Raw genomic sequence first — 114586 nt, 5'->3', positions numbered from 1 at the left:
AGTTCTAAAATTACACAACTTTTTCATCTAGTTGAAGCTATCTGGGTCCCTGTTTAAACAATTCACCATGCATGATACTTTTTTTAAATGAGACCTGTTTAAACTACCGTAAATACTTCAAACAAAATATTTTTTTACTTCAATTTTAATTTCGAAAAAAGTGGATCATACTATATCAAAGTTTCTTCATGATCACTTTCTAAAGTTTTTCCTCCCTCAGCTCACTGCTGATGACCTCCATTTTCAGCCCGCGTGACCTAAACAGGAAGTTGTATAAATGACTGTTTTTCCAGGAATGGACTAAATAGCGATAAGGTGTATTGTTTTTGGAGGAAAAAATAATTTGTTTTTGACCCTCAGACTGGTGGTTTCAACCTCAGCTGCCACTATTTGTAATGCTAAAATTGAAAGAAAAAAATTGTTTTCGACTTGACGCCAAAAAAAAAATAGATTGTTTTTCGCCGAAACACATTTATGAATCAAGTAAATCTTGTGTTAAGATTTAATCAAGAGTAACTAACAGATGTTTTCCTGATAAAACCTGGAGTTAAACAAGGAGACATTTAAGTCCCAATCTATTCAAGTTATTTATAAATGACTTATCAGACTGAGAATTTACAAGAAAGTGAAGACACTGTTATGCATAACGAGAAACAATTAAATTGTCTATTATTTGCAGATGATTTGGTTCTTTAATCAACATCTGCTAAAGGATTACAAACAAGACTAAACATTCTGGAAAAAAATATCGTAAAGATCGGTGTTTATGTGTAACTCCCACAAAACAAAGGTACTGATATTCTTCAAAGCAGGCAGACACATTTATGACAATTTTACTAACGAAAATATGTTGATTTCATAGTTTTAATAATTATAAATATCTTGGCTCAGAATGAACTGTATAACAAGTACTTAAAGGCTTATTATAAATTGTACACTAATTTGTTATCACTTGATCCAAGCATACCATAAAACCAATACTCCTATACGGGTCTGAAATATTGGGAACTTATAATCCATCCTCAGCAAGATTCGGGAATGGATCATTACCATTTAATACAATCTAGTCCAGATTAAAATGTGAGCGTCACATATCAAAATTGTATTTGATCTCGGGCAATTCCCATTAAATTATGATAAGATTAAATCCATGTTATATAATAATGGTATCACTTGGAAAATATTGATTCCAGATTTTCTCTTTTAAAAGACGCTTATTTAACATCACAAAATCTTTTCCAAAAAAAAAACCCATATGATTGTATAAGTCTATGAAGTCAATTCTTGAAATGATTCAAGACATCAATGATTTATCTTTACCATTACCAAATATATATAGCTTCAAAGCTAATATATATATTTTTTTTATATCTGATAGACTTGTAGAACACTGAATTGGTAAAGCATTCAGATGGAAAACTGAAAACTAATATGTTACATTTAAATTATTTTTTGAGGGAACAATATCTTTCCATTATGGGGAATTTTGAAAAGAGACGAAGCACAAGGTGGACTCATGTTTTATAATTATCCCCATCTAGGATTGTACAATCGCAGTACAAAATCGGTCTAGTTAATTGCCAAAATCTGCAGATTTTGAGACAGATTTACATTTTAATGGTTAAACTGATTACTTTTTTAATATATTTGAAGAAAACGTAATAATTTATTGTATTAATCATTCAAAATTTTGAAACAAACATATTTTTTTGTCTTTGTATTTTTATTCTTAAATGAGCCATTTAAGGGGAGAAAGCTCTTTTAGTAAAAAAAAACATTATACTGGACTGACAGGGAAATTTTTAATTTGTATTTGTAGCAAGAACACAAGTTCAGTGATACCTTTTTTTATATTTTTCTTAAAAGATCTATTAAAACCTACATGTATCTTCTCAAAAGTTATGTCAAAATTCTATACCATAGTTTTTTTTTGTGCACACAAATGTGTTTTTTCCTGAACAATTTATCAAAATTTATGCGATTTTCAACGACTTCTAGATTAAAAATAGCACGGTGACTCATACTTTTATAAGAATTTTGAAAAAAAACATAGTAAAGTCTTCATTTTGGCGAAGTTTAAGATAATTCTATCTCAAAAAGAATATATTTATAATCTACCTTTAAGTTAACAAAAATCAGAATTTCATCACACCACTTAAGAATTGAGTCCGGAAGGTATCAGGGTTCTGATCAGGCGCATGAACACAGAAGATTAGTCAATTATCACTGCTGCATGTAAATTTATTTCGAAAATTATTTAATTATGTAGCTGTCTTGTCTGCTTCAGACACAAGGAGGACTGTGTTAATAAGCTTTATGAGTACCGCTCCTTGGTGTCTGTTGCAGAAGGAAACCTACACTATTCTTAATACCTATTACTGCAGTATATTTTATTTGCTGTGAATACCCGTGAACTTTTTTTACATTTATATTAGTTTTTCTGCATCAGATACGAGGAGGATTGTTAGAGCTTTTAAGCTCACAATCCTAGCGCATCGTCCCTTGGTGCCTATTGCAGCTGAATAATCATTTATATATTTACATTACCAGCAAAATTTTATATCGTCAAAGTAGAAAAACGAAGTTTGCCACATCTCTGGAGTAGCAACTCTTAATTTTTTTTTTATTAAACATATGCAAGCCTGTATGACTATAGGCGGATTTAGGGGGGGCAGGCCCCCCCCCCTTTGGGAAAAAAATTGGTTGCTTATATAGGGAATTACTGAAGCGTGACTGGAGCGGGTCAGTCAGTGGGCCCCCACTTTCAAAATTTTTGGATCCGCCACTGATGACTTTATTACAATGGTAAAAGTTTACAGTATTATATGAATGTCATGTAAAATACTGTATATTGTATGAATTATATATGTTATGTGTATATGATAATGACTCTTCCTTTGGGGATCTAATTTGGAAAATAAAACTTATCTTTAAGTTATCTAAAGTCATGATTTATCTTTTTTATTTATTTATTGGGCACTGTTAACAAACTTTTGGTTTAGCATCGGTGAAGAATCTTGTGTAGGCTAGTTTTACACTTCGGGATACGGTGTGTTGGATTAGAAACCCCTATAGCTTCTTATTCGGACACACCTATCCCTCAATGCATGTCACGTAAAATGATTTTTCTATCAGCAATCCTCTCACTGAAAATCAAATGCCACAATAAGGATATTTAATTCAATCATGTTTTAAAGGACAATTTTTGATTTTTTGTCAAATAAATAGGAATGTGAATTAATAAATAGAATAAAATTATTTATACTATGTATTCAATATATGTAACTTTCTTAAATATTTACAGTACAATCCTAGTTTTATGGACATTTAACCCTCACAAGGCCTAAATTGACTATCGACTGCATGTACATCAAAACCTGTTTTGAACTGCAAGTCAATATAGAACGTAATTGAGTTTAGTTTTAGTGTAGAATACACTTACACCACACAGAGTATTAACACGGCCTCAGTTATCGGCCGTATGAGTATAAGACTGACCAAATACTGAATGATGATGATTATTCCGAGAATAGTATTAGTGCTAGTATCTTTATCATTCTACATAGTGGGTATGTATTTAAAAATACGTATTTTCAATACCATTTAATTCTTCTTCTTTTCTGGTGTTGATTCTATTTTTATTTATTTTTTAAATGCATATCAATGTTATCAATGGAGGGGCGGACAGCGTAACGATAGACAGGTAGATAAGAGTGGGAGAAAGAAGAAAGAGGCGGAAGAATTAGAAAGAGACGGGAGAAAGTAGAATAGGGGACGGGAGAAAGGAGGGAAGGGTCAGGATAAAGGAGAAAGGGATACAAAAATGTATATTCAAATTAACAGATTAATACAAGTGAGCTAGAAAAAACAATTATTTTATTAAATTGATATTAAATAAAAAGCTTATTTTCTTACTTCTTACAAAATTTGTCCGATCTAACTATTTTTGGACATAGTCAAAGTCAATACAATCGTTTTAAGGTTCATGTGGACCCTATGGCTAATATGGCCGTATTTTCACCTCAAAATTTACTCTTAGTACAGACAAACCTGCGCATCTGTAAAAAAAATTCAGGCATAGCATGCCCTAGATAATTGAATTTTAAGTATGTATTATGTTTTAGAAAAATAAAAACTTACCAGGATTTTGCCGTGCACTTTTTTTCATTCCTCCAGAAGGTGCCAAAATAAACTAAGTTGGGAAACAGGTTTGAGAACTTCCCCACAGTTAAAAATTAAAGTGAGCATTTTTAATTGACATGGACATTAGATGGACAATAGATACCTGACAATAATTGGTTATTTAAACTGTGTACCTGAGTGGACCATATCAAGGTAATCTCAACTGTTTGTTAATTTTATCATCTTCTGCAGAGCCGAAAAAAAGTGTACGTCAAAATCCAATTAAGTTATGAATTTTCTAAATCATACAATGCATTTGAATTTAATTTATCTAGGGCATGCTATGCCTTACAACATTTCCAGAGGTACAGGTTTGCCTGTACTCAGAGAAAATTTTGAGGTGAAAATACGGCCATTTTAGCCATAGGGTCCACATGAACCTTAAGGTCAATTTCGTCAAAAATTTCCAGTATTTTATACTGAGTCAGTGCATGGATCTGACTCTGAAGATACCTGTATCTTGGCATTGCGCAAGGTCCTATTTTCTCTCCTGTTTACGACGTCTTTACCCTAATATTCATTTGATTGGCATGACACGTGGACTGGTTTTGTCTTAGATGCATACATGTAATTCTTTTTATTAGTTGTATGTGGTTTGAATCAGTTGTCAGTAACTGCGAGTACTCTCATTTCCGTACTTAGTTTTTTTGCATGTGTTGTTGTTGGGATGTATAAGTACTCGGCCACGTCTATGTCCACTCTTGCATTTTTGTCATGATTATTCTGCATTTCTATTTGTTTCAATCTGATGAGTTAAGCTTTTTCTCTTGAACTGATTTGTATAGTTCGTTTTTTGTTGTTGTATTGTTACACCACTGTCCTATGTAAGGGGAGTGTTGGGACCCCACTTACATGTTTAACCTCGCAACATTATGTATGTCTGTATTTAAAACAGAAGATGTGGTTGATTGTCAATGAGACAACAGACCACAAGAGACCAAACTGACACAGACATTAACAACTATAGGTCACCGGTCGGCCCGTGTCTGTCCCAAGTCAAGATTTATATCCTGTAATTCAGTGGTTTTCGTTTGTTGCTTTATTACATAAATGTTTTTCGTTTTTCTTTTTGTACATAAATGAGGTCTTTAGTCTTCTCGTTTGAATTGTTTTGTATTTGCCATTTTGGTGGCTTTTATAGCTGACTATGCGGTATGGGCTTTGCTCATTGGTAAAGCCTAACTATGATCTACATGTACATTGTATATGTGTCAATTATTTCTGTGTCATTTGGTCTTTTGTTACATGTATATGCAAAACAGGGATGATGTAACTGAATGTTGAGAAAAGCCACTTTTACTCAGTAGTATTAAAGAAATATGCAACGGGATCTGGGAACGGCGTTTATAAATTTGTTTTCATTTCCACTGTCCGGTTTCGTAAATTTCCTATCAATTCTACTGATTTAATTTTATTTCGACCTAACTGGGCGTACATTCAGCTTCTTAGAAAAAAAAGATATCTACAGCTTAACCCCTCTCAAAATAGACGAAGGTAATGGTACCGTTACTTCCATGCATGGATAAAGTTCTTCAAACATATTACCGGTATTACATATTTAACACTGATTTTCAGGTATAATTTCCATTTATTGATTTAAGGTTGCAAAATGTCCTGTGGCAAATATTACAGGCAAATTCAGGACGATACAATACAATTTGAAATAGCTGTGTATAAAAGACTCATTTAAGCAGCCATCAAACAAGGTTATTTATAAAAAAAAACATTGGAAAAGTGACAGATAAAATAATACGTATTTTTAAATTATGTAGGATGCAATAATGTGAGTTGTACGTGTACGATGTAGTTGCGGATTATAGGTAACCAAAAATATCTCTTTAAAACTTCTTTGTATTTTTCGTTCAGAGCGCCTTTTTATGGTTTACCTTCATCAAAGCATCGATTAATCATTAATTGCTGCCAAAAGTTTTTTTAATGAATCCTGTGATTGTAAATTTTGAGAAATAATTATACCTACGCTTTGAAAAAAGGAGGGTATACTGTTTTACCTCTGTCTGTCCGTCAGTCTGTACGTCAATCAGTCCGTCAGTCCATCAGTCTGTCAGTCCATCCGTCCCGTGAATATTTTTCGTCGCATTTTTCTCAAGAACTACAAAACAAGGATTTCTGAAACTTGGTTTCAGGGTTTATATAAGTCTTCTATACAGCGTAATGCGTTTTCATATTCATCACTTGATAACTTCCTGTTTACTGAAAACTTGTATTATTTTACACATGATAGCCAAGTTGAAAATGTTCGTCACATTTTTCTCAGGAACTACAATACAAAGATTTCTGAAATTTGGTTTCAAGGTTTATAAGTCTGCTTTATCGTGTGATGCGTTTTCAGATTCCTCACTTGATAACTTCCTGTTTACCGAACACTTGTATTATTTTACACATGAGAACCAAGTTGAAAATTTTCGTCACATTTTTCTCAGGAACTACAAGACACAGATTTCTGAACTTTGGTTTCAAGATTTATATAAATCTGCTTTACCGTGTGTGGGAAACCCAGTCGTTTTAAAATGGTTGTGTGAGCAACCATTTTAAAACGACTCGGTTTCTTACCGAAATTACGCTAGTGTCATAAAAATTACCCGTTCACACATTATCCCGCGGTCCTACAATTTGGCTTTCGACTTTAATAAACAAAAATCAATGCGAAACGGTGTGCATTCGACTTACAAATAAAATGCAAACATTCATATTAACAGTCAGTAAACAAGTTATCGAGGTTTTTAAAGCATAAGAAACCACACTTCTATATGCTCTATTATATAAAAGGAAACGGCAGGGCCGAGCCATAAAAAGAACAAGACATTTGAGTGATCATGATGTCTTTAAAAATAAGCTTCCGTTAAACATTTAGTTTTTTTCATATTTTTTAGCGGGAGAAAGGAAAAGTGGGGTGGGAGTAAGGAGAAAGGTACCCCTGTCCGCCCCTCACATATCTATGTGTATTTCGTAAGGGGCATGGGTGCTAGACCACACTGCTAGGTTTTTGGACGATTGGCGAGAGGCCTTGGAAAAAAAATCATTATATGACTGCTGATATAATGGACCACTCAAAGGCTTTTGATTGCCTTTCACTTGCAATTTTAATTGATAAACTGCTCTCATAGGGAATTAGCCACATTCAGTCTTTTACTAAAATCATATTCAACTGATAGAAAACAGCAAATCGCAATTTGAAGCATTCCTAGCAGTTAGGCTGACATTCATAAAGGGATACCGCAAGACCTTTTCTTTAGTTTTCAATGTATTTTTAATTTTTTTTTAATTTTATTTCATAAAATATGGCTCGCTCTATTATTATGCAGATGATAAAACTTTGTCTTTTTTAAAGTCTTGATAATGACAAACTTTATTCAACCCTAAAACTTGAGTCAAATCAGCTGATAGAATGGTTCAGAATACATAAAATACCAGCCAATTCTGGCAAGTTTCAAGTGATTGCAGTTGGAATGAAAACGTTTGACATGAACCCAACAATTGAAGTTCAAAAATCAAAACTTACTTGTGAAAAAATAGTTAAATTGTTGGATATGGAAATTGACTATGGACTAAAATTTGACATCCGTATCGGAAATATCTGTAGAAAGCCAGCTAATCATCTCAGTGTTGTAATACGCTAAGGACCATATCTTTCTGGTATAAATAAAGTAACTATATTTCATACATTTATTTTAAGCAACTTTAATTTCTGCCCTTTGGCATGGCACTTTTGCTCGAAAACTAACACTAAAAACTAGTCAGAGAGAGTGCAGGCACGAGCAATACACCTTATCGCTATTTAGTCCATTCCTAGAAAAACAGTCATTTATACAACTTCCTGTTTAGGTCACGCGGGCCGAAAATGGAGGTCATCAGCAGTGAGCTGAGGAAGGGATTCAAGATTCAAGATTCAAGATTCAAAGTTTTATTTAGAGTCGATATTCAATAAACTACATAACACAAGCTCTAGTGAGCTTTTCAAATCGACTTAAAAACAAAATACAATACACACACACAATACAATACACACATACAAAAAAGTCATGAAAACAACACAATTCTAAACATATAATGCATAGTAAGATACCATAATGACATATATAAGTTAAAAGCATATAGTACACTTAAAATATAGCACAAGTTAATAATAAGATTGCACAAATTAGATAGTTACACAGAAAATAAAAATAAAACAGGTTTAAACACTAAATGCATGCACTGCACTGGCATGAGCTGTTACTTGGATCCCATGTCTGTACCAATTTTTTGAATTGGTCAAAAGATGTTTCCACTCGACAATGGTTTGGTAGCTCATTCCAGATTTGTGCAGCATTATAGCGAAACGATCTTAAGCCATACTTAGTAGTTCGAACTCTTGGGAGTACTGCTGTTTCCTGTGATCTTAAATCATACTTATTAATTTTTATATCAATTAAATCATGAAGGTAGCTCGGACTTTTTTGGTGAATTATTTTAAATGTTTCTATTGCAATTGTTTTTATTCTTCTTATTTTTAAAGATGGTAATTGAGATTTTTCTAGTAATTTTTCGTAAGGAATATCATAATCTTCATAAATGAATCTTAGAGCTCTTTCTTGATTTTTTTTCCATTTTAAAAGAATTTTCTTCACTACAGTAGTGCCAAATTACTGGACAATAGTTCGAAAGTATGAATAAGTAGTATGCTGTTAACCTACCTAGCCTGTAAAAACTTTAGAAAGAGATCATCAAGAAACTTTGATATAGTATGATCCATTTTTTTCGAAATTAAAATTTGAAGTAAAAAAAATATTTTGTTTGAAGTATTTACGGTAGTTTAAACAGGTCTCATTAAAAAGTATCATGCATGGTGAATTGTTTAAACAGGGTCCCAGATAGCTTCAACTGGATGAAAAAGTTGTGTAATTTTAGAACTTATCCGGAATGGAATAAATAGCGATTAGGTGTATTCGTCATACTTTGTTCATGTATCATTACAGAGAACTGATCTGTCTTCTCTACAGATCCGTCGTATCAGGACTATGGCAGTTCCACGTCAGTATCAATAATTCTTGATGAAAGTACAAGAAATCTGTTTTTGACCTTTTGGTGAAATTTTGAACATGTTTGAAAATTTGAATATTTGTTGGCCGAAAATTGTTAGAACGGTTACTATTCTTGCGGCCTTTTTATACATTTTTAACCGGATGTTTGTGACAAAAATGTAGGTTATTGATTTGGGGATGTACGGCGGTCGGGCGGCCGGGCGGGCGGCAACCAAATGTTTTCCGTGCATTTACTCATGAACCGTTTAACCAAAGCTTTTCAAATTTTAATTTGTTGTTACAGACAACAAAATGAAGGTCAAGTTCAATAATGACGATTTTGACTTTTACTGTTCAGGAGTTATGGTTCTTGAAAGATTGAAAAATTGCTTTTCCAGTCGTGTCCGCGCATTTACACATGAACTGTTCAACTAAAGCTTCCCAAATTTTAATATGTTGTTACTGATGACAAAATGGAGGTCAAGTTCATTAATGACGATTTTACTTTTACCGTTCAGGAGTTATGGTTCTTGAAAGATTGAAAAATGGCTTTTCCAGTCCTGTACGTGCATTACTCATGAATCATTCAATCAAAGTTTTTCAAATTTTAATATGTTGATACTGATGACAAAATGGAGGTCAAATTTGATATTGACGATTTTCACTCTCACCGTATATCAGTTATGGTTCTTGTGATATTGGCAGGATACAAATAAATGTTACTAAATCCGGTTTGCTGTCGTTGTGGCAGCCTCTTGTTTTTTATTTGAGTGAAAAGCAAATTCCATAGTCATCCCATACTTCGTGGCATATTCAAAAATGAGTCAAATAAAAACTATGTATTTGTCATGTCGTGCTGTTACATCACTGTCCAGGATTAGGTGAGGGATGTTTTTTTGTCTAGCGTGCGACTTTTGTTGCATAGAAGTTCGACATAGGGATAGTGATCCGGCGGTTGCGGAGGCGCTAGTTAACTTCTTAAAAGCTTTATAATTTAGAAGGTTGAAGACCTGGATGTTTCATACTTTGTATATAGATGCCTCATGTTAGGCAGTTTTTGTCAGTCACATGTCCAATGTCATTGATCTCATTTTCATCCTTATCGATTACTTGAAAGAAAAACTTATTCTTTTTTTAATTGTTTAATTCTGTAACTGTTTTTGGTATGTGCATACCTTGCAAGGTTCTCATGCCCGTCAGACAGTTTTTAATTGATCTCGACCTCATTTCATAGATCAGTGCTCAAGGTTAAGTTTTGGTGGTAAAGTCCATATCTCAGATACTATAAGCAATAGTATATTCTGTGAATGGAAGAACTGTAAGGTGTTCATGTTCGACTGACAGGTATCATCTGACCTTGACCTCATGATTCATAGTTTAGTGTTTATAGCTAAGTTTTTGTGTTTTGGTCTGTTTTTCTCATCCTGTATGCAATAGGTCTACTTTATTTTGTGTATAGATGAACCATGCCAGGCAGACATGTACAGCCTGCAATCCTTCAATACAACAAATATAGTTGACCTATTGCTAAAAGTATTAGCAAAACAGACCAAAACACAAACACGGAATGATTGTAAGGTGGACATTTCTAGCTGGCAGGTATCATCTGACCTTGACCTCATTTGCATGTCTCAGTGGTGATTTTTTTTTAGTTTTGGTCTTTTTTCTAATACTATATGCACTAGTTCTACTAGATTTGGTGTCTGCAAATATTTTATGAAGTACATTTCACTATCTCGCATGTTTCAATTGACCTCCACATTAATTTCATGGTTCATTGCTCAGTGTTTAGTGTTTGTGTTTTGGTCTGTTTTGATAATACTTTAAGCAATAGGTCAACTATATTTGTTGTATTGAAGGATTGCAAGCTGTACATGTCTGCCTGGCATGGTTCATCTATATTTGACATTTTCCCCCGCGTATTACGTGTAAAATCCAACAACATATCTATGCTTTTTTGACAGATCAAACAGCTTAAGAGTGCAGTACACACGGATTAAACGATGCCTTTTTTTCTACTTTTGTGACGAGAGTATACAAATTCCAGGGGAAAAAAATATTTCTTTTTTCGTTTCAAATTTGATTTATTTCCTTAAGTTTATTAGTTGTTACTTTGCCATATGGTCCGAGAACACAATTAATTCGTAGTGCATTTCTTTTAGAACATAAATGAAAATAAAAAAAATCCCACCTGCGCTTTCCCAATGAAACTTTTACAGTGTGTTGTACTACTTTTGGGACAAATTATATCAAAATTATAGAAAACTTCATCGCCTCTAACTCAAAATATGGACAATTTTGTGTTTAGGGTGTCTTGAAATCTTTTGACAGCTTCCGAAGTGCTAATTTTTAACCTTTTTCAGCTGGACCAAATCACTACTTTCCTGTAAAATTCTGGACCCAAATTTTTTTACAGTGTAATTTCACCCCCCTACTTACAATTTGAGGCATTAAACTCGGAGAAATAAATTTGGAAGGGGTATAAAAATTATTGGCAAGTAACCCACTGTTAACACTAGGGACTATATTCGTGAACAACGAAAATCAAGGGACGACAATTGTGGTCTCGGACCATATGCTACAAAAATCATTCAAAAAATCAATTCGTGTTGGCCCAAAAAATGTATATATCATTGAAAAAGCTCCAAATTATTTCTTTTTGGTGCAAACATCCCATTTTTTGGCATTAAGTGTTAGTCTTCCTAAGAATCAGGCAGTGGTGAAAACGTGACAAACAGAAACCCACTCAGGTTGACATTCACAAATGTATAATGATGCAAAAATATACCATTCGTTTCATTGTCCTGTCCTGGTAATTGGAGATAAAATTTGGTTACAATGCACTATAAATTAACAATTAAGGGGAGCTAACTCTGTAATTTGCTATCATTCTAACCAAAGTTTATCTAAAGATTTCTCAAGTTACCAGACAAGCAGACACTAAAGACCTACCATTTCTAACTTAGGATGAGTGTCACTTCAAAATAGGATGGCTAGGTAGGTGTTTTTTCACAGCCATGTTTTGATTTTTTTCAAAATTGCCTGATTCTTACAAAGACTGGCACTTAAGATTGAAGTATCATCGGTTACCTATATTTTTTTATTATTATTTTCAAATAAGCTGTACTTAAACTAGACTATTTTAAATTAAAACGATTTCTGAATTGAGTCCTTTTTTTATTTCGATACAGAATTACATGTACCCTTTTCTCCCCTATTAGGTGAACAGAAAACAAATATTTTAAGCTTCTTCCGAAGGCAAATTGTGAGCTTAAATTAACGGTAACCCAAATTTTAAAGATTTTCTATTAAGGTGATACCTAACACTACAGGGGGGTAAATCTTTAAAATTTGCTAAACGTTTTAATGACGTTGTGTTGTTAAGGGAATATTAAGCTTCTCAATGATCAAAATTGGTGTTTGTCAAAATGCTATATAACCAGTGTATTTTTTCTGATAAAATGGTTGGTTCAAATTTTCTGAAATTTTTATACTTTTCTCAAATGATCAATCTTAATACTATTTCAAAATTTTAGGAAAATTAAACGAGCCAAATTAATTTTAGTGCAGGTGTTGGGTACCACCTTAAGCATATTTAGTCCAAATAATTATGACGTCTTGAAAGGCTATTATATTTTTTTTCTTTGACGCCTTACTTCGACGTCATAATGCTGAAGCCGCCATTTTCGGTTGGACTTGGAGAGCATATTTTGCTCTCAACTTTGAGACCCAATTTAGCCATCAAATTTTCAAAGAAGGCTAAAACAAAATGCATATATAAAAATTCTTACCTTTTAATATGTGTTTGTTTTACGAAAATATTTCCAATTAATCCCTACAGAAATAATAATATAAGTAACAATTCCATCCGAGGCGGGAACATGTCGACTGCATTTTTTAAAACGTTTGTCGGATTTCTTTTTAGGAGATTATAAAATAATTTTTACACCAAACTCGGTAAAACCCGAATTTCCGGAACCATTGTTTTACATTATCCGGAAATTCAGGTTGGTCAAAATGTACCGAGTTTGGTTCAAAAATATATTTTATACACCTTAAATGAAGCATCTTGAGGAGAAATCAGCTAAACGTTTTTATAAAGCAGTAAATTCCCTATCAAAGTCCAACTGAATATATGAGTTTGGCGTTATGACGTTGATGTAAGGCGTCAAAGAAAAAAAATATAATAGCCTTTCAAGACGTCATAATTATTTGGACTAAAGCATATTAAGACAAATTTCATTTGTTGATCAAAATCCTATATTAAAAAAGAAATTGATTTATACCCGCGAGCTCCCTTAACATTCTATAACCAACGTTCACGAAACTTTGGTTAGAAAGACATGGTAAGAAAGAAATGCAGTGCTGAAATTTATATTGCGATTGGTTCAATTCGCTCAACACAATCCGATTTGCAGAAACTGTGTAACTTGCAGTAGTAAATTAAACTCGAAGAACATACGATGTACACTTCCAAGTAAAACATATAATCGTCCAGTCTTAAAAGGTAAATGAATATTCACTTAAATATTTTTTCTATTTTCAACTGAAAAAAGTGTTTTTAATTAACGTTCACAAAAATGTACACAGAAATACATAGTTTCAGTAAAGTTGTTTCAAAGCCATAAGAAACCTCAAATTAAAACAAAAATGCATGTTTTCTTTATAACTCAATGGATATGTTTTATTCTAACATGACGTCCTTCAAACGCTTTGAGTACACACCCGTGGTAAAATTTGAATATATTGCATGGGCTGTTCCGATCGTACTCCCACGTCATATGCTTTTTTATGAATGAGTTTCGCGACGTCATAATACGATGACGTTAGAATATGAGCATTTTACGGGAAAATACACGCTTGAAAAACCGAAAATCATCACAACATGGCAACGTAAACAAACGATGCTCAAATGTGTTATAAGCCATATTTGTTTAAACATTTAAGACATATGAGTGAATTATCATTTAAAATAATTCAAAACTATCTATATGCGTTATTTTAAATAGTTTAAGCATGTCACTAATTCAGTTTACTCCGTTCTTTTACGCCAATTTAATAGTGCGTTTATTTATGGGAATGGCAAATATTTGCCTCCACCTAGAGCGCTTCGATCCAAAAGAATTGCCGTATTTGACCTATTAGAATCGAAATAATTCATGGGGGCTTGAATATATCTAGATTTTACCACGGGTTGTCCCTTTATGACGATATTTTACCCCTCGCTATCGCTCAGGGTAAAATATTTGTCATAAAGGGCCAACCCGTGGTAAAATCACGATATATTCAAGCCCCCATGAATTATTTCTTAATTATAAAACTTATGTACATATACTTTTTTCTGAAGAAAATTCTTTAATTTATTCATATTTAGAAGAAGTTTACTTAAGAAATAATTCATGGAAGCCATAAATTTACAACAAATCTATGGCTTCCATGAATTATTTCGATTCTAATAGGACAAATAAGTTAATTTAAATACTGAAGCGAGGGTTGGTATGCCGTGTTAGATAAAGCTCAAATATTCTCATACATCTTTAACTTGCATTAATAATTTCGTTAATAACCGCTAAAAAAAATAAGTTTAATTCTCAAACCCAATATTTCCTATTTTTAATTTACATGTTTTCTCGTAAGCTACCGTCAAATCCAAAATTGACATCTCGTAAAGAAGGAGCTGCCATGTTGACTCGCTGAATCAAAGCGTAGAATAGAAAACCTCAGAATTCCATTTTAATACAATATTATACGAAATTCGTTGGTTACAAAAAAGTTATTATTTTTGTGATATTGACTAAATATTGTTTTTATACTCCAACTTAAATTAGTATATTGATATTTTTTTTAAATCGTAACATAAATATCAAGCCTATTTGCATCCCCTAATGAACCCCTCATTGAAGAGAAAGTGTTCCATGATGAAATTGACATTGCACAAAATATACAGTGTTACTATATTTAGGAAATAAACAAAACTAGTTGCAATACATTAATTCTTTTTATTATGCATCTGAATAAGAATAAAAGTTCTGTAATGTTTTTTGTTTAATTAAAATTAGTGATACTGTAACAATAAATTTGGCAAAGCGTTTGCAATGTAGGTTCAAATACATGTGGATTTACGTGGGAGGTATATTGTAACATCCATTATTATGTATATCTCTGAGTCTGCGCTAAGTATAGATATATCGAGAATTTTCACACAGTGTTGTTTACAAAGCGAAAGAAGCACGTCATATTAGAATTTATTGTAATTGCTTCCTTCTAGGGAAGCAATTCCCCGGACATATTTTCCGTATGCAAAGTGACCTCAGTGTGACCCATCTCGTAAAAATCCGGTGATCGCAATTACGTATGGGTGTACCTAAAATGAACTTTTATATGAATTTACATGTTTAACGTGCTCAATTCCCATGTTTTTTTGTTATTTTTTTGTCGACAAGCAGGTGACAATCGTAAAACTTCGGCTTCAAAACACGAACTTTAATTACCTGCCATATTTTCATAACAAGACTGACAGATTGGGAAAAAATGACGATTATACGAAATTTACACGAAAAAAATGATAAGTTCGTGCACCGTGAGAAGACTAAGTTTACGATGTTTTTGAGCATTCATTTTGGTTCAAGAATTGGAATGAACAATTTTTTTCACCTGTCACTCGTTTCTTATGATTTTAACATTGTATTTCCGTGTTATAGTAATCAAATCAAATCAAAAGCAAGGACTAATTAGCATTCTCGGTTCACGTGTTGCCTTTTTTTTTTTTTTTTTAGGATAACCAACTTGTTTAATATTTAAGATATTTACAATATATTTATTTCATATTTTAGAATCCAGAGAATACAAAAGAGTATGTTACTACACTAATTCGCCAAAGTACGTCTACTATAATGTGCAGAAGTTTCTCATCAGCGATGTAGATCCGTTTTTGTGTACACACATTATCTTTGACTATTGTTTACTATGGGGCAACAAGGTACAGGCCGGACAGGACAAGGATTATGAACTGTAAGATTTAGTCAACATTTTATAATTACTCAAGATAAGTTCTCTTGATTTAAGGGAAACAGAAGTTCTTGCTTTGTTGGCTAATGTAGAAAAAGAGGGCTATAATCCCTTGTTGATAAATATTCTGATTCAGATTCATTCATATTAGAAGATGGCCTTGGAATAAAGATTACGCGTTAAAGCGTTTTTTTTTGCAACTGTCCTGTACACCATATTTAACCTTTGTTGTTTGTTCCCGTGTTGGTAATGAACTTTTTGCGTGGTTCGGTACTTATACACTCCGCCATTGTTCTATTGTGCTATGATCAATTTTGTGTTCTTAAACTTTCATTATTGCTTGCATGTATGTACCTTGTCAAATGAGAGTCAATATGCCTTTTTGATTTCTTTTGTTGATATAGTTATTAATAGTGATTAATATTATATTACAATTTCACTTGTACCTCAATTTTTGACATTTATATAATTAAATTATTAATTCAGTGTTTTTTGCTCACACATTTTTTTTCTTCATTAGAACGGAAATTTATGAGTCTGACATACACGTGAGACTTTTAGCTATTAAACCAGGTTTAATCCACTATGTTCTACATTAAGAAATGCCTGTTTCGAGGTCAAAAATATTAGAGCTATTTTTCTATTCGTTTGATGTCTTGAGCTTAAATTTGATTTTGACATATTTTAAAGTTTTCCGTTTTTAGCTTGTCTTTGAATTCGTTTTTGTTGTCGTTTTTTTACCATTTTTTAAGCTTCATTTTGTTCAATATAAAACTCAAATGTGAGTCTCAAAGAAATGAACAAAGAGTGCCAAAGTAGACGCGAAATAGTAACATGGTAAAATAAAAGAGGAAAATAGAATAGTAAGATGACCCATACTTGTTAATTTCTGTGTCATGTGGTTTCTTGTAAAGTGTTTACCCATTGGCAATTATACCACATCTTTTTTTATATATGAGTTTGATGCATATTTCGAGGCCCTGCACCCTTGAATTTACTAGCAATTTTTGAAAGATTGGACTTGTTTCAATTCTTTCCTAAGGCACCAGTTTCCAAACAGAAAGTAGACAGCTTATCCGTTTAATCTAAATACACTATCATAGTTTCTTAGTGTTCTCATGTCTGTGTACATATGCACAAAAGAAATTTGATTGCATTTTAATTAAGAGTAGTATTTCGAAAATAATAGGCCCTACTTTTTTCAATTACTGGCTGCCTTTTGTCGCAGAAAGCTTGACAAAGGAGTTGTGATCCGTTGCCGGCGGCGTTAACTTACTTTTCAAAAGCTTTATATTTTAGAAAGTTGAAGACCTAAATGCTTCATACTTTGTATATACATGTGTTACGAAGTTACCGTCTGTCACATGTCCATCGTTCTTGACATCATTGTCATGGTTCAGTTAACATTTTTTAAATGTTTATTTCTCTCTTATTACGAATAATAGGATAACTATATTTGGTGAATTCGTACCTTGCAAGATCTTTATGCCTGTCAGACAGTTTTCACTTGACCTTGGACTAATTTTATGGATCAATAAACACGGTTATGTTTTGGTAGTTAAGTCCATATCTCAGATACATTGTACTAGAAGCAATAGGTCTAGCATATTTGGTGTATAGAAGGATTGGAAAGTGTTCATGTCCAACTGGCAGGTGTGAGCTGACCTTGACCACATATTCATGGTTCAGTGGTTATAGTTATTTCTTTTATTTTTTTTTGGTCTTGATTTCTTATACTGTTTGTAATAGGTCTTCACAGTTTGTTTGAGGAATGATTGTTTTAGGTACACAAGTTCAACTGGCAGGTGTCATATGATTCTGACCTCATTTGTTTAGTTCAGTGGTCCATCTGATTCTGACCTCATTTGTTTAGTTCAGTGGTAAACGTTTAATAACGGTAACAGTAGTATACCACTTTTCAAAACTCATAAATCAGTGGTAAACAGGTAAACGTTAAATTTCTGAGATTTGTTTTTTTTTCGAAAACTTTATACATTGGGTCAACTATATTTGGTGTATGGAAATATTTCATGATATTCATGTCATTGCTCAGTGTGGTCACCGGGTGCTCATTTTATGGTTCATTGCTCAAGGTTTAGTTTTCTTGGTTAAGTCTGTTTCTTAGAAACTATAAGCAATAGGTCAACTGTGTTTATGGTCAACTATACTTAGTGTAATAATTGACCAATTGCAAGATGTACACGTATTTCTCGTTTTGTTGATATGAACTTGACCTTGCATCGGAAATAAACATATTCATTCAACAGTTGTTGGCATGATACTTCTCATATATTTTATGATGGTATGATACTAAACTCTAAACGGGGGAGACTTGATTTTCATATGTTAAAGATACAATATTTCAATAATTGAAATTGAGGTGTTGAGCTGGCATGTCAGTAACTACGAGCAGTCCTTTGTTAAATTATGATAAATTGTCATTTTGCTTGGTTTGTTTTGTTACATGTACCTGTTAAGACATCGTACTCATACTTGTTTTAAATTGTGTTTTGTGTGCGTATTGCTTTGTGTTTTTTCTTCATTAGCCAGATATGTATACGGGGAGTGTTGAGATCTTACAAAACATTTACAGTAGTGGTATATGCGTTGTATGAACCCTAAACCTAGGACGCAGACGCTGATGCTATTTTTTGGCATTGGGCGCGGACACCGACGCCATATTTGGGCATTAACGCGGACGCCAAAGTCGACTCTGAAGAAATTAGGACGCGAACCTCAGGGTATGACTCGCACGCTGCACTCTATTTGAGCATAGACGCGGACGCCAACATCATATTTAGACGTGAACGCGGACGCCATAGCTTGTCTTAAACCCTGGACGCCATACCTTTATGTTGAACCAGTGTATCCTTCAAGGTGGATACTATAAGTGACTCTAGAAAGTGGTTTTCGGATAAATCTTTCTCACACTTCCAGATGCATGATCTGGTTCAAGGACTTGAGACCTGCTACACATCCATGTAGGTGGTTTAAGATTTTCTTTTTCCTTTTTTTTTTTTCATTATTATGTTATTTAATTAAATAGGGCTACGAGTTTACTGTCATTCTGAATCAAGTCAGTGGATGAACATTTTTTGATTATGTCCTTCATCTCGAGCCCTGACATCTCAATTTGACGTAATAAATGCAATACAAGCCTCAGGGTTTGGAATCATCAGGTTGAATTTGATTGCCAACCACATAGTATTTCGGTCGATCCACAATGAGAACATGTTTAGAATAGCGTTTTACGTTTCCGGTAATCGTTCAAAGGAGTCGAAAAATTCTGGAGGACCCGATGCAGGAAAATAAAAAACAACCCAATGACTCCCCTTTTGATCACAGTTGTCCGTATTGACCACAAACGTTCTAGGTCTGTCGCTCACATACATGTAGCTAGGCAGGTATTCTGCACAGCAAACGGTCACGGGGAATCCGCTTAAAGCATCCGCTATATCTTTACCGTTCATCGGGAGAGCAATGCCGTTTTTCTTCCCACACCCTTGTTGACTTATGTGCTTCCCATCCACGAGGTTGAGAAAACACAGTCTACTCCGCAATCCCTACAGTCTCTCAACATCCTCTGACGAACAATGTGTTGTCTCGTCGACCATATCTTCGTCTGATGAGGCCGAAGTGTTGTCTTCAAAAGTATCGAAGAGACTGTTGTCCTCCCTTTGTCCGTCTGGTGTCTCCTTGGCCGACCTGCAACATTTATGTGTGCAATCTGGAGGCTTCTGGGGTTCTAGCTTTTAGGTTAACAAGAAGGTACCCGAAAGGTTTTTTCGTTGCCTCGTCAAATTTCCAGAGAAAGAAGTCCCCTCGAGAAGGATACATCTATCGGCTAAGAGTCATGGTGGACGGGCTATCAATGGGGTTATTACAGAGAACGAATTAATGACAGTTTCGTCTCTGGGTAGGGTCTCTGCCAAAGTATAAATTATGATTTTAAACGACTACTTATAAATTTCTGTGGTGACTCCCTTCCGTAAACAAATAATTTATTCTGAAGTCTTTGACCGATGTCGAAATGTGTCATCTAAAAGGGTCAGGTTTCGAATGTTGGGATCGAAAAAAATCGCCCCGTTCGAGATCAACGCGTCGAAGCACTGTTCGTAGGATTTTCTTGTAAAGAGGTTGCCATCTTTATCAGACGATTCTTTCTGGACTAGGACTACACATCCTTTCTATGTTTTTGAAGCACATCTTTCAGAAAATGAGTTTTTTCTGTAGGAGGTTGGACCGGATACGATAATGGTGAATAGGTGTCTAAACACGAAGGCCTCCTGCTGCTGATTTTACTGATTCTACTGCTGTTGCTGTGGCAGCTTTTGCTGCTGCTTCTTTTGTTGCTGCTCCTGCCGCTGATAACATCTGAGTGGTATAGTGGTTCCTGCTGCTGCTTTTACTGATTCTGATGATGTTGCTACGACAACTGTTGCTGCTGCTTTTGTTGCTGCTACTGCCGCTTATTACATCTGAGTGGTATTGTGGCTCATCGGACGAATGCTTTCTCACATGTCTTTGAAGATCGTCCGGCCACACATACACTTTACGACGTATATTGCAATTAAACATATTCGTAATTTCCTAAATGAGAGTGAGTAGTTTCTTCTGATAGATTTACTTCAATTCCTTTAGAAATGTAGCAAGATAAATACGTGGACATCTTCTAGACGACATTTTTGCAAATGATCGTCTCTCAAAACAAATCGATGTGAAACAATTCATTCCTGGTTACCGTGAAATAGATTGATTTCTCAAACGTCACGTCCATGATATCTCCATTGAATAATTGTATCGACTGGAGAATAGGGAGAAATATTTTTCCAACGTACGACTAGTGCACGAAATCGGAACAGGAGTACATACGTCTCGTTGTGGCTTCAAACTCCGGTAAGAATGACACCTCCAAGTAAGGCACATCCCCACGATCCATCCAAAGTATAGCGTTTTAGAAGACGCGCTTTGAAATTTACCACCCACGTTAGTTGCAAACGTTGACAGCGAGGCTTTGCTATTAATGAATAAGTAAAACGCGCCCATAGTGTTCATTCCAGTGAAACTTTCGTATCTCTCTTATAGTTTTGTTATACTCAAAACCGTATTTAAAAAATAAGTTGAACGTAGATAGTTATGGATTGCTGAATGTCCAGTGACCAATAGTGCATGCATGCTTCGGATGAGAACACGTTAACAATAGTTATAGGTCTTGTAATAGAGGGCATGTGGGATGAAGGGTATATTACTAGATAAGGACACACATTTTGCCTTGCAAAAGGCTAAAATGTATTGTGTATAGTAAGCGAATTGATTTTCTATAAGGCTCGGTTGAACTTTTCTTGTTGTTTCTGTATAATGAGTGATTCTTTCTGAACTATCTCTCTTCCTTATGCATTTAGTTACCCAGTAAACACACGACGTACTCCCAACGTCGGTTAATGGTTGTCTTAACGTCATGTCTGGATTGTACGTCGTACCAACGTTGTGGGAACGTAAAACCCCAACGTTGGATGCAGACGTAGAGACTACGTTATAAAATTACGTCGGATTTACGTAAATTTAGTACCCTGTCAGGACGTAACATTTTATTACGTTGTGACGACGTGCTTATAACTGTCATAATCCGACGTAACATTTTGTTACGTTCTGTCAACATTATAATAACGTAGTGAACAGACCCTGTAAATACCAGCTAACACATTAAAATCTGGTTTTATGGGAGAATTTTATGGTTATGAGTCTTACTAGATACATTATTCACCTTCATTGAAATGTGCTAACGATTTTCAAAATATCCCCCCTTTTTTCCCCCCGCACAGACATAATTAAAATTATTTGCACCAAAATATCAAAGAAAATATTACAAATTCAAATTAAATGTTCTCATATAAATATTTTATAAGTATTTTTTATTGTTTAATATATACCATTATCAAGTTTTTGTCATTTATTATTTTTAATAATTTTATAATCGTTTTATATAAGTGCACGTTCAGCAGTCCTCGGATACTACGAAAACTCTGAGCATGCGCACTTTTACCGCCTGAATTTTGAAAACAGTGATAAAAGTTGCAGTGAAATGTTGTATCTCGATTCAGAATCCAGAACAAAGAAAAAGGTAAAATATAAATTGCACATTACTTCAAAAAGGTTTTCCATGATAACAACAAGTATAATTCAAGAAAATATAACATCTGTTGCCGTGTAGGGCTCTGTTGACTCATTGACTGGTTACCGAGTTGAAATACATGTATGATACTTCTTCCTTTAATGTCAATATATTATTGCACTGGTACATTGTACAGGATATTTAAGCCGACATATGTGTTTTATGAAACCATTTTTCAAACTTTTCCATTAACTTGTGTTGTTTTTTAAGATATATTAAGCAATTGACGATAGAAAGTAAAAAAGGGGGAGGGCAATTGTTTTCTCTCCATGACACCTCCTATAATCCTTATATTTAAAAGCTGTAAGGTTTTTTTGCACTTATTTTTAAATATTGTTGGAATCATAAAAGTCTGATCAATATCACAAATGCGAAGCTACATTTTTTTTTAGATATCTCTGTACATAACAAACTCGCCCCATTACCTGATTATAATCTCAGCACATTACAAACTTGCCACATTTAATTCAATCACGGCACATTACAAACTTGGCATATTACAAACTCGTCCTATTAATGATAATACTACATGTATCACCAGTCGCAAGCGTGAAAACTGTATCACTGGTGGTCGTCCTAGACCTGCATGAAATATTTGCCACTGAACATAACGAAACCAACAATCAATCAATGTTTAACTGGGTCTTACATAGGAATAGACAATTTTACCATTTGTGATAAAAACTGTCAGATAGGCGTCACAGAAACTTTTAAAAAAAAGCCTTCCAAGATGTCATAATTATTTAGACTAAGATCCACGTGCACGTACCAGTTGGGAAAAGTTGGGCAAAATTATCCTTTTGTTAGGGTAAAACCCAGTTTACTGGGGTTAAGAAAAACAGTATATAGCGAAGTCTTATTTGCTTTTCAATTTATGGTATGGAATGCATGTACATTTTTCACTTTCCTGGTTCTCCCAAAGATTTGTTGGACTGACACACATGTAGTACAATGTATGTACATAGACTGATCAATATAGAAGATAATTGATTGTATTTATGATTTTTTTCCAGAATCTTGTATAAAAATCCACAGATCCAATGTGTGATCATGTGTCTGATGTTGTGGAATGCACTGCAGTTACAATACTTACAATGTAAGCATGTACATGTACCAGATCAAAAAGATGGACCAAGATATAAAAAGGTAAACATCATGATCAGTTGATCAGCTCTTGTTATACCCTCCTTCACTGGGCCATATGGTTTTACTCTTGTACTGTATGTACATACATGTACATGAACATTGAACTCAAAATTGGTTTCTGAACACCTAACTTTAGTTTGCCTGAACCACATGTTATGAAATTTATACACAATGCTTGTTATCATAAAACGCAGAGTTTGATTTTTGAGACCATCTGTTTAACTGTTCTTTATAAGTTACTAGTATGTCCTTCAATCAGAGCTCCAGATAAGCTGCGTATTTGCGTGATCACGCAATACAAATAATAGAAAACCCAATGCAATTGCCCATTACAGGGTTCAATAACCCAATTAATTCAAAGGAAAACCCAATTATATGCCCAAACCATGAGTTCTCAACCCTTTTGTTGGCTACCGTTTGCGTTATTTACCCTTATCTGTTTTCACTTGTTGCGTAAATCTATTTTTATTATATTTATAATTGGAAATGTCCTTTCGTTCTAAAAATAGTTCCCTGCATCAAGTAGCTGAAATGGGTCCCTGTTGGCATTTTCCCTTGCTCAAAAGGTACACGTGTGTTTGAAATCATTCGATCTTCTCGGCGTTTATCCAATTAGCGTGTGCCATGTTGTCATATTTTTTTCGAAAATTGCTCGAGATTTAACATAACATACATTGAATTAAAACGAGAGTGAATGTCCGATAAAAATATTGAATAGAAGCATGTTTTCAGCTTCTTTTGAATAATTGAGGGAAAGATATGATGATAACAACACTCAGCCAGTGTTTAAGGAAGCATCTGTCGAACGCATGGGCGCGTTTGCGTACCTTAACGAGAACAATTGCTAATAAACACGGGACTTCGTCAAAAACTGAATCAGTTGCCGTTAGAATGTGTGAAAGGCCAAATGATATCAATTATGAAATGATATGTAATTGGAAATCAAAAGTTCTAATAAGGGATAACTTACCCAGATTTATGTTAATTGGAAAAAACAAAAACATTCAAGTATAATTAGACTTTATCTACTATTTTTTTCTCTCGTTTTACGGTTAATGAGTTAACACACACACACACAGGCATTCCTCTCAGAATTTTTATATAAAGGTATATAAGAGAAAAAAAGATCTGAGACGAGTGCCTTAGAATAAACATATCCGTTATTTACAGTTTACATAAGTTGTGAGAAAATACACTGGCAGAAGGTTTGAAACGGGACACAATTTAAACCTACAAATTAATTGCTCGTCAGTGAATTAAGAAAATAAAACAGCTATAGCACATATTATTCAAAGGAAGAAACCTATTTAAAATGGAAAAACATCCAGGTTGATATTGCCTAAATATTCAATAGTGTGTTGATGAAAAAACCCAATACATTAAGGAGCTTGGTGGTGAAAAACCCAATTTGATATTAACTTTAGGGGTGAATTGGAATTGATAATGCAATTAAAAATCTGTATCACCCAATTACATAGGAAAATGGTGGGTAAAAACCCCAATTTGTGAATTCTTATCTGGAGCTCTGACTTCAATGATACATTGTAACATCATTTGTGGCTCATGGACACTTTATTCTTTAATTAATTTTATATATTAAATTATAATTGGTTCATTTATAGATAATAATAAGATTGCGTTCATTGGCATATATGATATACACAACAGCCTGGGTGGATTTTGTTTTTTCCACCAGCCCACCGTGAAAAGCCCACCTGTGCCCACTCCAGCTATAATTCTTTTTTTTTGTAAGAAATATTGATTATAATTGCTTATCTGATTTTTTCAATTGATTGTAAGTTTGCAAGTCTTTTGATTTAACAAGCTAGTAATTTTACCCACCCGGTGCTCACTCCCACTGTGAACGGGTAGACAAAGCAAAATCCACCTGAGTTGTAGTGTAAGGTCTTGCTGTTATGATGTGAATAATAAATTTATTAACATGTCAGATTAAGGTAAAATCCTAAGAATATCTTAAATGAATTGATGAATGACAATTTTGAGAAACCATACTTCCTTTTAATACGCCTGTTTTAATACGGAGGTGGTTGTTTTTGAAATACCAAGATGCAAATTAAAGGGAGTGTTGTTCTTATATATTTTTTATTCTGTCTGTGCTGGGGGTTAAAAAAAAGGTTGTCCCTGGGGGTGAAAACAGTTTTATATGGAACAACCATAATTTCATAACATATTTTCTTTTAAACAAGGACAAAGGTTAACTAAAAGTTATAAATTATCATATTCTGCTGAAATTATGTTCAAATTTCTAACATACATTATCAAAAATTAAATGTGTATATAAAATTGGCAGATACAAACATCTCAGTAACAACACAACATGATTATGAATCTGCAAGATTTATTATACCACCGACTGCACATAAAAAATATTGATTATGTTTAAACAAGGATATTTTTTAAGAACTGCTGTTATTCCTGAGTTGGGATAAAAAAAAATATTTTATAATATATGAATTTTTTTTCAGAGACTGGAAACCAACACAAGACCAGCTGACGAGAGGGCAGAAAACCAAAACTTTGAATGCCATGTATACAACCAACACAAGACTAGAATTTGGAATAAAATTTTTAAAAAACAGAAACATACTATTATTTTATTATTGGTTCATGTACATAAGAAAAAAGAAGTCCTAACTTTTGGATAGGTCTTTCTCTGGTATGTCAATGGAAAAAAGCAATAGTTAGTTTGATTGAATTTCAGTTATTTTCTTCATTTTGGGATATTTTTAGAAGTGTGTATAAGTTGGTCGTGTGGTCTAGTGGGATGGCTGCTGTGCAGGCGTTTTGGTGTCACGATATCATAGTAGCATGAGTTTGAATCTCCGCGAGGGAAGAGCAAAAAATTTGTGAAAGCAAATTGACAGACCTAACATTGTTAGGTTGATGTTTAGACGAGTTGTATAAGTTGTGTAGAAATATATATTTGAAAACTACAGACTTTGGGAACTCTTCCAAAACATTTTTCGTAGCCTGTTCTTGTGTAGGGAATCCAGCTGAATGATTCTACAGTACATATTAAGGTATATGTGGTAGTTTTTTGTACTTCTGAATAACCATTAAAAAATGTTTCCATTGTCAAAATGAAATCTACATTCTAGAATTTCCACCGTCATATAGTGAAACTATTAGTCTAGGACACTGAAACCCTAAACATTTTGAAGTTGCAGCATGTACCAAAAAACTTGGCAAAGTGTCATGTTGAAGGCTGTACATTTACCATAATTGCTAACATATTTAATATTTGATTTTAGGAAAGAGGGTTGTCTCATTGGCCATCATACAAAATCTCGCCTTTTGAATAATATTATGTGTTAAATTTTTGAAGGAAAGGTTCTTTTGTTAAATGGAAATGTGTAAATCTTGTACTTCAGTATTGCAAAAAATAAAAATAAAACTTTATAAACCTTAAAACTGTGTGAATCATGAATTGGACAAAATACATTTGCTATTTAAACCCGACTAAAAGGTTAAAAAAAAACTCTTTTGTGACTATATTGGAAACTGCTGGCTGTTTGGAAGTAAAGCATTTATCAACATTGTTGTCGTTTTTTTTATGTAATTTATAGGTGTTTCTTGTTTTTATATATATATATATAGATTAGACTGTTGGTTTTTCTGTTTGAATGGTTTTACACAAGTTATTTTGAGCCCTTTATAGCTTGTTGTTGGGTGTGAGTCAAGACTCCGTGTTGAAGGCTGTACCTTGACCGTTAATGGTTTACTTTTATAAATTGTGATTTGGATGGAGAGTTGTCTTATTGGCACTCATACTTCATCTTCCTATATCTATTGTGTCCATCTTACCTACATTGAAATTATTTGAAAGTTTTAAAAAACAGGTGAAAAGAAGAAAATGTAGACCCTGTTTACTTCTTCAATGAAATTTTATTGCTCTTATCAATCAAATGAGGACAAGGGTCATTTACAGTGGAGTTGCAACGTTGTCACAACGTCCTATGAAGGTAATAAATTACGTCACAAATTACGTTGTGACAACGTCGTGTGGATGGTTGTCAGCACGTGCCTTGGAGTTCACAAAATTACGTTGTACCGACGTAATTTCACTACGTTGTCACAACGATAGTATTACGTTGTCACGACGTAATGCCAACGTTGGATTGTTTACTGGGTATATTCGTTCTTTTTACGGAATCATTGTTTGACTATAAGCATATGCTATTAAGGCTATTAATGAGCCGCCCACCTACAGAGCCAGAATCATCTCATTGGAACCGGTTCTTATTTCTGCACAGACATAATTCCTTCACTATTCTTTATATTTTTTTTTTATCATATTTCTTCATTCTTTATTTTTCTCGCCCATATTTTTCTAATCTTTTTTATTTTTGTCCCTTTTTCTCTTTTCTGTAAACCATCCAAGCTCCTTGTACATAAAAATAGATTGATAAAATATATTATCCGGGTATTTTTGAAGATATAAGTAAATGACGACTGTGGATATTCAAATATGTATTTTATGTCACAGACGATATTTCTATAGGTGTTGCTCATGTCCGTTAATTGAAACCACAGAAAACAGTATACACTTTTAAACATGTTATTGAAAAGGAGTATATACATGATATAACGATAAATAATTTTTTAATCACCAGATATTAGTGTTGTCAAATCTGGCATTAAATGGCTTGTCTGTGAGGAATCCTGGCGAAGTTTTAATTAAATTAATAATCGAATACACCGTATCAACTATAGCGTTTGTACCAACTTCAGATTGAAAAATTGAAAAATAAACTTCTTGATCTCGTAGAATTGAATATGTCTAAAACCGATTATTTTTTCCTTTTCTCTTGTTGTATCCAAACATACTGTGTAGTGTTTCAATTTGAAAAAAATAATTATTAAAAAGAAGATGTAGTATGATTGCCAATGAGACCAAAATGACACAAAAAGGAACTATATATCACCGTACGACATGTTTCCTTATTTTGTTTGCTTGATTCTTAAAGCATGTTACTCTTACTATCACGTTTACATTGACTATATTTATATTGGTTTGCATTTCACAATTTTTGAGTTAGCATTTCGTTTAAAGTAAGACAAAGCCTTGCACTACGGAGGTTGCACATTTAGATGTAGGTTTACACAATATTAGATAAAAAACGAAATAATAAAGTAATTAGTAAATAATCGCATTACTAATTTAAAGCTTCTGTTAAAAAAAATGTAAACTAATTATGTTTCTTTAAAGGGGCACTAGCTGTCAAATTCATGGTCACCGATTTGACACAAATTCTCATATTTGATTAATAACAATGTAAAACATTTATCCAAACTACCAAAAGTCCAAAAGAAACAGTTTATAGAGTATGGGGTAGATAATATGTATGTTCGTTTCTTGTGAATTTCAGTCCAGACGCCATTTAATTAACTCTTGATTTGACCCATTTAAGCGATGTAAACATAAATAAAGATATGAATAGATTAAACCAACACGTCCAATTGGATTTTTATAGGTCTGTTTGATTTGAATTTACAGATTCAACATATATGTTCCTCATTATTTTTAACAGTAAAAGAATAATTTTATATGGATTGAATAATAATCAAATGGTTTACCGTAGTTTCACTTTCATTGTTGACATTCTTTCTCTTTAAAAATAACCAGTACACGTACAATGCATGCGTTGTCAATATCTAGCTAGGTGTTAAACCGAAGTTCACATGAATACAGATTTAATGAGGTCGACTTATTCACTTGCAAGTGAATTAGACAATATCAAAGTTTCTTCGCTTAATATCCACAAAATTGAACTATTCTGGATGCTAAAAACAAATTATTATTTTTCTATTTCACTTTCATTATTGATTTAACAAAAAAAATCTTACTTTAGATTTTTTATATATCTATTTGCTAGTACCCCTTTAAGATCCTGCCCCGAGCTCTTATTAATTTTATGTTTTTAGGATTTGCAATAGTAATCAATATACCGGACAATTGATCTGTCAAAATAATTACCACGACGACATTTTTTTCGATAAAACATTAATATAATAAATACAAATTTTTATCAAATCTATCAAAATTGAAAAAAGTCTGGTTAACCAGTTAGCGTTTTTGGTATTCGGTATTCGGTCGTTTGACCCGTTAACCGGTTAACCGTTGACAACACTAACAGATATGCTTTATCTCTTAATCTCATTATTTGAGGTACCATATGAAATTAGTTTAATGGTTCAAAGAAAGCGAAAAGCAATACTACTGAATGTTTAACAATTGTCATGTTTATAAAATAAGCGGTCAAAAAAAAAAAAATGATTTATTGATATCAAATATTTTAATCCAATTATCTTCACACGTGCATCTATTTGTAGCGCCGCCTTCTAGATTGAGTAACAGTTTATCCGATTAACTTATTGAATATAAATAGTGTATCTTGGAGAATTTTTACGGTTGTTCTAAGCATGTATAAGCAGTTATTTATTTAAGAGGTAGAATATTCTTTTTAGAATGATCATAGACTTATTATTTAGAGGTTGGGTAAGTGTTCGGCTGGTTTCTGATAATTCATCATCAATGTTTCTTAGCTTATTTATACCAAATTCAACCATACTGGCTGCTTAATACGAACGATTAATACATAATTGCACTTTCATAAATGATTGAAAGAAAAAAAATCATAATTTAGATTTTTTAGTTATCCCGTAGATAATGCCCATTCAACACTATATGATTGACAACCTTCATAATCAAGGTAAATTTAAGGATTATGTACCCTTGTATTGATCTAATGCTGAAAATTTGAAAATGTTCCCCCCTTGTACTCTCTTTATTTTGGCGAATCAAACCTTGATAGATAGAGGATTATTATTGCATGCAGTGCTAGCAATGATTTCTTTCAGGTAGATGGGGTGTCTAAATTATAATCAATATATTTTTTTAATAATTTGCCAAAATGTAGTTTATATCATGCTTTTTAAAAATAATAATAAAAAGAATGGGTCACCGGGCTTATTTTCATGCTAATCAGTGTTCAAAATTGACAAATTTTCTGCAATAAAGCGCAATCTACACCATAGAATTTAGATATATCACATGATAAGATGGCTTTAATAATATGCTTTCAGTTAAGAAAAAGACATAATGGGGTCAACGGACCCTTTTTCTTGCTACATTATAAATTAGGTAAATTCGTAACACATTCTATTGTAAAAGTACCTTAATTTAATCTGAATTATCTGCCCTTGTATTTGAGTTGCCTCCCCTTTTTTGGCAAAGTTGAAACAAAAACAATCGAAAAATATTTTTTTGGGGTATGTTTCGCGGCCTGAGAGGGTGTGTTTCTGGACTTTGTCGATTTTTCAGAAAAATCTCTCAGGCCGGAGACTTTTTTTTTTTGTTTTTGTAAAATGGAACAATAAATTTGATAAAACATGGCATTTTCTATATATCGAAGTGGAAGTTTTTACACATGAATAACCTAATAATCTAAAAAATTTGCACATTTTATTTAAGATCTAGACCTTATTTTCTGGTATTTTCATATTCAAGATGGAGGAAGACACCCTATCTACGTATACCTTAAAAGTAAAAGCTAATATAAATATGGACCAATTCAAGTACAACTTTTAGGGTGTGCTCGACTTTAATGACTCAGCACAAGAAGTTTTGGAATTTAAAGGTTGTTAAGGACTTGTAAACAATAAACGTTAGGTGATCATAGAAAAACAAGTGAGAGCTCTATGTTTAAAAATTTATAACAAAAATCTTCGTACTAAAGTCTCAAGGTTTTTGTCGAGCTTGCGACTTTTGTCGAGGCTGCGATAAAAGTTGCAGATAGCTCAACATACATGTAAGGATGGTGATCCGGCGTCGTAAGCTAACTTCTTTAAAGCTTTATATTTTAGAAGGTTGAATACGTGGATGCCTCATACTTTGTATATAGATGCCTCATGTTACAACCACATGTTCAATGTCCTCGACTTCATTTTGATGCTTCAGCGACTACTTAAAAAAACCCAGTTTAGACTTTTTGCAATGATAAGTTCTCTCTTATCATAATTAATAGGTTAACTATATTTGGCATGTGCGTACCTTACAAGGTACTCATACCCGTCAGACAGTTTTCAATTGACCTCGACCTCGTTCAAGTCCATATCTCAGATACTATTAGCAAAAGGACTAGTATATTCGGTGTATAGAAGGACTGTTAGGTGAACAAAAAAGTCATGTCCAACTTACAGAAGTCATCTGACCTTGACCTCATTTTCATGGTTCAATGATTATAGTTTAGATATTTGGTTTTGATCTGTTTTTTTTATACTGTATGCAGTATGTCTTCTAAATGGAATGATTATAAGGTCCACATTTCTGGCTTACAGGTGTCATCTGAGCTTGACGTCGTTTTCATGGTTAATGGTCAAAGTTAAGTTTTTTTAGTTTTGGTCTGCTTTTCTAATACTTTATGCTTTTGGTCAACTATATTTGATGTACGGAAATATCTTATGATCTATATGTCAGTGGCACCGTTTTTATTATTTGACCTTGACCTCATTAGCCTAGTTCGTTGCTTAGTTTTAGTTTTTTGTGTTTTTGTCTGTTTTTCGTAAACTATAAGCAATAGGTCAACTACATTTGTTGTATGGATGAATCGTTAGCTGTACATGCCTGCCTGATATGGTTCATCTAACCTTAACTTCATTTTCATGGTTCATTAATGAATGTTTGTTTTTTTACTTGGTTACTGTTAAGTTTATGTGACAGTTGTAATAAAGCTTTTTATTGAGGACTATCAACATAATATCAATGATTAGAAATGAAGGCGAGACATTTCAGCGTGTGCACTCTTAACTACAAAAATCTTGGTTTTATTTTCACCAAGTTCTCTTTTTCTTTTAAACATGCTAAATGCAATTAAACTTTAACTAACAAATTGCTTTGAACGAAGTTTCCCCTGGATATATGTACACAATGGTCCATCTCTATTATTCATTGTCTTTGGTGTTTTGGTCCTATTGCAGTTTGAAAAAAATTGACAGGCCACAGAAGGGGTGATAAACCTTAAACACAAATAGTGTGACAATAATTAAAATTCTATAAAGACTCCTCCTCCTTAAGGTGGTATGGGTGTCTTCCTCCATCTTGGATTGTAAAAAACAGAGAACCAAAGGTCAAGATTTTCTATCAAGTTTGCAAAATTTGATGCAGGAATGCAGATATTTAATCAATGTGTATTTTCATTTTAAAGAATCAATTTATAAGAATATAACTGAAAAATGTTTTATTTTTTTTGCAATAGATGATTATTTTTGGTTGTTTTAAAAAAATGATTTGGCATTTTAAGGGGAGGTAGCTCTAAAACTGAATTTTCTAAAGGATTCTACATGGAATTTTCCTATTTTGAATTTTAGCTGGAAAAAACGTACGGTGACCCTATCTTTTCTTTTCATATTCTCAAAGCATTGTCTGAAAGCTATCTTTTCCTTACGTATTTAACAATTATATCATTTTGTGTAGTTTCTAATCACACAATGGTGTTTTTTCCTGTATAGTCCAAACAAAATGTGTCATTTTGTCACGCCCTGTAGCTTGAGAAAATGCGCGGTAACCTATCATTTTTATTATATTTTTCAACATATATCAACAGATATTACGTTTTGGCAAAGTATCAACACATTCTATCATTTTTATTTTAGACTCCCATACCACCTTAAGGCTGCTCCTAGTTGACCAAATGACATAACAGTAGTTTGTTCATAAAATGACATACTACTCAATACACAACCTTTGAACCCATTTGTATCAGATATAATTTGAACTATGTAGGTCAGTGTCTGTCTTCATGTTAAATTGATATTAAAATAAATATTAAATGCAGATTTCTTAAATAAAATTATATGTGGATAATAGATTTATCCTTTTCCTATATATATCTGGTTTTTACGCTTCATTTAGCAAAAGTTATGTAAATAGATTAAAAAAGACGTGTATGAGTGTCAATGAGACAACTCTCCATCCAAGTCACAATTTGTAAAAGATAAACCGTTATAGGTCAATAACATTAACGGTACCAATTTTTCTGCACCAAAGTACGCTCTGCAATAATTTGTACGAAGTTGCATTATTATCAGTAAATATCTGTTCGATGACCATTTTGAGGCCTTGCCTAATAGGTCAGGTTCTAGTGACTTTGCATTAACTTTTTGTGACAGACACATTTTTGTTTGCAGCAAGTTGCATAACTACAGTACAACTCAGTTTATCCACCATTTCTAAGCGGCTGATGCTGTCTACCAGATTGTCTTTTTTCTGAATTTTATTCGGACAGGCGAGACATATCTCTGTATCAATAGTTCTTTTTTTTTTATTTATCTTTTACAGATATGTTCGGCTAAATAATTTGAAACGACACAACTCATCATTAAAAACATTACTAGCGCTATATGGTAGGTCCAAATTTTATTCTCAAATGTCCAGCACCAAAGATTCAAGGGCAGAGTTTATAAGTTCAGCTATACAGTACCTGAGGAAATATAATTTCGACGGATTAGATATCAACTGGCAATATCCGGGAGATTTGGGTGGTAAACCTGAAGACAAAGTGAATATAGGATTACTGGTTAAGGTATAACTATTTTTATATATGTATGCATCATTATAAAAACAAAAAGTAAATACAGAATGTTGCTCTTGAAATATAGAATTATACAAATCATTTTGTTTTTCTTCTAGTGGTCCAAAACTGTCAAGTGAAATAAAAAAAATGTATCTGCATTCAAACACTCTTCAATATATATTTGAACAGTATGAAAAGTTAAAAGGCAATGTATACTGTAGGTGTACTAATTTTGTTATATTGTAGTTCATTTATGTGTGCGTAAAAGCAGATTGTTGTGTCAAAACATTTACTAAATTAAGGACATCATTCGTAAATATAGCTCAACATGCAGACTTCTTATACGTTTAGGTATTTCACATCCATTTTTTTATTCTTTATAAAGCACAAAAATGTCAGTATTCACCGCAGGAACTAACAAAACCTTTAAATAGACTTATTAAGAAGGAATATAGTTACGATACTGTTGTCAGGTCATTAATGATTGCATATTTTGGCGTTAATTTTGATTCACTTATAGGGTCTTTGCATCGGAACTAAACACATTTATTCAAAAACCAGTTATTGGCATGACACGGGTTATGTTCTTCTCATATATATGGTATGATGGTATGTGCCTGATATTTATACATGTATGATGAAATCATAATCCTTCAATCAGTTTAATTGAAGTCTGGAGCTGGCATGTCAGTTAACTGCTAGTAGTCTGTTGTTATTTATGTATAATTGTCATTTTGTTTATTTTCTTTGGTTACATCTTCTGACATCAGACTCGGACTTCTCTTGAATTGAATTTTAAATGTACGTATTGTTATGCTTTTACTTTTCTACATTGGCTAGAGGTATAGGGGGAGAGTTGAGATCTCATAAACCTGTTTAACCCCGCCGCATTTTTGCGCCTGTCTCAAGTCAGCAGCCTCTGGCCTTTGTTAGTCTTGAAATATTTTAATTTTAGTAAATTGTGTACAATTTGGAAATTAGTAAGGCGTTAATTTTCACTGAACTAGTATATATTTGTTTAGGGGCAAGCTGAAGGACGCCGGGTATTCCTCATTACATTGAAGACCTGTTGGTGACCTTCTGCTGTTGTTTTTTCTATGGTCGGATTGTTGTCTCTTTGATACATTCCCCATTTCCATTCTCAATTTTATGTTAATGTTTTATCCATGTAGTTGATATTGGAAATAGAGAGCTTTATTGAAAATTGTTTTAATCTTAATGAGTTACTCTCTTAAAATAAAGATAAAATTAGGTCCTTGCACTTTTCTATGGAAAGACCTATTGTATTTGCTCTGATTATTATTAGGTCTTTCCACTTTCCTTTGAAATACCTATTGTTTTTTTTCTGATTATCATGATTATTTTTCTTATTAAGTCTTTTCATTTTTCGATGGAAATACCTATTGTATTTGTTCTTATTGAAATGTCTTTCCAATTTTTTTTATTGTATTTGTTCTGATTAATAGGTCTCTCTACTTTTCTGTGGAATGAACTATTGTATTTATTCTGATTATTAATAAAAAAAATCTAAAGCCATATTTTGATCTCGCGTAACATTTTTGTTTCACAATATGTCGCTAAGATTTTTTTAATATCATACAGTTTATGCGCTATTTATTTTCACCCATTCTTAGCCAAATAATGTTCTTTTTGAGAGTTATCTCTCCGAACACTTTTTTCCTTGTGAGTTCTTCTCCGTAACCGCAAAAAGAATTCGACAAATTTATTATATTGAATTGCTCGTTATATGATTTGTCCTATTTTGACCGAAGCTCCATCTGAATGTTATTTCCCCTTATGCATGTGATATAAGTGATGTGCATTTATATCTTGTAAATCATAAGTGATAGACACCAAAACTCTTCTGATTTGAAGTTTTTGATACAAAAATATGAAAAGTAGGCCAAGGTCAGAGGTCAAGGTCATATTTAATATTTTGATTTTGGCTTATTTTCAAATCTTATCAAAAAACCGTATAAGATATCGACCTGTTGTCAATCATGAAGTTTGGTTGAGAGGCTAACATTAAATTGGAGTTTTCACCACTCTTACATGTATATTAAAAATTAGGCATCAAGTGATATAACTCATTAATCATATATAACTATGATTTTTGGTCTTTCGATATGAAGCTCTTGATTTATGACCCTGAAATTGAACCCAAGGTCACAGGTAAAATTGACGTTCTAGAATTTGTATACTGCTTTTACCTCATATGTATGCATGATAAAGCCATAGGACTTTTTGCATTATTTTGCAAGCAACTTGACCATTGAAAAGTCAACCGGAAGTGATCTGTTGTGAACCATGGGTAACTATTTTTTGAACTTAGTTAATGGTAAATTTAACAATATATTTTTTCAATGAATATCAGGTAAACTATAAAAAAACCCGGAAGTAATATATTTCAAACCGGAAGTAACAATTTATCTCTTTACTTAAAAAAAAGAACCATACATTTTTGGAATCAGCGTATAAGAAGCTACCATTTGATGCATTATGTGATATTTTAAACTGGATTTTCATTTTTTTTTTATATCAAAGTTGATCTTTATGGGCGGAAATTCCTTCGAACAATTGATTGTTTTTATATTGAGCCTTCGACTTCAGTCGAAAAAAGCGAGACATAGCAATCCTACATTCTCGTCTTCGGCGGTGTCAACAAATACTCACTCTGTGGCTCAAGTTCTTGAAATTTTATCAACTTTCTTAAACTATCCTAAAGGAGTAGGTCCGGTAAGGACCGATTTTGGCCTCAAATTTCTGGTTCATCTGACGAAAGATTTTAACCACTTTTTGAACACTTAATTGTCTATTTCATTTGAATCAATTAGTTTCTGTGAATGATTTTAACTGATTTTGTCATTAAAAAGCGACCCGATTCAAGCTCAAATATGAAAAATCTACCAAATATGCCAAAAATTGTCACTTTTCAGATGGTTCTCGTCAAAAATGAAAGTGGCCGCATCCATGTTCATCCTCAATCTTTATATATGTTATGTATTATCATAAAATACAACTTACATTTTATAATTAAGGATGAACACGAATGCGACCACTTTCGTTTCACACGAAAACTGTCTAAAATTTAACTAAAATGCTAGAATTATGAAGACTTAAATGGTACTAGTACCTGATATATGTGCATTGTATTGTCAAAAACAGCCCATATTTATGTAGCAGAAGCATTCTACTGTACAATAAATAACTAAAAGTTTACATTTTGACAAATATTTAAAACTGCTATATTTTTTAGCCAAAATGGGGTCTTAATGAACCTACTCCTTTCACCCAAATTTCAGCCTGCTAAGCCGAACCATTTTCTTTGTAAAAAGGTAAATCTCTATTCACTTTTTATCATATGTTTGCATCTCCTTCGTAACAAATTTCGTTTACAAATTGTTCGTTACATCCTCAGAAATATTTGGCTAATTTGAATCGAAGCGATTTGATTAAAATTTAAATGAGGTATCTTCCTTTAAGAAATAAATGTCTTGGTATGTGTTATTAGCTTAAATACCTTTAATTTGTTTTTTGAGGCATTTAGGTCCTATCTTAAGAAACGAGGTCATGGTCAAGTTGCAGTTGTGACTTTTTCTTGTTTTTGCATTTTATATAACACTTTAAAAAATATGTATAAAAGAACAAGTGCAAAATGATTGCTTTATGGAAATGAAGATATGTTACTTCTGGTCTAATACATTCTAATAGCATCTTATATGAGTTAGCACCCCTGAAATTGATTATCACTTCAAATTGGGTCATTATAAAAACATATGACCTTTAAAAAAAGGTTAGGTGACATGACCTTGAAAAATGACAACAGGAAGGGACTTTGAGAAAACCGGGAGTAGACTTATTTGCACTTTTTTCTTGAAAAAGTTCTTGCAATATATATATATTGTAAGTTTATAATATATATATATTGTAAGTTAGATACACCAACTTATCACTAAAGACTAGAAGTGAATAATTAGTTTGTAATTGTTACCACTATTATTAATATAAATACCTTCAGTCACTTTCTGTGTATATTTGTGCATTAACCTTTTAAAGTTATAATATTGAGTCTCATTAACATGATTGACGCTACCTTACTTCTCTCATTCATAGTATTGCAACAAAGATTAAATATTTAAAAACACCTTACATGGCAGGAACTTAAAGAAGCTTTCGACGCAGAGTCCCATACCTCTGGATTTGTCTGTCTTATTTTGACTGCTGCAGTTGCTCCTAAAAAAGACACCATCGAAACCGCCTATGATATTCCAACTTTTTCAAAGTAAGCTATTTTTGATATATAATTTGTTAGTATAAAAAATACCAAAAAAGATAGAAGAATAAGCATAATACAATAAAATCGGAGATCCAAATTTCCTGTTTCCATGTTAATTTTCCATTCATGAGTGCAACAATGATACGAATGTATGTTGCTAATTTTTTTCCTAGTATTTATTACTTTTTTTTTTGTCATCAAGTTATGTCAAAACATGAGTTCGTTTACTTTATGTTTCTTTCTAGCTACATGTATGTTTACTAATTCTTAAAGGTACGTGGATTTTATCAACATAATGTCTTATGACCTTCATGAATACCACTTCAGGCCATCTACAACGGAACACTACAGTCCATTATTTCCCAAGTCCACTGAGAACGGTGATAGAAGATACTTAAATATTGTAAGTAAAAATATCTCCGGAAAGATTGGTAAATGTGTCAATATGTACAATCAAAATCTATATTTGAATACATATAGATTTTCACAACTCTCTTAATATTTTACCAGAAGCTTAACTTCACAAAACCCATGTATATCCTAACTTGTTCATTTACCACTTTTCAAAAGTTAAATCACAAAAATACCGAATACAAGGAAAAATCAAAACGAAAAGTCCGTGATCAAATGGGAAAACCCAAATTCAAACTCATCGAACGAATGACTATTAACTGTCAAATTCCGAACTTGGTGCAGACATATTTTTATGTAGGCAGTGGTGTATTTAAGCTTGTTTTATAGCTAGATAAACCCCTCACTTGTCGCAAAATATTTACTAATTACTAAAATTACTAAAATTACTATTAAAACCAACAAATATTCAACTTACATGTAAGAAAAACCAGAAAAACCATACAGACATTGCACTTTAGCAACAATGAAAGACAGGATTACACAAATATCATAGCACAATAGCATGTACAAAATGAAGGGATGTATCAGTACGAAGCCACGTCATATTTAACAAAGAAACACAAAAAGACAAAGTACATTAGCAAAACACATTTCCATTTTTGTTTAATGTCTTTAAGTGATACATGAATTCTGGAAGTCACAAAATATCGCCAAAAATCTGGTTTTGAGAAAATCTTTTCAAAGAATATTATGTCGCACATTAACCTTAAACATGTAATGCAAACTCATGCATATGTAAATTTGGGCTCAATATTCTCAAATTGAATTGCTTGATCAAAAGTTGCATCTTACATGCAAGTTAATTTACTAGCAAACATTATCATCAAGAGCACTATGTTCTCTAAGAGAACGGCTACTGTTACATGATGTTAAAAATGTGATCTGTTTTATTGATATTATATTTAATTTATAAAATAAGAGTTTCAAATTACTTTTCACTTTTTTGGCAAGTTATTATTTTTGTTTTGGGTTATACAGGTTATGGGTTGTATTGCATTTTTTTTTATATGATACTATACTTGTTGTAATTGTTAATTAAGAATCTGTTTACGTATCATGGACAACGTTTTAATTTTTCAACGTATATATCACTTTGTTTTGGTTTGGTTTCAGGATTACGCGGCAAAGTACTGGAACTCATCAGGAGCACCGAAAGAAAAAATAATCATTGGTTTAGCTGTGTACGGGGTATTATTCCGACTAACCGGGAATCAGACAGGTATCGGAACGGCTGGTAGAAGAAATCGCTACATGTCTTATAATGAGGTATTATATTTCATACTTTTTCATTATCTTTATTTCTTGCAAAAGACCGATATGGTGGTCTTGTTATATCGTGTTGCCTCGAGTGTGAACATCATGGGATCAAACTTCACTTGGGTCAAACCAAAGACTCTGAAATTGGTGCTAGCTGTTTCTCCACCAAGGACAAAACATTAAGGAGTACGATAAAAAAAACCATGCTGACATGTCACCTTTCGGACTGTGACCCTGTGAGCTAGTAAGTTAACATATGTCTCGGCATATCTCTCTGTACAAAGCATGGTACATTTCCTATTATATTACTATGTTTTCTGTCTGAATATGCTAATTAATTTGCCGCTTAACATCCATCCATCCATCATGACACTAGTAGCCCGATTTCAGTCTGAAACGGTCATTTTGGTCTGATCACATCTTGATTGACTGGATTTACCGCTAGAAGAAATCGTTGAGACTTTTTAGACCGTTAAGACTCCGTTACGATCGATAGCCGCATCAGGTAAATCAGTTCGTTAAGGCATGTCCAGACGGAAAAGACTGAATCGTCTAGCGGGCTGTTTAGACCCGTTAAGACAGTGTCAGACCAAAACAGACCATGTATACAAAATTACGTTCAAAATTTTCAGACCCTGTTTAGATCCGTTCAGTATACCGGTTTTGATACCACGAGTTGCGCCCCTTCTACTCGATAATGCATTTTAGATTAATATGTATATATTTATTTTAATATTACAATTTGAAGTATATTTTGGTTAATTAAAAAGATAAATAAAGATTAAATCTTCTGTTGGTTCTTTATTTCTTTTCTTGTTTTGTTGAGGAACTAATAAATTATTCGTCTATATAATTATTCATTTTTCAATAAATGTTAGTTTATATAAATATATATTGATAATTAAACATTTGTTAAATGCAAGGACGTATGTTATTGTATACACACCAAAATGTAAATTTAACCTTAAAATGTTGTGAACACCGTTGAAAATGTTTTTCGTATTTGAAGATTAAAAAGTAACGGAAAATCCTAAACGTTACCTAAAAAAGTTAAGGAAGTGTGGTATGATTGCCAATGAGACAAGCCACAGAAATGCAGCGGAGGCAAATTAACACATGCATATTTTTGTTTTAAGTATTACAGTTGCTTTAATTCGTTATCTGTTTATATATGTCATGGTTTACCGTGAAAGCTGTTGCTTTTTTATGTTTATTTTTTTCGTGCGAGTTACTCTATTAAACTTGGAAAAAAATATTCTCGACATCCGGAAATTAAAAAAAAAAAGACTTCCCGGATCCCGAAAGCTGATCATGATAGTGCATTCAGTCTCTGTCGGGACCGTGTTAAAGTATCACCGTATAAACATTTTCATTCAACAATGTTGTATCCTTATAATATTTATTCTCTAATTCATATAATATGTATATAGTACTTTGTATATATGTATGGCGTTAATTTAAAACAAAATCTGTGTTAGTTAAAATGGTCGAGTTCAATGGCACGTGCTAGTAATCAACCGGGTCAACAGGTAACAAATCAATGATCCATAACGTAAAAAAGTATATGCCTATTATATTTTACAATTACTCTCATCATCATTCTTAATAAAAAGGTGCCGTAGGGCTAAACGTTCATAAAGAATTAATGAATTTGTGTATATACGTACTAGATTTCTGACCGTCAGTTTTTAATATACATGTGTTTGTTTTTCTTATATTGAGCAAACTAACGAATTTTAAACTATTATACGTTAAAGGTTCTTACAATGTTATATATGTCTAAACACTAAAAGACCATTCAAAATATTTGAGCGCCGCATAGAAAATCATTAAAAACATGTACTGTTCGGAAGTTTGTTTACTATTCAAAAGAAACTGTTCGCTTCTCTATACTTGTATAGTTTAGAGAGTATTCCTTTAAATTGTGTCAGTTATATAAAGTAGTGTGTATCATTGTATTCTATTTATTTGGCTAATTGTAAAATTATAATATACGTTTTGTATTTCCCAACTATATATACTATAAGTTGTAGTGTGATTGATTGTTGGTTGTTTAAAGTCCAGTGGCAAATACTTCATGTATATTCAGGACCAGCTGTAAGTTTATGACATATATGGAACTCACTGGTGTAGTTTTCACGTGTTAAAATGGATAAAAGAATAATTAATTTTCAAAATATCGAAACATCAGGGAAGCAAGGCGCATGGATTACCCGCACTTATCAGTTCTTTTCTTTGTTTTGTGTTAAAAAAATAATGGTTTTTTTTCGATTTTTTTTATATGTTTCTATAATTTACGATAACTGTGGTGTATACCTGCTGTCAGACGAAAGAAACATATGTGCCCTCTAAATTTTTTTATGGATTTTTTGCTTTCGCATTGACGTTTAACACACAACTTTAATTACTTACTGTGATATGTATGAAGATATTCTGGAGTACTGGAAAATGAAGGATGCAAATCAAAGCTTTGAATTAAAATGGTCATTAAATAGCCACACAAATAAAAGAACAAGTGTAAGTGTTGGAATGACATATACAATATATCACCATGTGCATTGTCAGAGAATTAAAGTTTGATTTTACTTTGGTAACTAGACACAATTGAAGAGAGGCAGCCCCATCTTTTCTCCTTTTTGTTACGAGTACAAATAAACTGATCTTAGTTATCGTGAATCATTTCCTTTAAATGATAAAATCGCGCGTGATTATCTAACAAATACTCACAGTGCAGTGTACTGCAATCAGGCGCGGATCCAGCCATTTAAAAAAGGGGGGTCCCAACCCAGAGTAAGAGGTGGTCCAAGTACTAGTATATGCTCCCATTCAAATGCATTGATCGGCCATAAAAAGGGGGGTCCAACCCCCGGACCCCCCCCCCCCCCCTGGATCCACCGAGACAAATTATATCAAATTATAGAGCAGTCTAACGGCTCCAACTCAAAATTCATTCTATGTTGGGGGTTGGGGTTACCATTTAGTTTGAAAGCTCAAAGTATACAAGCTGTTTCACCCTTTTTATTGTGATGATTGGGAATTTGCATAAATCCGTTGGTCACGTGCCGAGTGGCGCATGCTGATTAAAAAATCACGCTTATAAGAAGTTGTGCATTCTGGTATGAGTGCCAATAAGTCAAAAATATTATTTAGTTGTACAATAATTGGCTGATTGGCAATAAAATGGTCCGTGTTTTTAAAATCAAAGGTTTTGGATGTCTTTAGTTTTCACCGTTCCTGGTGTAAAACATGGGTCCCTGGCTTATACCGAACGTTGACTTATTATATACGAACTAACCTACTACAGCCCTTAGATGGTGTAAACTTCCCAAAAAAAACGTGTATGGTGTTATGGTGTAAGGTGTATGGTGCTATGGTGTATGATGTAAGGGGAATGGTGTAAGGGGAATGGTGTAATGGTGTATGAGGAATGGTGTGATCGTGTAACGTGCAATCGGGAATGGTGTGAATGAATGGTGTACGACATTTCATTGGTTGAAATCGAAGTTCTTTTTATTTTAATTTTTCGGATTATTAACATTATTAATAATAATAATCTTAATTAATATTTTTCCAGACCATAATATATTATAAATAAGAATACGAAAAATAATTTAATGTGTATATTAAAGTAACTATTTTTATTATTTTTTCATATTCTTATCTATAATGAACAATTGCTATAAGATTGGACAATTGTTATCACTTGCAGCTATCAGAAATTAAAAGAAATGATTTTGTTTTATTACTGCATGCATGAATGAATTTAAATTAGATATATATATATTCAATCATTTTGGTTTTGACAGAGTTTAAAACATTACATATTTATCACAGTCCCTGATGGTCACATGAGCATGATGGTATACAATATACAAGTTTGTCGAGGATATGTGGATTGCGGATTAAGAAGTTGGATATCAAACTTCAAAAAACACCTGAGGCGAATTCCACACGGAAATGTAATTTCTCTTCAACAATATCCTTATTCTCTTTATTTTCATTTAATCTGGGCTAATACATTTTCTGGCATATACAATAAAAATAAAAAAAAAGATGAAATTGAGAATGGAAACGGGGAATGTGTGAAAGAGACAACAAAACAACCAAAGAGCAGACAACAGCCAAATGATTGGTCTCAATCCAAGTGGGGAGGCGACGAACTGCAAACAATGGAACCATTATTTGATAATATCAACTATATCACAAGACCACAATATACTGTTTTCATATATTTACATACTTAATCTATTCTATGGAATTTATTTCTGCACAAAAACCAATTAAGAAAATTAACTAAATTGTTGAATTCATATTTTAGTTCAAATTTTTTTCGATTGATTGTTGATTGCATAACGTTCAGTGGCAAATTTTATGCATATTTAGGACGAAATATCATTTTAAAAAAATATGGGAGGGTTGAGATACCGCTAACATGTTTAACCCCGCCACATTATTTATGGATGTGCCTGTTCCAAGTCAAGAGCCTGAAATTTAGTGGTTGTCGTTTGTTTATGTGTTACATATTTGTTTTTCGTTAAAAATTTATACAAATAAGGCCGTGAGTTTTCTCGTTTGAATTGCTTTACATTGTCATATCGGGGCATTTTATAGCTGCCTATTCGGTATGTGCTTTGCTCGTTGTTGAAGGCCGTCCGGCGACCTACAGTTGTTAATGCTTGTGTCATTTTTGTCTCTTATGGACAGTTGTCTCATTGGCAATCATACCACATGTTCTTTTTTAAATATGGAGTAATACTTTGACATATTCAAATGTTTCGTATCATTTGGTAAAATATCAAAAGTCAACTTTGCTTGTGTATAGATAGAATGAAACCATAAAAAAAGATAGTTCAGCTGAAAAGATTTAGTGCAAGAAACCGTTTGTGAACTGTTTAAGACAGAGTGGACTCCTTAGCAGCCGAGTGTTTAGACGCTCCCGGCTGGAAGGTCGATGTGCTTTAAATCTTGTTCCTTTGCAAGACTTGTCGTTCATATTCGTCAGTATAGGGCATATTATTTCTACGCTAACAGTCAACAAGTCTACTTTATACCAGACACGCAATAGTATTTTCAAATTTCTTTAATCTAATACGAAGATAAATAAAAAACACCTATATTAATTTGATACCCAATGTTTCCTTGAATATAAACATATTCTCATTCGGTCAACAAAATATGAAATCGGTAATAGAATCATATTCAATACAGTGTGGTCCTGGCCATTGATTGACGACCTAAATTATCCCATTGACTGGGACAGATTAGGTGAACGTTTGTTGGTAACAATCACTGCTCACTATGTACTTGATAAAGACACTGAATCTGTGGGGTCACCAAAGGTTCTCAACACCTAAATAAAGCAATTTGAAAAACGAATCCGGAATAATACGATGTGTTGATTTATATTAATAATATAAATCAAAACATAAAGGTTATTCCTGAATAATTTTTCGAATTATTTTATTATTAAAGGCGTTAAGAACCTTTGGTGTACCCACATTTTAAATTCTATAATAAGTAAGAAGTGAGCAATGGTCGTTACAGACAAACGTTCACCTAATCTGTCCCAGTCAATGGGATAATTTATGTCGTCAATCAATGGCCAGGACCACACTGTTTTGAATATGATTCTAAACATGCTGATTTGTAATACCCGGGAAAGTCAAGGTATAACACTCAGTACTTAAATAGCCCGATGATACAGACTGCATCATATATGTAAAAGAAATTCGTAAAGCATGACTATTCGAATGTAGGAAAAAAAGTCACAAGAAAAAAAATCACGGAAAAAAAGTCACAGGAAAAAAAGTTACAATATATATTTTTTGTATGAAATAGTCATATGGCTGCACATATATATATGAATATATTGAGAAACATTCCCAATAGATATTTAGTACATAGTGACTTTTTCACGAGCATTCCAACATACTTCTGCAAAATAATTTCACTTAAATAAATTGTGAATTTTATCAAAAATCAAAAAATGATATTAATATGTCCATTCTGTATAAAAATGCTCAAATTCATAGATATTAAAGTTGTATTCTGCTAGACAAGAGATCACCATCGATTTTAAAATTTAGAGTATCAATTCTCTGCGTGCCGCCATTTTTAAAAGTTGGATAAATGAGAAGACACCGTCTGATCACCTGCATGGTTAAAGGTATTACTCCCAAAGGTATTCTGAGGTGACACGTCCAGGTATTCAAGCGATTTCCTGTCGGGTGTATAATATACATCTCTGTCTTGCGTGTCCAATAGTGATATACTAGTCAATATTACTAAAACTCAAACGCTCGTTTATAAATAACATTTCTGGTGTAAAGAATATCATTTATAAAAATCTAAATAATTAAAAAAAAAAAAAGGTTTGATAAAATAAAAATCTGGTTACACTTTTTTTCCAAGGGTAAATTTGGGGAAATGTAAGTATTCGCAGTGGCGGATACAGAAATTTTCATAATTGGGGACCCACTGACTGACCTAAGAGAGGGCCCGCTCCAGTCACGTTTCAATGATTCCCTATATAAGCAACCAATATTTTTCCCAATAAGGGGGCCCGGGTCCCCCCTAAATCCGCCTCTGATTCCTCTAGTAGTCAAAAGTGAAGGACAGTTTGAAACATACAAGAAATATTGATTTAACAAAAATATACGCTCTTGTCGACCATTCGTTTGTACGCCTGGATTGAAAGTTACGGAACTATAGATAGTTGCAATTTAAAATTATATACTGGCGTTTTTTTATTGAACATAAGAAAGAAACATACATTTTGTTTAATTTTGGTTAAAAGTCCTTGCATGAAAACTGTATGTTATCATGGGATGTCGATGGACTATTGTATACCAAAAAGAAGAAAAAGAAAACCCATTTTGAATTAAATACAGGTCGATGTTTAACTTGCTTTATGGTTCATCGAAGTTATGGACATAGTAAAATTACAGATTTCTATTTCAATTTAATTGTTCTCGAACAAATTAAAGGAAGGAATTCGTCATCACAATTGTTGGGTATAATCAACGGTTTTATAATGTGAACATGGTTCTGAATGTACTTTATGCCAAATTTCCTGTTCCAAATTTCCTGTTCCGACATAAATGCCACATATATGCCACTGGACGTATACTAATTATCCCCAAGGGATGTGAATATTTTGCTGGAACACTATTGAGTATCAAATTTTTAAATTAAGTTCGGGATTTATTTTCTTTCTTGGTATTCAATAACAGAAAAAAGAATAAACTGCTTGTCCGCTTAATACATGTAGGAGTATTCTTGCCATATATAAGACTTCTAGTAATATCAAAAATATAGAAAAAATGACATTAAATTGGTTCCGCCTTTTTTAAAATATCGTTAAAAAGATGTGTGTCTAAGGTGAACGACACAAGAACCCCTTCATACTTTAGTACGAGAGTATAGCATGTAAACATTCCTTCTCAATATGGTTGTATTGTAAATCTTTTATAGATTTTTGAATTAACATAACCATAGTGTCGTGAGAGAAAATTCTTCGATTTAAACACACTCGGGATTAGCAAGAAAGTTCACAAAAAGAGTAGTGGGAACTTTACTGATTTTTTTTATAATATATATTTTTGATAGTTTTCCCGACCTATTTACATATTTTCAAACTTGAAAGGAGACCTCTTTCAGCTGCACGAGCCTGGAACATGTACACATGATTGTTGTAAGTAATAGCTATATAAATATAAAAGAGAAGGTGTGGTATGATTGCGAATGAGACAACTGTCCACAAGAGACCAAAATGACACAGACATTTACAACTATATGTCACCGTACGGCCGTCAACAATGAGCAACGCTCATATCGCATAGTCAGCTATAAAATGCATTTCAAAGATACTTCTATTAGAATAAAAGGTTAAAGTACTTACAAAATATGTCATATTGTAGAATGTGATTTCACAAATATATTATTTTCAAATTCGGAGTCCAAGTCAACGTAAAATCGGTTACACACTGTGTCACATTTTTCATGTTATATATCCGTTCTAACAATATCATTTTAAACACACTAACTTGCCTTTTCTTTATTTTGAATAATACAAATTCAGCTAAATTTTGTTTATTCCCATCAACAGAGATTTCTCACACTCATCCCAGACGTTAATAATGCACTTCAATTTTGATATTAAACAATTATTGATACGGATGACTACGCTTTAAAAGTTCGGTTACATCAGGGTGTAACAAATGTGAATTTGTTTTTAATTAAATTCAAAGATAGATTAAACGGTAGCTTTAATAGTGAAATGAACTAATTTTTTGAAGACTCGCCTAAATGTTTGTTGCATAGATGTATTTGACCCCAACAATTTTATTTGGATCATGCTGTATTAAAATTATATTTATAGAATCATTTATTTGTGAAGAAAAAATAATATTTGTGAAGACCGCATACATCTGCTCACCGTTTGAATATAGAAACTTGTCGATTTTATAATATTGAGAGATATCCTAGATTTTGTAATATGTGTGATAAACAAGTATTTGGAGATGAATATCATTTTATTTTAGTATGTGAAAAGTATAATGAGTTTCGAAAGAAATTTATCAAACCATATTGTTGAAGAAAACCGTCGAATCTTAGACTTTTTAGACGATCAATGCATTTGCATAGGGACATATAGTTCGTCCCTTTTTTTGGTGCTCGGTTGGGACCCCCTTTTAAAGTGGCTGGGTTAACGTTCTCACCAGTATCTGTTCATAATGTAAAGCAACTTAACTTGAAATGATAACAAGTAAACAGTTATTATAAAAGCAGGCAGCTTTAAATTCTAATAGTTATGTCAAAAAAAAATCAAAGTTTTACCGATGCAACGATATTTTATATATTTTGAGTTGAAATGGCCTAGCGGTAGTCTGTTTTCTTCGAATCATGCGGCAACACGCTTAATCTTTGCTGAGCATTCGCAAAGTTTTTAAACTAACATAAGATATATATTAGCTATCAAAACATATGTTATATGTAAGCTATCTGTTATAAATCTATGAGGAGTTTCATGCAAAAAATGGGGGGGGGGGGGATTGAAGTCTAACTTTAAATATATATTTTTTTTTTTTAAATATCGAGATGTGGTACGATTGCCAAAGAGACAACTCTCTAAAAGCATGAAAAGAGATTAACTTTACCGAAACAGAAATTAACAACTATAGTCACGTACGTACGGCCTTCAACAATTTGAAAAATCCATACGCTAAATTCCCTTTTATATTCAGTATAATTCCATAAAGTTATAATAACTAACCCCTTTCAAGACAGACTTTGTCATTTCGGCGGCTCGAGAAACAACTAATAAGTCAATACGAGATTCACAATCGAATATGGAATAAATACACATTTTTGATATGCACGCAATTCAGCACAAATCTTACATGGTAAAAAATGCTGTAAAACAATGATTGAGAGTTGACGAATATCATTATGTCATGACATGTAAAGCGTTGGATGTAGCTATAGATAGACAGACATTTTATACTGGATAATGTTTTTTAAAGTTCAAACTCTGAATTGAGACAGCATTTTCGGTCATCTTATATAAAAAAGAAAATCTATTAAACTCTTAAATAAGCAGCGTGTAATGAATATATTCACCCATCCCGTGTGTAAATAGGATGAATATGAAGGATCCTGAGTGCACATTGTATGTCCTGAGTGCACTAAGGAGGTCATTAGCGGTGTTCAGACGTACCCCAAATAAAAGATTGTATTTTTGTTCAAAATTAGCGCACATGCAATGCACCACCTCTTCGGAGTCCTCCAAAAAGGTAAAATTCCCCTGTATTGGTATGTCTGCTGTATTAAATTCATTGTGTATATTATCCGTTTCATCTACAATATACGGAAATGACACGGCCGGGTATTGTAAAGCTGTTGAGGGACTTTAAATGTCAAATTCATATCCCTGGGCGAAGAAATTACCGGTTTGTGAAAACACTGTGTGTACATTGACTTATAATAGTGTGTTACCTTGGTTTTAGTCTTTCACGCTGTCAGAATGAAAGGTTGAGCAACTTTTGTGGGTTATAAAGGACAAAAAGAGAAGACCGTAAAAAAAATTAAGAGAACAGAAAATGAGCTTTACAAACGTGTCTCTAACGATAAAAACAATGTAGATTATTTAGATCATTCGAAGTTGTGTAAATAATGAATATTAAGTTGTTAAGACTCTTTCATATAATTGTTTTTATTTATTATATTTACAAATTTTATACAAACTTAGGACGATTCAGACCGTGACCTTTTGTATAGACACCTGTTTCTTGTTGAAGACTAGACATGCGCTCTTGATTCATTTATGTTTTTTGTCGTTTGGTTGCTGTCAAATTGAAATATATCCCACATCTCCTGTAGTATGTGTTCCGTTTGATTACTTTAAAATCAGTTTATAAGAATTTATAACTGAAAGGGTTATTATTATAAAGAGATAGATATTTTAAACAGTCTTAATAAATTCCAACGATCACAAATTTAATCTAAATTCGATTTCAATTATTTCGTGATTCTAAAATACGTTTTTGTTTTGGCGAATTCCGTACACTTCTCTTATAATATATAGCATTATTAAAATCGTAATTTTTGTATCCTTGCTATCCTTGCTAAATCCTTTACTGTATGTCACAGCTAGTGAATAAGTCTTAATGTCCGTACAGTGTAAAGTAAGATCTCTTTTCCACACATGGACATTTCATAAGTATAGAAAGTTTGCTATAATGTTCCATCATGGTCTTAGTGCAGTTTCGAGAGCTTAGTGCACCACGGCGGCCTAGGTTGTTTTTAGACGCACCGTAAAGTCCCTGTTACCCCATTGCAACAACGTCCTTTTATAGTATTTTTTAAATTGCTGGGACCATGATACTAATACTAAACTATTTCACTTTTAAATAGTAATTGTTATGAATGATAATATTTTATATGTATGCTGTCTTAGTTTTTAAATAGTTATTTGGTATAATATGGTGTCACGTAAGTCATTTTGGACAGGATATTGTTTGTTTCATAGTATATGTTTATTCTGCACGAATAATTTTTATCGTTACCATTGCATGTATAAAAAACTAAACTATGTGGACCTCATGAGATCGCAAACAAAACAGCTGATTGGATAAATGTGATGAATTGTTACGCCTACGTAAAACTGATATCCAATCGAATGCCAGCAGACACCTGTCAGTAAAAACAAATTGCAAGCGTTGATGGTTAGAGATTTATTTGTGTATTCGATATTTGAAAAATAAGTTAGAAACTCACTATTCGTTTTTCTTTTTTTTCAGCTGGATTCCAATAACTGTTTTTACACTTTTTTTATTTAACAGAAATGTATTTAAAAAAGAGCGCACCACATGTAACGGAGATTTACAAGCATTAAATATAGCGACTTGTGTTTTCGGAACGTCATATTTTCAATAATTCACAGACTTTTGCAATAATATTAAACCTTTATTTTTTAACGAACGCTTCTTTATCTGGTATTTAAGAAATTTATAAATGGCTTTTGGATTATAGACACAATAAAAAAAAATGGAAATCAAATGCACAAGTCTGGCAAAAATGAACGGACAATGCTATGACAATAAACAGAAAACGACAAAAGACATCCATAGTACTGTTATAGTTTTTTCCTGTCTTAAGTTTACAATAACTTAAATGAAATTTATATAGAAAACATGAAAAGTTAAATGATAATGCATACTATTTACAACTTTTTGCGTTGCATAATGTAAAGGATAATTAAATTATTTTGATTTTCTAACTGCATGAATTTAAAAAAACTTTTATTAAATATCAACAAACAATATTTCAAGAGAAGCAACTTTCCAACTACATTTTATATTGTAGATTTTTCCTGATCACAACTTTTGAAATCATAAAAATGGTCACTTTTATTAAAAAAAATAATTAAAGAGAAACAACTTCCTAATTACATGTTGTTCAAATTGCTATAAAATCACAAAAGTTTAATTTGTTTATTTAATATTTTTATCTAAATTCACATTTCGCCTTAGTTCAATTCCCATCAGGCTGGCCTTAGAATATTTTATACCTTTTTTTACCTGGAATTCTCAGCTAAGGCGAAATGAGAACACACCCTTGTAAACTATTAAATATAAAGTTTTGGATGTTTATATTCAATGAATAATTATTAAATATAATTTCGGCAATCTGTTGATTTAAAACTCAATACACCACGGTTTGCGCAGCAGTATGACTTTGAACCACTTATGTTTTTTTTTTCATATAGAAAATGTTAAATAATTTAATAGGAAGAGGTATGAATTAGAATTGATTATTTTCTTTATTTAATTAAAGCATGGCAGACTTTCAGTTAACATAAACCGCCTTCTTTTTAATTTTAATTTTATTCTTAAAAGGGGAGCAACCCCTGATAAACACTGGGAAAGTTTTACCCGTTTTCTGTCCAAATTAATAAAATCGGAACACGACTGAACACGGTCTGACAACATCTTAACGTAATTTTGAATCCATGGTCTGGTTTGGTCTGACACTGTCTTAACGGGTCTAAACAGCCCGCTAGACGTTTCAGTCTTTTCCGTCTGGACATGCCTTAACGAACTGTTTTACCTGATGCGGCTATCGATCGTAACGGAGTCTTAACGGTCTAAAAAGTCTCGACGATTTCCTCTAGCGGTAAATCCAGTCAATCAAGATGTGATCAGACCAAAATGACCGTTTCAGATTGAAATCGTGCTACTAGTGTGATCATATTCTTGCAAAAGACATTCGTATAATTCGCTTGAAAAGGTTTTATTGTTCCAATTTAATCATGAAGATTTTTACGTGCATTTCATGTTTTCTTTTGTTTTTCCTGAAAGCAGTACCATTTTTAGCACTCACAAAGAAACATTTTCTCAATTATTACGTCAGGAAACAAATAATATCTCTTTTTAAGCAGTCATGTGTATTACAATAATTACAATGACACATTGTCATCTAAATTCTCCTCCAACTATTTTCAATCTTTTTATTATTTTTTTATAATTTGGAGTATACCTTCGTTTACAGTTAAGTCATAGAAAAATGATGACGAGCAACATAATTCAAACAAAATTATTATTATTCATGGAAATTATCATTGTAACAGATATGTGCTCTTCAAGATATTGGAAAAGGCCACATAGTGTACGACAGTGAACAGATGGTTCCTTATTATACCGACGGTTCCTTATGGGTTAGTTTCGACGACGAAGTTAGTCTTGCAATGAAAGTAAGCATTCGGTAAAAATTTAAAAAAAAAAGTAAAAATATAATCCTGAGTTTTTACAGACATTTTGTAGTCCTGGTTAATATTGAATTTCATTCCTGAACAGTTTCAATTTTTCATAATCTTCAAAAATTCAAATGCATGCATGGTGCGCAACGTTATGACACAGAGATGAAAAGATATAATTGTGGCTTACATATCTCAAAATTCAATTTGTTGTTTCAAGTGCGAAATATTTTATAATACACAACAAAACATAAAACTAAACTGAAACCTTTCCATGCACATCTTACCAAACAAAACATAAATTACGTGACCACTAAACTGACACCTTTCCATGGATAACGTAGCAAACAAAACGATTGCTGATATTTAAGTAAACTAACACTACAAACAAGTAAGTCTGAAATGACCTGTACTGACTTTTACTCAACCAGACGGAATTGGTCAGAATTATAGTTGACATTACTCAACCCCAGTTTTAACCGTACTCGATTGTACTGATTTATAGATGACTCTTTATATTATTACTCGACCAGTCTTAAACAGTCTAATGTGTGTGTCTGACCCAAGTCAGGAGCCTGTAATTCAGTGGTTATCGTTTGTTAATGTGTTACATATATGTTTTTCGTTCATTTTGTTAATATAAATAAGGCCGTTAGTTTTCTCGTTTTAGTTGTTTTACACTGCCTTTTCGTGGCCTTATATAGCTGACTATTCGGTTTGTGCTTTGCTCATTTTTGAAAGTCGTATGGTGACCTATTGTTGTTAATTTTTGTGTCATTGTTGTCTCTTTTAAAGAGTTGTATCTTTGGCAATCACACCACATCTTCTTTTTGTATATTAACACGTGCTAGACCTGTACTAGTGGACGATATTATGGACATAATTGTGCAAATCGTGATACAAGCATGAAATTTGGTATAAAGGTTAACTAAATGATACTCATAAAAATCCGCTGCTGGCCAGAAAAAATAATCATTTTTTCAAGATGGCCACCACACATTTTGAAAATGGCGTCATAACAAATTAGCCAATATTTGTTAATCCTTTGAAAGGTGTGTTATACGTAAAATCCATTGTTAGATTTAATAAAAAGAAAATGACAGTTCCTAAATAACGACTAGACAATACATTAATGAAACTTAAGGTGACTTCCGGTTTCAAAATGTCGGCTAACGAGTCAAAAATGTCGATTTTTTTTTACTTTCAAGCAATTTTACAAGGGATTTTAATCCTTGAAAGATGTCTTATGTATAATTCAATGTAAGATATGATAAAACGTTAAAAACAACTCCTTAGTACGACAAAACAACACATAACTGACGAAAAATAGTGGTTTCCGGTTCCAAATTAGAAGCAAATACGTAAAAAGTATTTTTATAATTTTCATCAACTTAACAAGTAATAACACAAGCATGAACTAAAAACATGAAATTTGGTATACAGGTGGACTAAACGATAATTAAAAGAAATCAGGTGCTGGCAATCAAAAATTTCCATTTTTTCAAGATGGCCACCGATCATTTTGCAAATGGCGTCATATCCAGTTGTAAATCTTTGAAAGTTGTGTTATAGGTATAATCCAATGTAAGGTTTTATTAAGCGTAAATTACACTTCCTAAAGTACGGAAAAACAACACATAAATGACAAAAAAGAGGGATTTCCGGTTTCAAAATGGCGGCAAAATTTTTGAAAATGTATTTTTTTATAATTTTCATCAACTTAACAAGTGATATCACATTTCTTGTTAAGATTAAATGCCTAGTTTTGTTAGAAAGACAGGGTCGTTATTTTAAAATTATCGGACAGTAGCCAATAACAAAACTCGTACAAGGAATGACAGAACGGTAGCATTTACAGTCACCAACACAATTGGGTTTTTCGCCTCCTCATTTCAAAAGTTCCCTACAGGAGGATGCAACTTTAACGGTAGCCGAAGAAGTCCTCGATTTTTTTCTTTCATCCAACGCCAGTGTTCATGAATTGGTACATAAATCAGGCTGAGCCCAAACTTATCCTCCTTGATACGTTGCTCTTTGGATGTGATCCGGAAAAAAACTCTTGTAGGCGGAACTACATCACCATGCTGCTGCTTCCTGGGTTAAAATTTACATCGTGCCTCGTTAACAGCAAATAGTGATGTTGTTCTGTCATACATGATGCAAACAAATGCTTCTGTTATGTCCTTGTATGTGTCGTTATACTTCAGCAAAGAAATAAGTATGTCCCTTTCATGTTGAAATAGTTCCTATGTCCTCCAAACTGACCTATTTCTTTAGTGTCACATGCACTGAATGTATGAATGAAAGGAAGAGTAGCTACACGAGGACCCAACGCATTTGATATATCACGTACAGGAAGCCATCAAATGTTTTCATTCCTGCCAAAATCTATTCACAGTTTGTTCCACCATATTTTTGAAGTGCTGCAATTCTTAATACTACTACATCTGTGTCGGTGCTACCTTAAACTACCGTCCTACAATTTTCATAATCAGGCCGAACATGGACAAACATTCGTATATCTGCTTCTCTATGCTTACAAGGCGTAGCTGGAAAGTATCCTCTACAGAAGCATTTCTGTCGGAAAGACACTTGAACAATTTCGTTTCGTTGTCATCTTTATAGAGAAAATTACTCCAAAACCCATCTTTTGTCTTTTACATCTAGCCTTTCAATGATTCATTTAGTAAATCTTACACAGTATCTACTCTTGAATACTTATCGATGCACGATTTTATTTAAGGCCGTATAACACAATTGCAAAATCATCCAATATTGATTCTCTACAAGGTGGAACTGGAATTAACCATTGCTGCTCAACGATAAATGCGTCAGAATTTGTATCTGCAAATTACAAAATGTTTCAAGTTTATTCATTTGCACCGATTTAATACCACTGTTTAAAATGACATCCGAAGACAAAAACGGAGGAGCACTTTGTCTTTATGGATTAAGAAATATTCCAAATTAATTTGTCCACTGCGACATAAAATATAAGTCTAGAAAAGATATCTAAGAGCTATAGCTTTGTTTTTTACAAAAAAGTTTACAGTTCTATTTTACCGACATAATAGGAGTTGTTCTTTTTAATCTGGTTTTAAGAAACCGGTTCTCCTTCGTTTTGTATTTGCTTCAAACGATCTTCAAATTATTTGCCTTTGATCTTTTTAAAGAAACCCTTGTGTGTTCATCTATTATAGAATGCCTCAAACCACTAGATCTTGCAAATTTATCTGATAGTGTACTGACTTCTGGTCTAGCTACCATCAATACGTCTTAATGAGGTCTTCGGTTAAACCTATGACAACACATCGCCCTTAACAATTGCATTATTCTGTTTTTGTCTGATCAAATGTGTTATATGTAAAATATTTTCTGGTCTTACGTACAGTAAAATTATCATTTTCAAAATCAAAATCAATTGCCACCTGTGGGTGACTTAAGAGAAAGGAAGCCATATCTCGGAGAAGGTCGGTCGCGATCGAGAATATGTTACACGATCAAGACCTAAAGGAATACAGTAAGTATCATGCTTTATATGGACTGTTTGTACAAAATCTGACTCATGACATAAGCATACTACCAAATTCACAAGAAGTTCTTATTTTATAATTGAACGCCAGGAATTGAACTGTGGTAGAAATGACTATATTTTCATACGCCAGTCTATCAAATCATTGAACGTCACAGAGTCAGGACAAGATTATAATGTCGGTGTTTAGCTTTCTAAAGCCGATATATACCTCTCAAGCTAAAACACATAGAGTTATCTGATGCACGTGTCTAGTCCTAGGAACATTTGAACATACATACAAGAATATGCCGTTCTAGGTGTTGCAATAATGGTTATAGTGAGGACACATACAAATCACTCATTATGTCTATAAATAGTTTGCGCATGCGCAAAATTGTTGAATCATATGTGTTATAACCTTGAAAAATGTTATCAAACCAAATCATAATATCATTGAAAATCCCAAATCACTTATTTTATTGTAAATATTTTTTAATGAATTTTGTTACATTTTCGCGCATGTGCAAACCCTGTATGTGTCAAATACTCATGTCTAGTGAATTTTTCACATGTAAAGAAGGTAGCTACCAACCCTGACAGCTGTTTTTCACTAAAAGAAGGTAAACGAAAAGTTTAGAAAAAAAAACAGTATTTTAAACTGAAAAAACAGCCATTTTAGAAAACGGCGGTGGCCAGCAGTTGTTTCTTTAAAAGTATATAATAATGATGCTTTGTGGTAATTTTCATGCTTGTATCATCATTTGCACAATTCCCTCGATTTTGCCTGCTAATATCCTCCACGTATATGTTTCAGTCTAAACCATACCCAACCAAATATTTGACCAATACTCTACCTGTCTAAACCATATTTAACCAACTAACCTCTTCTTTTTCTAAATTTAACTGGTGAAAGGTACGATACGGCCTGTTTTTTACCCCCTTAATTTTTCATTTACAAGGAACAAAACTTAAACTTGATCTTTAACTCATCATGCGTTTAGAAAAAAACCTCCGGATAACTGTGATTTGTAACAGTTTATCAAAGTCCAAAGCCCGTACTTCCAGCAAACATTAGCAGAGCAGAACGAAACTTAAACTTGATCTGTAACCCATCATGGTTAAGTCAAAAACCAAAAATCAGCCCAATATGTTAAGGTGTTTAGAAAAAACTCCGTATAATAGTTTGTTGCGGAATGACGGAATTTCGGAATGACGGAATTTCGGACAAAAGTAAAACTATATGGCACCGACAACGTAATGAAATTAATAAAATTGTCTTTTTGATTAGTGTGAATACCTCATGCTTTGGGCAAACTCATTAAAAAGATCACACCTTGTCAGCGAGTATCAAATTCTAAATAACATTCCTCCGAAATTGCAACGTCATGAACAACACAAGCTGCAAGGTCTTTTGATTCAGTAGATAATTAATACACGAGTTAAAGAAAAATAGGATTTTCATTTTACACGTAAAACACACAAGAACTAATGTAAACAAACCTTATTAAGTGTTTCTTGTTTGCCATGCCTTTAATTTTGACCAAAAAATATTCAAATTTAAATGAAATAAATGCTGTTTTTTTTTAATTACTGCAACTTTGGAGCACATTTCCTATTTTTAAAGGTTATTCAAGTCATATGAAACGAGTGAGTGGTGAAAAATAATGTTTGTCCAATTCTTGAACCAATGCATGTATACATTATAAACTTAGTCCTCTGTGCACGATTTTATCATTATTTTCGCAAATATATCATATAATCGTCATTTTTTTTCTCTCGGTTTGTTATGATTTAACAAACATGGCTGCTCATTAAATGCCGTGTTTTGAAGCCGAGTTTTACCGATTGACACATTATAGTTAATAAATCACAAAAAATCATGGGTATTGAGCACGTGTTTAACATGTATAATCAGATATTTGTTTATTTCAATGACAGATCCATGCGTATTGTGGTCACCGGATTTTTACGAGGAGGGTTACGCTCGGGTCACTATGCATACGGAAAATATGTCGGCGAATTGCTTCCTGGAAGCAAGTAATTAAAAATAAGTAACTTCTTCTAAATGTGGATTTTCCTCAGAAAAAAGTATATGTACATAAGTTATATAATGAAAACTATTCATTTAGTTATAAAAAACATATGCATATATTTTTTTTTAATTTGAGGTTTCTTATGACTTTAATTATAATTATAATATGAAGTCATGGTTTTACAAAACAAAGGTGTCAATTTCTAAATTGAATAAGTAGCTTTATATACTATTTTACATGTATATGTATTTTATTTAAGAAACAAGAAAATCACTGCATTATTTACTCTACTCTACTGACACCATAAATTTATACTAGGCTTCAGTTCAAATGATTAAAATTGTCAAGTAACCATAAACTATAGCTGAAAGATTCATAATATTTTAATAACATTGAAATTTTAGTCACAATCAATTTTCACATAATAGATCAGCTTGTTTCATTTTATTTAAAATATATGTGTGACTGTTGATGACTATGGTGTTGAACAATATTATGTTTATTGTGAAATTTTGGTTTAAATGCTATAATGAATACATTTATAATTTGAAATCTTTGTTCAAATTACTAGTTCCTAAATTGATCGAATACAATGTATAGATAACAACAAAAATGTCTAGGTTGGTTAAGACTTAGACGGGTATGGTCAAGACTAGGTCGAGCTTGGTCCAGACTAGGTCAAGCATGGTTCAGACGCGTTTAAAATGGTTAAGTACTAGTTCAGACTATAAGGTATGGTTCAGACTACGTCGAGTCGAGTGTTATCAAGTAAATTTAAGACAAATTCAGGAGCCTGTTATTCAGTGGTTGTCGTTTGTTTATGTGTTATATATTTGTTTTCGTTCATTTTTTTTTTACATAAATAAGGCCGTTAGTTTTCCCGTTTGAATTGTTTTACATTGTCTTATCCGGGCCTTTTGTGGCTGACTATGCGGTATGGGCTTTGCTCATTGTTGAAGGCCATACGATTACCTTTAGTTGTTAATGTTTGTGTCATTTTAGTCTTTTGTGGATAGTTGTCTCATTGGCAATCATACAACATCTTCTTTTTTTTTTATATTAGACGAGTCGAGTAAGAGTCAGTACATTCGAGTACAGATATAGGCCATTTCAGACTTTTACTGGTTTGTAGTGTGACAAACCATTGTAACGTATTTCTCTGTAATATCTCTATTATTTTTTACAGATTGAATGGTTGGTATCCGAAGGATATGGTGGTGCCATGGTATGGGCTCTACATCTTGATGATGTCAATCAGACATGTTCTAGAAGTAATCGTAAATACCCTCTTTTAAATACAATTAAGGATGGACTGGTTATCGCTGAGAATGGTGGCACACTTACAACTCCTTCACTTCCAACTGGAATGTCTTCTGCAGTGCCGACACCATCAGACCCAACGACACAAGATGTGTCAAGTGAATCCACACAGGGAATATATAATTTGACAACACAAGAAAGGACTAGTTCAGGTACATCGTACAATTAAATAAACAAAGGGGATAACAATTAAGAGATACACATAGCGTGAAATTATAAAATAATGAAAATGATTTTTCTACACCATTATTCTAAAAAAGCAAATTAGTATCAATATCCAATGCATATATGCAAAAGAGTCTAAAGAAACATATACGATTATTGGATTTGAGAATTCAGGAAAGTAAACTTACTTTATAACTTAAACATAATATATTGTGATTATCTCATCAATGTATTTTGTGTTATTCGAAATATAGAAAAATAAAAAACTTATATTCTTAACTTTTAATTATTGTAATCTTAAAAACGAAAACCCAAAAGAGCTTTCTACAAGCACAGGCAATATTTTACCCAATATATATTTGGATTTTCGCAAAGTGCTTTTTCGATTGTCTTTTAGAAGGTTCTAAATAAATTCTGCTTCATACGATTACAGATAAAAATCGACCGGTAGGCGTAAACAATTTGTTTCCATTGGAATACAAACTGTGTGTTGAAATATCAATCCTTCAAACTCAACTCATATATTCCTGATAAAAAAGACAAGCATTTGATAATATCAACTCCAGTTTATTTTCTGATAGATTCAAACTGGTTCTTGAATAAACTTACTTTATAACTCAAATACATATGTAGAACAAATTGTGATTAACACATCAACGTATTTGTGTAATACGAAATATAGACAAATAAAGAACTAATATTCGTAGCTTTTTATTAAGTTCATCTTTAAACTGAAAACCGATAAGAGCTTGTTTATCATCACAGATACTCGTTTCCCAAATATATATTTTTAATTTCAAAATTATAATTGTCCTACGACGATGTTTAAAGTATACGAATATATATAGTCAACTGCACATTACTAATACACATCAACATATTATTAAGGCAACCTTGATGGCAACGTACCAAAGAAACATTTTCCGGTAAGATGAATTTGATTAGGTATAACATTTAAAGGTACCATATGTAACTTGTCTGATAACAACTTTGTATAGAAACCGGATTGAAACAGTTTGCATTTTTAATCTAGTTCGAATTCTTTTCCTATATATAGGTACATATTTGCCCCATCTACTTTTCTTTTCATAGAAGACTTCAATAAATTATAAAAAGTCATAAGAATAAAGCAAGTGGATTCTAGATATTTTGATTTCGTTTCTTGTAATTTGAAACCAAAATAATGCAAATGCTATTAAATAGGAGATAAAAGTCCCAGTTAGGTCTTCCCCGCCAATTATTAAAATCAAATATCTCGTATGTCGATTCTTCTAAGCCAACTATGTGGTCATTAACTAATGCTCTTCTGTTTTGAAGTATCAATTTGTATTTGTTTTCACCCTACTTCTTCCTTTACTTTTTCAAATGATTTCATCAACAACTTTTTAAGTTAAAAAGGACTAACCGTAACTTTAAATCATATTACAGGTTTACCATGCACAGACAAAATCAGTGGAATATATGCTGATTCAGCTAACTGTTCGAAGTTTTACAATTGTGAAGGAGTAGCTTTCCACATCAACTGTCCGATAAACCTAATTTATAACTCAAACAGAAAATACTGTGATTATCACAGCAACTTAGTCTGTGTTACACAAGCGGATGTATCAACCAAAGCAATATCTACGTTCCCTCCAAGTTCATCGTCAGTCTTACCAATAAGTACCTCCAGCTATTTCACATCGCCGGAAATTTCGTCTGATTTAACATCTACGTCATCAACGTCTAGTATTCAAAAATCGCCTTCGACTAGTTCATTCGTTCCATCTTCATCCTTTTTACCAACACAAAGTTCAACCGTCACTTCAACATCAAAACCTCCCTCTTCAAGTCAAAATCCAAGGTTTACTTCCGTGATGACTGGTACTTTACCAACTATAACGAGAACAACAACAAGTCATGTATCAAGTATCATCACGTCTTTAAGGACAACAGCAGCGTTACCTTCTACTACACAATCAATTCCGCTTACAAGTGTGCGTACGCCAGTCACAACATCTATCACCAGTACTTTAACAACACCGACATCAACTAGTTCTACTGAATCTCCATCAATAGTTCCACCACAGACGACAATACATACGTCTGCACAACCATTAGTTACACCTGAACCAGTACCTTTAGGTATGTAAAATTAAGTTCTAGGATGTCGAACATTTGAATAATATGTACACTTTTATTACATCTTCATTCAGAAACAAGAATTGTAAATAGGATATAAGCATGTGTGTGCTTGGATCATATATCTTTTCTTTAATATAATAAATTAAGAGGATATGATATGTTAGCGAATGAGACAGATGCTCGATAGAAACCACATGACATACATTTAAATATTTTAAATTAGAAACTATATGTTATCGTATTACCTTTAAGATTGAGAACAAGCCAGAACTTAATGAATATACTACTAATAATGTACTAGTATATCACACTTGTTTTTAGTTTCCATTAACTTTTTATATCTATTTACGAAATATGCTTTTCTGGTTAATTAACATGATTGAGGAGACACGAACCTAAAAGAAAGAAATAACGGCAACAGGATATCAATACACACTTTATCTCAGTCAGTCATGTTAGTGTCAACTAAACAAAGATCATATACTTATCAATAAAAATGATAATAACATATTTGTAGTTGATTATTACCATTTTAGATTTCTGTGTTGGAAAGGCTGTTGGTCATTATCCACATCCAGAGGATTGTTCGAAATATATAACATGTATAGGTATTAAGAAATATATACGTAACTGTCCGGCGGAATACTAAAACAGGATATTGTGATTGGAACAAATATTTGGTTTTGAGAAAAAGTACTTGCTGTGTTGATATACAATCAGTATTGACAGGTGATAAAAAAAAAACACTTGTTAACATTAACCGTATCAGAATGAAATTTTTTTTATGATATGTATTTATTTTATTGTACAACATTATAAGATAAGAATAATTTAGTAGCTAATGTTTGTACGATTTGACTTTATTAAAGTATGTAGCTTTGTTACAAGTATTTATTAATTTTTTTTAATTCAAATGTATCGTGTTATTTGATTTTGCCTGTTTAAATCTAGTTATAACTTATTTCATTTTATAATTGTTAAACTTATACAGAGTTGATTAGTTTGAGGGTCTGACAGTTTCAAAAGTTTTATGTTTTTGATTTTCTAAATGGACTGATATTGATCGTCCATGATGAATATATTATAGACAAGTGTCGTTTTCTTCTAAATTGGTGCATCTATGACCTATCATGCAATTAATATTCTGTAAGTAGTACATGTAAAGTTTAAATCGTTAATGGTATAAAAGATCACTTCTGTATTAATTATTTGCATAGCTTTTGTTGTAAGAGGTACACATGAATTAAACTTTTCAAATATTGAAAAGGATCCACTTTAAACAAGGTTTAAATAAAACTGGAAATCAACATCAAGTTTAGAAAACCTGCATTACTTCTTGCCTGCTTAATTTATGATTTTAGTTTAATTATTATTTAATTTGATGTTACTCTCATTTTTTTTCTTTTTGTGCATTTTAACTTACCTTAAGAGATAAATGGCAATTATTTGAAAGTATGACTTATCCTTTTCATGTTATGTTAGCGTGATAACTTAGGAACTAAGCTTACCCTATGCATGCATGGATGAAGGCAACTGACGTTAACTTAGTCCATTGATGCAAGGACTAACACAACAGACTAAGTGAATAATTGAATAATGTATAATGTCTATCAAAAGTAAATTTACCTCAAGCATGCAAGAACTAAGTCTGTTATGTTAGTCCATGCAAGCAAGGACTACGTTGTCGTTAGTTGCCTTTGTCCATGCATGCATGGACTAAGTCTGTTGTGTTAGTCCATGCCAGCATTGACTATGTTAACGTTAGTTGACTTCGTCCATGCATGCATGGACTAAGTCTTTTGTTTTATTCAATGTAAGCAATGACTAAGTTTACGTAAGTTGCTTTTGTCCGTGCATGCATGGAGAAAGCTTAGTTCCTTATTTTATTGTTAATATCTGTTTTGTTCGATTTAATTAATTAAATAAACAAGAATACATGTATATATTTAATTTACTTACCACCATACCGCAATATATCTTAAATTCCACTTCAACAGAATTTGTGTCACCGATCAATTTTTAACAGAGACCATTATGATCGAATCCTACCAAGATTTTAAATTCTATTTATATTTTTTGAACTTTGTAAAAACCATTAGTGAACAAGTTTATAATTATACTATTAAGTATTCCATATCGTAGTGCAACAATCAGTTTAAATACAGGCGACAGTAGTATACCGCTGTTTGAAATTCATAAATCAATTGAGGGGAAAGAAATCCTGGTTAGAAACTAAAACCGAGGGATATGCATCAACTATAAGAGGAAACCAAAATTACAGAAACACTGAAGTGAACAAAAAAAGTAAAAATGCAACACACACAGCACTGAACATTAACTTAACAACTGTCTTTTTATTCAAGACTAAGTATGAAAAATTTAAGAAAAATGGTGAGTTTAAGGTGGTATGGGAGTCTAAAATAAAAATGATAGAATTTGTTCATACTTTGCCAAAATGTAGTATCTATTGATACATGTTAAAAAATATTATAAAAATGATAGGTCACCGTGCATTTTTTCAAGCTACGGGTCGTGACAAAATGACACATTTTGTATGGATTATACAGGAAAAAACACCATTTTGTGAATAGAAACTAAACGAAATGATAGAATTGTAAAATAAATTAGGAAAATATAGCTTTCAAACCATGCTTTGATAATATCAAAAGAAAAGATAGGGTCACCGTACGTTTTTTCCGGCTAAAATACAAAGTAGGAAAATTCCATGAACAATCCAACAGAAAATGCACTGTTTTAGAGTTACCTCCCCTTAAAATGACAATTTCAAAATATTAAAAACAACCAAAAATAATCTACACTTGTACATATATTTATATTTATAAGTTATATTCTTATAAATTGGATCTTTTAAATATAAAAACACATGAAATATCTGCATTCTTGCATCAAATTTTGCTAATTTGATAGAAAATATGGACCTTAGATTCTCTGTTTTTACAATCCAAGATGGCGAAAGACACCCATACCACCTTAACCAGGTTTTGTGCTAGATAAACATCGCGCTTTTATCACAATGTTAAACATAACACGAAATGTGCAACATTACAGACCGGGATACTGTACAAATAAATGCAAGAATGTTCAGGATAGAGTGACACACAAATAACCATTACAACAGTATATTTATACATGCTAACAACAGAATAAAAAACGAACACGTAAAACAGCAAAGAACAGCACACAAAACAGCACAACAGAACCACGAACTGTCTTGCTCACGACTGCATGAATTCACCCAACAAATGTGACGTCACAGGACATTTTCTTAAAATGTGTTAATGCTCAAGATCAGATCAGAAAATGCATATATATATATATATCTAGCCGGGAATATGACAGTTGTCATCCATTCATTTGAAACATTTGAGCTTTTGATTTTGCCATTTGATTAGGGACTTTCTGGAGTTCAGTACTTTTGTTTTGTAACTATGTCATTTGATGTGATTTGTAACAATTACAAGTATATTAGAAGTTTTGGGAACTAGGTTTAGCAAATTATTAGATCGCTTAGTGACAAGTACAATATTACTAGTAATAATCCAATCTTCTGTTTCACTCACAGGAGCAGTTATACCTTGATTTAACAAATTGTCAAAATGTTCCCTAACAATTTCCATCCTAAAAGAGGGAAGGCGATATGGAATCGGTGTTTGCCAACGGCGTTTGGTTTTAGTAAAATCTCATGTTCCATGACACGTATTAAAAACCTTAATTCGGATTATCTTCCTTGAAAAAAAGATTCAGATTTTAATGCAACAAATACGCTAGTTTATCTGATTCAGTTTCTTGTAAATTTTCAGGAATTCTAAACCGTTATTTCAACTTAGTTTTGAATAATAAGGTTTCGAGCTATTAAATTGTGAATGAGGCGAATCGATAGTTTCTAAAACTTCAACATGCTGTACTTCCGGTTAGTATCTGAAAATGATGCACATTCATATTCCTTATTTAGTACACTGAATTCTGCTTGGAGCAAACACCTTGTTATCCCAATATTATGTAATTCGGAATTCTAGCTTAAATCATAGTTTCTGTATTTAGTTTGAGATTGGGTCGCTTATGAATATAAACGGATGTTTAGTCACTGGGAGAATATATACATCAGTACTAGTATTAGTTTCCCCTTGTGTCTCCATGTACAATTTAGTTTTTGTCGTTTCCGTTACTTTAATTGTGTCATTATTGGCTAACTTTTTTCGGAACAATCCAACATGCCCCTCCTGCTGTCACAACTGAAAAGTTGCAGTCGACAATGTTTTGCCAATACCGTTACATTTAAAAACGGCCCGGATTGGTTACTTGTCTGCTATTCGCTGGGTAATTGTTATTGCCGTCAGAGCTATATTGCCCGTCATTTGCAGCTTGTCGATTATTCTGCACATTCATGTCTGATAAAATAGGCGTTAATGTCTGTATCTGATCCTTCATTTGGAATATTTCAGATAAAACGGGTGAAGAAGGATGCGGGGAATTTTGTAAGACTTCATTTCCATTTGAGTTGTTACTTGCTTGCTGAACTATTTAATTTGTTGTCACAAATCGCCCACTTCAGTATTGTGATGATCGGCGGATCTAGATCTTCTGTTAACTCGAAATTTGTTTTTGAAGAACCCTGCGGCATTATCAGACATATCTGTTTTTGTCGAGCCTGCAACTTTTGTTGAAGAAAGCTCGACATAGGGATAGTCATCCGGCGGCGGCGACTTTAGCTAACTTATTAAAAGTTTTATATTTTAGAAGGTAGAATCGATGGATGCTTCACACTTTGTATATAGATGCCTCACATTACGAACTTTCCATCAGTCCCATGTCCAATGTTCTTGACATCATTTTCATGGTTCAGTGACTACTTGAAAAAAAAGTTAAGATTTTTTGTAATGTTAAATTTTCTTTTATTATAAGTAATTGGATAACTGTATTTGGTATGTGCGTACCTTGTAAGGTCCTCATCCCCGTCAAACAGGTTTCACTTGACCTCGACCTCATTCCATGGATCAGTGATCAAGGTTAAGTTTTGGCGGGCAAGTCCATATCTCAGATCATAAGTAATAAGTCTAGTATATTCGGTGAATGGAAGGACTGTGAGATGTACATGTCCAACTGGCAGGTGTCATCTGACCTTGACCTCATTTTCATGGTGCAGGGGTTATAGCTAAGTTTTTGTGTTTTGGTCTGTTTGTCTTATACAATATGCAATAGGTCTACTATAGTTGGTGTATGGAATGATTTTAATGTGTAAATGTCTAGCTAACATTTTTCATCTGACCTTGACCTGATCAGGTTCATGGTTCAGTGGTCAAAGTTAAGTTTTTGAGTTTTGTTCTATTTTTCATATACTTTATGCATAAGGTGAACTATATTTTGTGTATAGAAATATTTATGATCTATATGTCAGTTATGCAGGTTTTATTTGATCTTGATTTCATGTTCACGGTCCATTGCTTAGTGTTAAGAGTTCGTGTTCTGGTCTGTTTTTTCTAAACTATAAGCAATTATTCAACTATATTTGTTGTATTGAAGAATTGTTAGCTGTATCTGTCTGCTTGGCATGGTTCATCTGACCTTGATCTCATTTTCATTGTTCATTGATCAAGGTTTCGTTTTCTTGGTTAAAGTTCAGTTTATGTGACAGTTGTAACAAAGCGTTATATTTAGGTCTATCAACATAGTATCAATGATTAGTAAAGAAAGCAAGACATTTCAGCGTGTAATTTTGTTAATATGATATATGAGAGTTTCAAATCACCTGATGTTTTGGGGATATTATCATGACATGTATAACACCTGTTCTGTGTGGTATGAATTTTTTAAAGTATGTTTATACCAAAATTATGATTTAGGATAAGGATTTTGCAGGTAAGTTAAAATAGGAATGTAGAATCAAGATCAGAATATGGTGTCCATTTTTGCTATCAATTCTTTGTGAATATATCATCTTTCATAGCTAGGAGAAAAACTTTCCTTCATAAGATAAAGTTCAATATGTTTATACCTCCGTTCTTCTTTGTTTGTAAATACTTAAATATAGTATTTGAAACATGTCTTCCCACCATATTTTCTCTTACCAGGGATCCAGACATTGCTCGACTGACTGACGCAAGTTGAAAGTTTAACAAGGATTTTAAAAATGCATTAGTCTGGCAGTGGTTGATTATAGGTAATTAATTTAATCTTTTAAGACTTTTAATGCAAGTGTTATGTAGCTGAGGAATACAATAGGAACAGACTGATTCTAAATAAAGAGGAATCTTAGATAATACCTCCTTGTTATGTAGAACGATGCTGATCTTACTTCCTTTATTGGAAAACCGAACTGTAAGCAATTTATTCTTTTCCTCATGTACAGGTTCGATTCCTAATGTTGTTTAACGCGGAACAAAGCTACACCGCAAATTATCCTGACCAGTCTTTATATTGGAAAAAATGTATTATGCCCCCTTGTCAAGTGCATTATCTCTCAAACATTTTATAAAATTGACTGGGAGTGACATAAAAATAGTTCTTATGTAATGGAACTTTGTAATTTACATAGTAAGCACTCAATTTTGAAAAAAAATCAGAATCACATGTTAATTCGAGGTTAATTTATTCCATACATAATTATAAAAGAGTATGATCAATTAACGATAGAAATGATTGAAATATGTTTCCATCGCGATTTTAAAATTTATATTTGTTGATTAAATTTATTCTATGTGCAACATGTATTATTACTCCACTCAAACAAAACATTTAGAAATCTCCAGAATTTTCATTTTGATTGTTATGTGTACTACGTTGTAGACGTCATTGAGTTTCCACTTATAGGTTGAAAGTAAGTCTGGTCCGGTTCCAAGTAAACATTGTCCGGTGTCAGCAGAATATAATGTTCCGGTTCTAAGTAAGTAGTGTCCTGTTGCAGGTTAGTACTGTTTTGTTTCAAAATGGAGGGGTGTGTGTGGTTTGGGTCCACAAACACATGGTCTGCTGGTATTGTTGAATAATGACTATATTCTACATTGTCATGTGATGCGTTATATATCTCTCGTCTGTTTGAACTCAACCCTTCAAAATCTCTATAGATAATAGAAAAATTTACAAATTATTCGATTTTAGTTCTTTATTATTACTGGTAAAGTTTAAAACACGTCGCAAATGACAAGAAGTTGAAGATTACTTGTAACTTTGATTATCAAACACCCTAACGACAGTGAGATAGGTAAATATTGATTGCAATATAATGCCAAATTTATTATCATGATTGTCCTAGACCATAAAAGAATTAATGCACTAAACCAAAAGAAACATTAGTGTGTAATCATGGTTGTCATAAAGCATATTTGTAATTACTCGCACTAGATCACGACATACTGCTTGATTGATCATACGTGTACTTGTTACATAATTAAGTGTTTATTCATGGGTGTGTTAATGTTTACGCGAAATTTAATATTTAATTAAATTATAGATAGAATGACTTGTTAACAAACATTATTTCGAATAACTACTAGTTATTTACTGCTGTTTTCTGCATATCCTGTGACAAATATTCAATGCTAAGAGACTTACACACAAATGATTGAATTATCTTTTTAAATTACATGGTGCTTTGCAATGACCATCAACTGTCTGATCATCAATTTAGCATCTGCTTATCCGGTTTCGATAAGGTTTATTTATTTCAAGTTTAGCAGTAAGTTGAACAAAAACTATTTTGCCTCTATATTTTTTTGTTTACCCTATTTAACTTGTTTATTGGACGTGTGTTTTTATGTGAATGCTCTCTTGCCTTTTTTTTTTTTTTAGGTGCATTCATCCGTATCTTACATACTTGTATTTGTAAAAGAAACGTACCTGCCACGATCTCGATGTGTACTAATATCTGAAAAAAATAATAACTTGTAAAATTGTTTGAGTACTAAATTTGGGCCAAAGAATCTCTATATTTTGCTGTCTTGTTATATAATGTTATCTACTGGCAATTTAATCTAGATTCATATTCAGCAGACATCAACTTTTCGATTATAAATGCTCTTTATTTGGTTTACACCTTGACCTTCTTACTGTTTTGATTCAAACAATTTAATGAGTCTTATGTAGTTACAACAGTGTCTGCCACATCAAATTATAAGCTCGATATCTATAATGAGTTTGATGTCAATATTACTAATACGTCTCTGGAAATTATAGCAGTTTGCTATCAATAAGCTATATACAAAAAAAAAGAATGTTGTAGCATTATTGCCAATAAGACAACACTTCACAAGGGACCAAAATTACACAAAATTAAAAACTGTACGTCACCGTACGGCCTCCAAAAATGAGCAAAGCCCATACCTCATAGTCAGCTATATAAGGCCCCGAAATGACCATGTAAAACATTTCAGATAGAAATCTTAAGGCCTTATTTGTGTTAAAGAAATGAAGGAAAAACAAGGATGCAACACATCAACAAACGATAACCACTGAGTTACAGGCTCCTGACTTAGGGCAGGCATATACATGTACATACAGAATTTGTCGTCATTTTACATCAATCCTAGATTGTGAAGAGTTGTAAAAAGAAATATTTGACAGTAACACAACTCAACTATCTTCTTTAACAATTAACACCGAATGGAGCTGACACAACTACACATCTGGAACACCTGGTTGTACTCCTGCTTTTGGTAAGGCTCATGTTGCTCAAACTCTGGTGTTCTATGTATTGTTTTGTTTTGAATTGTTCGTCTATTTGTATTTTTTGCTTTTTGTAATGACGTTGTCAGTGCTCCGTCGACTTTATAATGTGAGTTTTGAATGCTTCGTGGTATTTTGCGTCTCTTTATAGCGACAAGCTACGAAAATGTTAGATGTATGGTTTATGACATGATATGCAGTTGATATGTAGAGTTTTCTTAATATTGAATGTTTTTACCTGCATTATCCTGCTGGTTTGAAAAAGCGGCCTGTTGGGATACATATTTGCTGCTAAAATGAGAGTATAAAGAAATACACTTGTATAAATATTGGCGTTTTAATGGTTAATTTTGAAAACCAAAAAAGCCTCAGTAAAATTGAAAAATATAATTAGATTTTTGTTTTACTTAAGCTTGTTCATTACTGAAAGCATTTTGATCTCTTTGACCTGCTTTAAATATGCTGGTTGCATGTACTCACAGCTGACTACTCAAAACACTTTAGTTAGAATGTAATAATTGAAATCAGGGTTTTTTTTCACAAATATACGATAAAAAAATTAAAAAGATGTGCTGCTGTTTTCATCTTGAAAACATTTATTTAATGCGAAATACATTGCAAAATCATCAATCTGAATAGATGTTTTTTGTCATATAGCTCTATCTAATTGTTAATTTTGTTGTACATTATTTTTCTTTCAAAATCTTTGAGCGTGCTGGTGAAGATTCCAAGAAAACGCTACGGAGGCATGAAACTTGTAACGTGTAATACCTTTTTTCTAATATTTGTACTCACTTTGCATTGTCTTTCCCTTTCTCTCGACCTAAAGCCATATATACAGTGTTAATGAAACACAAACATTAGACATATGATTTAATGGTAATCGCAAACATTCTTTCTTGCTTTCCGAATTTGAATTCTATAATGGTTTTATTTTAAATTGAAACCCCGTATACATTTTTTTTAATTGAACTTAATATGAACCCGTTTGATTTGGATTATCACATTATCAATTAAGTGTCCGAGGTCGATCGGGATCTTCCTCCCCTTCCGGAGCACTTGAGATTTTATGTTTTATGTGTATGGTTGTTTTCTTGTTAGATTTTGAGCCATTGTGTCGGGAGTCTATGTACGACTTATGAGTTTGTACGTCCTTTTGTTTTCTTTTGCCCTTTTCTTTGGCAGTTTCAAATTTCAGCATTGACTTTGACCAAAAGAACTTTTAAAGTTTTCACATGTTACGAAGCAAATGTCATATAAATATACAAAATGAAAGCAAAATTCAGCACGTATCACAGTTTTTACCAACAAATAACACCAACATTATGCATTGATACAGTTCTGATCGAATTGATCAATTTTCAACAACTACATGTGTACATGTATAACAAATTTGCGATTGAGTTGATATTACGAAGGTAATGAACGTCAACAGGACATTTGTATCATAAATGTGTTCATTTACCAAAAGAATGCAAGAACTTTGCTTAACACTGTCGATCTTTAATTTGATATGAAAAGTTCGTAGTGTGTAATATATCACGAATAGCTTTTTATTTGTTCTGAAATGTGAATTGTAATTTTTAACAATATGCAGAAATATAAAGTAATCCAAAACAAAAAAGATATAAACAATAAGACTAGTTTGTAAAACAAATTTGGTCTTAACCAAAGGAAATAACAATTCAGAATATTAATATTTTTTTTCTAATTTAAATAATACCTCTTGAATCACAGAAATTATTGTATAAAAATCATCTTTGAAATGTTTTTGTCATATGTCTCATTTTCAAACACAATTTAAAACATCTCCATAAATGATTGTCGGAAAAATTATTTCGGACTTAAATTGGTATCTAATTTTTGTTTAAGAACAGTTAAAATAAATAAAATGATGTAACACAGTAGTATCAATTGACAGCCAGAAAGAGAACAAAACCTACTACTGAACCATTTTAAAGATGAAACATTTAGAAATAATATTGTGTCAATAGCTGAATCATAACACATCTATTGACGTGATGTACAATTCGCCTTTTCGAAATAATCTAAAGGCCTGTAATTAATCTCACCAAAATGAAATAACTATATGTAATCCGTATAATTTCTACTGTTTATTACGTTTTGAAGCAATTGCAACTTTTTGGGTTACGCTTTTGAACATATTATCCAGAATACATTATATTCTGAATCGGCGAATTTAAGTTTTTAAAGCTTCTGTACTTTCAAAAATATTAAGTAAAATAAAGTTTATTTTAAAATATGGCAAACAGCTATCATGATATTGATTTTACATATATAAAGTAATTTTTTGTAGGAATTAGTAAACATACCTATTATGTATCGTATCATTACAACAAGTAAAACAAATAGAACTAGCACTGCCAAAATTCAATCACGACATAAATTATGATATTGTCTTCGTCTTCATCTGCAAATAATTATTTTATTTTCAAAGATTCCCAACGATTGTATTTCCTTTAGCACTATTATATATATAAAAAAGTTAGAGAAAAAAATACCGATAAATGGTATTTCAAGATAATGAAATTCATATATAATGAAACATATATGATATACCAGAGCGTATTGTAATATGACCGTTGTTATTGCGTATATAGTTTCAATTATCATGAAAGCTGATCCAGCAACACGTTTTAAATCTGTATTATCTATCAATTTTTACTACACATGTTCGTTAACAATGATGATTAAATATGAGTTTCCGATGGTATCGAGAGCTCAGTAGTGAGTAGTTCGGTATTGTCATGATTCAAAGCGAACATATACATTTAAAAAAAATTAAGATAAATTTTCAAAATATAAAGAAACTAATATTTCCTCCCCTTAAGACAAAATTAATTCCAATTTCTAATAATTTTGAATCATTTTTTCGGATATACCTCTTTAATGTTTTGGTTTACATTTCTTTGACTTTCAAATAGTCAGTATGACTGTTCGGATGAAGGTGGGCAGGAATTTTTAAATTCAACAAACATTAAACTTTTTATGATAAAGACAGTAAAATAAATACTCGATTGCACAATAACTATATGTTCATCACGGTGATATAAACAAACATTTTCTGCTGCACACAGCATTGTGCTCTTCGAACTCGTCCGATCCGCTCAGTCGACAAAGCGGTCATAACGTCATTTGCATTTTGTATTCTAAAGAGTATTGATATATTACAATTTGAAACCGATACTATTCGAATGAAGAAAAAAAATACATATTTCTAATTTTGACAGATATTTGTTTTATCATGCTACTTCAATCGAATGTTGTAAAATGTCCCTTTAATTCAAAATATTTTCCTACATACCATTTATTGTCAATTGCAAGCAGGTTGATTGCGGTTCGTTGTTATCAAAAAGATAACTAACATCACAGCAAAGATCTTGTCCAGTTTTGTCAGTTGATGGAACTAAATTCAATGTTCCAGCTACTGAATAACTTTTGTCAATGATATCATATGACTGTACTACAGTTATCTCGTTTGTATATTGCCTATCTTGGATTCTCATTGATAAGGATGGAGCAGGGTATCCATTCGCTGAGGAACAAGTCCATTTTCCAGATGATCCAGAAATTAGGAATGAAGGACCGGTCAGTGTTGGAACTCTCGGAGCAACTGAACAGAAACAATTATGAAAAAAACATTACACATAAACGATGATACCATTTGAAATTAATATATATGATACTGTGCGTTAATTTATTTTGATGATTATTAATATCTGTTGATTCATATCAAAATAGAACAGTATTGCATTTTAGAAAATCGGTACCGTTAATGTTATTACTACCACTGGGTCGATGCCTCTGCTGGTTGACTATTAGTCCCCGAGGGAATCACCAGCCCAGTAGCCAGTACTTCGGTACTTGCATGAAAATACGGATTTTTTTGTGTTTTATTAAAATTTGCTGTTACAAAATATTAGAAATTATTATAAATTAAGGAATGTATCTCGCTCATGCAAAGCTCTAATTCCTTTCAAGGATTTGGCTATAGTTTTTGGACCTTTCGGATTATAGCTCTTCATTTTTTATATAAGCTTTGGATTTCAAATATTTTGGCCACGAGCATCACTGAAGAGACATGTATTGTCGAAATGCGCATCTGGTGCAATAAAATTGGTACCGTTAATTTTATTAATTAACACAAATATTTCCCTGTATTTATAGAAATTAATATTACCAATAATTGTAAAACCTATCCAAACAGTTGTGATTTTAGTCTCGTAATAAGATTATTTAAGGCAAGACAAGTTTGCCGATGTCTTTATCTAGTAAGGATGAGACAGAAATTTAGAAAATCGCATTTCCCCAACAGAAACGAGATCAAATGCGTCGACAGGATTATTATCCCTTCTATGAATGCATCATTGTAATAATAAATAATATTATCGCTATTTTGTGCACTTTTCCTTATTTTTTCTTGTGATAATTTTTTATATCATGCTACTCTTGAGATGGAAAATTATCGCTAATGATAATCTATAATTCATATGTTAAAAATCAAAATGTCAACATTGGTACTAAGAAACAATCGGTAAAATTACAGATCAGACGACATTTCTTAAAATAAAATACATTTGAAATTCTCGATAACGAGTTTTTATGTCCTTATATTTTGAAATGAAGCTTTGAATTAACCGCGGAAAAATACACGAACGGTTAATATTTTTTAAAGATTTGAAACAGGTAACCTGTCCCCGATTATAGATTTTCCACTACAATGACGTGGGTGTGTAACGCCTAGTAAATTCCCGTTTTTTTTCTGTTTTCAATGTATTTTTTCTGTTCTCGATTATTCTGTATTTGTTATTAGTAAAATTTATTGAAAATTTCTATTTATGAAAATTGGCAACTGCAAAAGCAATTGATATGTCTTTAAAATATAAAAAAAAACAGGCAGCAGTTTTAACATCACCTTGTGCACATACTAGACGCTTAAGAATGTTAAAGAAGGATAAAAAGTCATCTGATGTACAGTAGTTGTCGTTTGTTTATGTAATATATACGTGTTTCTCGTTTCTCGTTTTTTATATAGATTAGACCGTTGGTTTTCCCGTTTGAATGGTTTCACACTAGTAATTTTTGGGCCCTTTATAGCTTGTTGTTCGGTGTGAGCCAAGGCTCCGTGTTGAAGGCCGTACATTGACCTAAAATAATGATTTACTTTTTTAAAATTGTTATTTGGATGGAGAGTTGTCTCATTGGCACTCCCACCACATCTTCCTTTATCTATATAACAGAACAATTGTTGACTTTGATTTCAGTTGAAACAATGTTTTATCAACACCAGAGATATGACATTCACCCTCAGCCTTTGACCTCGATACATATCGTATCTCTGGAGCGATGTATCATTGTATCAACCTCATCTAAAGTCAATGATTTGTATAATAACACGAAATGGTTGGTATTCTCGGCAGCAATGTATATTCCATAGTATTAACGACAAATATTTCTGCATATTAAAACGTCGTATAAAGGAATAAACAGTGAACATATTGTTATATTTTCCAGTTGTAGAAATTACATCAAAGATTTTGCAACGAATGTATAATGTAACACAAGGTGCTTTTGTTTACATCTTCTGCAATACTCTGCATATAAGTGGTAAGTGCATCGGACTTAGTGCATCGGACTACTAGCACAAGGGTTCCTGGTTCGATTCCCGTTTGGGATGAAAATTTCAGGAATTCAATTTTCGGCTCTCCCTTGACACCATTTGAGAGTATGGTCTTAAGGAAACGATGATAGTCCGTCGGATGGGGACGATAAATGGCTGACCCGTGTTAAGAGAGAGCCATATCTCTTGCACGTTAAAGACATCCTTGTAAATTTCAAAAAGAGTAGGCTAATGTCGCTACAAGGCAGCACTCGCACCCGCAAAATGGAAAGGGATTAATATAAGTTGTAAAACTTGTTTCCCTATCCACTATAAATAAATATGTTTAAACTAATATACGTACAATACAATTCAATATATGTCGTCGATGCAAGAGGGTTCTGTAAATAGTTGTTATGAGCCTGACACTCAAACACTTCAAGGTGCTCTTCTAAACCAGCAACAAACGTCAACGTTATACTTGTCACCCCACTACCAGAAAATCTACTAATACCAGTTGTGATTATATTGTCATCTCTCAGCCAATTCACTGTCGGTAAAGGATTCCCACCTGTTGAACTGCACGATAATGTTACTGTATCTCCTAAATCATAACGTTGTATTCCAGTAATTATTGGTTGACCTGGAGGTTTGTTGGAAGCTAGAATATATAAACACAACACAGATAATAATGTTATATCAATTAAAATAATTATTTACAAATTTTACATTAAAGGGGTACCCTGTGCGTTTCAATATCAAAATATTTAGCTTTTGTTCTTGTGTTTTGATTGGTTTTTTTATAATTGTTTTATTCATAAAAAAAGGTAAAATACTTTCCATGGCGTTGCCAGTTGCATTGCTCCATAACTGATGAATCTAAATATAACTATAATGGTGAAATCTGAAAATAATGCGAATAAAACAAATCGGGGTTTACAATGCTGATTCAACGAAGTAAATATTGGTAACCAGGTTAGTAAAAATTAAAACTATAAGCCCTAATCCAGGAGGTAAAGAAAAGAGAAATTCAACACATCCGGAGACTTTTGAAAACAAGATAAATTTATTTAATGATAATTGAGAAAAGAGTCTCTATTACACATACATTTCATATGAAGATTATTGTCCAATTTATATGTTCGAAATGTTTGTAAAATAGTTAATTTGAAAATCAAGATAGTTGTATGTATGTTTTATATGTATTTTTTTTATGTTTGACAGTCCGTATTTTAATCACTACCACCTATAAATCCAAAAATAATTTCTTGTTCTATTCTACCAAAAACTAGCTGAAATGCATATAATATGTTTTTTTAACGACGCAACGGAAAGAGGATCGAAATTATGAGTGTCAGTTTTAATTTTATTCTTAACCATGTATTGCTACTTAAGAGGTGCGTGTAAAGTTTCACAGTTAAACTTATCTAAGTCAAAAGAACCCACGCAACTTTGTTAGGAAACAATGTTCAACAATTATTGCCACGTTCTAATTTCAAGGTGGAGTTAGATATTGTATGCAACTAATCCAAACTTCGATATTAAAAACCCGAGCTCCAAAACAAGTTTCTGTATTGCCCTCCATCTTTTTTATATATCATAGCCATAATTTGTTACAACTTTTTTCCTTTTATCGATATACCATTTATAAGACGTTTTCATTTTTTATAATATCGTTGTCCATCACTATAGACAGAAAGACAGATAAATATTTGTATTACTCACTACAGGTAAAATAGGATTAGACATACGGCTTCTGATTCTCAGAAAAAAAATCGATTTTTTTTTATATTCGCATGCGAAATTTTACACACAAAAACACAATTGTTTAGATATAATGTAGATAGAGATGTAGCAGAAAAGATTATATACACAAATGACAATACATACAGCTAAAAAGTAGATATGTAGTTTTCACAAGTGGTCTCTGGAGAAAACCATTATCCACTTGACATTCGTATACTTCTCGATTGTCATATGCAGTCGTTACAAAGGTTAATGTTGTTGTTGTTACATTTCCTACTATGGATGAGTTAGTACCAGTACTGATCAGCATACTATCTCTCAACCAAACAACTGATGGTGCAGGATTTCCTCCAGTAGAACTGCATGTTAGCATTACTGTTCTTCCTTCTTCAACTTCTAACACGTTATTTGTTTGAGGTTCGCCTGGAACTTTTCTCAAGGATGCTAAAAAAGTACACAGCCAGTAACAAATGACAAAAAATAATATGTATAGAAGTAGCAATAAATTCACACCCAAAATCCTGTGGATAAATCGACATGAACATTAAAACAATTATGGCCTTGTGTATGTTGTGCAAGCTGAAATATTGACATATTGTAGTATCGTAAATGTGCATTTGTTTCAATAGATTAACACAATATCAAATTCAGTATGGTTATAATTTACAGATAACACAATCACTATTTAAACCAATGAAAATAATATTTAAATATATAATTATTGTGTTCTGTTAACTATTTTGTCTCGTGTTATAAGAGCAGAACACACACGAAAGAATGATTTTTTATTAGTTGTTCGTGTTGTTAGTGGCTTTGAACTAGCTGTCAGTAACTTCATTTACTCTCAGATGAGTATTTTTTTTTTGGTGTTGGGATATACAGGTACACGGCCACGTCACTCTGTGGTTTTGTTATATATGTATATATATATACTTCTACATGTATGTGTCTGTCCCAAGTCAGGAACCTGTAATCCAGTTGTTGTCATTTGTTTATGTGTTACACATTGGTGTTTCATTCATTTTTTTGTACAAAAATTAGGCCGTTAGTTTTCTCGTTCGTATTCAAGTACTGCTTGATACAATTAGAAAAAAAAATGAACAAGGATTTAAAATTCAATTGAGCAGACTCAGACTATAGATTGAACTACGTCAGATACTCCGCGAAAAAATAAAATTAAGAACGTTAATGAGAAATGTATAAAAGAGACAACAAAACGAAAAATGTCAGAAACAGTCGAAGGCAACCAATTGGTCATCGACACAGCAAGAAAATCCCTCATCCGGAGGCGTGCTTCACCTGGCTCCGAAACAAAATGTGGACTAGTTCAATGAAAATGGACGTCACACTAAACACCGGTGCCTGTAATTCTATGGTTATTGTATGTTTATTTGTTACATATTTGTGTTTCGTTCATTTTATTTATATAAAAAAGCCGTTTGTTTTCTGGTTTGAATTGCTTATGTTTGTAGTTTTTTCCAGTCTGAATTGTTCTACGTTTGAAGTTTTCTCGTTTGCATTATTCTATGTTTGGCATTTCAGGCCCCTTTATAGCTGACTATGCAGCATGAGATTTTTCTATTGTTTAAGGACGTACAGTGACCTACAGTTGTTAATTTCTGTGTCATTTGGTCTTTGGTGGAAAAATGTCTTATTAGCAATCATATCACATCTTCTTTTTTATATACAAGAACTCCGCAATTTCAAAACAAAATAAATGGAGGTTATTTAAATACAAATAAGTCTCCACAGTTTGATTTAGACTTTTCAAAGCACTTTTGAGTTTTTGTCATCCGAAAACTGAAAAATCTTATAAAAAAAAATTAAAAAAAAAAGAAAATGAGCCTACTGCTTATAGATATAAATAATTCACCAAATATTTCAAAAACTGTTCGGAAACTTGAAAATCTCTCTTTTTTCGGATAAACTCGAAAATGTTTAATCTAAAATTTATAAAAAATATCAAAGGAGTTTACGCCATTTGCAAAAATAATTCAATATAGTTTCATGCAAATTAGTTTAAATGTTTTGGGATATTGACCAACAGGTTGACAACAGACAGCCGAACAGAAGGACGAACAGACGGCTAGCCAGAAAGAAGGCCACATGGACAGACGAAAAGACAACGGAGTACCATGATAATGCTTGTTATAAACTGAATTTTACTATGATACTTAATCCTTAAGTGATTCATTTCCTTGTAAGGTATACTCATACTTTTACACATTGTGACTTGCATGAAGATTTGTCGCAAAGGCATCCATACCAATTCTACTAATTTCTATATTCAATCGATAGGTTGGTTTTTTAAATACGTTGATCCACTTTAAACGCCGAAGGTACATTTTCAAGCAATGGGTAAATAATTCTTAGTTGAATACACATCAACAAAGCGTCCAAAAAGATAAGTTAAAATCGCTAACCCAGCAAAAAGTATCAGAAACATCAATGGTAAAATATAATACTTAAATTGGAAGAACAGTATTTGGAACCAGTAATTAAAATAAAATGCCATCTTACTTATGAAACATATTTAAATCAGGAGATGTTGAAATATCGAGCCGATGACAAATATCGACAATAGACCGATTGAAAATATCATAAACACCAAGTTGGTTGCATATAACCATATTAATGTTCGGCCATATTTGAATAAGACTAATAAGTCTTAACTGGTTAAAAGGCATTAGCAAATATTCCACGTTTATTAGAAATAAAACCTTTGATATTTCAATTTTACCAGCCTTTTATATGGACTTATTTGATATTTTGTTAATACAAAAGCATGATGAATACATGAAGACATCTATAAGGTGTCTTGTTTACCATTATGCGATTCCAATCTGTACTTGTAGGTTTAGCTGCCTTGTTTACTCTTAAGGATGACTAGATGTGAACGTGTTGATATTAACTACAAATATATTACCTTCTTGCACTTTCAGTATTATAGGTTCACTTATATACTGTTGTTTCCCATTATTGGCCCTGCATCTATATATACCTTCATCGTCTTCTGTAATGCTATATATATTTAAATTTGGTTTGGTTGCAGAATTGATTACTTGTCTTCGTGCATTGTTCGTCCCTTGTGATATTATTTCAGAGTTTCCTCCAGCAATTGGCGTTTTTGTCCAGTCCCATGCAATAGCCGGGGCTGTACCGTTTATTTTACACAGTATGGTTACAATAGAATCGCCAGTTATTGCTGAATATGTCGTCAGTGATACTGTAATATCAAGATCACCTGTGAATTAGAAAAATATTGTCAAATTACAGTTAGTGTTTGCCTCCTTTCAGAATGTTATACAAATTATACTCAAGGACACACATCAACAAAGAAACAATCACAACATGAAACAAATTCCAACAAATCATCACAGTGAAAACTTCATGTCACCAGTAATTATATATATATAAAAAGTGAAGGCAGTGAATTACTTGAATTTATATATCTTATTAGAGCAAAAATGCACTACCTTGTAAATTCTTGTACGTTGTGCAAATAATATGCATAAGGAACATTATCACTTGGTTGCTTTTTTTTTTGTCATGAATCCATTTGTGTCCTTTGTTTTTGTTTTTGTTTTTTAAGACATATAAAGGTTTTATTCCTAAATATTTCCTGTTATAATTACCTTAGTCGTCCAGGATCAGGCTAAAGGTCTCTGTTTACAAAAAGAAACCATCTATCCAGGGGAAATAGAAGGCAATAAAAAAGTAGACCACTTTTAACCTTGGATTTACATTTAGTGTAAAACATAATTATATTATCCATATAAAGTTAGAAGCATTGGTTGCTTTTAAAATTCATATAAAACATCAAATAGGAAACATAATTACTTGTTTTTTAAGTTTTTCAATTGTAATCATGCAATTGTTGAAAATAAAATAGAAATACTTTAACATGCTACTTTAAAAAGTTATGTAATTATTCAAAGTCAATGAACCATGACTGAGGTACATGGCTAAACCATCTCCATGTAAATGAGATATTCAAATGCCAATACAACTACATAACAAATCATATTGATCTTTTTAGAGTTATACCCTTAAAACAAGCCAAAACAGTAAAAATTATCTTGTAAACTAAGTAAAAAAAGTCAACCGTAGTATAGCAATGTTAAAAGTAATAACTCGATTGAGAGATAATAAATACGCATAAGGCCTATCAGGGGCACTCAGATCAAACTAATCAGAAAGCAGTACAAGTTTAATGTAAAAAAGCGTTGATAACAAAAATTCCAAAAAGTTGTGCTATATAGGGCGAAGGCTATCTATGCCTAAGATAAGAAAATCCTTAGTATTTAGAAGGAATCATACTTTTGCAAACAGTATATTTATAGAAAAAATGACCCTTTATTTGATTTCTTTGTCAACAACGCAGTACCGACTCACAACAAAACAAAAACGAACACATTGTCTGATTTATGGCCGGGTTGTTGTTGTTTCGACACATCCCCCTTTTCCTGTCTCAATTTTACGTAAAATAACATAGAGAAGCACATACAAACAGCATAAAAAGCATGCATTGTCTATTACAAGACTAGATCGACGCCGCACAAATGAAGTCAAATGTAAAAATCCAAATAGGTTTCAAAGTCAATGCACCTTTACGAAATGGTGGGGCTATATTATTTCCATGGAAACGATACTTGCAATTGTAAATAAATTTGAATTTCAAATATCTTCGACCTAACATTAGCAGTTCATCACAATTTGATATACTCACAAACTAATACATGGAAACTAAGCAAAAGTTTCAAAGTCTATAACCCATGACTACAAGCTTAAGTGCAGTGGGCGAAATTTTCTCAAAGGACATGATATATACTTATTCAACTCAATATAAATTAACATTGGCCTAACACCAATGGCTCTTCCTTGATCTGACATAATCACAAACATATACAATGTACGTGTTAACTGACAAAATGGTTTAAGTCAAAAGACCATAATTGAAGAGGTAGGGTCAGATAATTTCAATAAAAATAAGATGTGCCAATGTTTATACCACTTCATACCAAATAGGATGGACCTACCACTTTGGGTTCAACATTAACTTAACATAATCCTAAACTATTATATTGTGTACGACGCTTCTCCTGGGAAACAGCAAACATATGTCTCACTTTTTGACTCCGTTAATGCGGGAATACTTAATTCATTAAAAAAAAATGTATCACTGAAATACCATCAACAGTTAAATCGACTGTTTTTTTTTTGTCAATCATGAAATAAGCTGGATCAATTACACAATGACGGATACAAATGCAATATCACATATAGTTTCATTTGTCTGGTTTTATGCTTCAGATGTAAAGGTAGTACAATCGGAGATCTCTAGAACATTGAAGATGATATAATTGTGAATTCTTTCTCAAGTTATTGTTCATTATGCTTGCATTCGAAACAAAATATGCTAAACATATTACTTATAATGAATGCATGCAATAAACAGAACTGAATGAACTGCAAACAAAATGTCGGAAGAGTTTAAAAATAAATCGTCATGGTTAAGTGCAACAGTGTAAAAAGATGATAGACAAATTGTTTGAAGGCAATTCATTCTGGAAGAACTTTCAGTCATTCAAATTAATATAGACAATGATTTGATGAAGTAAGGACATCATACAAAAATCATGTAGCAATGATATGTTTAATCTACCATTATATATCATAATGAACTAAGTTTTCCTTACAAAATTTAGCATCACTTCAAATATTTTTAACAAAAGATTAAAGATGATCTTCCTCCAATTTATATTAATAGCTCTTTTCCTTCATGCGAATGTCCTTATTGTATCAAACTTATCAAGCAGTAATTAGGAACAAACCTCCTATGACTGTCAAAGTGTGTCTAGAACTAGGATTGTTGGCACCATCACTGGTACCAGCAGAATTAGTTGCATAGCAAGTGTAGATACCAGCTTCATTCAAAGCAATACTTTTTACTGTCAAGTACGGGTTTGTGCCAGAATTATCAACAGTATGCTGATTGTCATTGGTTCCCTGGGCTATGGTTTGTTGACTGCCACCTACAGGTTGGAATGTCCAATACCAAGATGTTGCTCCAGGTGTTGCAGTTACCAGACACTGAATCTGGAAACTAGCATCACCTACTGTTGCTGTATACTGTCTTGGTTCAACATATGTAGTAGGTGCCGCTGAAATATAATAAAGATAAAAGATGAATTGATGGCTGTTTAATGTTCAGTGGCAAATTAAATGTATATTCAGGACGAGATCCGGATAATGTAAGATGAGTAAAAAGTCTGCTTTGTACAAGCCCAACACGCTATCCCTGGTTTTTAATTTAATACTCCACAAGGTAACAATCCACATTGACAGGAAGACATATCACCTTCTCTGGAATCAGGAAGCTCTGTTTTGCAGTTCTGAGAAACACATGACAATACTGTTATACATGGCATAAGAGTATATAAGCATTCAGGTAACAGAAAGTCGATGATCAATGAATGTGAAAAACACATCACAATGTAAGGTACATGTATGCACAGATGACGCTTGTTACCGAATTTTCATGTAGATCTTACTTTCATAATCTGTGAAAAATGTAACAAAAAAAACGTATCGGACAGATGGATTGACATCTGTAGGGAGGACAGAGGTCAACAATTATATTCTCCTCTCTTGAAGTTGAGATATGCATCAGATATTACGATTTCTATGAATAACGTTGGCTAGTCATAAACATACTCTTTTAATTAGCGACTAACAAAAGTAAAAACACACTAGATTTGCTATTGCAAGCAATAGCGGAGGATGGCACCCCGTACTGGACATTTTCACAGTAGCATCAACCATTATGAGTGTACAATAGTCAAATGGCACATCTATTATACATGTCAGAATCAGAATTTCTTAACACCCCCCCCCCCCTTTTTTTCTCTTCTGTAGAATACGTATCAGTTCTATACATAGTTTGGGAATCCTTTGAAATTTAAAATTAGACACACGCGCGAGGAGCATGGTGGTGTCACCTGATACTCAAGTATATTATCGTGGATTTTGTTTTACATTTTTGCAGTTACCATGGTAACGGTGGCCATTTTGAACCATTCCAATGTCTCTTGTACAACTTCACATGGCGGTTCATATTACGGTATAGTTCCATCAACATGGATCCCACCAATTCCGAGAAATAGCATGGACAGAATGTGTGGATTTATAAAAATAATGAAAAGAAAAAAAAGAAACGTACAATAACAATATGTCACCCCAACTCCGTTGAGGGTGCCATAAAAAAAGTAATAGTATACTTACTGATATAGAGTAAAGTTGAACCAGGGTTACTAGATGTTGACCCAGCAGCATTTGTGGCCCTACATACATAAGTGCCAGAATCACTTGGTTGGAAGTTAAGAACAGTTAAAAAAGGATCCTGGGTTGTACCAAGTGAATATATTTGACTGTTTCCTGTATTTAATTGAGTTTGCTGAGAGCTACCAGCTGCTGTAAACAGCCAGGCAATGTTTTGTGCAGATGGAGTTCCACTCACAGTGCAGGTTATTCTCTGCTGATTGCCGTGTATAACACTTTGATTTTGTGGAGTGACAAAAACAGACAGGAGTCCTAAAATTAATCATATTATTAATAGGACTATGTTAAGTCTAATTTCGAAATATGAATGATATCAATAAGTAGAATAAACAAATTGTTTGAAGGCAATTCATTCTGAAAGAACTTTCAGTCATTCAAATTAATATAGACAATGATTTGATGAAGTAAGGACATCATACAAAAATCATGTAGCAATGATATGTTTAATCTACCATTATATATCATAATGAACTAAGTTTTCCTTACAAAATTTAGCATCACTTCAAATATTTTTAACAAAAGATTAAAGATGATCTTCCTCCAATTTATATTAATAGCTCTTTTCCTTCATGCGAATGTCCTTATTGTATCAAACTTATCAAGCAGTAATTAGGAACAAACCTCCTATGACTGTCAAAGTGTGTCTAGAACTAGGATTGTTGGCACCATCACTGGTACCAGCAGAATTAGTTGCATAGCAAGTGTAGATACCAGCTTCATTCAAAGCAATACTTTTTACTGTCAAGTACGGGTTTGTGCCAGAATTATCAACAGTATGCTGATTGTCATTGGTTCCCTGGGCTATGGTTTGTTGACTGCCACCTACAGGTTGGAATGTCCAATACCAAGATGTTGCTCCAGGAGTTGCAGTTACCAGACACTGAATCTGGAAACTAGCATCACCTACTGTTGCTGTATACTGTCTTGGTTCAACATATGTAGTAGGTGCCGCTGAAATATAATAAAGATAAAAGATGAATTGATGGCTGTTTAATGTTCAGTGGCAAATTAAATGTATATTCAGGACGAGATCCGGATAATGTAAGATGAGTAAAAAGTCTGCTTTGTACAAGCCCAACACGCTATCCTTGGTTTTTAATTTAATACTCCACAAGGTAACAATACACATTTCCTTACAAAATTTAGCATCACTTCAAATATTTTTTTAATTTAAAACTCCACAAGGTAACAATCCACATTGACAGGAAGACATATCACCTTCTCTGGAATCAGGAAGCTCTGTTTTGCAGTTCTGAGAAACACATGACAATACTGTTATACATGGCATAAGAGTATATAAGCATTCAGGTAACAGAAAGTCGATGATCCATGAATGTGAAAAACACATCACAATGTAAGGTACATGTATGCACAGATGACGCTTGTTACCGAATTTTCATGTAGATCTTACTTTCATAATCTGTGAAAAATGTAACAAAAAAAACCGTATCGGACAGATGGATTGACATCTGTAGGGAGGACAGAGGTCAACAATTATTATCTCCTCTCTTGAAGTTGAGATATGCATCAGATATTACGATTTCTATGAATAACGTTGGCTAGTCATAAACATACTCTTTTAATTAGCGACTAACAAAAGTAAAAACACACTAGATTTGCTATTGCAAGCAATAGCGGAGGATGGCACCCCGTACTGGACATTGTCACAGTAGCATCAACCATTATGAGTGTACAAAAGTCAAATGGCACATCTATTATACATGTCAGAATCAGAATTTCTTAACACCCCCCCTTTTTTTCTCTTCTGTAGAATACGTATCAGTTCTATACATAGTTTGGGAATCCTTTGAAATTTAAAATTAGACACACGCGCGAGGAGGAAGGTGGTGTCACCTGATACTCAAGTATATTATCGTGGATTTTGTTTTACATTTTTGCAGTTACCATGGTAACGGTGGCCATTTTGAACCATTCCAATGTCTCTTGTACAACTTCACATGGCGGTTCATATTACGGTATAGTTCCATCAACATGGATCCCACCAATTCCGAGAAATAGCATGGACAGAATGTGTGGATTTATAAAAATAATGAAAAGAAAAAAAAGAAACGTACAATAACAATATGTCACCCCAACTCCGTTGAGGGTGCCATAAGAAAAGTAATAGTATACTTACTGATATAGAGTAAAGTTGAACCAGGGTTACTAGATGTTGACCCAGCAGCATGTGTGGCCCTACATACATAAGTGCCAGAATCACTTGGTTGGAAGTTAAGAACAGTTAAAAAAGGATCCTGGGTTGTACCAAGTGAATATTTTTGACTGTTTCCTGTATTTAATTGAGTTTGCTGAGAGCTACCAGCTGCTGTAAACAGCCAGGCAATGTTTTGTGCAGATGGAGTTCCACTCACAGTGCAGGTTATTTTCTGCTGATTGCCGTGTATAACACTTTGATTTTGTGGAGTGACAAAAACAGACAGGAGTCCTAAAATTAATCATATTATTAATAGGACTATGTTAAGTCTAATTTCGAAATATGAATGATATCAATAAGTAGAATAAACAAATTGTTTGAAGGCAATTCATTCTGAAAGAACTTTCAGTCATTCAAATTAATATAGACAATGATTTGATGAAGTAAGGACATCATACAAAAATCATGTAGCAATGATATGTTTAATCTACCATTATATATCATAATGAACTAAGTTTTCCTTACAAAATTTAGCATCACTTCAAATATTTTTAACAAAAGATTAAAGATGATCTTCCTACAACATGTCCAATTTATATTAATAGCTCTTTTCCTTCATGCGAATTTCCTTATTGTATCAAACTTATCAAGCAGTAATTAGGAACAAACCTCCTATGACTGTCAAAGTGTGTCTAGAACTAGGATTGTTGGCACCATCACTGGTACCAGCAGAATTAGTTGCATAGCAAGTGTAGATACCAGCTTCATTCAAAGCAATACTTTTTACTGTCAAGTACGGGTTTGTGCCAGAATTATCAACAGTATGCTGATTGTCATTGGTTCCCTGGGCTATGGTTTGTTGACTGCCACCTACAGGTTGGAATGTCCAATACCAAGATGTTGCTCCAGGTGTTGCAGTTACCAGACACTGAATCTGGAAACTAGCATCACCTACTGTTGCTGTATACTGTCTTGGTTCAACATATGTAGTAGGTGCCGCTGAAATATAATAAAGATAATAGATGAATTGATGGCCGTTTAATGTTCAGTTGCAAATTAAATGTATATTCAGGACGAGATTCGGATAATGTAAGATGAGTAAAAAGTCTGCTTTGTACAAGCCCAACACGCTATCCCTGGTTTTTAATTTAATACTCCACAAGGTAACAATCCACATTGACAGGAAGACATATCACCTTCTCTGGAATCAGGAAGCTCTGTTTTGCAGTTCTGAGAAACACATGACAATACTGTTATACATGGCATAAGAGTATATAAGCATTCAGGTAACAGAAAGTCGATGATCAATGAATGTGAAAAACACATCACAATGTAAGGTACATGTATGCACAGATGACGCTTGTTACCGAATTTTCCTGTAGATCTTATTTTCATAATCTGTGAAAAATGTAACAAAAAAACCGTATCGGACAGATGGATTGACATCTGTAGGGAGGACAGAGGTCAACAATTACAATCTCCTCTCTTGAAGTTGAGATATGCATCAGATATTACGATTTCTATGAATAACGTTGGCTAGTCATAAACATACTCTTTTAATTAGCGACTAACAAAAGTAAAAACACACTAGATTTGCTATTGCAAGCAATAGCGGAGGATGGCACCCCGTACTGGACATTGTCACAGTAGCATCAACCATTATGAGTGTACAAAAGTCAAATGGCACATCTATTATACATGTACATGTCAGAATCAGAATTTCTTAACCCCCCCCCCCTTTTTTTCTCTTCTGTAGAATACGTATCAGTTCTATACATAGTTTGGGAATCCTTTGAAATTTAAAATTAGACACACGCGCGAGGAGGAAGGTGGTGTCACCTGATACTCAAGAATATTATCGTGGATTTTGTTTTACATTTTTGCAGTTACCATGGTAACGGTGGCCATTTTGAACCATTCCAATGTCTCTTGTACAACTTCACATGGCGGTTCATATTACGGTATAGTTCCATCAACATGGATCCCACCAATTCCGAGAAAAAGCATGGACAGAATGTGTGGATTTATAAAAATAATGAAAAGAAAAAGAAAGAAACGTACAATAACAATATGTCACCCCAACTCCGTTGAGGGTGCCATAAAAAAGTAATAGTATACTTACTGCTATAGAGTAAAGTTGAACCAGGGTTACTAGATGTTGACCCAGCAGCATTTGTGGCCCTACATACATAAGTGCCAGAATCACTTGGTTGGAAGTTAAGAACAGTTAAAAAAGGATCCTGGGTTGTACCAAATGAATATTTTTGACTGTTTCTTGTATTTAATAGAGTTTGCTGAGAGCTACCAGCTGCTGTAAACAGCCAGGCAATGTTTTGTGCAGATGGAGTTCCACTCACAGTGCAGGTTATTCTCTGCTGATTGCCGTGTATAACACTTTGATTTTGTGGAGTGACAAAAACAGACAGAAGTCCTAAAATTAATCATATTATTAATAGGACTATGTTAAGTCTAATTTCGAAATATGAATGATATCAATAAGTAGAATAAACATAACTTAAGGAGGCTCGCGGGTCTAAGATTTTCAGAAAAAAAATAAACATTTATTTTTCATTACAAATTTTTTCTATTACCTTTCGTAGTGGTTAATCTATCATATGGTACAAAAATCATTCCAAAAATCAATTCGTGTTGGCCCCAGATGAGTTTTAAAGTGTAGATATTATTGAAAAAGCTCCAAATTATCTCCCTTTGGTGCAAACATGCCAATTTTTTGCAGTAAAATTGAAATATCTTTTTAAACTTATCGGTGACCTATATTTTTTATTGTTATTTTCGAATAAGCTGTACATGAACTAAATAATTGTAAAATATTAGCGATTTCTGTAATTTAGTTCTTTTTTTATTTCGATATTATCGCTATTTCTCCTATTAGTTCAACAGAAAAAAATTACATTAACAAAAATGTATGTTTCTTTCGAAGGCAGATTGTGAGCGTAAATGAACGGTGACCCCATCTTTTTATTTCATGTTTCTATTAAGTATAAGATAAAGTTCATTAGTAGAAAAATATAGGGAAATCCTATATAAAATTAAAAAAATTGATTTAGACCCGCGAGCCCCCTTAACACTTTACAAGTCGAATACACTATATTCTCTGTTGTATATCCTCTCATCGATCAATACAAAGAAAATCACGAGTGTACCGATTACAAGTAATTCAAATTTCATGTAGAGCAAGAACATTGTACCGTCACTGATGATTATATTAATTCATTTGAGGTTATAAACTCTTAGTACAAGTCTTTTTTTGTTTAATTTTAATGTAAGATCGTCATTCCGGAAATAAAATTCTTCTTTCTTTAAAATTCTTCTTTCTTTAAATTTCAATTTACGAGGAATTGATGTTTCTTGTGGTTAATAATAAGAAGTATACTATCATGAAAACTATTACATGTGCATTTATTCAACTGTCATTTTTCACTGTTGTGAACATGTATTGAATCCGCAGCTTTCAAGAAATTCTTTAAATGATAGATTCATGAGCAACGATGATTTGTGAAGTGATATTAAAACAAGAAAAACTTCAATCCTTATCATAAATTGTACCTTTATATTTTTTTTGTTTTAGATACATACATTTAAATATACCAGAGGGATAGTCAAACTCAAGTATCGAAAATAAATTGACAACACTATGGCTAAATAAAAAAAGAAAAAAAAACAAATAATAGTACACATGACACAACATAGAACACTAAAGACTAAGCAACACGAACCCCACCAAAAACTGAGGGGATCTCATGTTCTCCAAAAGGGTAGGCAAATCCTGCACCACATGTGGCAACCGTCGTGTTGCTTATGTCATTACCAATCCGGTTATTAGTTTAATACGGATGTACACTAGTGAAAAGGGAAGGGTACTGTAATTACGACATAAGGCACAGATCCGATATAATCTTTAAAACGGTTATTCCATAATGGTCAACAAACTTGTGATGGCGTCCGTAAAATTTACGAAGGGATGATTTCAACTTCACCATTTGGAACTCTTGGTGTAATAGCTTTTTTGCAAGTAATTCTCTGTTGAATTTTTAATCTGCACTTGTCTTCTTGAATAACAATCAATGAGGTATATCAAAAAAATATTTTAACAGATTTCCAGTTTTAGTAAAAAAAAATAAAAATCTTCATCTCAGTGGAATGGAACAGTTGAAGAACCCATTGTGCCCACATCTAATAATTGTAACAGTTCCATGATGACTGATTACATATACAAACAATTTGAAGATGGTAATGTTATCAGTATGCATCAATTAGTTGTTACATTGTATGTCAATCTTCGAGATTTACCTCAAAGAAAAACATCGTGAATTTCTCTATAAAATTATCTTACACGTACATGTATACGGTATATAGAAGAAGCGAATCGATAAAATTAAACGTGTCTTATATAAAATAGAGATGATTTCTAATATCAAATAGTAAAAATGCAGACATACCATGTAGAAAAAGTTGTTTTTCGGCAATGAAAAACATGTTTTGTTGAGAAAATACCAACTTTTAAAACATTTTGTTCTTATACAAACAACAATTATCTTTGACTTTATATTCCATAGTTAGTTAAAAGCAAACGTTTATTTCCGTGTGAAATTTAAAGCGTGGTATTTTTCTTATGTAGAAACATAAACAAATACTACTCATTCTAATAGGAATGCGATACTTTTTAAATATAAAGGCAGTATTTGTTTCATATCACTATAAGTAACAGTGCATGTAAATAAGCAAGTTTAATGTCATTGCTAGACATCAAGGCAGGTTTAAAGCATCTTTTTCAACGGAAAAAGCTTTGAAATTCAATAACAACTGTTTTGATTTTGTCAACATGGTTTTCAATGTAGATAATAGATACATCTTCTGTTTGACAGTATATCGGCATTCACTTCAAAGTGAGGCTTACCAATCCTGTATTCAGAAGGGTTATAGTTACGATACTGTGGTCATTGAAGATGGTATATTACGGTATAAATATTGATTCACTCATAGGGTCTTTGCATCAGAAATCACATATATTCTAAAAACCAGTTGTTGGCATCATACAAATTATGTTCTTCACATGTATTTTATGATTGTATGTTACTAAACCGCATACGGGAGGATTGTGTTTTTTTTAATATGATGACGACATACTCTTTAATCAGTTCAATTGAAGTCTAAAGATGGCATGTCAGTAACTGCTAGTAGTCCTTTGATAATTTAGGAATCATGGTGAGTTTGCTTAGATTTTCTTTTACCTATTTTGACGTTGGATTCGGACTTCTTTTGTTCTGAGTTTTACAGGGCGTATTGCTGAGAGGTTTTTTTTACATTGGCTAGAGGTATATGGGAGGGTTGAAATATCACTAAACCTGTTTAAACACGCCGCATTGATGCGCCTGTTCCAAGTCAGGAGCATCTGGCCTCTGTTAGTCTTTTATACTTTTTCAATTTTAATTAACTTTTATGTTTAAGATATGAAAAAGAAGACGTGGTATGATTGCTAATGAGACAATTCTCCACAAGAGACCAAGTGACACAGAACTTACCAACTATAGGTCACCGTATGGCTTTCAACAATGAGCAAAGTCAGCTTTATAATGACCCGAAATGACAATGTAAAACAATTCATACTAGAAAAATAACGGCCTTATCAATATACAAAAAAAAATAACGAAAAACAAAGATGTAGCACATAAACAAACGACCACCGCTGAATTATAGGCACAGGAGTATAGTGTGACGTAAGTTTTCACTGAACTAGTACACAATTTGTTTACTGGCCTGCTGAAGCACGTCTCCGGATGCGGGATGTGTTGAAGAACCATTGTACATTTGCCTTTATTTGGAATAATGTATTTTTTCTATTTGAATATTCATTTCAAGGTATAATTGGGAATCGTATTGGATTGCACTGTTTGTCTGAATGTTTTTTTTTTAAGAAATACTATTTCTTCGTCTTTGTGGATATTTACAGCATGACTTATGCCTAAGTGTGGTAGGTTGGTAGACTAATCACATAAGCAAATTTCGTCATAGCAAAATTACAGAAAATAGAATTACTCGGTATAACCATGTAATCGAAAATAATGGACATCATATGATGTTCGTCATAATTAGAACTTAATCGTAAATTTTGTTACAGATTCGAAATTTTAGTGATATTTTGCATATGACATCAAACCTGTCATGATGACTTGTTGTCGTATTTATTTTATATGAGAAAACTATCGCAGTTACAAATATAAAAATACTGCGTTCATAAATTTTTCATAATAAAAACACATCGCTGTTATATTAGCAAAATATCGCATTTATATCATACAATATAGCAGTTTCATTGGACTACAGGTAATTTTGGTATGGAAAACTATTGAATATATCGAAATCGCATTCCATCTATTTTGCTACGTGATATTTATTGCATGTGTACATCTACAAACGATAATAGTTATCAAAAGTACCAGGATTATAATTTAGTACGCCAGACGCGCGTTTCGTCTACATATAAATCGTGCACTATTTTCATTTGTTAATCAACATATTGATTTTGTCGTTTTACTACAACTTTCTTTCTATTATACTACACAATTTATGAAAGTAATACAGTAAGACGTTTTGTTGTGTTAAATAATACACTGTTTGAAGAAGATTAGTCTTAAATTACCGAGAAATCTTCCTTTCTTCAGAGATATGTAAAAATTCGTTGGAAATTTCACACAATACAATTCGTTTATATAAGACAACATCGCTTTTTCATGTATGAAACGTTTTATCGATTCGCCTTTACCATATACTGTTAAGCATCTGCTTATGATATATAATATGCTCAGTTTATTAATATGTTTCAAGCATGACCGTTGCAAAACAATCATATAAAAACCACAGGATAATGCTTTTGTTAGTTTTTTGTTATTGTTACACTGGTTCCATCGGAGATACTAATTAGGTCTTCCACTTTTCGTGGAAAGACCTATTGTTTTTCTTCTGATTATTTTTTTATTTTTTTTTTTCTTCTGCCGTCTGAGATGCTTTTTTGTTTTACAACATATCGAATGGATGTTTGGCCGACGATGTTGTTCAGTAATGAATGTTTCAAAACTCACCCTGTGTGACTGAACACTTATTCTTATAGGAGTTATCTCCCCGCGTCCCTTTTTTCTTGTTATCGCTATATATCTAAAACCGTATAAGATTTTTACAAACTGTTTTCACCAAATTGTTTGTCTACTCTAAAGAATGATTTGCTTCACTTGACTGAGGTGATCAGAAGACATCTTATGGGAGTTATTTCCCTTTGAAAATTTTAAATAAACGATATGTTGGGTTAATTCATATATTATAAGTTGTAGAGGCCTACAGTATTTTGATATGAAGTCCTTGATCCATATAAAGGAAATTGAGGTCAAGGTCACGTTATAAATTTTGAATTTTGATTGTTATCGTTATTCAAAAGAAACTGTAACAGTTTATGATATGATATGTTTGCAAAATCACTGTTTACAATAAGGCGCAACTTCAACTTATTCAGTCGAAGTGTTTTGGTTAACCCTTAGAGGAGTTTTATCCCCTTATGTATTTGAAATCATGATTTCTCCCTAACCATACAAGTGATTGATCTCGGACCTTCTAATTTGAGTTCACTGACCCATGACCTTGAAATTGAGGTCAAGGTCAAAGGTCAAGGTCATGTTATAAATTTTGAATTTTGCTTGTTATCGTTATTCAAAAGAAACTATAAAAGTTAATAATACGATTTGTTTGCCAAATTACTGTTTACAACAAGGGGCAACTTCAACCCATTTAAGTCGAAGTGTTTTGATCAACCCTTTTAGGAGTTTTCTCCCCTTTTGTCTATGAAATCGATATTTCTCTTCAACCATACAAGTGATTGACCTGGGGTCTTTTGATTTGAGATCACTAACCTATGACCTTGAAATTGAGGTCAATGTCAAAGGTCAACTTGACGTTCTAGATTTTGACCTTTGCTTTAAATTTGTTTTTGTTCATTATAAAACAATTAAGTCTTCTGCATATACCTATTAATCTTATTTTTCTATATCAGTTGAGGTACCAAATTACATCAACAAGGAGTGATCCTTTCTAACATCTTTTTGTCGGTCAGCGTCATTTTCAATTTATAAATTAATTGCCATGTATATTTGCATTTTGAATAAAAGACATCTGGGATATACATGGTACAGTTCATCGCAAGATCAGCAACATGAGTATAAATTATCTTTACGGTTTGTTTGTAATCGGTAAATTTCAAAAGGGGGGCTTACCAAATGTCATAATAGATATTTGATACTAGTATAAACCTTACACAATTGATAAGTGTTCAGCTATGAACTTTTACCTATTTGGCCGATTATTTTACATTTAAAGGGCAGCAACCCTATATAGAAGACATTAATAAATGTAATGCCTACCTGGATTATCGTATCAACTTGGAGATAAATATTCCTATGCAAGCGTTGCTGGATTGTACGTTCATAGAGATAAATAATTTCACAACTGAGAATCTCTATTTTATTCTCATTAAGACATTATGTGGTCATACAAGTACTTACCTCCAGTTACTGTAACAGTTCCTAGATTACTGGTGCCAGTGCCTACTGCATTTGTAGCAAAACATGTGTATACTCCAGCGTTAGCTGTATTGACAAAATTAATGGTTAATGAAGGTGTAGATGTTGTACTGCCTTGATATCCCTGGTCTCCATTGTCAATTCTTAGAATCTGATTATTTGAACTTCTCTGCCAGTAGACTTGAGTTACTGCAGGACTAGCAGATACGATATTACAATTAATTAGCACTTGACTACCATAGGTTGCTGTGTAGGTAGAAGGATTAATCTGGACTACAGGCACACCTTGAATAAAAATATATGTGAAGAAGAAAAAACGAAACCACTGAAGGCAATTAACACTGATTTGACACATTCGATCATCTTTAAATGACATAATCGTATATTTTTGGTGTAAAATAACAATAATAAAATGTAATATTCCTTTTTAATAAGATGTATAAATGTACAACATGAAAGGAATTTCACTTAAATGCATATACTACAGCCTATTGTATGTCAATCTTTGAGTTTTATTTATGTAAGTACATGTATTGCGTGCTGCAAGGACATTTATATATTTGAAGTATAACCTGGCATCCGTGTATAAAGAGATATAATTAATGTTTATTTCTTGATAATTTTGTTGTGAATTTTGATGGTTCTTTTAAGATTCGATTAATTTTCCTTTTTTTAACCAGAATAAAGAATTTCTTCTACCTTTTCTGCATAGATATTCTAGAAAAAACTGATCTAGGTTTGTAAACATTCATGGATTTATGCTGAGCTTATTATATTTATATGTTTTAATCATTCCTAAATACTTTCTCCGTGGTTAGTCTGTATATGATAGCAACGTTTCTAAACTAGTAATTTGCTTTCAGTAACTCTTATCATAGATTACTTCCAAGACTTATTTTGAGTACATCAAACCTTTTTCACGAATGTAACATTGTGCCAATCACACCAAGAAAACTTTATTACAAATTATTACTAATGTTTAAGGCAAAATATGGCTTAGCTCCAGTCTTAATTTATCAGCTTCTGAAAACCAAAAATAATATAAAACAAAAGTTTCATCCTCAGATATTTTTATAATTCCAAAACCAAATACAGAGTATAAGTCTACAAATCTATGCACTTTTAACATAACCCTCATATTTGTACTATGCCATAATTGTTAATGGTATCTTTACATTGTTTATTATCTTTATTATTGAATAAGCATTGTTTACTTTTAATGTAATTATTATTGTATTAAAAGAGCCGTATTGAACATTTGTGTAATCTAAATGAGTTACTCTCACTATAAATAACGCGAAAAGGTGAAAAGACGAAAACGCGAAAACGCAAAATCGGTAAAGAGCGAAAACGCGACATCGCGAAAATACGAAAACGCAAAAACGCAAAATTGCTAAATCGCGAGAAGGCTAAAACGCGAAATCGCGAAAATGCGAAATGGCTTTAACCTACTATCTGCACTTACGAGTTCGTTGACAGAACGATTATTTTACAATAAGGCACTGCGTCCGCTAGAGGTAAAACGTATGCTGTAATACGATAAGGTTGAACCTCAATCGAAGTCGTAAGTTAAGCTATCAGCTTTCTTTCAATTTTTTCTCCTCGGTAGACGAATGCCAGAACAACTAAATGTCAAACAATGACGGCAAATACACGTATAGGTAAATGAAAAATTGCCTTTCTTGATAATAATGCCTAATGCAGCCATCATCCCATTTTTGGGACAGGTTAGTATCTCTACTAAATAACAGTTTGATTCTTGACCGCAGATATGAAAGTAATCAAAAGAATCAAAGATTTTCTAAAATTCAAATAATTTTTTTCGCCGAGGTGCAATAAGTAAACAGAAGAAATCCAAGTGAAATAAGATCGTCTCAGGTTTCTTAGAATACAGTAAAGTGCTCTCGACCAATGAGATTGTAGGATTTTGGTGTCTCTTTATTGTGAAAAATGAATGTGTAGCATGTTCGTAGAAATGGTTTATCCTACTATAGCTAGTTGGATCTATTTGCAGTTCAAAACAGAGAGTTTATATGAATTAATTACAGATGCCCCGAAGCACATTTACCAGATTGAAGGTATCTTTCACAGTGATTGGGTCTGACTAAAGTAGGCTTTGTACCTCTTTAAATATTATTATGAAAAATAACAACTATCAAAAAAAAAAACAACAATAGAACATAATTGTTTCCACTATTCTGATATAATAAACAAAACTGAAATTTGATTTACGCTTAAACTTTTAAATGTATTTTATCAGAACATTTCCCGTACATAATAAAATAATATTGAACAGCCGGACCAAAATATTTTCTTTGGCATAACATATGTTGTGACTTGAATGTTTTTGCTGATTTCAACTGTAATAGAAGATAGTTTCTCGATACAATATTATATTATTTACATTAATACTCACAGTCAGGACACTACAATTTTTTTTTCCATTTATTTTTAATGCTGTGGTATGTAAGCTTGTCAAACATTTTTTAAGTATTTCCCAAATTAAACAAAGTCCTTACATCCCTTAAACTATCCCATAAAAAATACTGCAAAAGAAGTCATGCATCAATTATAAATATTTAATTTACACTGAAAATGAAACTTATTCTTGAATACATCCAATCAATACATCATTTCAGCCTTAATCACTTTACAAAAGTCTAAGTTTGTAAGAGAATGATAGCCTTATCATGAAGAATGGGGTTATAATTCTTTTACAGAAACTTAGATAATCAATTTGCACTGGACAGCAATGAAAAATGCACGAACAGAAATGTTTTCTTTAGCCAATTAGATTTTAGTAGATGGTCTCATAGTTAATTATAGTATTTCGATTTCTTATTTGTTAACATGCACTTTTACATTATAAATCAAACATACTTCCTGTTACAGTTAGACTTGTTGTTGGATTTTTTGTGGAGGTTCCAACAGCATTTCTGGCCTTGCAACTGTATACTCCTTGGTCGGTTGATGCAACACTGTTTATGGTCAAAGATGGGCTATTGACTGAGGAGCCTGAATACTTTCCATTTGAGTTTGAAATAGAGATAGGGTCTGTCGTTTGTCCTTGAATATTGGTGAAGGTCCACTTAACCTCCTGTAGAGGACTGTTAGGTGAGTTAACTGTACACCCCAGAATAATTTGTTGTCCTGTTATTTGAGTATAGGACGACTGTGGGATGGATGTTATTGGTGGTGTGCCTAAAATGATTTCTAATGCATATTTAAAAATTATTTTAACTGTAAATGTTAACTTTTTGCTTTAATGTTTATATTGCGTTTCTTTCAGGAAATTATTGATCCAACAAGATTTATTAATAAAAAAAACACTTTCTGGAACATTTTTAGAATTCATTTCGTTATCAAATGTATATTTCCGATACCAAACACAATCGAATATGAATTGAAATTGACATCTTTGTTATCTTTGCTTATATTTTACTTTCACTTTTTTGGCGACAATACCTGTTTTTATTATGGCACCAAACTAATTAATGGAATGATATCGATTGACACTATTTTTATAATATAATACACATATATATCATTTATACATTCCAAGCATAAATATTGGTCCCTTTTAAGGTAGATAGGGTGTCTTCCTCCATTTTGGATTTTGAAATACCAGAAAACAAGGTCTAGATTTTTGATAAAATGTGCAAATTTTGAAATTAGTAGGTAATTTATGAGTAAGATTTTTTTATTATAATATAGAATATGCCATGTTTTATCATATTTATGGTTGTATTTTACCAAAAAACAAATACTTCTGTTTGATTATTTTTTTTCCAACTTTGACAAATAAGGAGAGACAACTCAAATGAAAGGGCAGATAATTTAGATAGGGTTACTTTTACAATAGAATGTGTTAGGAATTTACCCATTTTATTATGTAGCAAGAAAACGAGTCTGGTGACCCCATTTTTTCTTCTTCTTATCTGAAAGAATAATATTGTAGCTACCTTCTCATATTTTTTCTCAAAATTCCATGATGTAGTTTTCGTTTTATGACCGAAAATTGGGTTTTCCATGAATAATCTATACAAAATTTGACAACTTTTGCACAACCTGTAGTGGGAAAATAAGTCCGGTGACCCATTTTTTTCATTAATGTTCTTAAACAAGCAGGATATAAACTACATGTTGGCAAACTATTATGAAATTCTATGGATTAAAATTTAGGCACCCCATCTACCTTAAAGAAAAGAATATATCCGAATAGCAGTGTAAACAAACAAATATGTTTTGCAAAGGATGCACATTTATGAAAACATACTATCATGTGCAATGTATGACAATATCGGATAAAAAGTCTCTTCTGCTGGTTTGTAAAATCCCACTTTTAATTACAGACTATGTGTACCAGCAAACCTCTGGTTTGAAAACCAACACATGCGCAAGGTTTGTAAATTATATATAAATTAACTAGTTTTCTGTGCATATATGAATCAAATTAAAAACGACCTAACTCATCACTTATTAATATCCGATAGCAATAGAGAATTCTCAATCAAACAGTAAAACTCATACAGATCATCAAAGCAACATGCATGAATATGCGTCTGCTATGCAGAAAAAGTTCATCTTTGAATATAGCGTAAAACTGATACGTTTAATAACCCTCTGTTCACCATTGTCGCGAATCCGTTCATCCGTCTGTTTGGTAGTCCGTCTGTTCGGCAGATTTTTGGAAGATATTTTATTAAAAGCTTTTATGACTCATATGGAAGAAATTATTTATGTTTTATCTGAAGCTGAATGATTTTAATTTGTACTGAGTAAGCAATTTTTGATTTCACAGTGCATTCACTTCCTGATTGCTGATTGGACAAGAACATTGTTCGTCAAATCCATCTTTATACAATCAAAAATATTCTTAGCTCCGATTGCAGGGAATGGTTAAATATTTGGTTTACAGTTACACATTAATGAGTTGTAAAGTGTAAGCAATGTATACACATATCTGTCATGTCTGTCAAGCACTTCCTGTTTGCGATAATTTATGATATTTTACAATGAACATTTTGTGAAATGTTCCATGGCTCTTTTTGAAGTGAATGATTTTATGTATTTAACTGCAGTTCTATTATACTAATTAGTGAAAAGTAAAATCACTAAAATACTGAACCCGGAGGAAAATTCAAAAAGGAAAGTCTCTAATCAAACGGAAAATCAAAAGCTCAAACACATCAAACGAATGGATGACAACTGTCATATTCCTGACTTGGTACAGGCATTTTCTTATGCAGAAAATGGTGGATTGAACCTGGTTTTATAGCTAGCTAAACCTCTCACTTATATGACAGTCGCATCAAATTCCATTATATTGTCAACGATGCGTAAACAAAACTAACAGACACAATAGGTAAAAATGCCAAAAATAGTGGTACAGCATTCAATATTGTGTTATCATCTTAATCACTACAAAAATAACAAATGTAACGAAGAAGCACAAAAAGGCATACATCAAATTAAACATCCTCATTTTGCTTATATTATACGATTTTATTTCTCTATGTAAAATCCACCCATAAAGGATGAAAGGTTTTAAGTACTGGTGTAAGTTGTAAGGCGTGATCATATGTAACACTTACCATGCAGCCACTTCCTTTTTGTTAATATTTTGAACTTTTACAACTCTCATTATACATGCAACGTTTGTGTCACATCTATTTTGTCTCTACTTAAGGGGAATACTTTAGAATGATTCAGTATACATGTAGTCTAATTCAATGACACGCAGCTGTACACAGGTCCACAATCCGTGTTAATCTTGTTATATCATGTTTAGCATATTTGTGGTATGGAAAGAAGATTCGGTGATTGTAATATAAATACCTTCAATATTATTACAAAGTTATCTTATTTCCCCCTCTATAATTATAAGATGACTTTATTTTCACTAACAAAACTCAATGTATACAGATATTTACCAAAAGGGTTCACATTAATGGTATCTGTATTCACAATGTTACCAGTGACAGCATCAATGCCTCTACAGACGTAGTTTCCACCATCAGATTGTTGTACATTAGTAATTGTCAGAGATTCAGTAGCGACAGTACCACCAGTAAGTCGTGAATTAGTGCCTATATTTAGTTGAACGTTATTTTTAATCCATATAATTTGAGATGCAGTTCCTTGAGTAACATCACACAGGAGAGTAACTGTTGTCTGTAGAGTTGGAGTGTACTGATTCACAGGAGCGTTAATTGCAATAGGTTCTACAAATGACAAGCATAACACCAAATATAAGCACGTTAATTACAAATATAAATTGAACTAGAACCAAACAAACAACAATCATGTGCAATTTAAATATATGTTGTCTAGTAGCTTTTTAATCACCTTTCCGTAGCAATTGAGATCAACCGGTGTTCTGTTGGGATTGTGTTCAGCGAGTTTTTGTATATTGTTTTGTATATACTGCTTAGTTTTTTTAATCGTTTCTATAATTTTAACTATGGCATTCTCCTCGCCTCCCTTATATAAGTAGCAGCACATGTTTGTTTAGGGTCAGTGATTACGTCGAGGCAAGCCATTAGCCGAAAACAGTTTTAATTGGAATTCATTTATAACATATCATTAAAAACTACAACAAGTAGTAGATCACAGTGGTTCAAATACTGGATAAACCACTTAGTGTTGACTACAAATGGTTACCCGGAAAAGATAAAACTTGTACAAATCCTCATGTGTTCTCATTGTATTATACAATCAGAAATCATTATACACATTGTGGATATGTAATGATACAGTTCTGTTGGAAAATTGTGATACATGGATTTCATCTACAGCACTTAATAATCGTACGACTTTTGTATTTGTTATTTTTTATGTTAGACACTGTATTGTACAAAGTAAGATATTGTTTGGGATTAAATAGTATATCTTTTCAAGTCGCTGATTGAAAAAGTTATATCACCACAGAAACTCATACCAAGTTAAATCATCTGTTAGTACTGTATTAAAAAAACCTGTTGTTATATATGAATAAAAACAAGAACAGATTGTGAGAAAATGATATTGCTGGCACTTTCTGTGTTTTTACTGAAGAAAAATTACACAAACATATTTTGCACATGCAACCTAAATATCTGACCTTTTACTTTCCGTCTATCGTGAATCAAGTTTAATGTACATGCAGTTATATATAGAACAAACACGCAAAGATCACATTTCACCCCTACAAATTTAATACTTTTATACATGTTTATCCTCATCAAAATCAAATTAAACTATGAAAACAAAACAAGACACACACTAACTACTTTGCAGCAGATATAAACTGAAATTATTCTTAGAAAAATAGTATCTATAAGAAATGATCAAACTAATTAACTTTATTATAATAATCCGACATTATATAATCTTCTCTGCAAAGGGTAATGTACATTCCGTTGATATTATGCATTAAACAAATATGCGAGAGTAATCAATACGGTTTTACATAATGTTGGCTCAATTAATGCTATTGAAAATGTTTTAGATAACCTCATCATAGAAGGTAAGTTTTAAGTTTGGCAGTTTTGCAGTTTTGCACAAACACTTCCTTTCCCAAGTTTTGCAGAACTAACAATTGCAAACAAAATTGTAAACTGTTATCATGAAGTGTAAACAAATGTGTATCTTAACCGTTAAACTGTTTAAGGTTGATTTTCTTTTTTTTTTTAATTTGAGGTTGTCGGTTTGAATAGCGACCAATATAATCCTAATCGATGATTGAGAATATAAGAATTAACGGTTTTGAATATTACTTTTTCAGTGATGAATAACATTTTTTTTTACAAAGAAACACAAAAGAGAATAAAAGCGTAATTACTAATTTTAAATGATTACATTCCATTATCAATTTTATAACCATAAATTTGATAAACCATAATTTGTTTTTTAAAGGAACCACATTTCATGAAAAAAACACATTAGTTTCAAAATATCTTAAATTGTTTGCACGTGCACTTTGTCATTACTTTAAGAAAGGATATCCTATTTTTCAAACCAATTGAATAATATAGTACGTGTTGACGGTTTACAAAAATGTAATGCACGAATTTACTTGTTTTCTTTGTGTCGTTTGATAATCATTGACCGATAAATTATAGTCTTTTATATTATAACAGTATGAGAATGAAAAACTACAATGATTGTTACGTGTCAAACAAACAAACATGTGTATTTTCTTGACTAGATAAGATATTAAATGTTCAAATTAGAAATACTCACGAGAGACTGTAATTTGTCTGCACACTGTCTGTGGAGTAGTAGATGTGGTTGTATGTGTAACATCACAGCAAATTGTGTCTCCATTGTTAACAATCACTGGGCTCCAGATAAGGGTACCAGTAGCATCATAGGATTGTTGATCTAATACACTGTTAGATGTAAACTCAGTAGTAAACTGAGTATTTTTATTTTGATTTCGCATGCTCATAACACCTGCTGGATAACCATTGACAGAAACACATGTCCATATGCCTTGTTGTCCTGGTGTTAAAGTGGTCGGACCAGTCAAAACTGGTGATTCTGGTGAAACTATTCAACATATGTAAACATACGAAATCAATATAACACGATTGCGCTGCCCAATTTAAAGTTTATTCTAACTTTAAAAACAATGATTGAATAGTCATTCATGTTAGACATATGTACGTCAGCAAAAGTAACTGTTGCAATAAATAATCTGATTAGAATGTTTCAAAATACGAATGACAGTTCAATATTTCCCGCTTAGAACTATTTCAAACATGTCTGTTTATCAGATCATGTTCATAAACAATATCTTATACAAATAATGTACATAATTGCGGTGGTATACTTGTTCTTTCTATTTTGAAGCAGCGTTTAAAGGTGTTATATGACTCTAGTGCTGTAGATTGTCATTCTCAAGATATGTCTGACTCATATATTTCCTTTCCAGTTGGTGTTATTTCATGCTCGTCAATAATTGATCAAATCGCTATCATATTTATTGTTTCCCTTTAATATTTATTATGGATGCTTTTAATATAATACTAGACGCTTGAGATAATATAAAGTCCGTTAAAATTATCGTCAGCAAGTAAAAGAGAGGCGAACGATACACAAATCTAGACGAAGACACCCTTATTCGTTTATTTGTTATCATCTTTGTCGCCTGAACACATTAAAAATCTCCTCTTATATTTGATGTGTTTCCCTCAGTTTTAAATTAGTTCCCGGATTTGTTCTTTCGTTAATCGATTGATGAATTTCGAACAGCGATATACTACTGTTGCCTTTATTTATTAAAAATAAATGCCTATTTACTACTGTTCACGAATTATCTGTATTTTTCCCATAACGATTCACTTATTTTTCTTGCAGATAGGTAACATAAGAGCAACATAATGTCAATGTGTCTTTATCATATATTTAGTACAAAATACAGAAATTTTGTATCTCTAAGGAAGGTTTTTTTCCAGTTTATATCACCTACCCTGTATCGCATACCCCGTATCGCATACCTGGCGTGACGTCATAATTCGAATGACGTCAACGTTTGACCTATGACGTCTAGTTGCTGTATTTCCTTGCATAGGACAAATGTCCAATCATCACAACTAAAATCGATATTTTTTCCAAAACAAATATACCCACTAACTTTACGAGCGATCTGTATATATATATATATAAAAAGACACAGTAAGATGTAGAAATATCTGAAGTTTTATTGTTTTTTTGGTCCGCATAATTTTTGTGAAGTTTGTTTTAATCACCTGATTCATTAAACACAAATGCAAACTTTTACAATTTTAATTTGGTAAGAAGAGTTAGCAAACCTTTCAAGAAATTTTTGTCTAGCTGTTTACCTCGTCAGAACATTAAAATGAGCATGAATAGCATCATCGCCAAATAAGCATTAAAGTTTTAAATATTTCTACACCTTATAATAGTTATTTGAGAAATATTAATTTTAGTTGAAATAATAGCTTCGACAGTATCGTTAGTATACGCATTTTAAAACATGGCCTTTAAACTTAATTTGAGAATGTAATAAGGTTATAGAGGACATTACGATGTGGATATTAAGCAAAAAAAGGAAGTCTATATAAAAAAAACAAGTCAGCTTGAAAAATACAGGAAATCATAATGTTCTTTTCTAGCTTATAATTTCGGACGATTAAAAAAAAAAAAGGGATATCTCATTTTTCTGATTCTATTAAGATATGGTATGATGAACAGAATAAAACATGGCAAAATCAGTATCGCATGCTGTATCACCACTCGACCAATATCAGCCCTCGGGACTGATATTGGTTTCTCGTGGTGATACAACATGCGATATGGATTTTGCCATATATTATTCTATATGTATCAATAAGCATTAATGCAATAATGTTTGCCAAATTAGCAACCGCTATTTGATTTTAGTATTATTCGTACATTAGGATTAATTGTATAAAGTATGCTTAATTTTAAGGAAAAGATACTGAAATTATTTTTGCATGGCTTTGAAATGCAAACATTTCTTTTATTAACTGTAATATTGGAATATCATTTGCAATCTGACATTATAAATCTTTGTCTTCTTCTTCCTAGTATGTGGAAGACTCTTGTGCTGAAATGTGGAATAAATCCGAAACGGAAAGTCCCTAGTCATCTGTCAAAATCAAAAGCTCAAACACATCAAACGAATGAATAAGAACTGTCATATTCCTGCTTTGGTGCAGGCGTTTCTTATTTAGAAATGGTGAATTGAGTCTGGTTTTATGGCTAGCCAAACCTCTCACTTGTCCAATCAAACTCAATTATATTGACAACGATGCATGAACACATATCTTGCCGCCTTACGTTGTATCTGTTCAAATTTGGGTTTGTTGTTATGAATCCAAAACAGGCAAGAAGTACTCGATGGTCTGACACACAAGTTGAGTGTATGTAAGGATAATGTGTGCTGTTTTTTATGATTCTACTTAAAAGTCCTAGAGTTTTATTTGACTTTGAAGTCATATTATCAATATTAGACCCCTAGTCAATATCGTTGCTAATTGTAACACTTACTCGCTGTCCTTAATATGTAATTTATGTTAAGATAAATTATAATGCCTTTAGATAATTTATTTTATGTAAAATGCAATGTAATTTGCAATTCGTCATTATAAATGCCTTAATGTAATTCATGTACTATATAATATTTGAATGATATAAGGATACAGATACTTTGACATTTTAACTTTTGTGTGTGCTGAATGCAATTATGTCACTATCGTTATTAAAATCATGAACCCCCATTTTTTTGTACATTTTGTACATGAGAATTGGTTATGTATGGCACTCGTGTGGTTTTTTAGCTAGGTTCATGAACACAAGGTTTATATCAAGTTGTTCTTTTATTTAACTGTGCATTTTAATTTTGGAAACTTGTGTCACTATGAATTTCACATTTCATTTTGAAATGAAGTTTACTTTCAGAAATATGCAGGAATGCTAGTAGTCAATCAAAATAACGTAATATAATGAAAGATACATATGTAATGCATCATTTCAATATGATCAAAACACGTTGAAAGGATTGTTTAAGGGGAAATTTTTGACTTTCCTACAAGCAAAAACAAAAGTTTTAAATTAGAATGAATTCATTGCAGACTACCGTTAAGTACAACGAAGACTTACGACAATCGCAGGATATTTTAAGTATCATGGCGCTGTTGTGTGTCGTTGGACGAGAATTGGACATGCACCATTTTTTGCTATACGATGTTTTGTCGTGTCGCTGTCGTGAAAGTGTCTTCCACGGTCGTGCGACGGTCGTGCGACGGTCGTGCGATAAACACATTTTCATAAGTACCATCTCATACCATTTTGATAAAAAGACGTGTACTACTGTCGCACGTCTGCCGTCTGTTTTACGACAGTGGTACGTTTGTCGTGCAGCATATTTTTGTTTTATTTAGAAGAATTCAATTTGGCGAAAATAAATGTTTGGAACAACATACTTTCTGCCGTCTAAAGAGGGTGGCACACATAAGGTTATGTTAGCGTTGATTTGACCCCACGAACAGGATTGGTTGGGCCATGGATCGAACGGCGCCTACAGATGATGCAGTATAGTACACTGATGCAAGATGCAAGAGTTGAAGTGGGAATCTGCCGTTGATTTCGTTGGATTCATGCAGTGGAACCTGGCATGTTTCAAGAGCCCTTGCTAAGAGTCGCTTAAGGGTCGACAGTCGTCTACAGTGACATGAAAGTGACACGACAGTGACACGAGAGTGACACGACAGTGACACGACAGTGACACGACAGTGACACAACAGTGACACGACAGTGACACGACAGTGACACGACAGTGACACGACAGTGACACGACAGTGACACGACAGACAGTGACACGACAGTAACACGCGCATCCAGTGACATTAAAACTGAAGAAAAAATAACACAATACAAGTTACGATTGATGTACGACTGTCGCACGACTGTCGCACGACTGTCGCATGACCGACTTGCGACAAATTACAATTCTTTTATTTCTGTCGTGTACCCATCGTCGACCATCGTGATCTAGTCGTTGCTGATATGACCACTCGAAATATATTTTTGACATTTTGCACGACAGTGCCACGACAAAAATGTTATAAATCTTCTACGACAAAAAATCCTACGATCTGTTGTGACCAGGGCATCAATGCTGAAAGATTGTCAAAAGATGAAACCAAACACTAGGTGACATATTTTTAAAAAATAAAAAAAAATCATTGAAATAAAGACTTTTGAAAAACTATATATATTTGTACATCTAGTATCGTATCGATATTGCTCCTCAGTCCGGTATAGAAAATAAAATTCATGTGTAACGTTTGTGTAAAACAAAATCATTCTTTATTTCTCGGGTGATCTTAAATTTTGACCCAAAAATTGTTTCATATGGTGATGATGGAACACTGTCATATAAATAAAGGCAACAGTAGTATACCGCTGTTCCAATATTGTACATGCATTAACTAAAAACAAAATCGGGGTAACAAACTAAAACTGAGAGAAACGCATTAAATATAAAAAGAGAACAACGACACAACAATAAAATGTAACACAAACAGAAACTAACCATTAGACAAAATCCGATGAGAGTAACAAATATAACATCAAAACCAAATTAATGAATTTGGGATAGAAAAGTACCGTCACACGTCTTATAAAAATGTGAATTCACACTCAAATATAAGAGAAAACAATCGACACACCGGAAACACAACGTTCAAATGTAACACACACAGAAACGAACTATAATATAACAATGACCATGTTCCTGACTTGGTACAGGACATTTTTAAAGAAAAAAATGGTGGGTTGAACCTGGCTTTGTAAGGTGTCGTAATAATGAATATGTATATTACTACAAAAAAGACATGGAGGTTAAAAAAATTAACAAGTTTAATTCAATAGACATATTCTTACAAATATACGTCTTTATGTAATATTCACATCTGTACTTCGTGTGTTATATCGATGCATTATTAAAAAAGCAAATGACTTAATTCTGCGATTGTTTAATTTTTCACGTTATGCAGACTACCAAACAACAAACAAACTGTGTCTACCGATAGACCAAACCTTACAATGTACAACATCCTATATAAAAGTGAAACTTACATTGTACCTCAATAGTTTTAGCAGTACTTAATGGATTTTGTAGTTCACCATTTTCAGCTTGACACTCTACAACCTCTAAATGATAATCTTTAGTGGCAGTAAACGTGAAAGATGTTGTCACTGCTGTACCAGCAGTTGTTGTAGAAACACCATTTGTTATTTCCGTGTCGTCTTTGAACCATTTCACAGTCGGTGGTGGATCACCTCTGGCAGACGTACATGTTAATGTTATCTTTGAATTCAGAACTATTACTTTAGGTCCGTTGATGACTGGTGATCCGGGAGGAATCTGAGATGAAGCTAGAAAAACAATTGAAATCGTTAAAATGTATAATAAGTTTATCGATTTGTAAGTTTGCTTTCATATATCATTGAAATGTTATCTCTAAATTCCGAATAATTGATAATTTGCTTGTTCAACTGCAATTAGTGATTTGAGTAATTGACGCGATAATGATTATGATCTGCGATGATAATAATAGCTCGCAAATATGATTGTACTTTGCAAACTTGTAAATAAATATAATGCAATTGCCCATTACAACTCTCTTTGCAGCTAAAACTGTGACACTTTAATTTCATTTTTAAGTTCCGTAAAAATTATATCCCAGAACGGAAAGTCTATATGCAATACTTTTATATTCAAAGGTCAAATTATAGGGCTGTCCGTCATATTTTCAACATTTATTTGCGCTGAACTTCTAAGAGTTTAAACTTATACTCGAATTATATATTATCCCAACCTCCATTTTTTTACTTCCTTAGAAATAAAATGTCGGAGCTAACATTTTTTTTTATAATGGTTCAATTCCCTAGCGATGTCTCTATGCGACCATATATGGGAACCAGTACGTTAACAAATTAACATATCTATGAATATTATTTGGTTTTAGAAACAGCTGTATTTACAAAGTGCAACCTGTAGTGTGAAGAGACAAGCTAACATTTACTTTTTTCGGCAATTAAATGACATATTATCAAACCAACATCAAGCCAACATTACCTAACATTATATACATCAAAATACTTTACATGGCGAGTACGTGTACACACAACGTAGTAATCTTTAACTTTATAACAGACATAAAAAATTTGCAGTTTGAATATAGTTGTTTTCATATATAAATATCAATTTAACCATTTTTTTTTTCAGAATGTGGATCTGTTTTGCTGTTCACAGATGCATATAAAAATATCTTTTTCGTTATGTTGAAAGCATATTGAGTACTGTCAATATTACAAATGTATTAAAGAAGACATTTATTATCCTTAAAACAAGGAAGGTGTCTAAGACTCTAAGTAAGACAAAACTACAAGATCTAACTACAGTACAGATATGTATTTCGTAAGTCGCACTTTTTTCATCTTTTAAAGTAATGTTGACGTGCCAACATGACCTTGTTCCTAAATCGTTGACAAAATTGAAATACATGTGTTTAACTTTACGATACGAAGGTGTGTGTCATCCTATTATCGTAGTATTACACATTTTATACATATGTACGAGCATACACTAAAACCAATTCTTTTGTATGGTTGTAAAATTTGGGGGATGCGTACTTTTGATACAGCTACATGTAAGAAAATAAATGAATATATTTTAGAAAGGTTTTTAGCTATGATTTTAGAACTTGTTAGATTTTCTAATTATTTTTTACTGTTATCTTCTCAATGTTAAATCATTGACGTAGACCATTTCTTTTAAGATTAAGATTTTTTTTCAGATGCACGAGGGTACGATTGATATTGGTCGTAATTGCAACTATCTGCATCAAATAAAAAAAACTGTTTCATTAATTTAATAATAGATATAGGAAGATGTGGTGTGAGTGCCAATGGTACAACTTTCCATCCAAATAACAATTTAAAAAAAGGTAAACCATTATAGGTCAATGTACGGCCTTAAACTCAGAGCCTTGGATCACACCGAACAACAAGCTATAAAGGGCCCCAAAATTACTAGTGTAAAACCATTCAAACGGGAAAACAAACGGTCTTATAGCATTTAAGTGTAGTAAATGTAAATAAACAGTTGTCACGTGTTGGTGGTATATGCGCACATTTTGTTTACCCCGAAAGATATTAAGATAAACTTTGAAAGTTCCTGTATATGTTTCATGCACAAGTGTTGCAATGTCGGCGTATAATTTCGGATCCTGTTTCATTAAATTTGCAAACACTACACATAACCAATTTTGACCTCCACACTGGAGAGAGTCCAAGTCATGCCTTGAATCAAGACTTTTTTAGTCTGGATGGGCGTGATTTTAATCTGCTGGTAGATGGCTTAGCAGTGTAATCACAAGTGTTGGCTGTATCTGTTAACGGTGGAGAGGAGGGAATGGATCGTTACACTTTGTCATCAAAATTTCGCTACACTAATTGGACATTTTGCAAAACGAAAAATGTCGTTCATGGCATTGTCATTTCGTCTTTCACAAATAAGTGTTGGTGAATTTTGCATCTAATTTAAAACACTTTTATAATTAGGCAATACCAATTATGACTTGCATGTGTAGGGGTCATATGAAACAAAAGTTTGAGATCGTTTTGATTTACAATGTACTGGGCATATGATCGTCTCTTTTTGTGTTAGATGTACAACACAAGTCTGTGCAACCTCCCAGTGATTTCATACTGTTCAGCCTTTACAAATAGTCAGAATATGGAGAGAAAGCAAGAATAAAACATTCTAATGATCTGTCTTTTCGAGACAAAGATGTCACAAATCCTTAGAATAGCATTCACATATAATACTTATCTTAATTCCACCATCTATGAAGCATTTTTTCAGGAGGTCAAAATAATGACTTACTTTCCAATGCATACACGTATTACAAAATAATCTTTTTACGGAACTGAAGTCTTATGAAATTATTATTGTGAAAAATGCAACAGGGTTATATTCGCATTTTGAATTTTTATAATTTATTATGTGCATTAAACAGATTTTGTTTTAATATTGCAATACATGTATATCAAATTGCATTTTAGTCTAAAATGACAAAATCGCAATAATAAATGCTCGCAATAATTTCAGAATTTTCAGTATGAAATGAGGATTGTAAATTTGAGAATATATCAAAGAGAAAACAGTCCGACCAAAAGAGTGCGTAGTATGTGAGTTATTTTAACTTTTTTGTGTCTCACCACATAAGAAAACAAGTTGCGTAATAATTCGATTAACACATTGAGAGTGATGTTTCGAATTAATCTAGAAATTCCAAATCAGAACAAAGATGAAAACATATTAACGTTGTCCTTACGACAGTTCGATTCCATTAATTTGTAAGCTCGTCCTCTGTAAGTTTCGGTCTATCACCAAAAAAAAAAGAAATAAACCGGACGTTTGACTTTAAATAAACTTTATAAACTATACCAACAAAGTAAAAAAATAGAAGGTTTTTTTTTTTGTAGTATTAAATGCTCTCATTAATATCAAGTACTTACCGAGCACCAGGATCATATAGATTATTATTAACAAAAACAAAGATTCCATTTCAAAATTATTAGAGAGTATATTCTTATACTTCCGTGTACGTGCACATTTTCTCGATTAACGAAGCATATAAATTATATTAGGTAAAACCAACGTAAATATTTGAAAACCTTTTCAATTTTCAGCATGGATTTTAACATGATCGTTTAGTTATAGAAATTTGTTAATACATGTATTTAAAATATTTTGTAGTTGTTAAATATGATTCACCGATCAATGATATATCTACAAAAGTATTAGGCGAGCGCCATTACAAGGATTTGGAGGTTTTTAGTGCACCTACCTAACACACGGCTATATGATATATCATTTGAAAGGTCTTTTATTGTACATTCAGAATTGCCTGGTCGTCAAATTGGGAAATGGTCACATTTTTCTAAAAACGGCAAAAAAGGGGGGAAAATATAAGTCATAATTTGACGATATTGTTCGGAAAATGCAGTTTAAAAACAAATTCATCTGCAATATAATATGAAATATATCATTTGATAAACTATAGTCTATATAATTTTTTGTTTCTGAAATAAAAATTTAAAAAAGTGTTTAAAATGAAAAAATCTCGTATTTTTGTGAAAATCATAATTTTTACGGGTATTGATGCAAAACGTTCGGTAATATTTAATTTTGCATCGAAAACACACAAATTCTATTGGTTTTATTTTAATAACATATATAACTAGTTTTTTTAAGTTCTAATGTCTCGCCTAGCATGTTTTTTTATACCGACAAAATATTGATACTGTTGTTATACGATGATGACTGATGTATCCTTATTTAGACTATTTTATTTATTGTGTCTGTTTAGTTAACGCATCAAGGTAAATATAACGGAATTTGACGAGACTGTCATAAAAGTGAGAGGGTTAGC

The 114586-nt window shown here is 32.5% G+C and overlaps 3 protein-coding genes and 1 long non-coding RNA gene across 4 annotated transcripts; 3 read left to right on the top strand and 1 right to left on the bottom strand.

The window, feature by feature from the left end:
* Positions 1 to 3379: 3379 nt before the first annotated feature.
* Positions 3380 to 60362, top strand: LOC134722804 (acidic mammalian chitinase-like). Its single transcript, XM_063586429.1, has 8 exons — positions 3380 to 3569; positions 16037 to 16214; positions 33890 to 34133; positions 38282 to 38406; positions 38674 to 38803; positions 39928 to 40080; positions 53201 to 53323; positions 60060 to 60362. The coding sequence occupies exons 1-8, from the start codon at positions 3509 to 3511 to the stop codon at positions 60360 to 60362; spliced, it is 1317 nt and encodes a 438-aa protein (XP_063442499.1). The 5' UTR covers positions 3380 to 3508.
* LOC134723530 (uncharacterized) lies at positions 22227 to 26152 on the top strand. Its single transcript, XR_010108103.1, has 3 exons — positions 22227 to 22332; positions 23397 to 23529; positions 26016 to 26152. It is a non-coding gene; the product is annotated as an uncharacterized LOC134723530 (long non-coding RNA).
* Positions 60363 to 60481: 119 nt separating the features above from the next.
* Positions 60482 to 64317, top strand: LOC134722803 (uncharacterized). Its single transcript, XM_063586428.1, has 3 exons — positions 60482 to 60536; positions 61757 to 62482; positions 63019 to 64317. The coding sequence occupies exons 1-3, from the start codon at positions 60482 to 60484 to the stop codon at positions 63129 to 63131; spliced, it is 894 nt and encodes a 297-aa protein (XP_063442498.1). The 3' UTR covers positions 63132 to 64317.
* Positions 64318 to 69083: 4766 nt separating this feature from the next.
* On the bottom strand, positions 69084 to 113756 carry LOC134722802 (hemicentin-2-like). The gene is made up of 21 exons (XM_063586427.1): positions 113670 to 113756; positions 110220 to 110519; positions 104832 to 105140; positions 102542 to 102832; positions 99489 to 99809; positions 96591 to 96893; positions 90146 to 90454; positions 88693 to 89022; positions 88006 to 88314; positions 86490 to 86819; positions 85812 to 86120; positions 84362 to 84691; positions 81454 to 81771; positions 78672 to 78971; positions 77146 to 77442; positions 74487 to 74795; positions 73495 to 73592; positions 71957 to 71984; positions 71400 to 71452; positions 70337 to 70364; positions 69084 to 69558 (listed from the first exon to the last, which is right to left on the bottom strand). Exons 1-17 carry the CDS (start codon positions 113716 to 113718, stop codon positions 73537 to 73539), a joined length of 4770 nt encoding a protein of 1589 aa, XP_063442497.1. The 5' UTR covers positions 113719 to 113756; the 3' UTR covers positions 69084 to 69558; positions 70337 to 70364; positions 71400 to 71452; positions 71957 to 71984; positions 73495 to 73536.
* Between the last annotated feature and the right edge of the window lie 830 nt (positions 113757 to 114586).

Source organism: Mytilus trossulus, chromosome 6, assembly GCF_036588685.1.
Source record: "Mytilus trossulus isolate FHL-02 chromosome 6, PNRI_Mtr1.1.1.hap1, whole genome shotgun sequence".
In the NCBI taxonomy this organism is placed as follows: Eukaryota; Metazoa; Mollusca; class Bivalvia; order Mytilida; family Mytilidae; genus Mytilus; species Mytilus trossulus.
The sequence above is the reverse complement of the archived record's forward strand: the minus strand, read 5'-3'. Positions and strand labels throughout refer to the sequence as shown.

Coding starts and splice junctions, on each gene's coding strand:
- LOC134722804 (XM_063586429.1), top strand. CDS start 3,509: ATGATGATGATTATTCCGAGAATAGTATTAGTGCTAGTATCTTTATCA. Junction 16,215..33,889: donor CAGGACAAGGATTATGAACT/GTAAGATTTAGT, acceptor TATCTTTTACAG/ATATGTTCGGCTAAATAATT. Junction 40,081..53,200: donor GCTACATGTCTTATAATGAG/GTATTATATTTC, acceptor TCATTGTAACAG/ATATGTGCTCTTCAAGATAT.
- LOC134722803 (XM_063586428.1), top strand. CDS start 60,482: ATGCAAAAGAGTCTAAAGAAACATATACGATTATTGGATTTGAGAATT. Junction 60,537..61,756: donor GGATTTGAGAATTCAGGAAA/GTAAACTTACTT, acceptor TAAGTTAAAAAG/GACTAACCGTAACTTTAAAT. Junction 62,483..63,018: donor ACCTGAACCAGTACCTTTAG/GTATGTAAAATT, acceptor TTACCATTTTAG/ATTTCTGTGTTGGAAAGGCT.
- LOC134722802 (XM_063586427.1), bottom strand. CDS start 113,718: ATGGAATCTTTGTTTTTGTTAATAATAATCTATATGATCCTGGTGCTC. Junction 96,894..99,488: donor AAGTCTAACTGTAACAGGAA/GTATGTTTGATT, acceptor TTTTTATTCAAG/GTGTGCCTGTAGTCCAGATT. Junction 77,443..78,671: donor TACATATCTACTTTTTAGCT/GTATGTATTGTC, acceptor TATATATTCTAG/CTTCCAACAAACCTCCAGGT.